The sequence below is a fragment of the Leptodactylus fuscus genome, chromosome 6, assembly GCF_031893055.1.
Source record: "Leptodactylus fuscus isolate aLepFus1 chromosome 6, aLepFus1.hap2, whole genome shotgun sequence".
NCBI classification, from domain to species: domain Eukaryota; kingdom Metazoa; phylum Chordata; class Amphibia; order Anura; family Leptodactylidae; genus Leptodactylus; species Leptodactylus fuscus.
In genome coordinates, this window is record NC_134270.1 from 100,340,779 (window position 1) to 100,484,957 (window position 144,179).

At 43.4% G+C, this 144,179-nt stretch overlaps 1 protein-coding gene across 1 annotated transcript; it reads right to left on the reverse strand.

Annotated features, from left to right (window-relative positions):
• Positions 1 to 54,759: 54,759 nt before the first annotated feature.
• On the reverse strand, positions 54,760 to 121,498 carry BMP7 (bone morphogenetic protein 7). The gene is made up of 7 exons (XM_075276863.1): positions 120,700 to 121,498; positions 68,556 to 68,748; positions 60,668 to 60,816; positions 57,478 to 57,675; positions 57,187 to 57,263; positions 56,693 to 56,803; positions 54,760 to 55,633 (listed from the first exon to the last, which is right to left on the reverse strand). The coding sequence occupies exons 1-7, from the start codon at positions 121,160 to 121,162 to the stop codon at positions 55,484 to 55,486; spliced, it is 1,341 nt and encodes a 446-aa protein (XP_075132964.1). The 5' UTR covers positions 121,163 to 121,498; the 3' UTR covers positions 54,760 to 55,483.
• Between the last annotated feature and the right edge of the window lie 22,681 nt (positions 121,499 to 144,179).

Sequence of the window (144,179 nt, forward strand, 5' to 3'; positions counted from 1 at the left end):
TTTTTAGAGTCTCCCTCCACCATGAATTTGCCCAAACTGGGCTGTTTAGAGGCTCCCTCCACCATGAATTTGCCCAAACTGGGCTGTTTAGAGGCTCCCTCCACCATGAATTGGTCCAAACTGGGGTTTTTAGAGGCTCCCTCCACCATGAATTGGTCCAAACTGGGGGTTTTTAGAGGCTCCCTCCACCATGAATTTGCCCAAACTGGGCTGTTTAGAGGCTCCCTCCACCATGAATTTGCCCAAACTGGGCTGTTTAGAGGCTCCCTCCACCATGAATTGGTCCAAACTGGGCTGTTTAGAGGCTCCCTCCACCATGAATTGGTCCAAACTGGGCTGTTTAGAGGCTCCCTCCACCATGAATTGGTCCAAACTGGGGTTTTTAGAGGCTCCCTCCACCATGAATTGGTCCAAACTGGGGTTTTTAGAGGCTCCCTCCACCATGAATTGGTCCAAACTGGGGTTTTTAGAGGCTCCCTCCACCATGAATTTGCCCAAACTGGGCTGTTTAGAGGCTCCCTCCACCATGAATTTGCCCAAACAGCTGTTTAGAGGCTCCCTCCACCATGAATTGGTCCAAACTGGGGTTTTTAGAGGCTCCCTCCACCATGAATTGGTCCAAACTGGGGGTTTTTAGAGTCTCCCTCCACCATGAATTTGCCCAAACTGGGCTGTTTAGAGGCTCCCTCCACCATGAATTTGCCCAAACTGGGCTGTTTAGAGGCTCCCTCCACCATGAATTGGTCCAAACTGGGGTTTTTAGAGGCTCCCTCCACCATGAATTGGTCCAAACTGGGGTTTTTAGAGGCTCCCTCCACCATGAATTGGTCCAAACTGGGGTTTTTAGAGGCTCCCTCCACCATGAATTGGTCCAAACTGGGCTGTTTATAGGCTCCCTCCACCATGAATTGGTCCAAACTGGGGTTTTTAGAGGCTCCCTCCACCATGAATTGGTCCAAACTGGGCTGGTTAGAGGCTCCCTCCACCATGAATTTGCCCAAACTGGGCTGTTTAGAGGCTCCCTCCACCATGAATTTGCCCAAACTGGGCTGTTTAGAGGCTTCCTCCACCATGAATTGGTCCAAACTGGGGTTTTTAGAGGCTCCCTCCACCATGAATTGGTCCAAACTGGGCTGTTTAGAGGCTCCTTCCACCATGAATTGGTTCAAACTGGGGTTTTTAGAGGCTCCCTTCACCATGAATTGGTCCAAACTGGGCTGTTTAGAGGCTCCCTCCACCATGAATTGGTCCAAACTGGGGTTTTTAGAGGCTCCCTCCACCATGAATTTGCCCAAACTGGGCTGTTTAGAGGTTCCCTCCACCATGAATTTGCCCAAACTGAGCTGTTTAGAGGCTCCCTCCACCATGAATTGGTCCAAACTGGGGTTTTTAGAGGCTCCCTCCACCATGAATTGGTCCAAACTGGGGGTTTTTAGAGGCTCCCTCCACCATGAATTTGCCCAAACTGGGCTGTTTAGAGGCTCCCTCCACCATGAATTTGCCCAAACTGGGCTGTTTAGAGGCTCCCTCCACCATTAATTGGTCCAAACTGGGGTTTTTAGAGGCTCCCTCCACCATGAATTGGTCCAAACTGGGCTGTTTATAGGCTCCCTCCACCATGAATTGGTCCAAACTGGGGTTTTTAGAGGCTCCCTCCACCATGAATTGGTCCAAACTGGGCTGGTTAGAGGCTCCCTCCACCATGAATTTGCCCAAACTGGGCTGTTTAGAGGCTCCCTCCACCATGAATTTGCCCAAACTGGGCTGTTTAGAGGCTCCCTCCACCATGAATTGGTCCAAACTGGGGTTTTTAGAGGCTCCCTCCACCATGAATTGGTCCAAACTGGGCTGTTTAGAGGCTCCCTCCACCATGAATTGGTCCAAACTGGGGTTTTTAGAGGCTCCCTCCACCATGAATTGGTCCAAACTGGGCTGTTTAGAGGTTCCCTCCACCATGAATTGGTCCAAACTGGGGTTTTTAGAGGCTCCCTCCACCATGAATTTGCCCAAACTGGGCTGTTTAGAGGCTCCCTCCACCATGAATTTGCCCAAACTGAGCTGTTTAGAGGCTCCCTCCACCATGAATTGGTCCAAACTGGGGTTTTTAGAGGCTCCCTCCACCATGAATTGGTCCAAACTGGGGGTTTTTAGAGGCTCCCTCCACCATGAATTTGCCCAAACTGGGCTGTTTAGAGGCTCCCTCCACCATGAATTTGCCCAAACTGGGCTGTTTAGAGGCTCCCTCCACTATGAATTGGTCCAAACTGGGGTTTTTTGAGGCTCCCTCCACCATGAATTGGTCCAAACTGGGGGTTTTTAGAGGCTCCCTCCACCATGAATTTGCCCAAACTGGGCTGTTTAGAGGCTCCCTCCATCATGAATTGGTCCAAACTGGGCTGTTTATAGGCTCCCTCCACCATGAATTGGTCCAAACTGGGGTTTTTAGAGGCTCCCTCCACCATGAATTGGTCCAAACTGGGGTTTTTAGAGGCTCCCTCCACCATGAATTTGCCCAAACTGGGCTGTTTAGAGGCTCCCTCCACCATGAATTTGCCCAAACTGGGCTGTTTAGAGGCTCCCTCCACCATGAATTGGTCCAAACTGGGGTTTTTAGAGGCTCCCTCCACCATGAATTGGTCCAAACTGGGCTGTTTAGAGGCTCCCTCCACCATGAATTGGTCCAAACTGGGGTTTTTAGAGGCTCCCTCCACCATGAATTTGCCCAAACTGGGCTGTTTAGAGGCTCCCTCCACCATGAATTTGCCCAAACTGAGCTGTTTAGAGGCTCCCTCCACCATGAATTGGTCCAAACTGGGGTTTTTAGAGGCTCCCTCCACCATGAATTGGTCCAAACTGGGGGTTTTTAGAGGCTCCCTCCACCATGAATTGGTCCAAACTGGGGTTTTTAGAGGCTCCCTCCACCATGAATTGGTCAAAACTGGGGGTTTTTAGAGGCTCCCTCCACCATGAATTTGCCCAAACTGGGCTGTTTAGAGGCTCCCTCCACCATGAATTGGTCCAAACTGGGGTTTTTAGAGGCTCCCTCCACCATGAATTGGTCCAAACTGGGCTGTTTAGAGGCTCCCTCCACCATGAATTGGTCCAAACTGGGGTTTTTAGAGGCTCCCTCCACCATGAATTGGTCCAAACTGGGCTGTTTAGAGGCTCCCTCCACCATGAATTGGTCCAAACTGGGGTTTTTAGAGGCTCCCTCCACCATGAATTGGTCCAAACTGGGCTGTTTAGAGGCTCCCTCCACCATGAATTGGTCCAAACTGGGGTTTTTAGAGGCTCCCTCCACCATGAATTTGCCCAAACTGGGCTGTTTAGAGGCTCCCTCCACCATGAATTGGTCCAAACTGGGGTTTTTAGAGGCTCCCTCCACCATGAATTTGCCCAAACTCTGCTGGTTAGAGGCTCAATCCACCCTGATTTTCAAAACAAATGTTGGTGCCAACCTCAACTTACTACAAGGGCCAAATTCACTGCTGGTGACAAGCTCTCCTCACTGCAAGTGCCAAATACACATGTTTCAAGGTGTTTTCCTACTGTCAGAGAGGTGGTATTGAGTGTGTAAAGTGTGTAGTTGTTAGGCTGTGATGTTGGGGTAATAGAGGGTCTTTGGTGTGTTAGATGCCCCCAGACATGCTTCCCCTGCTGTCCCAGTGTCATTCCAGAGGTGTTGGCATCATTTCCTGGGGTGTCATAGTGGACTTGGTGACCCTCCAGACACGGATTTGGGTTTCCCCCTTAACGAGTTTATGTTCCCCATAGACTATAATGGGGTTCGAAACCCATTCGAACACACGAACATTGAGCGGCTGTTCGAATCGAATTTCGAACCTCGAACATTTTAGTGTTCGCTCATCTCTAATAATAATATGACAAGAAAATATAATAACATAAACAAAGCATGAGATGTAATATAATTTAGCAATAACATACGTAAAAAATAAATAACATTGCAAAACTGATCCTCATACAATGTATATAATCAGAACCACTTTAACCAGATAGCCAATATGATGGACTTGCACCAGGCCCTATGGTAGTGGGGCCGCCTTGGGACAGCAGGACAGACCTGCATTTAGAGTGCTGTCCCGCGGTTCCAGCTCAATTTCATCCTCACCCTCTAGGTGCAGATGAGTTGAGTACAATGCTGAGGCAGGAACCCTCTGCTCCCTCCTTCACCATTCAGTTGCTGTCTTTGCTCCCAGAGTACTGCTTCAGAGAAGTAGGCTCAATGGAGTTATGTCATCTACATTGCACCTAATGCTCCCTGAAGCTGCTAGCAGTGGAAACAAAAGACAACAAGGAAACAATGAAAGGTGAGTATTAGGTGAAAAAAGGGACACAATACTGTGGGGGCAACCTGGTAAGGGGGCATTATACAGTGGGGGCAACCTGGAGGAGGACATTATACTGTGGGGGCAACCTACAGGGGACATTATACTGTTGGGGCACCCTGGAAAGCGGACACTATACTATGGGGCAACCTGGAGGGGGGACATTATACCGTAGGGGCAACCTGGAAGGTAATATTATAATATAATATTGGAGGGGCCACCAGAGTGGGACAGGATAATGTGGAGTAACCTGCTAAAGTCTGATGCCTCTGTAGGGGCATTTGATTATGTGATGGGTCACTGTGGGGCATTATATTATATGGGACCACTAAAGAAGCATTATACTGTGTAAGGGCCACTAAGAACACAATACCACTGGGGGGATTATAATTTGTGCGGGTCAGGTATTTCTAAGTAGTGGTGATGGAGACATTTACAAAACTTTTCTACTGGGCTAAAACAGCCCTATATATAATTAAAAGTATCTGGTGACATCTAGTGGTGAATTTTAATATTCACTATCATTTGTTTTTTTATTTTTGTCTCTAACATATTTTGCAGCACGTCACACATATGTTATTGCTCATAACATTAGTTCTGATTTTCAGGGTCTCAAGCCTGTGTTTTGTTGTTGTTGTTGTTTTTTTTTTTTTTTTTTTGGGGGGGGGGGGTGTTAAATGACAACTGACAGCTTTGACAAGGACAATTTAAAAAAAGGAACAATTTTTTATTCTAAATGTTGTATTGTGAAGTAGGTGATACAAGTCATGCAGAAAATAACATACTTCTTAAATCCTCTGGACATGCCCCCCATTTTAATTATTTGAGCCTAATGACTCCAGTTGGAATCAGAACAATTGTGTGGAAAAAGTAATATACAAAGTACAAGTGTTAACATTATTTATGCACTGCTGTAAATGATACAAAGTAAATGTATGAGCAAATATGAGCTGAATGACCATTTGGAGGTTGTCTAAATGCTCAGAGATGGGAATGGGGGGAGGGGCAGAGGTAGCAGTTACCGCTGGGCCCCAAAGGCCCTATGCCACATAAAATATACAACTATTATAAATGGCACATGGTGGATAGAAGTACCATTTCAAATTTTGCATTGCAGCCCAGCAGCTTTATGTTACGTCTCTGAGGGAATGTACAGTAAAACTACACACTAGTTTACAGGCTACCTATACTTTCTGTCCTGAACATGGCTGCTGATAGAGAGGAAATCAGAAAAAGAAGTTTATCCATCTCGAGTGTGGAGAGGGTGATCTTTGGGCCCCTTGGCTTCTGTGTTGCAGCTGTAACAATTGCAACCCCTATAGTTATCCCAGTGAATGGAACACAGCAGATGGGTAGGAGCATACCTCCCAAATTTCAAAGGACAGAAATAGGGGCAATAGCTCTGCCTACTTCTATGTTGACTCCACTCATTCTCACCAATATTTCTTTGTACCCACACACAGTATAATGCTCCTACAGTCACCATAACATTATTTGACACCAAATTATAATGTTCTCCTCCAATTGCCCCATAGTATGAAGTCCCTCTCCTCATGCCCCAGTTTAAACTGGGGGCAGATAGAGGGGGACATTAAACTGCTCCAGCTACCCCCATGGTTTAATGTCCTCCTCCAGTTGCCCTCAGTTTAATGTCACCCTCCATCTGTCCCCCCAAATTTAATGTTAACTCCTCCATTAGTCCCCAGTTTAAAGTCCCCTCCATATGTCCCCATTTTAATGCCCCCCTTCATCTTCCATCAATTTAATATCCTACCTTCATCTGCCTCCAGTTTAATTGCTCCTTCAACTGCCATCAGCTTAAAGTCCCTCCTTCATCTGCCTCTAGTTTAATTGCCCCCCTTCATCTACCCCCAGTTTAATATCCCCTTCATATGCCACCAGTTTAATGTCACCCCCAAATATTAACATAATAAAATCACTGATACTCATCGCGACCATGGCCGGATCATAGAGGGGAGAACAGTGGTGAAGCAAGCGCTGTGCACTCCTGCTTTCTCACTGTACTCAACTTATCTGCATCTGGAGTTGAATCCATGACATACCTCCCACCGACCGGGATCACGGCACAGGACCCCATATCTAGAAGTGTCCTGCAGAATCTGAGGTGGTTGGGGGGTATGGTATGAAGTGCAGGGTGCCCAAGCTGAGGTTTTGACAGGGCCCATTAACCTTTAGTTACACCCCTACAAATAGCTGTTTACAGCAGCTGCCAACCAGAAACAGAAAGCTCTGTCCATCGTGCAGACTTACTGCAGCTGGGCTGCCATTCACATGAGCTGCAGTATCTAACTCCATCCACTATGTAGTTCCAGCAACAGCAGCTACTGTGAACAGCACCAATATTAAAGAGCTGGACAACTTTCTTAATACATTAGGTGCATCTCTTTGCCTCAGGGCAACAAAGTCGATATATGGCAGATCAGAGCCAATTACTGGTGTAAATTATAGCACATTTGTAACTGGAGGCTATTTGTGTCTTCTGAAATTTCCCCCCAAAATGAGGTCCATCGGGTTTTCCCCAGTTTACAAGTGAAATGGGGAATGGAATCACTAAGTGCAGATATGAATCCAATGTTAATTGGGCACTTCTCTGGTATAATATAGGATAGCAAAATATAAAATATTTTACAATAATAATATGACAAGAAAATATAATAACATATGTTATATTTATCCCAATATTTATCCCAATACACCCGCCCCACCCCACCTCCCCATATAGCAGTCACCAACGAAGAGGAAGATGAGACTCCACAGACTGTTATATCCCAAACCAACTGCCCCACCCCATCTCCCCATATAACGGTCACCAACGAAGAGGAAGATGAGACTCCACGGACTGTTATACCCCAAACCACCCACCCCACCCCCACCATACCCACCACTCACCCACCGAGTCCAACTCCCCCCCACACACACACACACACTTTACTAGCTTTGGCAATGCCAAATATCTATTCGGACGTGCCAATAAAGCTTTTTTTATTTGATTTTTTGATTTGATATAATAACATAAACAAAGCATGAGATGTAATATAATTTAACAATAACATACAGAAAAAAAAAAATAACATTGCAAAACTGATCCTTATACCATGTATATCATCAGAACCACTTTAACCAGATAGCCAATATGATGGACTTGCACCAGACCCTATGGTAGCGGGGCCCCCTTGGGACAGCAGGACAATCCTGCATTTAGAGTGCTGTCCCACGGTTCCAACATAAAACGAGCATCCTCCAAGTGTGTGTTATTCCCTCAGACATACCTGTATGGGATTTTCCTTCAAGCATGTAATAACCCCTGTCACTTTAAATAGCATCCTTATATATGACCAATAGGCAAGAAATAACCATTGCTAGATCCATGCAACACAAATTGATTTTTTTTTTTTTTTTTTTTTTTTTTTTTTTTTTTTTTTGGGGGGGGGTAATAAAGCCCCTGAATTGTTAAAATGCTAAAATGGGGATCAGTATTTGAAGCAAATTTTATTTTTTTACTGTTAGTTATGGGGGCACAGTATAAATGTAGCCTTTTTCTGCTGTACAGGTTCTCATAATAGTGGTTATGGGGTTCATTTATCTTTCATCAAGTTTCCAAGAGGAACTTTTCATTGTGCCCCACCAAATTTAGAAGATAGTAATGGCTTTAGGACCCCTTTAATGAAAGCATTATGTTGTATTGGGGCACATACTTATCACTGAAGTACACGCAGTATTTCTGGGGAAGGGTATGAAAATAAGTATTCTATAGTGTCCTATAAATTAGTGCTTGACTGTCAAGAAACCTTATGAGCATGCTCCCTCCGGCGCGCTACTGTGCATGCTCCAGCTCGCAATGTTCTCTATGGGAAAATGGCACTGGAGCGTTCACAGTAGCGCACCGGCAGGGGTGAACCTGCCCCTTTCGCTGCCCGAGGCGAACTACAGAAAGCTGCCCCCTGGGAGGAGGGGGCGGAGCGGAGCGCGAAGGGGATGGGGCGAAGCAAAGGGGGTGGGGCTTAGCGGTGGTCGCAGGCAGGGAGAGGACCTGCTCTCTGCCTGAGCGTGCTCGGTGCTAAGCCAGTCCAGGACAGCTTGTCCTGGACTGGCTTAGGTAATCAAAAATGCCGCCCTCCCTGGGGCCCTGACATAGCGCCGCCTGAAGCGGTCGCTTCAGGTCGCCTCATGGGAGGTGCAGCACTGCGCACTGGATGGAGCACTACTGCGCACGCACATACTTTCAATAGAAACTGCCATGAATAAACTGGAGGAGGAGGGCTTGGAGGCAGTGGTGGGCACCCAGAAGCTATGACTCTAAGGGGTGCATGGAATGCCCACCGTGCACGATCAAGCTAATTTACATATCGGTTGCCAAGGTAACAAAAACGGGGGGGGGGTCTTTTTACAAACTAAAAGCAGTACCTGAATAGCCTTTGTAAAGACTATTCAGGGATATCTTTAGCTCATAACCCAGTGATAGAGCCCCTTTAAAAATTCAAAGTTTTGGTAGAGAACATGTAGCTAGTGTCTGTGTCCTGTAGATGGCGACCTACACAAAGTAAATAAACCAGTGCATACAAAAAGTACACTCAGTTAAGAATTATTACTTCTCCATTCTAAATCCTTCTCTAGTCATAAGACATTTAAAGAAAATAAAAAGTTATTGCCCCTCCTCGTTTTTACAGTATGTTAAAAAAAAAAAAAAAAAAAAAAAAAAAAAGTGCATTGACTCAGGAGTTAAAACCACATCCCTGAACCTTGCTTCCCGGGTTAGCCATATCCATTAGAGTTAAACCTCAGATGCAAAAGAAGATTTAACAGGAACCTGGATTCAGAAAATAAGCTTAACTGGACTGCTCTTATTCCCATCTGAATAGGGGCTTTATTTAGGGATCAGACCCTAGTGTTCTGAGCAATGAGCAGTTCTAGGGTCATTTTATGTCACAATTATAACAGCGCTGAATATTAAAGCATTCTGTAAAAGCAGAAACAATATAATGATGTGATATCTGGTATATGATATTACAGTTAATCCCATAATGCATCACAAGGGCCAAAGATTGCACATTCTTTGGCTGAGCTTTCTCCTTTGCTCATTGTTGCACCCTCATTATCAATGCACTTGGTATGAGCTGCTAATAGAAAAAAACAAAACTACTAGATTACTACCCCCCAGTATACAGGAATATACTACAATACTGCCTCATATGTGCAAGAATATAATGACTACAATATGTCTCTCAATGTACGTGATTATAACTAGCGTAATATTGATCCCTATATACAGGAATAAAACTGTCTGCATGAAAGAAACTACGATGATATTGCCCCTTATGTACAAGAATGTAGCTACTTTAATATTGCTTCTATGGGCGAGATTATAATTATCATAGCACTATGTCCTATGTGCCCCCTATGTGCAAGAATTTAACAACTATAATACTGTGCACTATATAGAAGAGTTCACACGGAGTAACGTGCCGCATGATGTGGCACGTATACGGCATGTGAGACTTTGAGCGCCGTATACGCTCCCATTGATTTCAATGGGAGCGTGGAGCGTAAATGCCGCGTTATTTTGCGGCCGCAAAATCACGGCCGCAAAATAACGCGGCGTTTACGATCCACGCTCCCATTGAAATCAATGGGAGCGTATACGGCCCGCAAAATCTCACACGGCGTATACGTGCCAGGTCACGTGGCACGTTACTCCGTGTGACCTCCCCCTAATACTACCTGCTATGTAGAGGAATATAACCTCCATAATAATGGCCACTATGTAGAGTGATATAACAACTGTAATGCTGCCCCTATGTAGAAGACTATAATTACTATAATATTACCCCATATAGAGAGGATTACTGCAGTTTCTCTGTATAGTGTTGTGTTTCGTGTTGTGCTGGACATTGTCTTTTCTTGTAGACTTTGATAATAATTTTTTCTGAGTTTGTTGTGATTTCTTCAGAAGGTTAACGTGACAAATCATCTCCTTAATCAGTTAAGTAAATGCTGAAGATAATTGCCGGGAGGAATTTCTCGTCTTTGCCAGTATGAATGAGACGTGTCTGAGTGGCGAACAATGGTTCGCTCATACTGATGAAATCCCAACAGTCGTCCTTTGTTCTAGCAGGGAACCGGCTTTGTGTCGGTAGCAGAGAGATAGAAAGTTGATCCTCCAACATCTCTGTGGCCGTCGCACTGAGTTGGTGCAGAACGTTTATCGAGTTGGCAAATATGCGAATCACCGGCCTCATGTTATCAGCACTACAAGGGGGTAAGTTTCACAGGCAGCAAGGATGTGTAGTGCCAGTGGTGTCAATAACATTATTTCCTGACCGATAACCTGTCACGTGACCTTATCGCTCACAAACTGGTTTTACTCTTAAAAAGAAATACCCAGTACATATAAATTCTTAAGTTGTTATCTTCTGTTTCTGGGGAAACTGGGTATCATAATAGATCAGTAGAGTTCCCAGTGGGGTTGTTGTCACTCTGCTTTTCTAGAATTTGCCTATTATGCAACAATAAGAGAGAATAGTTGAGCCCTCAGTATAACTAGACAGATTTGCAACAAAGATTTTTGTAAATGGAATAATGATCAAAAGCAGAACATGGCCACATGACCATTACTAGTCAGGAAGTGCTTCATAAAGAGTCTACAGAGTGCCAGGCAGTGAGCGCCTAATGGACATTGCCAACAAGAAAGTGTCCTTGTGCTCAACATCACTCATCAGAAAGTGTCCTTGTGCTCAACATCAGTCAAGACAAATAGAGTACCAGCCACACAGTAAAACCCCATAGTATAATGAACGGAGACCCAAGAGAGGATACAAACATAAAAAACAATGTTACTTACCTCTCCCTAGCTCCGGCGCACTCCCCGCTACTTTTGGCCATCTTCAATGTTGGACCAGACGTCACATGAGCCAGGCATAATGACACTGGCCTGGTACACATGACATCTGGGACGTCACCAAACAGGCCCACAAACTGCCAGAGCGAAGGAGAGATAAGTAACAGTGTCCACCGGGCCCCCTAATGTCCCAATTTTAAATTCATCATTGAGAAAGATTACAAAGTTTACAAATTTAAAACATTCAAGATACTTGAATGACAAAAATCCCAAGAGCTATCTCTAAGGGGCCATTCACATTACATTTTTTCTTTCAGTTGACCTGGCATGTTTTGATACATAAAAAATGTGTTTCTCATCATAAACTTCTGTTGGTAAAATGGATATCAAAAACACATACTTTTGACTTCTTTGTACCACCAGTATGTAAAAATATGTTGTATTTAACAGACAAAAAAGCAAGGCACATGCTTTTGCATCTGTCCAAATGAAAAAATGGATACAAATGTATACTGTGGGGTCCCCCAGATCCAGAGTATAAGTGGAGGCCTGGGACAGGTGAATGAAAATATCAGACAGCTGTTTCTCAACTTTTCTGGACATCCATCAGTCCCCTGCTTCTAGCCTCTTCTGGCCCCTGGATGGCATCATGTGCCCGGGGACTAGAAGAGTCCAGAAGATGCCTCCAGTGGGCGGCCGGACTCAGAGAAGAGGTGTGGCAAGGTGTGTACAGCTGTTTGTTATGTGTACTCACCTCTCCCAGCCCCTCTGCTTAGTACACTCTTGGGCCGAAGAAGACCCCAGATCATAATAATAGCACTTTCTGAAAATAATTGGGGAGTGAACCTCACGAATATTCATCAAAATTAATGTTGTGAGATTTACCCATCTTTACACACCAGTTTCATGATCCTGTTCAGCCAAATGGATTTAATTTTTAATGCAAAAACCGATGCATATTTGTATTGTAAGCCGATGGCTGGTGTAATACTGGAAGGGGTGTACATCTCACCCAGATTGTTCAGATGGGTGAGATAATAAAAATCCAGAGTTGGTTTCTCAGCAAACAACTATGTTTGCTGAGCATTATTTAAGTGCCGTGCACTGGGCTAGATTTTTAGGGAATGGCTGGTAGTGGGACTTGTCATTCCCATCCCCTCCAGTCTACAGCTTGTGGACAGTCCTGGAGAAACCTAGCTGTCTGGGATTGTCCTCATTGGTGGGGAATAAGAAGTTTACTCTCCTAGCAAACTGTGGCAGAGCTTAGCTGGAAAGCGACAGGGGAGACGATCTTAGCTATCTGAACTTGTTTCTGTTCTAGTTGAGGTAACCAATTTCTGTTTAGTTAGAGCCCAGAAGGGTAGGTGTTTATTTTGTATTTTCTTTTGAATGGGTTTTTAAAGGTGATCGCCGGTGTTCGGCTCGCCTGCAGCCTGTCCACGGGGAAACCATTTTTGTGGCAAGACACAAAGTCCAGCATGTCCGACTTTGTGTCTGGCCCAAAAAAATGGTTTTCCCGTGTAGAGGCTGCCGTCCCCTGTCCAGTTTCTTGTAGCTGAGGATGGAAACTCTGTGGAATGCCACAGCATAGACACGAGCCCCCTACAGTCCTTCTGCTGCGGTACTGTATAATCTCTGTTAGCGCCTCTCTAGTGGTTACCTTCAAGGTCCAATAATGTTGCACAATAGCTGGCTAGTCAATTGCTTACTATCTGCAGCCTATCCTCACAGTAAATAGCTGTGTATTTGCCTTGTTGTGCCTCTGGATAGGGATGTAAGTTCAGTTCAACTGTATGGTCCATAAGACGTAGAATTCATATTTTTGTGGAAAAAGTGAAAGACCCATTTTCAACCCTCATACAGGGGTTGGAGAGATAGCAGTTAATACTGGGCCCTGGAACCTGAGGGTGTATAAAATGTATAAAACATATACCACTATTATAAATGGCATATGGTAAGTAGGGGCCCCATTATTTATTTTGAACTGGGGATCATTGTGTCAATTTAAGCCTCTGTCATTGACATGCATCTGTCCAAAGTGCTTTATTTAGGGGTATTTCTTAGCAGCCCCATCCCCCCATCTACTGCCACTATTTGTTGATTATTGCTACAACCCTTTAATTCTAGTTATCTGTGCTGCCAATAGCATTGTTAATCAACATGTTGGCCATTACAATTCCAACACAGTTATCACCTAGCATTCCCAGACTCTTGATTGACAAATCTGCCAAAATAGGCAACATATGTTTATTATGGAAACGCCTTATTGTTTGTCACCCAACTATTCTGGTGTAGTTAAAAGCAAATGCAGCATCCCAGATTGCTCCTGCTTCTATTAGTTTGTCTTTGTGCCTCTGGGTGTGTTTGTATGTCCTATCTATATGCTCTATATTATATGTGTTGTTTTGAAACTCTCTCTTTGTATATTTCCCTGTTTGTTTTCCCACAGTTTGGTTCCCCATTTGGTACACCTAGAAGATAACCATTCACCTGGAAGGACTGCTTTGGAGAACAGTTCCCAGAATCCTCTGCTTCGAGATAAAGTTGTTGGAGTGGAGTATAGCATGTGGGGAAGGTAGCTCGGTAGAAGCAGTGGTATGGATCCAAACAGTCAAGACAGGGACACAAACTGTGCAGCAAACTGGTTTATTTAGAAAAAAATAGGAAAATAAATAAATCTTCACTTCAATACACATGAGAAAAACAGAAAACACCCTTAACTTCAGGCAAAAATAAAATAAATTCCTGCTCATCTGAGTGACTAACTAAACAGAAGAAATAACCTAACTAAACGTGTGGCTTACTACCAGCCACACGAAAAACACAAGTACAAATTGGTCTCACTGGACTTGGGGTTACAGGACAGACCCAGCCACCTCACATCCTGGATCTGCCCTGAAGTGTAGGCCCTGCAACCTTTTATGGGCTAGTAATGAGCCTCAGGACCCACACATGGGGCTGAAACCTATTACAGACCCGCACTTGGCTACACATAAGTCAGGAATCTGGGCTGATATAGCAGGACTCCAGTACTTTGCCTTTCACCTTCTCACAGGCACTAGAGCCTTATCCTAACTGGGAATGCCCTCAAGTCCAAGGTTGCGAATACTACAGGGTAAGAGAGGTCCCCTGTCCAAATGGAAGTGCCCCGGTGTGAACTACTGCCACCACCATCTGGTAGCACAGCAGCCCCCTTCATCCGTGTGCGGCCTAGATGCTAAGCTGGGGAGATTGGTTGAGGGCACTCGGCCTATCCAATGGCACAGCTACCATGACTATTGCTCCCATTCTCTGGTTCCCTCTGTCTGTGCTGCAGCACAAATACAACTACTTATGCAGTGATATAGATCTTTTTCTGGACTATCACATGACTATGGCATCTGGGAGGCTTCAAGGGTTAATCAGTTAATGTAAACAGTGTATTTAACACAAGGAAGGGGCTTGGGGAGGAGGAGCTGTGACCCAATCCACTATCTTACATTTTAAATCTTGCTTCAAGAACGGCTGACACATCAAAGGGACAGAATTTTTAACGAGCAGAGAACATCCTTGTGATCTCTTACCAGACAGTAAAATCAAGAAAAAAATCTCTCAAAAATACAAAGTTTATGTGTCACTGGTGTGAGACCTGGCAGCGCCGCATCCTGGCAAAGGGAATGACTAAGAAGAGGAAAAAATATGTCTCCAAAGTCCCAAACACTGCAGCTGTAGATTTTATTGTATTTACATTGCAAAATGCTCAGCAAATTAATTAGGCCAGATGGTCATCAGCGTAACCATGTACCCATAATAGCAACAGAAGGGGAGGGGTCAGAGTAGCATGAAAAGGATCGAAGGCTGCCCGTCCTGTAATAGTCACTTTAGTAGAAAGACTGTCATCCCACGCAACCAGTGCATGCAAACCTAAGCAGTGTGGGAAGTTTTTAACAGTTTATGTATCTAAACCTACCATGTGAGATACTATCTGCTGAACTAAGCCTATCATGAGTGATACTGTCTGTCTCCTTGCTATTGCTAAGCTCTTTCATTTATGATACTGCCTGCTGAGCTATGAATCTAAACTTAGAATGTGAGATACGGTCTACTTATGTACCTAATCATATGTCACTAATGGTATCATATGTGACACTGTTTGCTGAGCTGTGTTTCTAATCATTTCAGAGTAATTCTCTTTGTTGAGTTAACTATCATGTGTGATATTATCTACTGAGCTTGTATATCTAAGGCTAGGTTTACACCTATGCCTGATATCCTGGTTTCCATCCCTGAATCGGCTTAACAAATGCAGAAAGAAAAGTCCAGTGCATTCAATTGCCTTCAGCGGTCACTTAGTTAGTTGATAGAGTCCAGTTGTGAGTAATGTAGTCTCAGTATAAACATACCTGTTCTGTGAAGGCCTCAGTAAATTGTTAGAGAACAATAATAATAATTATTATTAGTAGTAGTATAAATTTTATTTATAAAGCGCCAACATATTCCACAGCACTGTACAATTTGTAGGGTTCAAGTACAGACAAAAAGATACATAACAAAGAAATAGTCACTTCACACAATGGGACTGAGGGCCCTGCTCACAAGAGCTTACAATCTATGAGGTAGAGGGGGCGACACAAGAGGTAGCAGCAGCGGCATTGATTATGCAGTGGTCAGACAATTTTGTAATAGAGATTACTATTAGAGATGAGCAAGTAGTATTCGATTGAGTAGGTATTCGATTGAATACTATGGTATTCGAAATATTCATATGCGATCGAATACTACTAGCTATTCGCAATATTCGATTCAGAGCCAGCGTTGATTGGCCGAATGCTATACAGTGTATAGCATTCGGCAAATCAACACTGGTTCTGCAGCAGACTCATCCTTGCTAGTCAGGAGAGCTGGCAGCTTGTTGTTACGAGCAAGCTTACTTTTTCTCATAGGATTGAATTCACCAGCGTTGATTGGCCAGTGTACAGCATTCGGCCAATCAACGCTGGTCCTGCCAGAGGCTCGTCTGTGAGGAGGCGGAGTCTAAGATCGGACCACAGAAGTCTCCATTTTGGTCCGATTTTAGACTCCACCTCCTCACAGACGAGCCTCCGACAGGACCAGCATTGATTGGCCAAATGCTATACACTGGCCAATCAACGCTGGTCAATTCATTCCTATGAGAAATAGTCAGCTCCCTCATAACATCAAGCTGCCAGCTCTCCTGACTAGCAAGGACAAGCCTGCGGCAAATCAACGCTGGTTCTGCAGCAGGCTCATCCTTGCTAGTCAGCAGAGCTGGCAGCTTGATGTTACGAGGTAGCTTACTTTTTATCAGCACAACTGCAAGCGCTGTGCAGGTAAAGCGCACGGACCTCATAGACTATAATGGGGTCCATGCGCTTTAACTGCACAACGCTTCTCCTAAACACTCTCCTCCTGCTATTCGTGGACATGGTGACTCTCCTTTAGTCGAATAGTGGTTTCCCCTGAAATGAGCATCGAGCATTTTTTCCCATAGACTATAATGGGATTTGATATTCGATCGAGTAGTCAAATATTGAGGCTCTACTCGAAACGAATATTTCACTGTTCGCTCATCTCTAATTACTATCATTACACAAACATAAAACTGTAGGAGCTGTCACCGTTTCCTTTAACATGCGGATAGTGCCTGGACATATAAAGTTAGCCGGAAACAGCATCATATCATGTGGGGTAATATGGGAGCGTGAACAGAGGAGGGGTTGTTTTAGGGATTCTAATTACGGTACAGAAGGGTTTACATTAGGAATTGTGATAGGCCTGTCTGAATAGGTATGTCTTTAGTTTGCGCCAGAAGCTGTAGAAATTGGGAGTTAATCTGATTCTCCGGGATAGAGCATTCCAGAGAAGTGGTGCAACTCGGAAGAAGTCTTGTATATGAGCGTGGGAGGTTCTGATAATAGAGGATGTAAGTGTTAGGTCATTGAGTGAACAGAGAGCATGAGTTGGGCGGTAGACTGAGCTGAGGGAGGAAATGTATGGAGGTGTGGCATTATGGAGAGCCTTGTGGATGAGGGTGATAAGTTTATATTTTATTATGTAATGAATAGGCAGCCAATGTAATAACTGACACAGAATGGAGGCATCGCTGTAGCGTCTAGACTGATAGATGAGTCTGGCTGCAAAATAGATTGTAGAGGGGAGAGTTTAGTAAGAAGAATACCGATTAGTAAGGAGTTGCAGTAGTCAAAGCGAGTGTGAATCAGAGCATCAATAAGCATCTTTAATGCATCTCTGGTAAGGAAAAGGCGTATTCTGGAGATGTTTCTGAGGTGGAGGTGACATGAGCATGCGAGTGATTGGATATGAGGGGTGTAGGAAAGGTCTGAGTCAAACACAACCCTGAGGCAGTAGGCATACAGCCTAGGAGTTATGTTAAGGCCTGAGACTGCAATGGATATATCAGGGACAGAGCTATTATATGGTGGAAACAGTAGTAGTTCAGTCTTGGAGAGATTTAGTTTCAGATAGAATGAGGACATGATATTAGAGACAGCAGAAAGACAGTCACTGGTGTTCTGTATTAGTGCAGGGGTGATGTTACGGGAAGATGTGTATAATTGGGTGTCATCAGCATAAAGATAGTACCGGAAGTCAAATCTAGTGAACAAACAGCATTGTGAAGACCAAGGAACTCAACAGACAGTAAGATATAAAGTTGTGGAGAAGTTTAAAGCAGGGTTAGGTTATAAAAACAAATCCCAAGGAGCACTGTTCAATCCATCATCCAAAAATGGAAAAAGTAATCTACAACTGCAGATCTACCAAGACAAGGAGAGCACTGGTCAGAGAAGCAGCCAAGAGGCTCATGGTCACTCTAGAGGAGCCGTAGAAATCCACAGCTCCACAGTGGGAGAATTTGTCCACAGGATAACAATAAGTCGTGCACTCCACAAATCTGCCCTTTAAGGAAGAGTGGCAAGAAGAAAACCATTGCTGAAAGAAAGACATAATAAGTGTCGTTTTCAGTTTGCCATAAGCCATATAGAGGACACAATAAACATGTGGAAGAAGGTGCTCTGGTCAGATGAGACCAAAGTTGAACTTTTTGGCCTAAATGCATTGTGAAACATGGTGGTGGCAGCATCATGCTGTGGGGATGCTTTTCTTCTGCAGGGACAGGGAAGCTAGTCAGAGTTGATAGGAAGCTGGATGGAGCTAAATACAGGGCAGTCCTGGAAGAAAACCTGTTTGAGGCAGCAAAAGTTTTGAGATTGGGAAGGAGATTCACCTTCCAACTTGACAATGACCCTAAACATACAGCCAGAGCTACAGTGGAGTGGTTTACATAAAAAAATATTCTTATGTTAGAATGGCCCAGTCAAAGTCCAGACCTAAATCCCATTGAGCATATGTGGCAAGACATGAAACTTACTGTTCGCAGACCATATCCATCCAATCTGACTAAGCTTGAGCTATTTTGCGAATAAGAATGGGCAAGAATCTCAGCTGGTAGAGATATACCCCAAAGACTTGCAGCTGGAATTGCAGAGAAAGGAGGCTCTACAAATATTGGTATGGGGGGCTGAATACTTTTGCATTTCACATTTGCACTTAAAATTTAGAAAACCCATGTATCATTTTCCTTCCACTTCACAATTATCTGCTACTTTGTGTTGGTTATCACTTAAGATCTCAATGAAATACATTTAAGTTTGTAGTTCTAAGGTGACAAAATTTTGAAAAGTTTTTGCAAGCCACTGTACATGCAGATGTTGTCCTTAGCTGGATTTAAACCTAGGAATTCAGCACTGTAAATACAGCATTGACAACCACCAAAACACCATGCTGAAATCTGACATTTGTGTGCCTATTCAAATGCCACTGTCTCCTGTGCAGAGTCGGACTGAGTGCCTGGGGCCCACCGGTAAATTTAATTCTGGGGCCCTACAATACAGATAAATATACCTATGATATTTGAACATAGTAAAGCCAAAAAAGAATAGAAAACCACGCAACCATTCCCTCCTCATTCCGTGTCCAAGGGAAGAAGGTAAGAGTCACATATGTACCCCTGGGTTTTGTGCACTTGGCTCCACCTCCTACAAGCAGGTCCCTTTATGTTTGAAAAATACACTTTGCCCCACTGGCAGCCCTGCAGTCCTTAGCCCTTGGCCACAGCTTTAATACTTAATTAACTAATTTGCCTTCACACATTCCATGCCCATCTTCATTTGTAAACATCTTACGCCTGACTGCCAACCGCTGAGGGAGTGGACAGATGAAACCATCTTATGAACCAGACATGGAATCCCCTTGTGTACCTCTACACCTAGCTGTGACCCTCCCCACCAAGCAGAAACAGGACTTACTCAAGGCCATCTTGAAGGCCTGACAGGAGGAGGTGGTTTATTATCCCAAATACACCTGGAAGGTTCCCTTTAAAGGGGCTCTATCACTGGGAAAAGTCATTTTTATCTAAACACATGCTTGCATAGGCTTTAGAAAGTCTATTTCACACTTACCTATAGTATGTAGATTACCTCAGTGGTGTCTGAATAAGTCCGTTTTTATTAATATGCTAATGAGCCTCCAGCCAGCTCAGGAAGTTCCCAGCAGCCTCTTCTTTCCTATTATCTTCTATGTGTGAAGCAAACAGGAAGCTGAGTCATCATCATCAGCAGCAGCAGCAGCCTCCCATAGAAGACAATAGGAGAGGTGTGCACGATCTATCGTGAACCAGTCTAATTAGCATATGAATAAAAACGGACTTATTCAGAAACCACTGAGGCAATCTACATACAAAAGGTAGGTGTGAAATAGACTTTCTAAAGGCTATGCAAAGGTGTGATTAGTTAAAAATGACTTTTCCTAGTGATAGAGCCCCTTTAAGTCAGCAGCATTGTTGTCCCAATCCAGAGCAGCTTCAGTGCCACATCAGAACCATGTGGAAATAACTTTACAGACAAGAGACCTCACCATAGAGACTAAAGACAATAACAGTTATGTCCGTGTAAATAGAGGACAATATTCTAGTTTGTTTAGCTTTGTTATCTTATGTTTTTATACATAGGGAGCAGTATTATATGAATGATATTGTATGAAATAGCAGTCAGTATTATTATAGTTCTAGTCTAGTTCTATAAGGCAGTATTATAGTCAGAGACGTAGCTAAGGGTCACAGTGCACAGTGAGACAAACATGTCCAAGTGAGCACCCAACTCAGGTGTTCCCTATATTATCATGTATCACTGTACATGCTGCAACCCAGATGGAGGGAATCTGAGAATGAAAGTAGTAGTGACAATAACTATGTCACCGCATAGGCCAAGTGCCCTCAACGGATCTCCTCCAGCACACCTTCTAGGCCAGACAATGTCAAGGGAAGTCTGCGTGCCATTGGATGGTGGTGGTGGTAGTAGTTCCCCCGGGTTGATTTCAGTTGGAGAGGGGTCCTCTCTTACCATGAGCTTGTGTGATGGTGTTCGGAAGGGCCCTGATGGTTATCGCAATAACAGCTCCGGAGGCAGTGATGTCGTTGAAGAAAATAACTTTCCAGTGGCAAACTATAAAACTGTGAACAGGTGCAGCTTTCCAATGGGGGTAGTAGTGTCCTGACTGTTAGCTTCACCCAGACATGGGGATGAGGGATGCCCAGACCAAATAGTAAGTAGGTACCTTGTTCTCCATTCCAACAATGCTATATAAATCATAGCCTTAGACAGTAGATTGGTCTAGAGGCTGCCAGGAAGAAAATCCCTTGGGTCTAGCTACCTTGTGAGGTGGATCCTGGAATACAGTTCCCAACAGATGGGACTCCTCTTCTCCTCCTGGCACAAAATCTGTATAGCAGATAGGCTGATGATCCCTGTCTCAGGACTGTCTCTGGCAGAGCTTGGGCTATAAAGCTCCTCTCCCTCAGGGGCTGTTAGAAACCAAAGGGCACAGTGTCACAGTGCCAACACTCACAACTACAACAGTGTCTACTGCTACTACTACTCAGGCCCTAACAGAGACTTAGCTCCTACAGAGACTCCTGTTCCCCAAACCCTTGGCAATGGCCAGGGATGAACTAAGTGAAGGGGTGACTAACAGTGGGATAAACCAAGGGGAAAAACACAAGGGAAGCTGCAAATTTATACAAAAAACACATAATGCATACACATAGCACAACCAGAGGCACATAAAATAAAGATGATATAAGCAGTGACACTCTGGAATACTGCATATGGTGACCGGATACTGCACTGGGCTCTACAGACCATTTAGGTGAATGCAGTGCAGTAACAACATTTAGTGACTTACAGGGGATGTCTCTGACTAATCATTCACATTTCCAGTCACTTCATCTGGACCGCCATGACAACTTCTTTTGGCTGTTTGCAACACAGATATCTACTGACATCTCCTCATCTGACACACATAGTCCTCACCTATATAAAGTCTCCATCATGCTGCTACCCTCAATTATGAAATATACAATGTAACTCCTCCATAATGAGTAATACTCCCAAGTGCATCTTTAGAAGAATAATGTCCCTGTGTACCCTGTATAAAGAGTGTGTCTTATTAACAATGCCCCATGGGTTTCCTAATTAAAGAGGTTTTCCAGGGCATCAATAAACAAAAAAAAAAAATCAGTGGGGTTCCAACACTCTGGGACTGCAACTGATCAGCTGTTTAAAGGAACAGTGAAACTTGTGTAAGCACCGTGACTAGAGATGAGCGAACACTGTTCGGATCAGCCGATCCTAACAGCACGCACCCATAGAAATGAATGGAAGCACCTGTGGCGCCGGCCGGCCGCCGGCAAAATCTGCGTCACAGGTGATTCCATTCATTTCTATGGGTGCGTGCTGTTCGGATCGGCTGATCCGAACAGTGTTCGCTCATCTCTAACCGTGACCCCTTCCCTGATGACAGTGAATCAATCATTCCATAGCGGCCATGTAATGTAACTAATGCCTCGTCCTATACATGTCTGTGTGACAATACTGTGTAAATATATCTGTATAAGGGTGCATTCACACTGAGTAAACGCTAGCTTATTCTGAACGTAAAACACGTTCAGAATAAGCGGCGTCTAAAGCAGCTCCATTCATTTCTATGGGAGCGGGGATACGAGCGCTCCCCATAGAAATGAATGGGCTGCTTCTTTCACTCCGTGCAGTCCCATTGAAGTGAATGGGGAGTGCCGGCGTGTACGCTCCGGCATGAGCAGAGCTTGCCGTATACGCCGGCACTCCCCATTCACTTCAATGGGACTGCACGGAGCGAAAGAAGCAGCCCATTCATTTCTATGGGGAGCGCTCGTATCCCCGCTCCCATAGAAATGAATGGAGCTGCTTTAGACGCCGCTTATTCTGAACGTGTTTTACGTTCAGAATAAGCTAGCGTTTACTCAGTGTGAATTCACCCTTAGTCTGAATCACTATAAACAGACAATGTATGATGTAAAGAAGCTCCATCACTCCCTTCAAACCGCTGATCAGTGGGGGGTGCGTCCACTGATCTCTTATTGATGATCTTTCCTGAGGATAGATCATCATTAACCCCGTACAGACACAGTGTACTTAGTATGTTAATGCTCAGCGACTTTTTTCATATTTTGCCTCCTTGTCTTTCAAAATTCATAACTTTCTTAGTTTTCTTTCACCATAGCTCTCAAGCTTTTCTTTGTATGACGAACTGTATTTTCATTTGCCACAATTTTGGGGTACATATAATGTTTTGATTAGATTTAATTTATGTTTTTTTGGGGGGCCATGTGAAATAACACACAATTCTATCATAATCTTTTGCATTTTGCTTTTATGGCATTCAGTCTGCGTTAAAAATAACATGGCAGCTTTTCCAGCGGGTCATTATGATAACGGCGATACAATATCTATATTTGTTTTTATTATGTTTTATGGCATTTACAAATACAATGTCACTTTTTGAAAAGGATTTTCCTGCAATCACTGTATTCTGACAGATATAAAAAATTTTATTGTACTGTATGTCAGGGCTCTTTATTTGCAGAACAAGTTGTATTTTTTTTTATTGGTACCAATGTTTGGTATGTATGACTGTCTGATCACCATTTATTTATATCATTTTTTTTTTTTTTTTTTTGGAAAGGGAAGTGACCAAAATACGTTAATTTGCACATTGCAATATATATATTTTTTTTTTACTGCGTTCACCGTACATGATAAAAAAAACTATTTTTGGATAGAGGAGAATTATACGCACATGGGAATACCTAACTAGAGATGAGCGAACACTGTTCGGAACAGCCGTGCCGAACAGCACTCTCCCATAGAAATGAATGGACGTAGCCCGCACGCTGGGGGTTAAGCGACCGGCCGCCGGCAAAGTGTACATGCCAGCTGCTTCCATTCATTTCTATGGGAGCGTGCTGTTTGGAACGGAAGATCCGAACAGTGTTCGCTCATCTCCACTAACAGCCTTTTTCTAAATATGGTGCTTCAGAAATTCTGCTTTGTTTGCCTGGTATGTGAATTTATTCCTCCTGGACCTGGGAGATAGGACAAGTGACGTCACTTACTCAGTGCCTGCAGGACAATGTTCAGATAATTGCAGTTTGCTGATAAAGCCAAGTCCAAGTCTGTTAGCTCTTTAAGTAAACACACAGATAACACTGAGTCCGTTCTGTACAAGAATCTGCAGATTATCTGACCTGCAGAAGTGTTGTTTGTCCTGTTCAGCAGAAGCGGGGGGGATACAGGAAGTAAGAATCAGACACTGCATATAGCCTGGCTGAAGGCTGAGATAGGAGAGCCCATTTAAAGCTGCGATCTCAGATCCCCTGTGCAAAATCCTGCAATACATATTATTGCAGAACATTATATACTAGTTCATATTGGAACTATGCATTGGAACATTACTGAAGGGCAACATGGGGGCTGGGGGAATTTTGCTTCTGGATGCCGAGATCGCTATTGAACACAGCCAAGAGCCAGAAGTAATACTGCAGGTACAACTCCGGTGCCCACACCATTACAGTGCCGTTCTATTACAGCACTGAGTGTTAATGGGTTAAATAGGAGCTTGAAAAACCCCTTGATTGAAGCTCAAGTGTCACCTTAATTAAATTAATTGCCCTCTTATATAATGCTTCTGATTCCCCCTGACATAAATACTGCGCCCTTAATGACCCCTTATATTAATGATGTCCCTTTCTATTCATAATACCCCCTAATGAACCCTTATATAAATAACCCCCCTTATGCTCATAATGCCCCCCTATTGGCCCCTAATATAAATGATGTACCCTTCTATTAATAATGCCCCCTAATGAACCTTTATATAAATAACCACCTCTTATTTTCATAATGCCCTCTATTGGTCCCTTATATAAAAGATATACCCTTCTATTAATAATGCCCAGTAATGCCCCCTTATATAAATGAACCCCCATCATTCTAATGCCCCTAACGACCCTATTAAAATACCCACAACACAAAATTCTACTCACCTTCTTGTGATACCTTAATGGAATGCCACCACTGCCTCCTTTTCTTGAGCCGCTCTCTATGTGCTGTGTCCATACATAGGACATCTTAGCCTTAGGTGCAATGCTGTGAGGTCTTAGTGCCCGCCTTTGCCGTAAAGCAGACAACAGACCTGACGTGGCTTGCGGTTTACAAAAAAAAAAAGTTAGTTACAGTATGTGTTTTATCTAGATCTGTGTCCTGCAGATGTCGATTTAGTTTAATGACATTAAATGGATGTTCCTCCACAGAGTCAGTGGGCCCGCGGCAGCCACCCACTCTGCCCCCCGCTAGCTAGGCCACTGATTATAGTACAGTCCTGTACATTCTTGTAAATTCTTGTACACAAGAGTAGTATTATAGTAGTTATATTCTTGTATATTCAGGCAGTATTATATAGTTACATAGTTATATAATAGATGAGGTTGGATAAAAACATTAGTCCATCAAGTCCAACCTATAACCCTACAATCCCTTACAGTGTTGATCCAGGGGGAAGGCAAAAAACCCCATGAGGCTCATGCCAATTGCCCTATTTCAGGGGGAAAAAATCCTTCCCGACTCCAAATCTGGCAGTCAGTATAAAACCCTGGATCAACGTGTCCTTAAAATCTAGAGACCATAACCTGTTATATTTTTCTCTTCAAGAAAGGCATCCAGGCCCACTTTGAACTTGTTCAGTGAATCCGCCATCACCACTTCCTGGGGCAGAGAGTTCCAGAGCCTCGCTGTTCTTACTGTGAAGAATCCCCTTCTATGTTTCTGGTGAAACCTTCTCTCCTCCAGACGTAGAGGATGTCCTCTTGTCACTGTCACTGGCCTAGGAGTAAAAAGATCCTTAGAAAGTTCTTTGTATTGTCCCTTCATGTATTTGTACATTGTTATTAGATCTCCCCGTAGACGTCTTTTCTCTAAACTGAATAACCCCACGTTTGTTAATCTATCGTCGTACTCCAGTCCACCCATTCCCCTAATCATTTTGGTTGCCCGTCTTTGCACTTTCTCAAGTTCACTTATGTCTTTTTTATATATCGGGGCCCAAAATTGCGCACAATATTCTAAGTGTGGCCGTACCAGTGATTTGTATAGAGGCATAACTATGTCCTTGTCATGAGAAGCTATACCTCTTTTGATGCATCCCATAATTTTATTTGCCTTGGCAGCAGCTGCCTGACACTGGTCATTAAAGGTAAGCTTGCTGTCCACCAAAATCCCTAAGTCTTTTTCATTGACAGTCTTACCCAGTAATTTACCATTTAGTACATAGTCATACATTTTATTACGTCGACCAAAGTGCATTACCTTACATTTGTCAGCATTAAACTTCATTTGCCAAGTCTCTGCCCATGCTTCCAGTTTCCTTAGATCCCCTTGTAATATTCTACTATCCTCCTCATTATTGATTACCCTACAAAGTTTAGTATCACCTGCAAATATGGACACCCTGCTTTGTAAACCCTCTACCAGGTCATTAATAAAGATATTAAACAAGAGAGGACCTAATACTGACCCCTGCGGCACCCCACTGGTGACTGTGACCCAGTCTGAATATAATTATTATATTAGAAATAATTTTGTAAATAGGAGTAGTATTATAGCAGTTGCATTTTTACCTAACATGTAGGTATAGATCTTCAAGGCATAAGATAAATGTATTTGAATGATAGTATATCACTTACAGTATATTATGTTACAGATAAAATGTGACTTGAAAGAGTTTTTTTTTTTCCTCTCTTTTGAACCTGAAGTGTCTTAAAATTGAAAAACAAGGTGAAAAAATGTAGGGGAGGTGGACTGAAGGGTAAGTCTCTGAGGAATGTTTGGCCACTCGGAACCTTCCTGGCTGCCGGGAAATACATGGAAGTTCTCAGCAGAGAGTGAGAGATAAGCAATAAAATAATCTGAGCCATGTATCTGGGAAATTGATTCTGCATTCCCTAGGAGAATGCTGCAAGAGTACTATTAACATTTCTTGTTTTTGCAGTTTCTCAATATCTAAAGCAGTTTTTAGTAAGGAGTTGGCACAGTGATGCCTGTTGGGTGATTTTTATTTGTGACTGTACCACTAAATGTGTTTGGGGACATCAGTCCTGCGAGCACTTGAAATTGTTCTACATGCACTTTTCTCTCTGCATATTTCATGTGAAAACTGAGCGGAAACCACGTGGACCTTATTATAGTCTATGGGGTCCATGTGGTTTCCTTAGGTAAACACTTTTATATGCATATAGGTTTCCGTTTGGGGGGTCCCCAAGCGGACTCCCCAAACAAAAACCCAAACGCAGATGTGAATGGGGCCTAACATCTTTCTATTAACTAGTTGACAAATAAGCATGTCTAAGTAGGACTGGCACCTCGCATACTCTTGTATATACTGTGCGTGCCATAAGGTGTTGGTTGTGATTATCAGATTCTCTCTGCTAAGAACCAGATTATCAATAGGCCACAGTGGCGTAACTAGGAATGGCGGGGCCATGTGGCGAACTTTTGACATGGGGCCCCAACCGACACCGATGACCTCGACTGACCCCCTTCTCCGCACTCTATTATGTCCCTTAGTGTCCCCTGCACACAGTATTATGTCCCTTAGTGTCCCCTGCACACAGTATTATGTCCCATAGTGGCCCCTGCACACAGTATTATACCCAATAGTGGCCCCTGCACACAGTATTATGTCCAGGATCAGCAAGTGAATAGGGCCCGTAACGGCCAATTTAAAAAAAAAAAAAAAAAAAAAAAAAAAAAAAAACACATCGGTAGCGGCTGTCACTGGGCCCCCTAATGGCCCGGGCCCTGTGGCAGCCGCCTCCGCTGCCTCTATGGTAGTTACGCCCCTGATAGGCCATGAAGCACTGACAGTATCTACGTGCATTGGATGGTCAATTGTTAACATTACTGCAGTTATTGTTTTATATCCAAAAGGAAGAAATCTTATTCCTAGACCAAAAATACCTTTATCAGTTGCTCAAAAAATTGGTCCTAGTCATTTATGGGTATAGTGAATATTGATGGGTCCTAGGATATCAGGCCAACCTTCCTGGATTATCCAATAGTGTCCTAAACAAAAGTGGAGAACTACTGGATCCCCAGAATGAATAGAACTATCAGCTCTTGGGACCCATATGTCCTTCTTCTACCTTTTATTGACTCCTGGTCCCAATGGAAATACAAGAAGTTTTGACACTCGGTAGGATGAAGAACTAAGGACACCATCTATTCATATGGTTCTGGTACAAATATAACAAATCAAAAATCATAACAATTCTCAAGTATTGTATGGAGCAGAATTTCTCATGTCTTGTAATGAAACCTCTTTCTGTGTTTTTACGCACTTGACCTTTTAACCTGTGTGTTGTTCTCTCTGGAAGAACGAGGCCAAACATTTGATATTTTCTTACACAGCCTTTCTGTGACTCCAATTCTTTCCCCTGGGCCTCAGAACTGGCCGGCAATTAGCATGACAAATGTCTATGTGTTGAATAGTTAGAAAAACTGTGAGGTGTTTATGGGTCCTAATAATTTGCAGGCCTTTTGATCATTGATATACATTAATGACGTTTAACAGCGAGAAGTTTTCAGACATGAAATTCACTTTAAGGACTCCAAGTTTATGTTTGTTTGTAGCTGAGAGTATGGCCCTACCATTAATGAAGAGAGGTGGAAGCCATTTTGTGGGGCATAAGTCTTGTACCTTCTCCCTAGAGAAATTTGTAGAAAGGTCAGGCAACCATTTCACAATCATAGTGACTCAGTTCTGCAGGATGGAACTTGTAATTGTGTAATATCTACCAAACATTTCATAGTTGCTATTTGTTTCGCCCTTTCCCCGCAATGTCCTGGTCAACACATGATGTCAGGAAGGAACAGTTTTTACCTGTTAGGTTAAGACCCAATGTTGCAGAAAAGCAGCTTTTTTTGTTGCAGATTTTGTTGCTTTTTTTTAATCAAAGCCAAGAATAGCTACAAAAGGAATGTGAAATATAAAGGAAGCTCCGATACTTCTACCTTCTGTTCAAAGCTTTGGCTCCAAAAAATGCAACAAACTCTACAACAAAAAATAGCTGGGTTTCCGCACTATGGGGCATTAGTCTTAAGATGCAGGGTAATTTGGGCATGAAAGCTTGCCAATTTTTTTTCATAAATCCATCTATGCTTGTTAAAATTCGGTACTTTTAAAATTTTTAACCTGAAGGCGTATTCTTTGTATGATTGTATTTTTGGATGTCACCATTTGGGGTACATATAATATTTGATTAGCTTTTATTAACGCATCGGGGGGGGGGGGGGGGCTTGTAAAATAAAAACATACAATTCTGTCATTATTTTTTGTGGTTTTTGGCATTCACTCTACATTAAAATGACAATGTTAACTTTCTCTGGCAGGTCATTGTATATTTATGTATGAGCCATCACCAGTCAGTGTGCTTTAATGTGCAGGTGGTGTCTGGATTTATAAGATTACAGTCCAATATGGCATCATACCCTATGAGGCAATGTGGCAGTGTGAACAGAGCAGGGTTAGTTTTAGGGATTCTAACTGCAGAAGGGTTTAGATTAGTATTTGTGATAGGCCTGTCTCAAAAAGATGTGTCTTTAGGATGGGCTCAAGTGCATCCTTAAAAATTGGGAGTTAATCTGATTATCAGGTTTAGAACATTCCAGAGAAGTGGTGCAACTCAGGAGAAGTCTTGTATACGAGCAAGGGAGGCTCTGATAATAGAGGACGTTAGTTTTAGGTCATTGACTGAATGGAGGGTACGGATGGGTGATAGAGATAATGGAAGAAATGTAAAGCGGTGCAGTATTTTGGAGAGTCTTGTGGATGAGGGTGAAAAGTTTATATTGTATTCTGTATTAAATAGGCAGCCAATGTAGCAACTGGCACAGACCGGAGGCATCGCTGTAGATTCTATACTGATAGATGAGCCTGGCCGCTGCATTCAGAATAGATTGTAGAGGGGAGAGTTTAGTGAGGAGTAGACCGATTTGAAGGGAGTTACAGTAGTCAAGGCGAGAAGGAATCAGAGAGACAATAAGTGTCTTTAGTGTTTTTGTGGTAAGGAAAGGGTGGATGCTGGAGATTATTTTGAAGTATTCCATGCCTACAGCTTGTCCCTGGTTTTGGCAGTATAATGCAACCAGAACCACAAAGAGACATAGTAGGGTAATCTATCTGCTACTTCAATGCTCTTGTCCCAAGTTTTGCTTTTGACTTGCTCCTTCTGATCTGTCACTTAATATTTTAGTTCGATCCTCTGGCCTTCGTACTGGCAATGTCTTTCTCACATTCTCTGGTTTGTTACATCTTGCCTATTCTTCCAGTGATAATTCCTATGGTGTTTTTTTATGCAATTGCTTGCACTTCTGCACAAGATGTTCCTAGTATCCTACCTGCCAACAACGGCCAGCTACTCAAGATACTGCAACCTGAGAAAATCTATACTCCATTGCAAGGATTAAGAGTAAAGAACAGGGCAATTACTTACACTTTACACATCAACTCCAAGCTGACCACTACTGAAGTATCCCCTTCTCTAGTTAGAACCCTAGCAATCATGCACTATCCTATGGATGGCTTGTACTGAAAATATGATTGCAATACAGGACAGAGACTCCTAGCTCCATGAATAACTATAAAATATATCCGATATATGGTCCATATTTCAAGGAGTGAAAATGCCTAGGTGAAATCGGCTTTAAACTTTGCAGATACCAAAATAAAAATACTATACTGGAATTCTAAAAAAAATTATTAATCTATACAGATTTGCATGGATATGAGAACCAAGGCCAGAATGTTAAGCTGGAGGTCACCGATGAGATTCTGGCTGCTACATTAAATAAATTAATGAGTTTCAGCCAGTTGTTCAGCTAGTCATAAGTATCTCAAATATTTCAGTTTTCCTTGAAGTCCACAATTTAAAGAAACCTCAGGGCAGGAAGGGTAAGTATAAAAGAGTAAGAAAAATGGCACTCACCTGTCCTTAGTATTTCATTTTCCACTTCTGGACTTGCAGGGTTGGAAGCTGTGAGACTCTAGTGACCAATTAGACCAATCAGTGGCATCAGTGCTAGCTGGAGAGGAACCAGCGACGTCACTCACGTATGTTACCAGTTTCTCAATAGTGACCGCTGAGATCACTGATCTCAATGACCATGTGAGCCTCACAGCTTACAGCACTGCAATGCAAGCACATGATGAAAAATAGACTCGGAATGGGAAAAATAGACTGGGAATGGACAACAGCACACCAGGGACAGATGAGTATGCTAAAGTCAGGAGAGGATTTGACAGAACAGAAACATCAAAGTTTCCTTTATATTCCTTTTCAACCCCTCCTGACTTTGGCTAATATAAACAAAGCAAAATCTGTACCAAAAACGCTTCGTTTCCGCAACATGGGGCCTTCACTTTAACCTCAATAAGCATGCTGGGAAGGCTTACAACATTTGCAAGAGCCACATAAGATAATCACTACTTGAGTTTCTTTCTTTAGACTTGAAGATGATCTTACCCTTCTCCAAACATCAACTGTGTCTGATTTTCAAATAACAGATGGTCTTAAAGGGAGTGTCTAAAATAAGAAAAGCATGCCTGCTTTCTTGCACAAACATGTCCACAGGTCATGAGATCTATTGAAGTAAGTTCAGATGAGCAGCAATACTGCACATAACCTGTTAGCAGCAGCTGTTTTTGGAAGAAAGCAGCCATATTTTTCTTATCCTAAATATTCCTCAAGACAAGCAGCCAGTAGATCATTTGAGTGTAAGCCTTCAACAACAGGTTGTGGTTGCTTCCCTGACCTCCTAATAGTCATAAGATAAATGTAAGACATACTGTTTAGCAGAGGTAATGATGTCCGTCCCTACCCTGTCCTCCCCTTCGACTGTATCAGAGTTGAATGGAAGGTGACTTCCTGTAGGACAGCTGTTATGTGTTTGATAGACTGCGGGTGGCATAGGATCACTAATGTAAACCAGATTGTACAGGGCGGGTGACACACAGCTAAACTTTAAATAGAATCTGTGACCCAGTCCAGTGCATGCACATGACATAATCGCACAGTTCATGGTGACATCATAGTCCCAGATGTTCAAACCTCCGCTCAGCAAAGTCAAGGCTAAGACAGCATTTAATGGAAGCGCGGCGGGTCCTCTCTGGGTTATTTACACAGCAACGGTGACATCTGCTTGTAGAGAAAATGGAAAAATAAATTGCAGAGTGATTGGTGGGGGGTTACAGATTAGGCCGCTAAGGCGAGAATGTTGTAATTATAATGGAACATTTTCAGGCTGCTCTTCTTCACAACCCCTGTGCTGACGCCTTGCCGTGCAGCAGAGTACATGCAGCGAGGCCTTAATATAGCAGAGTGTTTAATGAACCCCAGAGGGTGTATAAACATTTTATGTGAAAGACCTTAAGGCCAAATGGACCCCATGTTCACTAGTATATAAACTCATAAAGGAGAGACAGGTTTGTAAAGGGGCTCCATAGAGAACACGTTTGCCATCTTGTTAAGTCATTCGAGTATGAAAGCAATAGAAGACTGCCACCAGATGGTGAAATAAATGCCAAATGAAGGGACGCTGCAAATATTTTTAAGAGGACCTTTCATGTCCTCCTGCACATGCGAATTTATATACTGCTAAGAAAGCTGACAGTGCTCTGAATTCAGCACACTATCGGCTTTCCTTTTATGTTCCCCCAGGCTGGAGATATCGGTGCCATTAGTTTTTTCACCGATCTCTGCCCACCGTCAGAAGGGCGTTCCTGACAGTCTAGCTGGGGTGTGAAGAACGCCTCTACTGACAGTACTCATCCATACACTTGTACGGGGGGATAAGGCATTCCTCACAGTTCAGTTTCTTCACTGGGTGATAAGGAATGCTCCCTCTGACAGTACAAGGCTATGGATGAGTACTGTCAGGGGGAGCGTTCTTCACAGCCCAGCTAGACTGTCATGCACACCCTTCTGATGGTGGGGAAAGATCGGTTCAGAAACTAATGACATTGATATCTCCAACCCAGGGACACATAGCGGGAAAATTGAATTCGACGCACTGTCAGCTTTCTAGCGATATATAAAACTACATGAAAGGTCCTCTTTAAGGAGTAGCATTTGTCGTCCCCTTTTGAAGCCTGTCCCACATTAATATCCCCCTGATATAAATGATGTCCTTTTGTCATCATATGTGTGGAGAGTGAGCAGAATAACTTCTGGCATGTTAACATTACTGGTAGTAATACTGTCCCAGAACTGAAACCCAATGGAGTGAACCAGAGCATAGGAGCAGTAGTAATAACTGTGATATCAGTGGAATAGTCAAGGACACTCAACCGAATGGCCCAGCACACCACCTAGGAAGGGCATGTCCAACTTTGTGTTCGGTTAAAAAAAAACTGTTTCACCACTCTCCAGCATAAAACGCTCACTGGAGCTCACGGCCAGACACTTTTCAAACCCATTCAAATGAATGGTTTTGAAAACTGACTGCAAGTTTCTGTTTCCTGCCCAGTTTCAAGTGCACTCAGAGCAGGAATGAGGTGGGTGAGAGTCAGACAGCAGAAAGGTGAGTTGGTCGCAGGTCTAAGACACCATGTGGCCTACAAGTCAGAAAGAGAGAACTTCTTTTCTCTGATTCCACTACTAACAATCTACTGTTATTTTGTTTCACATATATGAGTATATACATGGTCATGTCAAAAAATATGTTTAGTACATATGCTGCAATTATTGTGCTTAACTGTAATGTGTATCTTGTTGAGGCTATGGTGGTCCTCCAGTGGCTTGCTATGCTACCATGCCAAACCAACAAGACTCTGGGAAAGTATAGCCCCAGATGCCCTGATTGGTGGAGTACAACTTAGTGACCAGTACCTAACAATGCACAAATGCATGAGCTGCATATAAGAAGTTTAGAACTCAATACAGACTGTCATCCTTTTATAGAAGGTAATGGTAGACCAAATTGTATTCTACCTTTCACACTGGAGTAGACAAAAAAGTCCAGCTTATATGGTAATTCTAATTCTTAATAAGCACCACTAGGGGAGGTGTCTCCCTAATAACTAATATCTGAATATCAAATCTAATATTTTATATTATCAGCATAGTGTTACATAATTTGATGGCAATAAACACTGTTAAAACCATGGATAAAAATAAATAATATGGCATATTTTCCATACCCTTTTGAGAGGAAGATCATGATGTAATGATAACACTTCGAGAGTTTTGCTGCTCATCAATTGTTCAATGTGCACTACTGCAGTACCTAAGTCCACCACTACACATCATATAGTGAGTCAGCAGCTCATAGAATAACTGATCACCACACTGTCCTGGAACATCTGATCTACAGTGGTTCTGGTTGTTGGACCCCGCAAATGTAATACTGATGGACTATTCTAAGGCATCAATATTAGAAAGGTTTTTAACCACTTTAATTATAAAGGCCCCATGCAGTATAATGGCCCTTGTCACTGTCTCCATGCAGTATAATGGCTCCCATCGCTGCTCCCAGTATGATATAATGGCCTCTATCACATCTCCCATACAGTATAATGGCCTCCATCACTGCCCCCTTAATATGTAATGGCCCCTTTCACATCTCACATACAGTATAATAGCCCCTAAGACTGCTCCAGTACAATATAATTGCCACCATCACTGATCATACATTGGCACCTATGCAGTGGTTCCCAAGACTGTCCATCATACAGTGACCCCAATCACTGGTTCCAGAATATCTTTTCCAAAAGGATCAAAAAAAATCTGCAGAGAGCTTTTTCAGGGTTATTACCCCTTATCAGTGCAAACTAAAATACTAGTTGGATAGGTGAAGATAATGAGCACTATGTCTCCTTATGGAAACTGCCTTTGCAGGCCACCTTTTCACCTTTTCACGTAGTGTTACGGGCCATGTATGGTCTGTTTGGGATTTTTGGGCAAAATATGCAAAAGCGTTACTTAATGGAAAAAGGAAAACTGTTGCTCTAGCAACAATTTTAGAAAAGGTAGCACCCTATATACATAATATCTGTATCTTACCTAGCTAACATGTACCTGTTCTGGACTGATGTGAGGCAATAATCCAATAATCCAAGCAAGGCTTGCTTTAGATGCGTCTCCCTTTCTTTTGGATATACTCTTGTTGGTTTTGATCCAGATCAAATCATTAAGCTTTTTTTGAAGTTCAGGAATTGGTCTATAAGGAGCTACATTTCCAAAGGTAATGCTAGAGCAATAATTTTCTTTTTCATTAAGGAAAACATACTTGGATATTCTCTCCTAGAATTCCCAGCCTTGTATGCATGACCAGTAGGACTCTGCGCACCTGAAAAGGGTGGTCTGGGAAGGCAGTCTCCGTAAGGAGACATAATACCTCTCCTGATTAGAGTTATGCTTGAATATGTTATACATAAAGGTTATTACAGTGGGTTGAGTGTGTTTTGTGAAGCAGTTATTATATAATGGGATGAGTATGTAATTCAAAGTGGTTATTAGAATATGATGGGTTGAATATCTTGACCATAGTGGTTATTATAGTGGGATGAGTGTGTTTTAAATAGTAGTTATCAGAGGTATGGTGGGGTAAGTGTCCTGTTCATAGTGGTTATTAGAGATATGGAGGGATGAGTATGTTATACATAGTGGGTATTAGGCTGAAGTCCCATACTGCGGAAACACAGCAGAAAAAAAACACAGCATTTTACAGTACCAGAAAAGTGAATGAGATTCTGGAAAATCAGTGTTTTCAAAAACGCAGCATGTCAATTATACCCACGGAAATGCTTGTGTTTTCCCTAAGGGTCCATTCACACGGAGTAACGTGCCGCGTGATCTGGCACGTATACGGCGTGTGAATGGACCCTTAAGGAAGAAAATCCGCAGAGAAAATCTCAGCAAAAATGCAATGAAAAATGTTGCAGAAAAAAAACACAATGTGTTAACACTCTGTTTTTTTTCCACAGCGTTTTTAGCTGGATTCCGTAACAAGAGGCCTTAGCCTTAAAAGGATTCTGTCGGCAGTAAACCTAATTCCAGTACTTTGGATAAGTGACTCAGGAGTTTCCACAAATGCCTCTATTATTCAGCTTTGGAGCCCCATTTTCATATAAATGTCATTTATATTCACATGTGAATGGAGGAAAAGTGCAATGCCTCGGAATCTAGAGCTGAGAGCAAATCTCCGGCAAACTATGGGACATCCCAAAGTACTTTGAATAAAATGATAATTTACATGAAAATTGGCAAAGCTGCATAACAGAGGCATATTTGGAAACTGTAGAATACAACATACTGGAATTAGGTTTACAATTTACATCTGCAACCTCCTCAGGAGTATGCTCAGGTGTTGTAGGGAGGTCCTACAGGCACGTGGAAGCCACGCACACTACTGAGCCTCATTTTGACATGTTTTAAGAACATTACATCAAAGTTGGATCAGCCTGTGCACTCAATAAGGCCTGTGTGCACAGCTATGGGAGTCACCATGAGGCAGATCCACTACCACTAGAGATGAGTGAACAGTAAAATGTTCGAGGTTCAATATTCGTTTCGAGTAGCCCCTCAATATTCGACTACTCGAATATCGAACTTTAATTGTTGTCCTGTGGTTATTTTTCTGAAGAAGGGTGTGATATGGGGCCTTAAAGGGATTGTTCGGGATAAAATGAAATTTGTACTGTAACCTAAACACCCTTCCCCTCCATACTTTCTATATTACTTAGTGTGCACATACTGTCAGCTTTCCTGGTATTGCTCGGGTGCAGGAGATAGTGATATTAGTTTCGGCAATGATATCTCCCCACTGTCAGAAGGGCGGGCCTTACAGCCTAGCATCATTGTTGGGCTTTAAGGAACGCCCTAAGTGACTGTACCCTAACATAGTTTTGTACTATCAGCGGGGTCATTGCTCACAGTACAGCATCATCACTGAGAAGTAATGAGCACCCCTCTGACTCTACAAGGCTATGACAAAGTACAGTCAGTTGGGGAGTTCCTCGCAGCCCTGCAATGATGCTAGACTGTATGGCCCGCCCTTCTAACAGTGGGAAGATATTGGTGCACCAACAGTGCCGTCTATGAATTGCCGTCTATGTAATCAATTAGATATATTAATTGGCAATTAAACCCCCACAAAAATAAGTAAATAAATAAAGCCGTCATATAATCACACAAACTTAAAAATGCTTTGCTCATAAAGATCAGTCACTAAAGGAAGATACAGACAGATAACAATTGTACTTAATAATTACTTTTGTGGCTGCGGTTCTCCTGTCCTCACATGGATTTTCTCTTGTTTTCTGGAATTTTCATATTTTTACCTCCACATGAACTGAAAATGTAAATTATGACATTTTCTGGCATAATTTGTCCCAACCAGGCTGCAGCTTCATCTCCACAAGAGGTTAAGTGGTTTCCAGCAGGAGAGAGTAATGTAAACGAATCTGGTCCCATCTCCATGGCCAGAAACCACACACTCTGCACAAACATAGCCGGGCCATTCCTACACCACATTGGTCTACACATGAACATTTTATCTGGTGGAAGCAGAACCGCAGTGAACTCGGGATAAGGACAGGATCACACCCACAAGAACCAACTCTACCCCTTATAAACAGGCTGAATACTCAGTGACCTACACAGGACGCAGACATAGTCCGAACACTCCACATACAGTACAGACCAAAAGTTCCCCCTTACAGAAATGAAGTTGCACTAAAGCCTTATTCACATCTGCATTGGTATTCCATCTGGGAGTCCGCATGAGGACCCCCCCAAACTGAATACCGAACGCAACTGCAAGCTGTGTGCCAGTGACGGGACATGAACCCCATATACTATAATGAGGTCCGTGTGGCTTGCAGCCAGATCTCCGCAGGGATCAAGTGAACAGGAAAGTAGTTTGCAATCTACTTTCCTGCCCACATGATTTGAGCGGGCGGCGCACGGCAAGCATACAGACCCCATTATAGTCTTTGGGGTCCGTGTGCTTTTACTGCGCAGCGCTTGCAGTTGCGTTCGGTATTCCATTCAGGGGGTCCCCATGCGGACTCCCCAAAAGAAATACTGAACACAGATGTGAATAAAGAGTAAGGCCTAGGAGAGAAATTCTATTAAGCCCTTCAAGCAGGCTTAATGTTTCTGTTCTTCGTCTATTCCTCATCTTCCTGAAGATTCTGAGGCAGGATTGGATTTAAGGGAGATTAACTCCTATGAATTGGAAGCCTCCCTTTTCATCAGAGGACACGGACCAGTTACAATGGTTCAATAGACAATAAAAAAGTAAAAAACAATCCAGAATTCTGATGAAAAGTAATACATGCATCTTGAAAAGAAAACATTGTTATGGTCTGGGGATCCTTGACCACGGACTGATAACTTCTCAGTCCAGTAACGGAAAAAACATATAAAAAACAATAGTAAGTATGAGCAGTTTGGACTTCTAGTGTGGATCCTCCTACACCCTGCCTTGCACAACTAGAAGTAGCCGTGGGCCCGACTAACTTGCCTGAATGGGCACGAGCACAGCCGGAGAAGTAGCTAACCTGCAAAGGGAAATAGAGCCCCTGTCTAGCTTCACGTTTATGAAGGCGAGGCAGACACAGAACAAGCCCCCCACGGGTGTCCAGACTTGGACTAACGGTGAACATGAGAACACAAAAGCATAGGAAGAGAATAAACGTGAAACACAGAATAACTGAACTAAAGCAAGGGATAGGAAAAAACAGAACTAAGTATCACACACCCAAAAACCCCTACCAAAAAATATTCCAAACCTCCAGACAGAAAAATACCTAGGGCTCACTGCGCCCGGAACACTATGTCTGGACAGGAGCTCAATACTTAGCGAACTATCCAGTGTGAACAGGAGCAAGAAACTGGATGGGCCGGAATGCAGATGGTAGCAGCTTCAGACACAGACCATACTAGAGCACAGGTACAGAAGATTTAAGACCGGCATCATATAGCATGTGCAACAGCCTTATATACTGATGAGAAGGCCTCGCCCATGGCCTGTCAAGTATTCAGCACTGCAGAGAACTTAACCCCTTCAGAGGCCAAGACACACCAGGCACTGATCCACCAGGCCACTCACCACGTGATCCACGCCCGAGTGCCAGAGCAGAAACTGCATGTCTGGTGTGAATATTCCCCTGCCGTGCATCAGGTGATTCACGCGCTGAATGCCGTCTGGACACTCCGCGCCTGAACCTAACCGGCCGGGACTGCTGAGACCGGGTCATAACAAACATACTGTATATTCCCAAGTCTGTTAAATGTAATGATTTGTTAGGTGGAAATGACTTGTCGGGAGAGGCTTACCTTAATAAACCATGCTTATTTCTAAGGTTTCCTGCACACATGTTTTTTACCCTTTCACAATGTGCGGTCCCTAAGGGATTTTAAGGGATTTTAATATTACCCGGAAATGATCCTCACCCTTAAACTTCTGAACTTTCTGAACTGGTTTACAGAAAATTCAAAATGGTGACTTTTTGCATTGCAGTAAATCTTATCTTTCAGAACTCAACGATTCATACTACCCTGTTCAGATTAAAGCAGAATGTCAACAGTTCTTAAGGGAATACCTTAGTGATTGATCACATTACTTGCCACCTGCAATTTCGGGTCCTTTCCTCAGGCTTCAAGAACTTACCCAAAAATTGTAGCAGCCCATGTCAGAAAGTAAAACATCATTTTTATTAAATACCTGGATCACTATATACACAGTCCAGTCATATTAATATGATCACAACCTACTTTTGACGACAACATTAAATAACTAATCGCAGAAGGCACGTGTCGTCAGCCATCTGGGTGCACTCATCATTGTGGAAGGAACGATGGATCAACACAAGTATGCATCTATCCTTGCGGACCGTGTTCACCCCTACATGCAAATTGTTTTTCCTCAGGATGATGGAATCTACCAGCAGGACAATGCAATGTGTCATAAAGCTCGCAGTGTACATACGTGGTTCAAGAAGCACCAGGATGAGTTTACCGTACTCCCTTGGCCAGCAAATTCCCCGGACTTGAGCCCAATTGAGAATCTGTGGGACCATCTCGATCGGGTTGTTCATGTCTTGGATGCTCAACCGCATAACCTAGCACAGCTGGACGCGGCACTGTAGCTGGCATAGCTCAACATCCCAGTGAACATCATCACAACAGCCACTCTCTTCCTGCACGTCTTGCAGCGGTCCGCTCTGCCAAAGGTGGTTATTCTGGATTTTGACAGGTGGTCACATTAATGTGACTGGACTGTGTATTTTCAATATAGAAAAATGTGTCTGACTCCCTCCAGTACCAAAACTTTTTCGGGACTCTTCTTTTGTTTCTCAAAAACAATTCCCTAAATGTGTATTGATATGTGATAATGTAGCGCACCCTTGGTGCAAAGCCTTTTCTTGTGGCGAAGATGTGCCATATACCCTGTTTTGCACCTTACACGCCACTTTCCATGAATGTGGGTACCATGGGGTGGGGAAGCAGGCCACATAACAACATAATTATTATAACTCAGTTTGGGTGTGAGTTATACAGAAATTTTACAATAGTTCGGGGCAAAATGGTGGCTCAGTGGTTAGCACTGCAGCGCTGGAGTCCTGGCTTCAAATCCCACCAGGAACAACATCTGCAAGGAGTTTGTATGTTCTTCCTGTGTTTGTGTGGATTTCCTCCCATTCTACAAAGCATACTGATAGGAAAAAAAATTGACATTGTGATCCCTATAATCTACATTAAAAAAAAGAAATTTTACAATAGTTCCCAATTGGCATAAACTTCTATTCTGGCACATGGGCGTGACTTTCCTTATAACTCAGACTGAACTTGCACCAGTTGGGCCTTAATTAAGACTGGCTTACAAAATAATCATCTTAATAAACCTCCCAAGTGTCCTTACCTAGAAGAGTTTCAGAAAGTAGCACTCTCCCCTCAATCCATAATACGAATGGCAGCCGTTCTCACTGTTATATGTATGAAATGGTACTAAAAGTTCTCTCCTTTGGTCTCATACCCCACTGAACTTAATATGGCAAGCAGTGAAATACACAAGAAATCCCAACATCAACAGAATCTACCTAATAAAAGTGTTAAATTATAGAAATAACAATATTTCCAGGAGCACATTATTTTACTTCAGACAGAGAAAGAAATATTAAAAATGGAAATACTCAACATCTGTTTTGGCCGAAAATAATGTTAAACTGACTACATATATTCTCTTATATATACATAAAAATACAGTTACAGAAATATCACTATTGGCATGTTGACAGCCCATTGCGCCATATACTTCAAACGTCGTTGAATGTTACCAGTGTCCACAGCTGATTGTAGCAATATCCACAGATACTTGTCATATAGACTGGCAAATACACAGCCATTTAGCAATAGCTAAACAGCGCCTTATTCTTTAGTACACTTGGCTTTGATCCCATTAGGGGACACTTTGGTTCCTGGTAAACACCAGATGTACTATCTGATCAAAATAGTCTGACTACAGTTGAGGCCCCACGTTACAGAAACACAGATTTTTTTTGTTACAGATTTTGCTACATTTTATTTTTAAGCCAATGCTAAGAATGGCTACAAAAGGAATGGGAAATATATAGAATGTCTTATATTTATACATTTTATTCAATCCATTCCTGGCTTTGGCTCAAAGAATCACAGCAAAATTTGCAAGAAAAAAAGCTGCGTTTCTGCAACGTGGGGCCTTAGCCTTAGCTTACGGCTGCTTTCACACTAGCTATCCATTTTGCCAAATATAAAACAACAGACGTTGTGTATCCTAGTGTATTTCCATGTGCCGTCTGGATGATGTCCATGTGCATTCTTTTTTTTTCACCGACCCATACTTGAATGGACTGAGACTAGACGAGAAAAGAGAAAAATATAATGCATACCGCAATTTTTTTCTCAGTTTCTAAATCTGTGAAAAACGACAGAGGTGTGAAAGGTCCCATTGGCTATAATGCATCAGTGTGCTAACCAATTTTATCATGAATAGCACAATGTAAAGTAGTGTGGAAAGGCCCTACATGTTGTAGTTCTACAGCAGCCCTCTTCTGTAGGGTTTGTTGTAGAGGTGAGCGAACAGTGAAATATTCGATATTCGTTTCGAATAGCCCCTCAATATTCAACTATTCGACTATTATAGTCTATGGGGAAAAAAAAGCTTTGTTTCAGGGGAAACCACACTTCGACTCAGGAGAGTCACCAAGTCCACTATGACACCTCAGCAAATGAGGACAACACCTCTAGAATGCAACTGGGACAGCAGGGGAAGCATGCCTGGGGGCATCTAACAAGCCCAAGTCACTGTATTACGCCCCTAATAATGCGGGAGCTGACTTTTTCCCATAGGAATGCATTGACCAGTGTTGATTGGCCGAATGTACAGCATTCAGCCAATCAACGCTGGTTCTGCCGGAGGCTCATCTGTGAGAAGGCGGAGTCTAAGATCGGTCCACAGCAGTCTCCATTGTGGACTGATCTCAGGTATAGCAGAGTTGACACAGCTCTGCTACATCTCAGGTGTAGCAGAGCTGTGCGCTCAACTCTGCTATACATGAGATGAAGCAGAGATGGCCATGCACTGAACTCTGCTACACCTGAGATGCAGCAGAGCTGGCTGTGCGCTGAACTGTGCTACACCTGAGATGCAGCAGACCTAGCCGTGCGCTGAACTCTGCTACACCTGAGATGTAGCAGAGCTGGCCGTGCGCTGAACTCTGCTACACCTGAGATGCAGCAGAGCTGGCCATGCGCTGAACTCTGCTACAACTGAGATGTAGCAGAGCTGGTTGTGTGCTGAACTCTGCTACACCTGAGATGTAGCAGTGCTGTGCGCTCAACGCTGCTACATCTGAGATGTAGCAGCTCTGTGTCAACTCTGCTATACCTGAGATGTAGCAGTGCTGTGTCAACTCTGCTATACCTCAGATGTAGCAGTGCTGTGCGCTCAATGCTGCTACATCTGAGATGTAGAAGCACTGTGCCAACTCTGCTACATCTGAGACCAGACCACAATGGAGACTGCTGTGGACCGATCTTAGACTCCGCCTCCTTCGGCAGAGCCAGCGTTCATTGGCTGAATGCTGTACATTGTATGGCATTCAGCCAATCAACGCTGGTCAATGCATTCCTATGAGAAAAAGTCAGCTCCCGCATAACGCAAGGTGACAGGGATCCCAACTAGCATATAATGGGCTGCCACGAGATAGAGCCCCAAAGAGCTGTTTGAGTAACATTCCTACCTAAATAAAGCTAATCCCTAGCTAACCCTGCCTGTACATCTATCCCTGTCTCAGTCACATAGTTCACAGTCTCATATGAACCAAATCTGAAATCCACCATTCGTATAAAGTGGAGGTCACCTGATTTAGCCAGCCAATTACTTTTTCCGATTTTTTTTCGATGCCTACATTGTCGTAGTTCCTGTCCTACCTCCCCTGCGCCGTTATTGGTGCAAAAAAAGCGCCAGGGAAGGTGGGAGGGGAGACAAATTTTTAGAGCGTTTGTCGCGTGGTATTCAATTGGAATCGAATATCTCAAGCAGCCTGATATTCAATCGAATACCAATTCGATCGAACGCCATTTGCTCATCTCTAGTTCGTTGCAGATTCTCCTGTTTAGGGACTCACTGACTTGGAATAAACCTCAGCTCATACTCTGTCTAAGGGCTCGTGCGCACAGAGTTAACGCAAGCGTATTTTAGCATAATACACGTGTATAGAATACACGTATAAAAATAACACTCCCATTGACTTCATTGAAATCTTTTACATGTGTCTTTGGCGCGTTTTTTACACGTGTAAAAAGATTTAATTGAACCCTAATCCATCAGGGCCACTGATTTCTGTAAGCGTCACAGCATGTAAAAGATCTTATTGTGGTTTTATGCAGTTTAGATCCTCCTTTTCTTAATGTTCACACCTGAAGATTAGATTATAAATGAAGACTGACTTTGGAGGTCACTTAGTTATAAATGTTCAAAGTTGAAAATAGTTCACACTACAGTCATGGGTTGAGAGCAACAGAGTGAAATCGTAATAGAATGACTGATGTAGATCAAGCACCCTCCATCTTTATTCACTGTAGCAAAAAAGTGCCAGGGGAAAAACCGCCGCGGCAATGCATCACCGTTTTTCCCACAGCGCTTTTTACAGGAAGCCCACAGAGGTTTCCTCTGCATACTTTATGCTTATATTATACCTATAGGGAAAGCACCGGTGTTTCTGTACGTATAATTGATATGCTGCGATTTCCAAAGACGCATCTGCAATCATGTCCACTGCATGTATTTTTCCGCAATGTGTGGATGCTATTCACTTTGCAGGGACTGTTTACGCCACGTGGGGATCCGGTCTCAAACACATTACAGAGCTCCCTTAAAGGGGTGTTCCAGTACATTTTTATCACATGGGGAAACCTAAAGTAAAAAACATTATATACTCTCTTGTTTGTTCATTCGGAGAGCCAGTGGACAGAGTCTCTGTTCGGGTCACGGTCTTTGTGACCTTTGGCCTGAACATGAGTGCTTCAGGGGCTGAGTGTTGATACCATGTTCAAACAGAGCTGTTTGGTGGAAGCACAAGTGTACAACAAAGACTGGGGACTTGAACAGAGACCCCCCGTACTGAACACCTCTCCAGTAGTCCCAGTGTGAAGGCTCCACCTTGATACATTATTGCAGAATCTGTAGGGCTTCTGACGATTTCTGAGCGCTTGGCTCATATACATCTGTGTAAATCTGATCCAACAATTATATCTCTTGGGGTACGGAGACCTGCATGAATAATGTACATGAGGTCAGATGTGGATTCTCCCCTTACTGCTCCATCTACTGTGATGAGTGCTTGTCTGCATTCCTTACCACCATAACTGTCTCTTCCCACAGAGACCGCTCATGTCTCCAAGCACTGACACTTCATGTACAAACATGTGCCAATACAAGGAGAAAACATTCTTATATGTTAATATATACAGTAACCAATTCTTTAATCCAGTAATCCAGAATGTACAACAATCAGAAGCCTGAGCAGAGACTCCTCATAATGATAGCTGATTTCTACCCATTAACAAAGGCATAACTTGAAGTTCCTGGGCCCCAATGCAAAATTTGTAAAGGGGTCCCCACTTAATATTTGCTGCCTATGATATGGTGTCTCCAAATGTTGTAGCAATTGCTACCTCTGCACCCCCTTATAGTCAATGGGGTCTGCAAAGCTTCATGTGTAAACACTATTTGGGTATGCTTACACAGCCGAATTTGCCACGGATTTGGGGACGGATTGCACCCCCAAAATCTGGGACAGATTCCGCCTCCCATTTTTTTCAATGGGAGGCAGAGATCACAGTAGGATGCAGAATAAAGAAGCGTCCTGCTCGATCTTGCCATGGTTTCCGTGGCTGATTCAGTCATGGAATCTGTGGGCCAAGACTTGCTGCTTTGGCCCATTCATTGGGGCCTAATCATCAGCGGAAGCTGTAACGGAATGCCGATGCAGTGCATCAGCATCCAGTCATGGCCGACCATGGGTGAAAATACCAGTGGTGGAAAATATACAGTCATCCTCTTTACTTTCCACCATGTGAACATAGCCTTACAGTGGTCTGCTTGTCCGTTGTTCTGTTCCTCTGGCAGACCAGAACAACAGAGAGACCAATGCTAGTGTGAGAGTGTATGTGATAAAACATTTATATATCATACTGTACAATTTATGTGTCTCATAGGGTTGAGTGATCGGGACCAGAAAAGATCACATTCCGATCGGCGATCGAGTAAATTTCCGATCTCGATCTTTTTAAGTGGGAATGAGGTCAGAGGTTATTTCCCACAATGCTTTGCTACTGGCCAAGCATTGTGGGAAAAACTAACAATGTTAGCTAGCTAACATCTCTAGTAGCTAACACTTACCTGTACAGATCGCTGCCGCTCCCCGCTGTTCTCTCTCCTCTTCTAGCCTCGCTGCCCCCGCCTCCCAGGTTAGTGTTACAGACCTGGGAAGAAGCCGGGGCTTGTGGCTTAGGAGAGTGTGGGCGAGTACTGGGAGGGGAGACGTGAGTGATGCACTCACGTCTCCCCGCCCTGTAGCCGCCCACACTCTCCTAAGCCACAAGCCCTGCCTTCTTTGCAGGTCTGTAACCTGGGAGGCGGGGGCAGCGAGGCTAGAAGAGGCGAGAAGAGGAGCAAGAACAGCGGGGAGTGGCAGCGATCTGTGCATAATTTTCAAAAAGGAAAATTATGACATCCCAGTCACAAGTGGGAGGTTCCAAGAAGTAGGTATGACTGAGGGTCTTTAAAAAAATGGGTGAGGTACATGAATTCAGGGTCCTATATTGCAGCTGCAGGTCACCTGTACATCTGCCCATCTACTTCCTGCTGTCTACGCTCCTAGCCAAGCCTACAAACAGGTCATTTTCAGTTATTCCTTATTATTTCATATTGTTTGCATGTTTTTGTTGTTACATCTTTTTTTGTTAAGCACTGTACCTTTTGTGTATATTAAATGTAAAATTTTATAAGGTTGTCCTTTGCTCTAAACATCCCCACAATTCTGAAGAGAGTAAGTTTTGCTTGGGTTTGTTACCTTTTGGGTCACTATTACTGCATCGTTTGCGCATATCTGTGTCCCGCCTATTGCCAGGTGATGTCACCTATTTGTGTGGATGTGTAAGGCTAAGTTCACATGGCATCCTGCCTCAAATTCTGGACCAAAAAACGGCTATTCGCAACTGGATGCCGGTGCAGTGCATACAGTGCACCAGCATCCAGTCACGGAAATCCACTCGGGATTAGGCCCAAATGAATGGGAGTGTCGCGCCGCGGTCTCCCACAGCTGATTCCACCATGGAATCCACATCTTGTTGTTTCGGCAGCTTTTCCTTCTGTCTCTTCTTCTACTTCCTGTATTCTCTCCCCCCCCCCCCCCAGGCTTGCTGAACAGGAAGTATCATAACATTTACTATAATTAATAGAAATCTAATATAAATGCAGATCAGATAATATGCAGATGCTTGTAGAGAACAGACTCAGTGTTATCTGTGTTTTTACATAGAGCAATAACAAAGCTTTATCAGCAAACTGCATTTAGCTGAACAGTAGACCTGTAGATAACAGTGAGAGTAGTGAGTGACATCACTTGTCCTATCACACAGGTTCGGCATTATGGAAATGCTCTGTAAACAATGGGAGGAATAAGTTCACATAGCAGGAAAACAAAGCAGCATTGCTAAAGCAATATACAGTATTTAGGAAAAGTCTTCAACTTACATAAACTACAAGTATAGATAGGTTCCTTGAAATGGGACAACCCCTTTAAGGCAAGATCATTAGAAGACAAAACAAAGTATTCAATTATTTTCAGTTAATATACCCTAAAGGTCTTTTCTTTGCATCAGCATCCATGGAAGGGGTAGTTTCTTCTTATAAGTGAAGACAAATTCTGGAAATAGTATTTATGACAAGTTGCACTAGCTTCAACGAGTAAAAATATGTCTGAGTTATGCCAAAAATGCGGGGTGCCCTTCTAAACTAAATAAACAGCAATGAGTTGCACAACACAGAACATTTGTGTTTGCAAACATGGCCACAAGCAGAAACGCAACTGTAGATCCTCACATAGAGAGCATACAGATAGGAGACACAGTAGGGGACAGGCATAGCAGTACTGTGACATTACTGTATGCATTATCCTTGTGCTTACATCACCATGTGAATTAACCCTGTAATGTGACATTATCCCAGTACTGTTACATCTCTGTGTTGTGTGTGTGTCCTTATACTACTACATCACCTTGTACATCAACCCTGTACTGTGACATTGCTGTGTGCATTATCCCTGTCCTGTGATTTTATTCTGTAATATATCTCAGTACCTAATGGATTCCACAAGATTTCATTGTCTGAACCTGTGGTTGAAGGTGGTCATTGCGTGGTGAGGTCCTATTACAATTTTTTTTTTTTTTACTCTTTTTCACATCCGTGTCCAAATTTTGAAAACCTGTCCATACATTTCACATCCAATGGGTTGTTACAATGGTATCCAGTTTAGACAATCATTTATGAGGCAGTATAACAGACTGAAACATATTACCAGCAATGATACACTGTAACAACTATGGCTTAGGCTAGGCTCACACTAGCGTTCGGCTCTCTGTTGTTCAGATCTTAGTCTAGACTAGATACAACTGAAGCAAACTCTCAGCTGTAAGAAGCTATGAGTCTGTGCAAATATTCAGCCACTGGATGTAATAAAATACTCTCATTCTCTGATATCAATAAGAAATTTCGAAAGAAGTTAGAAAGTTGCGGTGGTTATAGATGTCTATCTCGGAGTCTTAAAACTGAATGATGACAATTGTGAACTCGCAGAAATGTGGGGAATTTTCTCGGGACACTGGGAGGTTAATATAAGCTGTGTTTATAAACAGGATATATGTTCTTGTGAGACATAGTAAGTGGTTAATCTATGTTTAAGGAAATCTTGAGTGTGTTTAGAAAGCCTCCAGTGTGAATTCCTTCCTTGCTGTGGGATTGTAGCCACTGGACTGGATGTTGAAAGTCTCTCATACCTGGGATACCATTATACGAGATAAGAGGCTGTTAGCTGTGGCTAATGGTATTATTTTAGGCATTTCTCTGAGGAGTGGATATCGGGTCATTTTATCATCACGCTGCTCCATTTGTCAGCACAGAACAGTTACTCAATTTACCTCCAGGCCTGTGATATCTCTCCAGAGCTGTGTCCTGAGTCCCCAGAGATGAAAAAGTGGACAAGTTATCAGCTTAACTCTGCCCCATGTTACATGCCCCACACTCCTCACATAATACCGTCCCTGATATAACATTCCCAAGTGATTAAAGGGTACCTAAGTACTTAATGTTTGTTACAATTAATGTAATGAGACTGTTGTAGAAATACCCCCGATATGGCAAAGACAATTATAAGGGTTTGCCTGAATATGTTTCTTTTATTCTTTAAATATATGTGCAATAAAACTGACCCTAAGTCCGGAATATAAATACTAGAATACTTTTGTTATGACAAGAACATAAGTACCGAATTGTAACAAAAATGTAACAACTATAATATGGCCTCCTATGTAAATAAAATAAAATATATGACTATTATATTACTGTTCCTACATTATGTACAATATGTACCTGCTATAATACTGCCACCATGTACAAATAACAACTATATTACTATTTTATTATAGTCTAAAATGTATAAAAATATGACTACTATAATATTTCACATTATGCATATGAATTATAATACTGTCTCCTACTTACGAGAATATAACTACTATAATGCTGCTCTCTTTGTACATGAATTATACTACTATAATACTGCCCCATGTACAAAAATATATGTACTAAAATATTGCCGCTACGTACAAGAATATAACTACTATAATACGGACCCTTTTGTACAAAATTATCACTACTGTAACACTAGCTCTTTGTACAAAAATACAATTACTATAATGCTGACTCTATGTACAAGAATATGACTAATATAATGCTGTTTCTATGTACAAAATATAGCTACTATAATACTGCCAATATACACAAGAAAATAACTATTAAACCACCACTATTTGGAGAGAGTTGGGTCCAAATGCATCTTTTTACTGTTTATGTTACATCCTACACTTGTCTGTGGTTTTTCCCTTTAGTAGATATCTTATAGGTTATTAGTACATTATCATAGTATTATTCATACTACATTTCTTTTTAGAAGGTAGAATAAAGCACATTATGGTGAACGTGTAGGTGTAGTTTATCCCATCCAGGTGGAGGGACATCTATAAGGACCCCTGCGTGTGGGCCCTATAAAAACATCCCCCCTACCCCTGGAGCCTCTGATTTCATTACCATGACTCTATGTAAGAAGTATTTTTGCAGTAAACAGAACTAATTTACCCCCCTCGCCTCCTTCTTCTTCTTTCAAACAGCTGTTGACATCTGTAATTCAGGAACAATCATGAACTTTCCCCGCAATGCGCCTGGCTTTAAACACATCACAGATCAGCAGCAGTAAGAGACTCAAGGTAAAGTTCTCCTTAGCATCAGCAAGGTTTAGAGGATATGGCGGCTATATTCATCATTTCATGACTTATAAAGCAAAACTCTGCTCTAAACTGCGTATCTCTTTCTCAGTCTGCAGAATATAACTTTGTATTTGTTCCTTCCCATTTCCCCCTGGTCTGGCTGCACGGTATACTCCTCTTCTGAGTGCAATGGATGTAATATAAGCCTGTGTCGCATGGAGAGGCAGTCTTCTGCATAGCACACTGAGTTGGCTATGGCTACTTCACTACATGCACCCAGAGGGTAGTCACTCAAACAGGAACTCAGGTGGTTGCTAGGCAACCTTAAGTAACAAACCATAAGAGGGATACTAAATCTTAAAGAAGTATATAAAAATGACTTAGCCCTCTAGAGACGTGTCCCTTTTAAAATAGAGGGCCAAAGGGAACTGAAAATCTGCGACAAATAATTAGCTATAGCTCTAAGGTGGTGTTCTCCTGGGGAGGGCTTATGATCTGTTTACTTGGCTTTGAGCTTTGTTTGGCCTTACTATTGATGTTCCGCACTAAGTTAAGGTCTTTTGAGTCTGCCGTCAGACTCTTTAGTTCTGTTCTGTCCTTTTTATCTTGCAGAAAAAAAACAAAAAAAGCGGTATCCAGATTTCAGCCAAATCTTCCATGGAACTGGAGCAGGTCATTCTGGACATTGGTGAGAGTCCAAGTTGTTAGACCCTCCTTACTGGAACCCTGGTGCCCCTGTGAAAGAGTTAACCTGCTATTTCCAGTCATGAGGGGAATTAGTGGCCCATATAAATTGCCTGTGGTTGAAGTCACTTTGTATTAGTTCCAGAGATGTGGGTTTGCAGCACTGAGAAAGGTCAGTGAGCTGGAGGGGGTGGGGAGAAAACGGAGCTACTGGTTTTCTTGTCTAAAACAATCTTAAACTCTGGAAAAAAAAAAAGTTCTCCCTGTAGGAAAGTGTGTCTGAAATGATGCCCTATGTAACGTGGGTGGTGACGTTCATTTATACTCTTTAGGATTAGCTTCTTATGGCCCAGTGTCATGTTCCCCAATTGTCAGCTTGTAATTGTTTTGTATGTGTCTCATTGTCCTATATCACAAGTGTTAGTGTGTGTCATTGTTTTGTAACACAAGTGTTAGTGTGTCATTATCCTATTTCCCAAGTATCTGTGTATCACTGACCTGTCTCCCGATATAAGATGGTCCTGTACCCTGGGTATAAAGGGTTTATTCTTCGATTTTAGCTTTACAATATTGCACTCACTTACCAAACACTAAAGTAAATCCCACTGAATTCGTCTTTATATGCAATTCTTTTCAGACCGCTGAACTTATTGGTAGTGAAGGAATTTTTTTTTAAGTTCTTAGTCTTTGAAATGCAATCTAGTCATGACTGTATACGTTACATATATTCCATTGGGGACAAAACAGACCAAACACAATTGATTTTCACTCGGGTCTGAAAGAGGTGAAGGCTCAGGGGTCACATTTTAAATTCTTTACTGAAGCATCTGGTGGAGATTTAAGAGGTCACAGAGCAGACGTTATTTTCAGAGTCACCTTACCCCTTACCCCATCATCAATCATTATTAGGTGGCTTCATGCTGGAGGATTAATCCAGAGGTAGGTGAACTCCGCCAACCTGGAGCTCCTACCTTACCCACAACTTATGTCACCAGCAGCAAATGTAAGGAAATACTTTTTCAACGTCCCTGCATCAGAATTAACCAAAGAAGTACTGCTAGGTGGTAAAACAAAAGACAGAAGAATCCAAGCACCGTGTAACAGGTTTTTTTTTTTGTTGTTGTTTTTAATGTGGATCCTCAAAAACAAAGCTACAAACAATTGTCCATTAATATGCTGGTGCTGAAAATTAGGCACAGACAGGGCCATAGCTATAGGAGATGCATGAGTGGAAAGTGCTACCAGATCTTACAGGCTGAGGGGGCCAAAGGCCTCTCTACATTATAATATGACACCAGTATCATAGATAGGGCTGCACTTACCAAGTGCTATTACAGATTTTGACTTGGGGTTCAGAAGTTTCAAGTTATGCTCCTGGGCAGAGGTGCCACCAATCTAACAGACTGACACTGAGACTATTAAGTAACCTCATCCTTTTTTGTTCTTGTTTTTTAGTATTGCCTTTTGCTCTGATGGGCCCGTTTTGGCCCTCTTTTGCCTTCTTATTTTATCTGCCTTGGCAATGTTTATATTGTGTCATACGATATTGGTCAAGGGCATCCCCCTCGTCCTCTCATGCTACTTAGGGTTTGCTTGCCCTTTTCGATACCCTCATTATTTGTGTTCTGTTTTTATGTTAGAAAACTTTAATAATCCCGATTATACATAAGTAATCTCATCCTGTTCTAGCAAGATCACGGTTTCATTGTTTGTTGGGTTACCAGGATTTATTGACCATCAGGTGCCACATTACAAGAACATAACAGGGGTATATTAGAGAGAGACAGTACAGGGAATGGGACAGCCATTCCTTTATCCGCTAAGAAATCTGGGTAAGGAATATACAAATAAGACCTCATTGGTGGAAAAGAGGAACGTGACCTAGGACCACCTTTTAAAAGGTAGCTCCTTATACATTAACGGATGATTTTCAAAAAAAAAATCCTTAGAACAATATCTGGGAGTAAAGCTAAACCAGAAAAGCTCCTCCAAAAGGAAGAAGAACCAATTCGCATACAGCTGCTTCAAGGCTATTGCCTCTCATCAGTGCAGAGCTGGGTACTGTATGGCTTTGTGACAGGTCCAAAAGATGTCTCTTGAGCACATTGCTCTTTTCCACCAGTGTTATCTTAGTGGCATATTTCTTATCTGGAATATAACTACTAATTACAAAAAGTTTGATAGGAAAAAATTTTTTTTGCCTCTTAAAGGGATTCTATCATTAAAAAAAAGTGTTTTAAACTAATAGCTCGTAGGAATAGCTAAAAGCTATTCATCTCTTACCTCTAACTTGAAGGTCCGTACCACCAGTTTTGAATGTTTCTTCTTGCTACCGTGTTTCCCCGAAAATAAGACAGTGTCTTATATAAAATTTTGGTCCTAAAGATATGCTATGTCTTGTTTTCAGGGGATGTCTTATTTTATTTTTGTGTGCTGCTGCCACCACTGCGCTACGCTGAGATGCTCTTGCTGCGCAAGGATTGTGTAAAGAAAAACATTGCAGCTGGCTGAACGCTGTGTGCGGTGCTCCGTGTGCACAGGAAAGCCAGCTGCTGCTGTGATACTGTACGTTGTATCCAGTGTTCCTGCCGCTGTGGGATGAGCTGGGAGAGTGGACCCTCTGCCGCATACGATGCTTAGTGTATGCACAGCAGGCAACTCCCAGCTCATCTTACAGCAGCAGTAGATACAACGTATCACAGCACATGGAACATCGTGCACAGTGTTCAGCCGCCCGCATTGTTTTTCTTCATACAATCTTTGCGCAGTAACATTATTATTGGGGGATGTCTTTATTTCGGTAGGTGCCTTATATTAGGCAACTCATCAAAACTTCTGCTATGTCTTACTTTTGGGGAAGACTTATTTTCGGGGAAGCAGGGTAATTGGGCTCAGACAGCACAGAGGGTGCAGCATCCCAGCACCACCTTTCTTCTGGTCTTTTGGGCATTCTCCTCCTCTTCTTACAGGAGACTACCGCAATATGGGCAACAAAACAGCTGATTGTGCATGTCCATCGGCCATTTTGGGGTGGTGTCATGTAAGAAGAGGAGTGAAGAGGAGGAGAATGCCGGACAGAGCAGAAGAAAGGGGGCGCTGGAATGCTGCGCTCATACTACATAGGACACGGCCCCTGTGTTGTCTAAGCCCAATTAGCATAAAGAAGAAAAAAGAAAAATTCTGAAACGGCAGCGTGACCACCATTGTGTGGAGGCGGATTTTGAGGCGAAATCCGCTGTCAAAATCCGCCTCCTTGCCCCCGTGTGAACTAGCCCTAAGGGATGAATAACTTTTATAAAGGTTATTACTATGTGCTTTTAGTTTAAAACCATTTTTTTAGTGATAGAATCCCTTTATATACCATATCATTGATTTATGCCAAAGGTCCCCCTCTGAGATTTCAAGGAAATCAGTTGGCATAACTCAGAAAAGGTCAAAGTATTTTCATATATTGTTCTATTGTTCTTATGTGTCTTAAAGGGGTATTCATATCCAGGATCATATTTAAACTTGTAGCTTAAACTAACTGAAGTGTTTTATCCAATATATTGCTTTATCTATCTTGCTCTGTTTGCCAGATAGAGCTGAATACAGATGTAGCAGAGTTAACTTGAACTTCTACAACTGGTTACTGCTGCATGTTATCACAGAAGGCAACAAAAGTCAATGTAAAAATATACTTTGTTGTCCTCTGTGACACAATATCATCCTTCATCAGTTTAACCAATTGCAGAAGTTTGGGTTAACTCTGCTACATCTGGACATCTCCTCAGTTTTTACAACTCATTGTCTATGCTTCAGACCACCTATTACCTAGTTCTGGTGGTCTGGGATGACTGAGTGCCTGTTGTTGGCAACCTATGTTCTCCTTCTCTAGAAAGTGCTACCAGCTGCGGAGTGCTGGTACATGCCAGGACAGTGCTTGATCCATGCCTCTGAGATGGGAAACCCATGTACCCACATTACAATACCATGATTTCTGTATTCTTGTGTTATGTCAACAAGTCTTCAGCTAAATGAATATCTAACCTGATGACAAACCTCTCCTATGGGTATCTAACTGAAATCCAATTGTTTTAGCACATAAAATGTCCTGATCTACTAAGTGTGACATCCCTTCAATAAAGGGATGGGCAATAAATTTCAATATCTCCCACTTGCTTTAATGAGCCTTTTGGTTGTACAATTCAGATGAGTTCTCAACTCTGATTCTACATTGTGATCAAGCAACATATACTTCCGTCATAAATCTATGCCAACCACTCTCCCATCCTGATGGCATAACTCCCATTACGAGCCCATTACTACTTCATTCTACTGATATGTGAGGGCCTCCATTGGTGACTTCTTCTGATGGGTATCAGTGAACCTTCCCTTTGATAGTAGGCATAGCCATGAAACATGACGATGGGACTGGTTTTGTATCTCAAGATGAAATAAGATACTGTTTTATTTCCATTCTGTACAAGCTCTTGGAAGTTACTGGTTCTCCTTGTAGAGACCCAGCAGATGTAATGAGTCTTACAAGCAATGCTCCCTGGAAAATGGTTATGCAAATTAGCTCTCTTCCAGAAGAAAGAAAAAAAGTTTTATTTCTAGTTCCACCTACATTCTGTACAAGGAAATTATTTTGTGGATTTGACAACGGTCACAGAAGACAGAGGACCGCATTTGAATATCTTAATACTATCCATGAACTCCACATATGGACTGCCAGTGACTCCAATCTGACACAACCGACCAAACTGAAATGTCTCCAAATATTGTTCATCTTCCAATTCCATCCTGGGTTTGTAGCTACCAATGAGATCCTATAACTCCAAGATAAGGAATCTGACATTCTGTGCAGTCTATGGACTCCAATCACAATGCACAGTATAAAGCTGACATGTTACTGCAGAATGCTATATCTCTGGGACTCTAAACACCACCCAGAAATAGTACAGGACATGGAATGTGTAGTGAAAGTTCATAGCGCAGTAGTAGCTCTGTGGTGAGAGCTCCTTCACGATTGTTGGATCAACAACGGCTGTGGATCTTGAAAATGGGACCAGATAACTGTTAATGACATCCGCAGGTCCTGACCACCATGTTCCTGTATTTTTTAAGTATCACATTGGAGCTGTCGTCAAAATAGAGAACAGAAATGGCAGTGAGCTGAGTGGGGGCACAGCAAGGCTTGGGAACTGTGTCCGGGCTGATAAAATGAACCTGTATTGAGATGAAAAAGCAAGTTTGGGTTATGAAGGACCTTCCAGCCAATATGAAAACTTAGTGCTCATATATTAAATGATATCACCCCTAAAGGGTAATCTAGCACCTCCCTCAGGAATACGCAACTGTTAGCATCACATTGCAGAGCACATTACAGTGATAAGCAACATGCATGTTTGTTACTTTTATACGTTTGGAGAATAACAACTTTGAAGTCTTATACAAATGAGACATTTGGTGCACTGGGGGTGGACCTTTAGCCCTGGGAGCACTGCTCTTGCTGCTCAGGTAGGATGGCAGTGGGAGGATCGCTGAAGGCCGCCCCTGTGCACCAACAGCCTTGTTTCCATAAGACTAAAGTTTTTTCTCTCCAAATCTACAAAAGGTGACTTACATAACAAGACTAAAAGTGCTCTGTAACATGGAGGTGACAGTGGAGTATATTCAGGGATGTGGTAGACTCCCTTTAATTAAAAAGATGACATCCCTGTCTCATTAAAATCTAAGGCTTTCCCTTCCCATGCTTTGCACTGCAAATTTGCCTGATCATATTGACTGCTGTGAATAAGTACAACCTCAGAAAGGAATCCCAACAATTTAGTTGTGTCTGTTATTGCAGCAACCCCAATTCACTAAAAAACTAGGGCTACACAGTGATTTTGGCAGAAATGGGACCAAAGATTGCCAGGTTGTCTTGTGACTTCTTTACTCTCAAGTTGAAAGTGCTGTGACCATGACTTCAAGTCGAAAATCATTGGACGCAACACAGAGCGGCACAATAGGGGTAGCAATGCAACTCCATTTATTAACAATAGTGAATGAGTCACAAGACGACCTGGTGATCTTTGGTCTTGCAACGGAAGTCACTGCCAAAATTGCTGTGTAGTCCTCGCCCGACAGAGTTGGGCTGCACCACCAAATAAAACCCATTAATAGGTTTAATGATATTTCTGCAAGAAAGCAAGCACGTTATTCTATCAGTGAGCAACAATTTAGTCTCCATGACCAATATTTTCATATGTAAACTTCTAGACTATTCCACAATACAAAACTCACCAGTGTTTGTACAATAGCATGGTTTGTCGCATTCATGTAGGAATTTAAAGGAAAAGCGCATTCTCCTTCACAGTAATATGCAGCATAACCTTCAGGAGCTATGATCCAGTCCTGTGTGAAATACAGATGACATACAATTAAATCCATACTGAAACTTATTCCACACAAGATCAATGGCAAATATATAGCTATGATGTTGCTTAACTACATTTTCCTTAAATTTGCTGCAGAGTATACAGTATATCACATCAACCTGTTGCACCAGCTTAGAGTGACTTATGAGACTCTATGGCACTGCCCAAGTGACATAAACTGAAGTCTTCCACTCAAAAAGTATTCAGCACCTATCCTATACAGTATAATAATAAAGAGTAAGGCCTTCAGATACAGCCCCGTATTAACATTTGATCATGTTAATAAATAAGGCCTTTGCTCACCCCCACCCTCCAAAAAAAGGAAAAAAAAATTCTAGAAATAGAATGTAAAAAAGGTACCTGCCATCCCAGGTCCCGAAAGCTGACATATAACTCGTGCTTCTTACAGGCCTGTTTCTGATCCGTACTGGTGTTCTCTGTAGGGATATAAAAAAAGATGGAAAGGTGAATTCTGGATCAATGCCCCCAATCTGCTAAATCACTCAATCCATCCATCATTCTCCATCCACAGGTAATGCTGCTCGGAGTCTCCAGTCAAATGTGAATGGCAGATTGTGCTGGAGGTGAAGTGACTCGTGAAGAAAGGGAATTCTATATCTTTTATCCATAGAGAAAAGGTTGAATATATACCTGCTACATTTGCCACTCTCAATGCCTCCTGGTTCTTTGGTGCTTTGGATCGGTTTTGGTTGCGCTGCTTCCCACCTGTTGATCGAATACTACGCAAGTGAATCTCTGTGGCTTTAAAAAAGGCCACCATAAATGGTTGCTTGTTGTGAGGTCCGTTGGTCCCAATCAAACCGGCTAGTTTTGGGTTGATGCTCTGACCTAATGTACAAAAAGACAACTGAAACTGGTAGAGCAAAAAAAAACAAAAACAAAACACACTTTATAGGATATACCCAATAGACCGATAAATAAGACAAAGCTAACATGAGATAGAAAGATTTCAGTACGTTCAGGTTTTCTGTGGTACATGCCATGGTATATGCCACAGATCCTTTGAGTACACAGAAGGCATTGAGGCTCATTTAAAGAAGTCCCTTTATGATGAGTGTTTTTCAATACTAGACAAGTTGTTAGTGACAAATCTCACTGGAGACTCTAAGTATAGGAGAATTGAGAGTCAAACCTTGCAGAAGTTGCGATGGCAACCACATCAGTGGTCATCCACATCATCTTCCTTTTTGTAAATCTCAGCAAACACAATCCAGGGGGGGTTTATTTACTCTTATTTTTATTGGGGAAAAAGGGAGCATTTACACTTTTTAACTTTTTTTATATTTTAAAAAATACAATGCTTCAGTAAACTGAACCTTTACATTGGCATACTTGGTGCTGCGTTTTATGCCTGTATATATGTCATTGCACAGCTGGTAACAGTGCAGTGTGATATGCTACTAGCTGAATGTATTTGCTTGAGACTGCTATAGACAGTAGCTTTGGAGGTATCTGGTTGGAGGGTACTCAACACCAAGGGCTAGTGCCCATAACTGTCTTTCTCGACAAATCTGAGGGATCAGTCACTGGTCCTTTAATCCAGGTCTCAATACAGTAAAACAGGTAATAAATAAAACAAGTAACCACACCTCCACCACTGACTTGATCCAAAGGGTTGTACAGAGTTCACCATCATTTAACACAAGAAAAATCCCCCCCACCAAAAAAACCCCAAAAACCTGTAAAACCGTGTTCCTCAGGAGAATCTTAAATTCCAGCCTTAGGTAATTTATTCAGTGCAGAAAACAAACGCAGTCTGTAAAATGTGTTACTAGATTGTGTGAGATACTGTAGACATTCATGGAAGGGAGGGGAAGAGCAGGGGTACAGCTACGACTAGCAGATCACATAGCACCTACAAACCACTTACTATGTGTCAGGGTTGCAATCCACTAGTCATCAAGATTTAAAGGGGTTGTCTAGTTTTCAATAGATAAAATTTATTTAATATTCCTTCAACTTTGTGATATACTCTGTATATACTTTTAAGATCTATGCTTGCTGTCAGTAAAAAGGAAAACTCTTTCATGAATACAGAGGTTGAAGACCCCTTCTGACCAACAATTCTAGTCACAAATCTGCAGTTGTTAGATTGGTTCCTCAAAAATTACCATCTATTGTTGCTGTAAATGAATGATATGTCATAGCTTGCATTCGGTTTTGTTACAGTGTGTCAGTGTAGGTAGGAGCTTTCAGATCATGATAAGCAGTTCTCACCATGTGATGTTGATCACACATCTGCAAGGCTCTCTATTACCTGTGTAGTCAGCACATGACTAGGACACATGTTTCCATTCAGTGACTTGCAGAAAGCTGTATGAACTTGATGCATAGAAATTATAATACCGCTATCCACATGATGAGCATAGGAGCCCTGGTTAGGCTAATGAGAGCAGCACTCACTTCCTGCGACATCTGCAGACCAGAGAGCCGGTGGATCGTACAGTACAGCGTCTGCCCAGGATACCAGTGAGGGCAGGAGACACAGCTCACATGCCGGCCTCATTATCCCAGTGGGTTTTTTCTTTCTTTCTTTCCTGACATTTTTTTACGAGTAAACACAAACTTAACTATCTTCCGGATGCCATTTACTGATAATATCTGCTGCGGTTCTGAAGAACACATGCAATGATCATAGGTTTCTTGTTAACTTAAAGTCTTCTCCACACACACAGATTTTTGCTATTTTTTAAAGCTACACGCTTAAAGAGGACCTTTCATGTCCTCAGGCAACTGCGGTTTTATATACCGCTAGAAAACCAACAGTGCGCTGAATTCCCGTTATGTGCCCTGGGGCAAGAGATATCAGTGCCATTACTGACAGCTCTTTAGTGTCAGAGGGACGTTTCTGACAGTCTGTGAGGAACGCCCCTCCTAACAGTACAGTCCATAGTGCTTAACTGTCAGAGGGGGCGTTCCTTACTGCCCATAGACTAGTACTGTGGGGGCGTTCCTCACCGCTCAGCGTCTGTGTTTCCATAGATATAATTTCCAAAACTGTGACTATTTTAGAAATCGCCACGTGTCCACACCACATATTCGCTAGAATCACATCCACTTTGCTCTGACTGTAAAACACCGCATTTTTTTCTGCGGCGTTTACGCCATGTGGGGCCATGACCTAACGCACTTTTAATAGCAGTTTTTATTTGTAACCTTAACAACATGAGTTTTTTTTTCTCGCAATTCTGTAAAAAGCTTATGAAAAAAGATCCGAAAAAAGCCATATCTACAGCATGCTGCTAAAAATGCTGTGCAATAAAAATTGTTATAGGCTTTACAATACATTTTTCCGCAGTCATTCTAGTCTAAATGTGTAATGCAACCATAAAGATAAATGTAGGTACAACTATTGCAAATCTGACTTTTAGGAACAGAAAATGTAAAATCTTAACATAAACAGATCTGTTAAATGACGGACACCAACAGATCTGAGGAATCCCATTCATTATAATGGGGTCCATTGGGTATCTGTTACTGTACCGGTTATTTTGCGAAACAAAAGAAGACATGCCATTTTTAATGAAGTCTACAACAGAGATTTCTAATGTTGGTCAAGTATTCCACCCCTTTGAGACACATTTATGCACCCCGGGTCACTGCTAAGGCCTGTAAATGGACTACAGCATTTTGTGGAGTGGGCCGACATCACAACACTGGGCTAGAGAGACCCCAGAGTATAATAACGATTCATGGGTAGTGAACCCCAAAAATTTCAGGTTGGGCTGAAACTGAAATTTTTGTGAAATTCATAATGAACCTGGCTCATTGCAAACTGGTTCTAATACCTTGTATGAAAATGTCTTTCTCCATCACTCACCATTGTTGCTCTCCACAGACAGCTGAAGGCCAAGGTTTTGCTGTGGGATGAGTACCCAGTGATTGCTGGTGGCAGTAATATCAAAAACCAGCCAGCCTTCTTCAGCCGCCCAGATGGTTCTCGAGTCAAGCAGGAACAGGTCGGAATCCCTGTGGAAATACTGAGGATTAGATGATGTGCATGGCATAGAGCAAAAAATATGTAATACAGTGACCTATAGTGTGTTACAATGTATAAGGGCAGTTAAAATTTATCTATGCAAAGTCAAAGCTGTTTAGTCCACAGAAAATAATCTACTATAACAGAAGCTCAGAAGTGTAAAGTATTAGACCTACAGTGTATATCTTCAACCACTGGAGAGATCACTCTGCACAGAGAAATAAATGATCCTGAAGTTGCTATGACTTCTATTATCTTTCTATTTGCTATTCTGAGCTTGTATGTGTTCTGTCTTGAAATATATTACTGTATTATCCATGCAGCTGTAACACACTGAACTTCCCCATGGTGGGACTATTAAAGAATTATCTTATCTAATCTAATGAAATAAATCATTGACACTATATATTGATAGATTCAGGTTTTTTTTTAGATTTTGAGTATCAAATACCTACTATTTCTGGATCCCTGCTTGGGGTCTGGTGCAAATGAATGAAGAATAAGCATGACTCTTAATTTTTCATTGCCCTGCTTGAAACTTTGCCTCCCATTGAAAACAATGAGACAGTCAGGGAGAAATCTGCCACTGATTTTGTGGCTGAATCCGCCTCAAAATCAGCGGCACATTTTGCTATGTGAATGGGCCCATAGAGCATTCCTTTAGTACACATGCAATTATAAAATTACTTTCAGAAAAGAATAATGCACAAGAATGTAAGAAACTTTTCAAAAAATCTTATTAAAAGGAATGTATTTTTTTTCTATTTATTTATTAACCATAGACAGTGAAATACATCTCTTATTTCTAATCTGTTTGTATTGTATGATTGTAGAGTTTATTTATTTTCTGTATACAACTATGGGGGCTGCCATCTTGCCTGAGATTTTCCTTTGTTCTTTTAACAGCATTTAATGATATGCTTTACAACATAGTCATGGCCATAGGCAGCAGTAGTCTGTAGCCAACTCATTGAGGTTTACGGAAGAGTTTTCTAGATATGTTCTGTGCAGGGAGAGGGATTAGACATCATCTAACATCAGTAGTGGATGTAATGATGGTTCACAATTGGTATTATCTGTAGCGGTTTGAACTTCTGTAGTGATCCTGTTTGTCTCATTTGTAATGTAAATGTAAATTGCTGCAATAAAAAGCCTAAAGATAATGACATAGAAAAACTAAATAAAAATCAACAAAAATTCTTAAAAAATGTGTTTAGAATAAAAACTTAGTTTACAAAATGGCTACTTTTGGTGATGCATTCCCTTTAAGGCCGGGGCCCCATGTGGAAATAACCATGGTGTTTTAAAGTTACAGTAATTCCTGTCATACAGCTATAATGAAGGAGCATAGCCTGCCTAACTATATATGTATAGTGTCTTAGATTATTTAGACGAATACAGAGCGAGTAAGGGCTAGTTCACATGGGGCAAGAGGGGGCGGATTTTGATGCGGAATCCGCCCCCTCACAATGGAGGTCTATGTAGACCACTAGCGTTCTTTTTTCCGCTAGCGGTTTGTTCCCGCTAAAAAAGAAGTGATCTGCCCTTTCTTTACGCGTATTCCGCGGCTGATTCAGTCACACCATCCGCCTCGCGACAGCACCCTCCGGACTAGGCCCATTCATTTGGATTTAATCCAGAGCGGAAAGCAGTGATGGGATGCCAGTGCACTGCACCGGCATCCCATTGCGGCAGCCGCAACGGAATGTGTTCACACGGAACCCCGTGTGAACTAGCCCTAATTAAACTGCCCCTAACAGGTAGATACAGCGGGTGCAAAAATAAGTATTGAACATGTCACCAAATGTCTAAGTAAATATGTTTCTAAACGTGCTAATGACAGGAAATTCTCACCAGATGTCGGTAACAACCCATCTAATTCACACAGGCAAAGAAATCAAACCATAAATGTCTGCAAAATTACGTTTTGTGTAATAATAAGAAATGACAATGGAAAAAAGTATAGAACACACTGAAATGCACTTAATACTTTGTACGAATGTCTTTGTTGGTGATGGCAGCTTCAAGACACCTCCTGTATGGAGAAGCTAGTTGCATACATTGCTCAGGTGTGATTTTGGCCCATTCATCCACACAAACACTCTACAAGGCTGGGCTCCTTCTATGAACTCTGAACTTTAGTTCCTATTATAGATTTTCTATTGGATTCACTTCAGGTGATTGGCAGGGCCATTGGTGCAGCTTTATTTTTCTCTCTGAAACCAATTGAGGATTTTGGGATCATTGTCTTGCTGAAATGTCCACCCTCATTTCCTCTTCATCATCCTGATAGTAGTCTTTATCAAGAATGTCTCGGTACATTTGTCCATTCATACTTCCTTCAATCACATGAAGTTTGCCAGTGCCGTATACTGAAAAACAGCCCCCATACCATGATATTCCCATCTCCAAACTTCACTGTTGGTATGGTGTTTTTGGTGTGATATGCATTGCCTTTTGGCCGCCAAACAAGAGTTCAATTTTTGTCTCATCTGACCAGACTATATTCAATAGTCGCTCCTAGTATTTCACAGTAGAGATGAGCGAACACTGTTCGGATCAGCCGATCCGAACAGCACGCACCCATAGAAATGAATGGAAGCACCTATGACGCTAATCCGTCATAGGTGCTTCCATTCATTTCTATGGGTGCGTGCTGTTCGGATCGGCTGATCCGAACAGTGTTCGCTCATCTCTATTTCACAGGCTTGTCTTTACATACATGATAAACCTATAAACCAACAAAAATGAGTGGACCCCAAACAAAACAAGCTTACAGAAAAAAACAGAGACCATTAAATAAATCATGTATAAATCATTTATTACAAAATTATGAAAAAAATTATGAAAAAAAATGTAATAAATAAAGTAAAAGACAAAACCTTACATGATGGAAAAAAGACACCGACAAAACAAACAGTCCCCAAGGTATAGACTAACAAATGGGCCAATACAAAATTACTTAAAGAGGATTAGAAAAAAAAAATCATAATGATAAAGTGCTAGTTCAGTGAATAATTATGTAAAGTAATACAGTAAAACGCAGCAAATCACCACAGTGAATATAAAGAAACACTCTTCTTTGCTATATAAAGTACTGGACAACAAATACCAATCTAATATATGACATACAGTATCTGTTGATAAGATGAAGTAACAGGGAATGCAGTCAATGATAAAGCCAGTGGTAAGTAAACTGCACAGCAAGAACATGTTATACCATCTAAATCTATGGCATATATACTAATATAAAGGAGCAACTAAAGATGCAGTGAATAGAAAGCCTGACAGTAATTCATCTACAAGACAAAAGAGTATCTTTACATACACTTGAACATGCTTTTTGTTCAGCAATGGAGTCTTGTGTGGTGAGCGTGCATACAGGACATGGAGGTTGAGTGCATTACTTTATTTTTTTCTGTAGCTCTCCTCAGGTGGTCCTTGGCTCTTGGACAGCTCTTCTGATAATTCTTTTCACTCCTCTGTCTGAAATCTTGTAGGGAACACCTGGTCGTGGCCGATTTACAGTAAAATGATGTTCTTTCTACTTCCGGATAATGGCCCCAATCAGTGGCGTAACAAGTGTCTTGTGGGCCGGGTGCAAACTTTTGTCTGGGTCCGTCAGAGCCCCCTCCTGGCTTGAATTGTTTGCAGCATCTTCGGCCATCTTCCCGACGTCTCTGCTGAGGCCTGTGATTGGTCCTCAGCGGTCACATGGGGATGTCATTACGCTGCTGCGCCCCATGTGACCGTCACATGACGGATGACGCTGGAGAGGTGAGTATACCTATTTATTATTTGAAGTCACCTCCCCGGGCTAGTATCTATTTTCATTTACAATTTGTATAGTGGTCAGGGAACCAGGCTTTCCCTGACCGCTGTCACAGTGGTACCGGGCTCCAGCCATCTCCAACTAGCCGCGGGCCTTATACCTTGCTGGGCCTGGTTGTGGTCGCACTCCCTGCGACCACGAACACTACGCCCCTGGCTCCAACAGTGCTCACTGGAACCTTCAGTAGTTTAGAAATTCTTCTGTAACCAATGCCATCAATATGTTTTGCAACAATGAGGTTACAAAAGTCTTGAGACAGCTCAGTGGTTTTATCCATCATGAGATGCTTCTTGTGTGGCCCCTTAGTACTGAGGCTCCTTTTTATAGGCCATCAGATAAACCAGCAGATATTATTTGTCACTAAGTGTCAGGATTGCTTTCTAATTCCAGATAGATTTCAGCCAGTGTCAGGACTTTCCATGGCTTTTTGCACCTCTTTTTTGTGTGTTCTATACTTTTCCCCAGTGTCATTTCTCATTATTACACATAACTTAATTTATGGACATCTAGAATTGGATGGGTTGGTACCGACATCTGGTGAGAATTTCCTGTCAATAGCACCTTTAGATACATATTCATGTTCAATAATTACTATTAAAGTCTTTAGCTGTCCATATCATGTTATACTGATATATCATGGGATTGTGGCAGAGCAAAGAAAAAGAGAAATATAAAGGCCAAGCTGGTTCTGATCAGGACCTAAGGAGAAACTATATTTCAGGGATATGAGCGCAGAATACATGAGAGCACCCTGGTTAGTGACGGACAATCAGGAGAGGGGAACAGGGATGGAATAAAAGGGTTCTTGCTCGAATTCTTTAAAGAAAATGCTTTTTTTCTCCATTTATCTCTATTTAGTAACCCATCCACAGGACTCTCTCCATAGCCTATAGCTGTAATCTGATCTATGTGTGAGTGACAATCTGACTCTAATCTGGATATGGATTCTATATTCTTATATAGCACCATCATATTCCTTAGCGCTTTACAGGCTTTCTCTGTCACTGTCTTACATATGGCTCACAAACTACATTCCCTTTCAGTATTTCTTTGCAGTGTTGGAGGAAACCAGAGTACCTGAAGGAAACCCATGCAAGCATGGAGAAAACATACAAACTCCATTATATTCCCTTATACCGTAGTTTTCTCTTATGAAATTTTATTTTAGAATTGGAGTTGTGCTTTAAGACTCTTTCCATAGACCTTGTGTTTGTACTTTCTCCCTGCAGATTTCCCACCTCTTCACGAGTTCCCTTATAGTAAGATATAAAGTGTTAAATGCTTGTTTATTGAAATCAATTCTGTGCACGGAAATCCATTCCTGACGAGTTTCTGACCTCTTAAAATATTGTCAGGGGTTAACAAAAAAAAAAAAGCCCTTGATGAGGTCTTTGGTGTAATGATCTGCACACTGGCCTGAAGAGAGCCATAAATGCTGCTCATAAAAGTTCGATCCAGGGCTGTGGCTGGGCGGTGGAGGGGAGCTGGGCTGATATTTATTGAAATTCTTCATGCACACGTGCCCTCTGTGGGAACTGTAAAACATAGCTGCTGGAGATGGTGTGTACAATGTTAAGCATCCCGACACCCACAGCGTTGCAGACCAGGGGTCAAGAGGGCCCACAAGTATGTGTTCAAACAATAAAAGGTGACTTAGTGGATTTGGGGAAAAGGCAGCCATTATGTGGACTTAACAGCCTTGGACCCCTTTGTCCATGCAAAATCGATAAACACATACCATGTAAAAGTTGTGCTTATCTGTTATTTATTTACTTTTTTTGCATTGACCTTTCCTGCTTATGTGTTTAGTAATCCCCTTAGCTAGTTTTATTGTTTTTTATTTATTTTTGCTAACTTGTATAACGCCATCATATTTTGCAGCACTTTTCAGACATTGCCAGTCACTGTCCCATATAGGGCTTGCAAATGCACATACAGCTAAAAACTGTCCGAGTAGTGTCAGTGTGACCTCTGCCCTGACACAGGCATGATGACATAAGTCATCAGCACCTGCAGTAAGAAGAAGAAGGAAGATGTTCTTCGTGGGATTGCATACTGAGTATGTGGTATATAATACTGTCTGGGGGCCTACTGTGGAGTATATAATAATGTGCAAAGGGCCCACTGCGGAGCATATAATACTGTGTGGGGGCCTAGATTGTAAGCTCTTGCGAGGAGGGCCCTCAGTCCCATTGTGTGAAATGACTTTCTTTGTAATGTATCTTTCTGTCTGTATTTGAACCCTACAAATTGTACAACGCTGCGGAATATGTTGGCACTATATAAATAAAATTTATTATTATTATTATATTACTGCGGAGTATATATAATACTGTGTGGGGGCCTACTGTGGAGCATATAATACTGTGTGAGGGCCACTGTGGTGCATATAATACTGTGTGAGGGTCACTGTGGAGTGCATTGTACTGTCTGGGGTCCACTTGGGGCATATTGTACTGTCTGGGGGCCACTTGGGGCACACTGTACTGTCTGGGGTCTCTTCACTATTCATATCACACAGTATCTGTTTTATAGCAGACGTGATATTAGCACAGGCTGTAATAACATTGTATTGTCACTATAAAACAGATACTGTGCTATGTAAATAGTGAACATTAATTGTTTAAAAGTACCAAATGCAAAGACTATTACCTTTAATTATAAAGTTGTTTGTATCATTGAAAGGTCTGTACAGTCCCATGTACACGACTGTATTTTGTGGGTCTATAACTGTACACAATTGTGAATTTGCAGAGTATTAAGGTTAAATTGGTGTTTTGGCACTTTGCAGTAATTTAGTGGGTTTTGTGTTGCAGTTTGGGCACTCGGTCTCTAAAAGGTTCGCCATCATTGCTCTATACTATGCTGTGAACTGCTGTAAATGATCTTCTCTTGCATTGTTCTGTGTGTTGCTGTAAATAGTCTTTCCCTACACTGTGCTGTAAGCTTCTGCAGACAATCATCTACCTGCAATGTGCTATGAACTGGCTCTGAAAATGACAACTCATTTGTCTCCGCAGGTCTATTACCCGTCACTATACTCTGCTGAGGTGGCGTGTCTTCATATTCCCTGCACCCCACCTGACTACTGAGACCAATCATTGGCCTCAGCGGTCACTGGAGCAGGACCAGTGACGTCATTCTCACCTGCACCTCCATAGTCTGCCCAATTTCTGGATAACCATGTCCCATCTTAGATGTTTCTTTTCAAATCCAAGTAAATTTTTGTTTCTCCAAGACAGGGGCCATTTTTGAAAATGAAGACCCATCAGTATCAAACCCCACACCAATAAACTGTTCCAGACAGCCTGTTCTCAATCAAGTTAATAGGAGCAAAGATGCAGGAGTGGCAGAAAGCTAGCGTGAGTTATACCTGAAATCTATACTAATTCACATCTGGCACAAGGGAGTGCACCTACATTATTGAGAGGCCGAAGCGCCCTAGTAATTTAGGCACACCTTGTGCATGTGAGGGACTTACAGACATGTGATCTCACCTGGGACTCCTGGGAGTCACTCAGTTTTCAGGTCCCCTCACCCACTTCCATCCTATTAATGCTCACCTCAGTGCTGTGAATATTAATGAGGAGGTTGTCGGGAAATCCTCTATCAATTAAAATATAACTTTATTCATATGACTCACCAGAATCACCATTACTTGGCCACTATATAGAATATTTTAATAGCATTATACTCTGCTGCTGTCACAGGACTCTACAAACCAGATCAAAGGACGTGGTGGCCATATTCCCTTCATAACGCAAGAACCCTTTCTTATGAGGAGTACAGCATGTAATCTTAATGGGGTACCAGCTGACAAGACCAAGTCCACATGTTATCTTCTCACATGTCTCTATGACTTCTATTGGAATCAGTTACTCTCTGAAATCCACTTACTTTCCTTGATGTTCCTGCAGAACTTGATAGATGCTGATCTGGAAGGTCTCATTGTCAAATCGCTCTCGAATATAATCCTTATATATCCTAAATTCAGCTGCTGTCACTGCTTCGCCTTCTGGGATTTTGGCGAGATCAAACCGGAACTCCCGATGGTGACGTCTTCGATGAAAAAACTCTTTATCGTGTTCCACTAAAAAATAAGAAATAAAAAAAATCTGAATCTCAAAAGTCACAGACGTAACGTGCGACTCCACCTTTACTTTTCCCCTTGTTCCATCACAAAGCTAACAGTAATATGGGAGTCAGTTCAAAAAGAAAGAGAAACAATTGGCTGAATTTGGCAGATAATGTCACACGCTATTAAGCCAAAGTTTTCCAAACCACATTTTAATAATGTTTCACTTACAGTATCTTACGTACAGAATGATCAACTTTACATGGATTTAATTTACTTCTACTCTTATACTATGAATACATCCATTCTGATGGATAAATCCAGAGCTACATTAAAAGGCTCTTGTGGCCCCTTTATCATTCTTTAGAGATTTAGTGTTTCCCGCCCAAGTGTGAAAAATATTGAAAATACATTTCTCGGAACGTGATGCACCATAGTTCTCAGTTCACTAGAGAAGCTCAACTAAAAGGGTTGAAACCAATAGTAGTAGTAGGAGAAGCTTCCAAAGTAGAATTGTACTCACAAATCTCAGACTGAAAGACCATGTCACAGTCTCCCAATGCTGATTCATTGCCCTCATCAGACTGCTTAACACAGTTGCATTATGGGAAATATAGTCCAGCCCAATACAGTACTGAGATGAAAAGAATGTCAGATTAACTATAAGGCTTAGTGCATACAATCATAATTTTTATGGGTTAGCAACTGAAGATAAAGTATGGACCCATTCATTTCCAAGAGCCCATACAAGGAGCCATAGTTTTTGTGACTGTCCAAACCGTGCAGGTCCTATACCTGCCTATATTTGTGGCTCACGGATGACACATGGCTACCAGATACAGTGCCACTTTTACTGACCCAAGGGGCAAGTCTGTCCACATAGCGCTGGATCAAAACAACTACAAGCAAATTTATCTGATGTGTCCAAGAGATCACTAACTATGCCCACCCTTTAAGCTTTGCTACTGTGAAGCCACTGTCCACCCCAGATTTTATGGAGTTATTTAACTTTCAATCTGTATTTTGCATTACTTGAAAGAAAAAAAAAACCCTACAATTTACTGAAGTTGGCATCCATGCCCCAGGCTGCTAATGACCCGCTCCACCTTATGAATGATGGAAGCTGCAAATCCTATGTGACGGTTTTGGCATCGTCCTTCCTGTAATATTTTCTCCACCGCTTTTTACGATATTTTAATGTTCTACTGGTGACCTTGGCTGTAATCCCTAGAGCACATCAAAGTCTCACACACCCAGAATAAACAGCTCCTCTGCCCAGACCTGTGACTGTGCCAGTCTCTGGAAATTTACACATTTATCAATTGGAGTACAGAAGTCTGCAAACAGAGAAGCCAAACTATTGAGATCCAAAGTTTATTTATGGAGGGAGTTAGGTGATCTAGAACAAGCCCCCCAACCAACCATGTGTGTGGGCAACACTGGGGCTTTAAGATGCACAAGGTCTGCACTTACTGCTGCTTTAAGTTACACTGACCAATAATTCAGATTCCAGGAACGTGATGGAACAAAAGATTGTTTAGTGGGGGGAAAACGTTGTACTGAGACCCACAACACTCTAATAGCAAATACAAAGAATGCAAACCATCAATAGACTACAGCCCCACGTTGTGAGCCATAGCCAAGAAGCCCTGAAGGAAAAACCATGGCGGAAAGTTTTTTCGCACAGCGCTTTTCACAGAAAAACTCTGTGGACTTTCTGCTCAATTATACCTATATGGAAAATTCCAGCATTTCCGTAGGTAAAATTGACATGCTGCAATTTACAAAAACACAATGCAATGGTGAAATCGTAGCATATCCACTGCAGATATTTTTCTGCAATGTGTGGTTGGGATAAACCAGGATCCTATCCAATTTGCAGGTACTGTGAAACGCTGCGGCAACATTGCGGCGTTTACACTATGTGGGGCCCCTGGCCTTAAGCAGGTTTGGTGCTACTGACAGGCCTTATTATGGCTTTCTTCCAAATGTAGGTTGCGTATATAGTCGCAACAGCAGTTGTGAATCACGTAAAAATACATAATACAGTCATGCATTATAGACCTGGTGGCAGACTGCGAAATATATTTTTAAAACAAATTTTGGATCCCTTCTGTGAAATCCTGCATTTTTTAAATCTTTCCCTCACTTCTCTATTGAGAACTGTTCCCTGCTTCTCACTCTTTACAAGCTTGTGAGTGTAAGACTAAGTTCCAACATGGCGTCCCTGAGCAAAAAAGTGCTGTGGGAAAAACTGTGGCGGCAATGTATCGTTCCTCTGCAGACTTTCTGCTTCTTTTATACCTATAGGGAAACTGCCAGCATTTCCGTTGCTATAATTGACATGCTGCAATTTCCAGCTTAGGCAAGATGGCAGCCGCTATAATCTTGTACAGGAAATAAAAATTAAACAAAATCTACAATTAGAAAATAAAAATAGATTTGATAAAAGTAATATATTTCACTACTTGGTTTAAGGTGTACCTATCAGCCCTGATGGTGCAAATGGATCCTAAGTGGCAGCCATTAGAATTGTGAATGTAGATCACCTTCTGCGCGCTTGACCCGATCCAGTCACATCTCATCCCCAAACTCACTGAAGTCATTACACCGGCCCTAACCAACCTCTTCAACCTATCTCTAGCCAATGGATCCTTCCCTTCTGCCTTCAAACACGCCACAGTCACACCTATACTTTCGAAGCCGCCCCTCGACCCGTCCTCTCCAGCCAACTATCGTCCCATCTCACTGCTCCCATACACCTCAAAACTGCTTGAGCAACACATCCACTCAGAACTATCCTCCTATCTCGCATTCCGACCTGCCTTTGACAGACTACAGACAGGCTTCAGACCCCGTCACTCCACTGAAACTGCCCTAACAAAAGTCACTAATAACCTTCTAACCACCAAAGCCAAGCACCATTACTCTGTCCTCCTCCTCCTTGACCTCTCCTCTGCCTTTGACACAGTCGACCACTCCCTCCCGTTAGAAATTCTCTCATCCCTTGGTATCTCAGACCTGGCCCTTTCCTGGATCTCCTCATACCTCACTGACCGCACATTCAGCGTCTCGCACTCGCACCATGCCCTCTCTCTGTAGGTGTCCCCCAAGGCTCCGTCCTAGGACCCCTCCTGTTCTCCATCTACACCCTTGGCCTGGGCCAACTCATAGAATCTCATGGTTTTCAATACCATTGGTATGCCGATGACACCCAAATATACATCTCTGGACCAGACATTACCTCCCTACTGGCCAGAGTTCCAGATTGTTTAGCAGCTGTAGCCTCCTTCCTCTCCTCCCACTTTCTCAAACTCAAAATGGAGAAAACAGAGTTCATCATCTTCACCCCACCCCGTATGGCCCCTCCACCTGACCGATCTATCAAAGTTAACGGAACCACAATTACCCCTGTCCCATAGGCCCGATTCCTTGGGGTAACCCTGGACTCCGACCTATCCTTCAAGTCACACATTCAAACTCTTAACACTTTCTGCCGCCTCCAACTCAAGAACATCCATCGAATCTGCTCCTTCCTCACCCCTGAAACCACTAAGATGCTCATCCAGGCCCTCATAATCTCCCGCTTAGATTACTGCAACACCCTTCTCCATGGACTCCCAGCAAACACCCTCACCCCCCTCCAGTCCACCTTAAATTGTGCTGCTCGTTTAATTCACCTCTCCCCCGATCTTCATCGGCTGCTCCCCTCTGCCAGTCCCTCCACTGGTTACTAGAGATGAGCGAGTACTGTTCGGATCAGCCGATCCGAACAGCACACTCCATAGAAATGAATGGATGTACCTGGTACTTCCGCTTTGACGGCGGCCGCTTAACCCCCCACGTGCCAGCTATGTCCATTCATTTCTCGCTCATCTTTACTAGTTACCTATAGCCCAGTGAATTGAGTTCAAGCTGCTAACGCTAACATTCAAAGCCATCCACAACCTGTCCCCTCCATATATCTCCGAACTAATCTCCCGCTACCTGCCCACACGTAACCTCAGATCCTCCAATGACCTCCTACTCCTCTCTGCTCTCATCTGCTCCTCACACAATCATCTCCAAGATTTCTCCCGTGTATCCCTCATACTCTGGAACTCCTTACCAAGACACATAAGACTTACCCCCACATTCACAGGCTTCAAGAAGGCCCTGAAGACTCACCTATTCAGGAAGGCCTACAACCTCCAATAACACTATCACCTCACTGCCATCTGAACAGTCTCCCCTCCTTCTGTTTCTACCCCCTTCCCTCATAGATTGTAAGCCCTCGTGGGCAGGGCCCGCTACCCCACTGTGCCAGTCAGTCATTGTTAGTATTATATCTACCTGTATATTTTGTGTACTGTATGTAAACCCCCAAATGTAAAGAACCATGGGATTAATGGTGCTATATATATAAATAAATAATAATAATCTAGATGTAACTGGAGTATAAGGCTGCGTTCACTGCATTATACAAGTTTTTTTTGGTCAGGACTCAAATTACTCCTCCTAAAAAAACACCTCACCATAGGACTGTATAGTGAGGCATTTTTAGGAGGAGGAATTTGAGTCAGTTTCCTGACCAAAAAAACTCAGCCTAAGACATGATGCAAATTGTATGCATTGACTGTTCAGGTTTTTTAAGGTTGAACCCAGACATGTCTAATTACCCCATTGTAAATGAGAAGAGGTTAACAGTCCTGTGCCTTTAAATTTCTCTCTGGTCAATGTCTCCAAAGGTCTGCTTTGTAATAACCAAGTTACAATTACAGCCGATGCTGTCATCTAAGCGGAGACCTCTAATGACCACGTGGATTTACATGGAACGGGTTAATTGCGCAATCCTGCTCCAAATGGCCCTATTAACCCCATCTGCCCATCCCTCGTAGCGTATACATTATGACTCAATTCCCCTAATGACCAGATGTCAAAGAAAATCGCTGTAGAATGGACTTCTATGTATATTAAATGCTTAAATCTCAGCACATGTGGGGCTCTTAAGTAAACAATCAAATCTTTGTAAACTAAAAAAAAAATGGGATGGATTCAATTAGCCTGTGGGCCATGAGAGGAGAGGGGTGGGTGTTATTTCTTCATGTTTACCCGTGCTACCTATTACCAATTGTATGTAATAAGACATCCTTGACTACAAGAGACTTCAATTTTGCAGATTTGCTCTGATGGATCACATTTTTCTAAGCACAGCTGGTTTCAGAAGGCATTTCAGAAGTAAATGAAATCAAATGAAAATTTATAATCCATCCTAGAGTCTGGATTCCATCATCCTGAAATCATTACACAGCAAGGCGCAGGTGCAGGACTGGTAAGGTTTCTTCTCTGTCTACATAATCCTGTTGATCTGATCCCTGCCGCGGCATAAACTTGTCTCATGAGTAAAACTCTTCAGATGTCAATGATATGGGTGTCCTTAAAAGAACACTAAATATGAAGGAAATGCTCAAAGAAATAAAAGAAATATTGTTTTATTCACTTCTAAAGGGGCTGCCTGATCCCACCGAAATGAATAGTCCGATGATCATACATTTGCATAAAACCCTAAGAAGAGCGTTTGGGTTCCCCATAGACTGTGGATAAGTGTATATAGCGGGATGACCACTTTAATGTCTAGCTTTCCTTTGGTTGTACCTTATCTCATAGAAGAAGAAGAGGAAATCTAGGTGCCTCAGGTGCAAAGACAAGACTCGCCCTCTTTCATACTCTTCTGTTTCTGGTTGTAAAACAACTGGCTGGAGCAGGAACCCCTTGATATGTCAAAAAATATTATTAGGAGATTTGTCCCCCTTCCCCTGCTAAACGTACAACAGAGTCCAACAGTCCATTCAGACAGCTGTATTCAGGCCGAAAAAACGTGGTCTATGTGGGCTACATTTCCTGGTCCAGTTGTGGCTCCCCTGAGAACTCACTGCATCATAAGGATTTAGGGTCATTTCACACGTTGGCAGTCCGCGCGGGTTTTGACACAGAGAGAGAGCCGCGTCTCTCTCTGGTCAAAACCCGCCTGCCGCGACCATCGCAGTCGCGGCTTTCCCCTCCTATGTCGGCTCAAATGAATGAGCCGACACAGGAGGGTGCTGCCACTAGGTGCCCAGCATGCCGCGGTTTCCACTTGAAGATAGGACATGTCGCTTCTTTTCTCCGCTAGCAGCAGCCCACCGCTACCGGACAAAAGAAGCCCGGCGGTCTGCATAGACCACCATTGTAAAGCGGCGGATTTTGAAGCGAAATCCGCTGTCAAAATCCGCTCCTTTGCCCACGTGTGAAAGAGCCCTTATGCTGCGAGTTACAGAACTAAGGTGTGTGGCTCTACTGTCCTGCACTCACATATGGCCGCCTGAATCCTGAATTCGTTACACAATTTCCAGAAGACGATTTCATGAATATCAAGAAAATACAGTAGACTGACAAACGGAGCTGAGGCCTTGGATGAGATTATCTCCTGTTTGGTTGTATCTTTTATATCCATATTTAATGTTCTTTCAAAAATACAAAGAGAATTATAGAAACAGAAGATGAGGCCCACTTCACATTTGCGTTCGGGAATTCCTTTTCCCCTCTCCGCAAGCAGCACTTTTATCTCTACATTTTTTTGAGTAGAAACCACACAGACTCCATTATAGTTAGTCTACAGGTAACCGCTTTTTTATGCGGATTAGGTTTCCATTTGGGGGGTCCCCAAGCAGACCCCGCCAAACGGAAACCTGAACGTAGATGTGAACCTAGCCTGAAGTGTTTGACTTCCTTCTGGAAGTAGGGCTGTTTTGTAAATACATTGTATTTTTATACTGTGCTTCTCTAGGGTTACGGTACATCCTGTAACATACTCAAGAGCTGCATTCACTATTCTGCTGCTGGAGTCACAGTGCACATACATTATATTACTTATCTTGGACTATCCTGATCATTATATTATATTTCACAGCTGAACTATTCTTCTGCTGGAGTCACTGAGTACTGTCACTGTTATATTACTTATGGAGCCTTCACACGGAGTAAACGCTCCGTTCATTCTGAACGTAAACTTGTTCAGAGTGAGCAGCATTAAAACAGATCTCATTGATTTCTATGGGTGCCGGCATACGCATGCTCCCCATTGAAATCAAGCAATAGGTATAAAGCCTCCCATTGAATTCAATGAGTAGCACTTGTATGCCGACACCCATTCAAGTCAATGGGAGCTGGTTTTTACGTGCTCATTCTGAACAACTTTTACGTTCAGAATGAGCGGAGCGTATACTCCGTGTGAAGGCTCCGTATTTTAAAACCTTGGGACAGTGAGTCTGCATTGGTGTAAAAATGGCACTTTCTAGAATTACTGAGATTGGAGAAACCTCTTTAACTAGTGACCCCCTATCATTGTCAATTCATATATGTAAATCTTTATCACCAAATACATTCGAGACACCTGTCACTCACATGCACACTTGGCTTGGTTAAGAAACGCATGTGTACAGATAAGGGAGGGTGAAGAAAATTGCTGACAGATTTCTCCAGCCATGTCTTAGGGTAAGTTCACATGGACTTTTTTGGTCAGGGTTTTGAGGCTGTATCTGCCTCAAAATCCTGACCAAAAAGACAGCTTCCATTGAAATCAATGGGACCGCTCATGTCTTTTTTCCGGGAGCCAGCTCCTAGAAAAAAGAAGCGAGATGTTCATTCTTCAGGCCGAGTCGCCTTGCGATTCGGCCTGAAGACTCACCCTCCTCCGGACTAGGCCCATTCATTGGGCCTAATACGGAGCAGAGTGTGCGGCTGGATGCCGGTGCAGCTTTCAGTCGGGGCTACCCGGTTTTTGGATCGGAACCTGAGGTGGCCTCCGCCTCAGGTTCCGATCCAAAAAACCTCATGTGAAATCATGTGCATTCACATGGAGGAAAATGGTGAGGAATTTGGTGTGGAATTTCAGCGCTGAAAAAAAGCCTCCCATTGACTTCAATGGGTTCCTTTTTCTGCTAGCAGACAAAGGAACCCATTGAAGTCAACAGGAGGCTTTTTTTCAGGGCTGAAATTCCACACCAAGTTCCTCACTATTTTCCTCCGTGTGAATGCACCCTTATTTCCCCCAAAACAAAGGAATTGACCTGTTGAAATCATCGGTCTGTCCAGACATGGTCTGTTACTTAGACAACCAGCTGTAAACACAGAGGAAGCATAATGGCCAGTGTCTGGCAAACAGAGGTAGATAGCTAAAGCAATGTCCTGGGTGAAATACTAGTCTGTAGGCTGATACTTAACAATAATTTCATCAGAGCTGAACTATCTATTGCTTGTTACTACATCTCTCCAGCACTCACATTGACAGTAAAGCAGAACATGTACACAAGCCGCACCTTCCTTGCACTCCTGCACTGAATACATGTTACATAAGGTAAAGACCTTATTGCAAGTTTCTCTAGCTCCACATACCAGAGCCATGACGTGCCAGCCCAGCCTAATTATAGGTAACGTGAACGCCAGCCTTGTGCTGTTATTCGAGGATGGAGTCACAGCTGGTTTATTGTCAACATACATATGCATACTTACATATGCAGAAAGGATGGGTGTCCCTCCGGGTGCACTGACCAGTTAAAAGGTGTCATGCGAGTCTTCTGCTGATCTAGCTCCTGCCCTTCGTCCATGATATTATGATAATATATAGGGACAAAGGCCTACTACCTACCCTAATATAGGAAATAGGAAAATATAGAGAAATTGAATGAAAAATTACAGTGAAACCTCTTCGCACTGAACAGACTTCTTCTCAAAGAATATGACCATTATGCATATGTTGAAACTGAAAATCTTAAAAAAAATAAATAAAATAATGGTTTGGGTAAAAAGGTCTTTTCAAAGAAGTGTTTTGGTTCACTATATCTTTTATCATAGATGCATGTCAGAAGATTTAACTGGCAAAGCCCATGAGTGTGGCAACAATGACCACCCGAATTGAAGGGCTGATATTTGCTACAGAATGCTCGACTACCTTTGAATTATTGATCACTGATATCAAATCGAGCACGGTATAGTTGTGTCAGTGATAGAGAGCTTTGAGCCAAACCAAAGATGTCTAGAGGCTCCTTTGTCTAAAATTTGCCACTAATCTGTGGTCATGCACCGACTGACTCCATGACATGACACAAGATTACTCTGCATGGACTTCCCCTTTTTTCCTCTATCAGTATATCTTTGGAGTGTGGGAGGAAACCCACGCAAACACAGGGAAAACATACAAACTCATTGCAGATGTTGTCCTTGGCAAGATTCGAACCCAGGACTCTGGCGCTGCAAGGCCACAGTGCTAACCACTGAGCCAATGCACCACCTACCATGAATCATTTCTGAGTTATACCCAGTTGAAATTATAGATGGGATAGAGTTGCTGCAGCCAGATATAAAATATGACAGGCCTGACAGTGCTTTTACTGGGGACTTATATGAAAGTATAACTGCAAGCCTGGTGTCATATAAAAGGTGAGAACTACATTTCTATCTTGTCTAACATATAAGTGTTTGAAGTGCTCGTCCCTACAGCCTCAGCTTCTATGTATTACACCAGTACTCCCCTGTACTTACATTAAGAAGCAGTGAGGATTTCTGCTGCCAATAATGGGAAAATACTAGCGAAGACAAAGTTGATTTCAACACAGTACGGAGACAAAATCTATTAATAAAGTATATCATCAAAACACCGCCTCTGACAGTATAGGGCTTTGGATGAGTAAAGTCAGGGCTGGGTGTTCCTCACAGCCCAGCTAGACTGTCAGGAATGCCCTTCTGATGGTGGGCAAAGATCGATGCCGACACTAACGGCACCAATATCTCCAGCCCCGGGGCACATAACGGGAAAGTCACTGAATTCAGCGCACTGTCGGCTTTCTAGTGGTATATAAAACCACATGTACCTGAGGACATGATAGGTCATCTTTAAGGGGTCTTCCCTATAGTTAATATGTAAATAGGCTTAAAATAATAGAATTCTGATGGCTACTTAGGCCTAACCTTGGTGCTATTTATGAAGGATATTAGACCAGCATTTTTAAAAGGAATTTTACTGTACATAGCTGGCAGATAAAACTACACATTCAACTATTTTATTTCTATACTATGTTACTGTATGTTCACTTTCCACATTTGTTTGTCAAAAGGTATTTTCAGGGTGCTGTACCCTTATGTAACCTCCCTCCTAGAGGTCTAGGGGGAGTTTGTGAGGTCATGAGATTCCTTACCCCCAGGCTACCTCAGTCAACTTTTGGAGAAATTCAAACCTTGACTTTGGCTCCTGGTAGACACTGGGGTGGTAGCCCTAGTGGAAGCCAGGAGTAAGGTTGTCTCTTCCTAAGCTTTGGTGAAGGAAGGCCATTAATCTATGAATTCGCAGGACCTTTTGCTGGGGAGGTTTTGTGAGGGTCCTCATTTCAATTAGGGTTTGCGATTCAATCCTTTTGAACTTTTTTGTGTGGTATAATACATTTTTTTGTAACAATTGAACTGAGAAAGTCGCGTTCTCGGCTATTATTGAAAGAAAGACAATATGTAAAATGTATTCAATGTGATGGATTCTTGCTGGCAAACAGTCAAAGCATACTACAGCTACATTCTTCTAATCGCTCTCAAAGAATGTCCTGCTGTTCTTAAACAAAACTTGCAAAAGGCGTCTTAAGTGTAAAACCACAAGACAAAAAGAAAATAAGTGCAGCTTCCAGAGAATGATGAGTGGAGGAGAGCAGTAGAAGTTGCTGGAAATCTGCTCTTTCAAATGTGAATATCAAAGAAAAATACTTTTATAAGGTATCCTAATAAACTATTCATTGACAGTAAGTGGTGAGAAATGTGAACACATTGGGGGGAATATACGAAGAATGGCATTTCTAATATTATAATTTGCTAATTCAGAAGTAAATATCTTCCAAACGTCTTGTCTAAGGTCAGACCACAAACACATACTACAGTCCTATGAAAAAGTTTGGGCACCCCTATTAATCTTAATCATTTTTTGTTCTAAATATTTTGGTGTTTGCAACAGCCATTTCAGTTTGATATATCTAATAACTGATGGACACAGTAATATTTCAGGATTGAAATGAGGTTTATTGTACTAACAGAAAATGTGCAATATGCATTAAACCAAAATTTGACCGGTGCAAAAGTATGGGCACCCTTATCATTTTATTGATTTGAATTCCCCTAACTACTTTTTACTGACTTACTGAAGCACAAAATTGGTTTTGTAACCTCAGTGAGCTTTGAACTTCATAGCCAGATGTATCCAATCATAAGAAAAGGTATTTAAGGTGGCCAATTGCAAGTTGATCTCCTATTTGAATCTCCTCTGAAGAGTGGCATCATGGGCTACTCAAAACAACTCTCAAATGATCTGAAAACAAAGATTGTTCAACATAGTTGTTCAGGGGAAGGATACAAAAAGTTGTCTCAGAGATTTAACCTGTCAGTTTCCACTGTGAGGAACATAGTAAGGAAATGGAAGACCACAGGGACAGTTCTTGTTAAGCCCAGAAGTGGCAGGCCAAGAAAAATATCAGAAAGGCAGAGAAGAAGAATGGTGAGAACAGTCAAGGACAATCCACAGACCACCTCCAAAGAGCTGCAGCATCATCTTGCTGCAGATGGTGTCACTGTGCATCGGTCAACTATACAGCGCACTTTGCACAAATAGAAGCTGTATGGGAGAGTGATGAGAAAGAAGCCGTTTCTGCACGTACGCCACAAATAGAGTTGCCTGAGGTATGAAAAAGCACATTTGGACAAGGCAGCTTCATTTTGGAAACAAAAATTGAGTTGTTTGGTTATAAAAAAAGGCGTTATGCATGGCGTCCAAAAAGAAACAGCATTCCAAGAAAAACACATGCTACCCACTGTAAAATTTGGTGGAGGTTCCATCATGCTTTGGGGCTGTGTGGCCAATGCCGGCATCGGGAATCTTGTTAAAGTTGAGAGTCGCATGGATTCCACTCAGTATCAGCAGATTCTTGAGAATAATGTTCAAGAATCAGTGACGAAGTTGAAGTTACGCCGGGGATGGATATTTCAGCAAGACAATGATCCAAAACACCGCTCCAAATCCTCAGGCATTCATGCAGAGGAACAATTACAATGTTCTGGAATGGCCATCCCAGTCCCCAGACCTGAATATCATTGAACATCTGTGGGATGATTTGAAGCGGGCTGTCCATGCTCGGCGACCATCTAACTTAACTGAACTTGAATTGTTTGTCCAAAATACCTTTATCCAGGATCTAGGAACTGATTAAAAGCTACAGGAAGCGACTAGAGGCTGTTATCTTTGCAAAAGGAGGATCTACTAAATATTAATGTCACTTTTCTGTTGAGGTGCCCATACTTTTGCACCGGTCAAATTTTAGTTTAATGCATATTGCACATTTTCTGTTAGTACAATAAACCTAATTTCAATCCTGAAATATTACTGTGTCCATCAGTTATTAGATATATCAAACTGAAATGGCTGTTATAAACACCAAAATATTTAGAACTAAAAATGATTAAGATTAATAGGGGTGCCCAAACTTTTTCATAGGACTGTATATGTAAAGGCCATCAACCCTGCCATAGTTACATAATTTACACCTGAAATCTAAGGCACACCTTTCGCTGGCTTCGGGGCTTTCAAGACTGGTGAGAGTATATCTGCCCCCCATCTGCCTCCAGATAGACATAAGTTTAACAAATTTATTGGGTATTCAGTATATAATAAAAAAAAAGTTAAGCAACTCTCTAATGCTAGGTTCACAATAGCATTTGAGTCTTGTACCCAGTGGAAACCGGTGGACCCCATTATAGTCTAGGTGTCTGCGTGTAACCGCTTTTTAGGCAGATGGAGTGAACCTAGTGTAATAGACTTTGCAGAGATTCATTAAGACCGACCTATTGTATGCCATGCTTGATCATTTTTATGCCGCAGGAAAATTAGCCTGATTTATGATGAAGCGCAGACGTAGCCATAAGTCAGACATATCCTCTGATGTCTTAAATAAATCACGTTGTTGTTACATCAGCGTGCCAGCATTTCATTCCACCGAAAGGAGTGCGCAACTGGTTCCTCCATTTTGAGGGTATATCCCTCAGAATAAGTTGCATTTATACCGATCGACCCAAAAGTCGTAAGCCGAAGACACTGCCCTACAAATTCGGTGACTAATACCTGATTACTAGAGATTACTCCGGTGTAGCAGTGCTGGCCGTGCGCTTAGCTCGGCTGCATCTCCGGAGTAGCAGAGTTGAGCGCACGGCCAGCAGTGCTACATCTCGGCATAGGAATGCATTGACCAGCGTTGATTGGCCGAATGCCATACAGAGTACAGCATTCGGCCAATCAACGCTGGTTCTGCCGGAGGAGGCGGAGTCTAAGATCAGTCCACAGCAGATTCCATTCTGGTCCGATCTTAGAGTCCGCCTCCTCAGAGACGAGCCTCCCGCAGAACCAGCGTTGATTTGCTGAATGCTGTACTCTGTATGGCATTCGGCCAATCAACGCTGGTCAATGCATTCCTATGGGAAAAAGTCAGCTCGCGCATATTGCAAGCTGACAGGGATCCCGATGTAATACATTGACTTGGGCATGTTATATGCCCCCAGGCATGCTTCCCCTGCTGTCCCAGTTGCATTCCATCATTTCCTGGGGTGTCGTAGTAGAGTTGGTGACCCTCCTGAGTCGAATAGTGGTTTCCCCCTAAACGAGTATTTATTCCCCATAGACTATAATGGAGTTCGATGTTCGATTGAACAGTCGAGTATTGAGAAGCTGTTCGCTCATCTTTACTGATTACGTATCATAAAGGCGTAAGACAAGGTAACTGACTGTGAAATCTACAAGGTCTCATTGCCTAATTAGCGCGACTGCGCTTGGTTCGTTATATTTCTTTTGATATCCTCTGATGGGTTATGCACCTAACTGAAAGTCTGTGCTGCTGCTTGGTTCAGTTTACAAGATTGTCTAAATTTAAACACTGTATATATAGTAATAAGCTTCAGCAGTGTGAACACGACTAGGTCAGGAAGGCTGTTACCTCTAGTCTAGTTACTATACCTCCCCTGCCCATCCCCTCACATGATTGACTCCACTCTACTCTGGGATGTCACAAAGATCAGGAATGGCAGCAGTCTGAACACCGGAACTTCCAGCACCCGCTGCGCTTTGCAATTCCATTGCGGTTTTTCCCGCAGTGATTTTTGGTTGCTGGGGAAGTTTGTTAAACACACTTTTTACCACAAAGGTTGTCAGGCATCACAATCTTAGCTACCAGGCTGCCTCACGTTACACAGGTCTTCTGTTCCAGGCAGAATTGCCAATGGATTAAAATTAATGAGAGGTCAAAGAGGCCTGAACAAGTATTTATCAGAATAATTTTAGATGGAGAACCCCTTTAATACGTACAAATAGTGTGAGAATGAAACAGGCCCTTTGGTATTACATTATACTTCAACCTAAGAGAGACCTTTCTGGCTGCCCCAGAGATGTGACCGTCCGCCAAGTGAAGGATTCATTCTAATCACAAGCAGATACCACCATTCAGTGTGTGAGGGAACAGAGAGGGGAGGAAAAAAATTCCTGTGTCTGTATTTAATGGCTGGCAAGTTAAATGCAGCCATTGCTATATAAAATCCCCAGCTTGGCAGGCCTTGTCCCTCCATGGGAACAAATTAAAATTGGCATACCAAACACAGGAAAGTAAAAGGAAATGAGAAACACGACCGGGGTTTGGCCAACCCTTTGAAATCCTGTACAGTGCTACTGATGTCAATTAATGACAAGCAGCGTTTTGCTGAGAGGGTCTGCTTGGAAAACACATTAACACACGTTAAACATGTTTGCACAAGCCGTAGATTAAAAGTATTTTGGGTTCCAAAACAATAAAACCATTACGCTAAAACGTTGTACTCTCCGGCTAACTCTTAATTCAATCCACTCAAGCTGGACGAATGGAGAGGATTTTCACCAGGGGAAGATACGCGGGAGGCAAAGGGGCCATTAAAGCATTGGATTAACCCCCACTTGGCTAAACAAAAAATACTACAAAGTATCTAAAGCTTGCAGTATTGCCATTTAAGAAATGGTTTTACATTTTCTACAAACTGGGTTAACACAGGAGCTTACAGGTTAATAAGCAATTCAACTGATCTCCAAAAAACAATCGAGAACTTAACTTTTTTTTAATGTTGCATTCTCTATTAACTGTAGTTGGACAGAGCCTAAATCCCCGGCTTGTAAGATCTTCTTCCCATGATGACGTCATCACTGCACTACACTTTCCAGCATGCCCAGTAGGTAGTTGCCTCAATGTGCTTTCATGTTCACAGGTAATCTCTTTATCATACCTCCCAACTTTTGAAGAACAGAAAGCGGGACAAAGTGTGCGGCGCGCATAGTGCACCACTGCATATTTAGCTCCGCCCACTTTTAAGTTGGCTCCTCCCATTCTCATTCATTTTCCATGTGCCCCGCACAGTATTATCCTCCTACAGTCACCTGTACACTATATGTTCCCACATTATAATGCCCCCTCCAACTGCTCCACAGTATTAAGTCCCTCTCCTGGTGCCCCAGTTTAACCTGGGGGAAACTAGAAGGGACATGAAACTGGAGCAGCTGGAGGGGGACATTAACAGTGGGGGTAGTTGGAGGGAGCAATAAATTAATGGCAGCTGAAGTGGGACATTAAACTGGGGGTAACTAGAAGGGGAGATTAAACTCGGGCAGCTAGAAGCAAACATTAAACCGTAGGGGTACCTGGACGGTGATATTAAACTGGGGGCAACTAGAGGCGGACAGGTCCCCACCAGCTACTCCCACGGTTTAATGCCCCCTCCAGTTGTTCCCAGTTTAAATGCCCCCCTTCATCTACCTCCAGTTTCATGTCCCTCCTCCATTTCTCCCTCAGTTTCATATCCCCCTCCATCTGTCCACAATTTCTTCTACCCCTCCATCTCTCCCCCAGTTTCATATCCACCTTTATCTGCCCCCCCCCTCCATCTGCCCCCAGTTTCATGTCCCACTCATCTCTGTCCTCAGTATAACGTTCCCCTTCCATCTCTGCCCCTAGGTTACTGTTGACACACACACATACACCTTATACTGCTAGTCACATCCAAAGCAGCATATACATGTCTTACGCTAGTCACATCCAGAGTTGTATACTCTTATCCCACTTACAACCTTGTATCTGTTATAAGAGCCGGGATGATCGGGGAAAGTATGGTAATAAGTAAAGCACCTCAGGGCAGGGTGGGACATGGGAGAAGCTCTGCAGGACCGCGGGACAGGAGCTGAAAATCGTGAATGTCCTGTGGAAATCAGGACGGTTGGGAGGTATGTCTTTATGCTTGCTGTAAATGTATAACCTATTTATGGGCAGTCTTAATTCATTTATATTAGTGATTTGTAATCTTTTGAGAAGCTACAATTCTCAGCATGCTATGACAGCAGGTTTCCCAAGATGCTGAGTATTTCACAAGTAGACAAGGTCCACACATAAGCCAGTATGAAGATGCAATTACAATGGAGTGTTTGCCTTTCCATTTGGATATTATATAATCCTGGTACTTGTGAGCTATTATAATAGCTATAATTAGTTCCAATGTTCTCACCATCTAGTCCCATCACTCCTCGTGTAGAGAAGTATTTAATTTGACAACCTCTGCTCAGTATCAGCGTGATACACCCCAGATGTCAGTGCACAGCATTGGAGTAGGAGAAGCCTTTACAAGACAGAAATGCTATTTATTATTTTTTTCCCAAAATAAAAAGAGAAAAAGTATAAAAAAGGTATAATTATCTGTGAAGCTTGGCGCTCTACCTATCCATCTAGAAGAAAAGCCATGTTTTTACTACTCATACAGACCTTTAAAAAGCTCTTTTCCGTTAAAAAAAATATAAATGTATAATGAGAAGTTCTGCAACTTTCTATACTTTTTGTTTCATTCAATGAGTGAACATCAAGTGGCTGCTTACCCCTATGGACCAAATACTTCTCACAAGAGAGGGTTTGCTATGATAGCATCCACTGTAGAGAGATCATTCTTTAAGAGTATGTTAACACGGCAGAATTTGGCACTGATTTTGACGTGGTTTCTGGCCATAATTCGGCCTATGGATCTATGACATTAGAGAAACAAGCATCCTTCTCACTATTGTGTCTGTGGCACGAGCCACTCTGCTGGTCAGACCCATCGGCAAGTGAAAGCTGTGGCAGGAGGCTGGAGCTGCAAAAATGGAAGAGGGTATTCCCCCCGAACGGAATACCAAACGCAACTGCAGGTGCTGTGCAGTAAAAGCACACGGACGCCATAGACTATAATGGGGTGCGTGTTCTTGCTGCCAGATCTCAGCACAGAACATGCGGAAAGGAAAGTAGTTCACAATCTACTTTCCTGCTCGCATGATTCGTGTGGGCAGCGCGCGGCAAACACACGGATCCCATTATAGTCTATGGCGTCCATGTGCTTTTACTGAACAGCGCCTTCAATTGCATTTGGTACTCTGTCCGGGGGAGTCTGGACGGAATACAAACACAGATGTGAACCAACCCTAAATCTGCTTAAAACTCCTCTTCCATTTCCGCCATTTGAGCATAACCTTAGAGGTGAATACACCAGCAGCACTTTCTCCTGCCATTATAGTCTGGTGCAATGTATCTGTAAATATCAGGCTGAGGCAACAAGGAAACTTTGATCGCAACTCCCTAAGTGGAACCAATAATTGACGTTATTCTGTAACTACTTCACTCATATTAGTGAGTGGAGTCACATTGTAACAATTGCAGCATCTCAGGGACACCAATCACTAACATGAGTGAAGGAGTAGTAGAGTGACACAGTGCTCCGGTCGCACAATGGGAGTTGTGGCCAAAGTCACCGTGTGGCCCTAACCTAAAAGATATCTATTTGCACTCCAGACTATACACCAGAATCAGGCTACATTCACATTTGTGCTAGAGTCTCCACAGAGGGTTTTTTCCTCCACTGGTTTCAGTTTAAATATGATGGACACCAGACAGACCCCATTATAATCAATGGGGTCTACATGAGCTCTATGTGTAATAACGGTTTTAGTGGTAAGGACCCAAACAACAGATGTGATGCTAGTGTGAATCTACCATCAACTGTAGGAAACCCTCAGCTGGGACCACGTGTTACAGAAGAGCTGTGTTTTTAGTTACAAATGTTGCTGTGTTTTTTTGAGCCAAAACCAGGAGTAGATTTAACAGAAGTAAGGGCCCCATCACACGGAGGATACGCTGGCTGACTCTGAACGTGTAAACATTCCGAATCAGCAGCGTTTAAAACAGGTCCCATTGCTTTCTATGGGAGCCGGCATACGCGCACTCCCCATAGAAATGAATGGAAAAAAGCAGCCCATTCATTTCTATGGGGAGTGCGCGTATGCCGGCTCTCATAGAAAGCAATGGGACCTGTTTTAAACGCCGCTGATTTGGAACGTTTACACGTTCCGAATCAGCCAGCGTATCCTCCGTGTGAAGGGGCCCTTAGACATATAAGTACTTCTATATAGCTATGTGGATGGCATCCTCCATGGGTCTCCACTAACCTATTAACATCCTTTGGTGAGCCTGAACTGCAGAATGGTTTTTGGCTAGAGCCTTCACATAGTGGGCCACAGCAAAGAAGCACTATGGGAAAAACCACAGCGGCAACACATCGTGGTTTTTTCCCGCAGCGCTTTTCACAGAAAGTCTGCAGTTTCCTCTATAGACTTTCTGCTTTAATAATACCTATAGGGATGCCACCGGTTTCCATAGGTATAATTGTTATGATGTGCATATTTTTCTGTAATGTGTGGACAGAATTACGCCACATGGGGCCTGGCCTTAAAGCCACTTAAGACTCAAATGAGGCATTTTTACATCGGCCGCACCACTTTTTCTAAAAGTGAGCAGGGTTAGGTGGAACAAATGGCTGCACTAAACTCACTAAAGTTATGTTCACACTACAGTTATTACAGTTCATTACTGTCATTAATCACAAGGTGAGAGCAACAGACATTAATAGTGGTAGTGTAGTGGACACAGACGGAGCCCCTTCTATCAGCGTCCATTTTCATTGACTATAAGGGACCATTCACATGGAGGAAAATGATGAATTTGGTGTGGAATTTCAGCGCTAAAAAAAGCTTCCCATTGACTTCAATGCTAGCAGAAAAAGGAACCTTTTGAAGTCAAGCAGAAAAAGGAACCCATTGAAGTCAATTGGAGGCTTTATTTTCAGCGCTCAAATTCCTCACCATTTTCCTCCATGTGAATGGACCATAATATAAAAAATATGTGAATGTACTTTTGTAATGGAAGAACAAGTTCTACATGCATTACTTTTATCAGCAGAAAAATTAAAAAATATGATGGGAGAAAGCTTCCATGATGTATTTGTCATGGGGTGAATGCAGATGGGCACCAGACTCTGTCTGCATCTGTGTTTTAATATCCATTGCTCTCATCCTATAACAGATGAGGTCAACACCCACCCTTACATTTCTGCCACTTTTTGGCAAAAATGTTGATAGAAACCTATATTGCAGGGATCATTAAGCCCACCGCATAATATGTCAGTCTCGATGAATCCGCCCCAATGTCTATTACAAGGCTGTAGAAGTTTTTATTATCCATTTAGAACAGTCTATGGGCGCATTACTAAACACTAGCGTGAATCTATGTCTATGCAGCATTTATATACATATTATAAGATCGGCATGCAGAAAATAAAGCACTGTGACATCTCAGTTAACCTTTGGCAGTTCACCAGCGGGATTGGAGGGGGGAGCCCTGTAGCGAGCTGGAATGTGCACCCCCTTCCAGAGAGAACGACTTAACACAAGCCAGGTTACAGCTGCAAATGCCTGTAACAGGCACTAGCTTTATAGAACATCGCCCCAGAGGAAATGTTTCAGCTCTTACAGAACCTTTATTCCTGGTGTCCTGCAGTGTTATAGCAGCAAACCACCCTCACTCACTTCAAAGAGCCAACCCCAAGGATTTACCACTTCTCTCGTGTAGAGGGAGTATGATTTCAGGTCTGTTCTCCTAAGGGATGAAGTTACTCTATGCTAGGTAATGCTGCTAGATGAAGTTGTTCTTCGATTATTATTACGAACAATGAGACTATAATACACGTTATAGGTTTAGCAACTCAACAGACTCATAACAGAATAAGGCTTCGTTCACATCAGCGGCAATACACAGCTTACACTGGGTTCACACCAGCGTCTGGTCTCCGTTCTGCATGCAGAAGATGGAAACCTGTCATGCCAAGTCTGGCCGTGGGCACCGGTGAGCGTTTTATGCGCTCCGCGGCGAAACCGTTTTTTTTTAAACCGAACACAGAGTACTGCATGTCCAACTCTGTGTCCAGTTAAAAAAACCAAAACGGTTTCGCCGTGGAGCGCATAAAACGCTCACGGCTGGACACTTTTCAAGTCCATTCAAATGAAGGGTTTGAAAGATGACGGCAGGTTTCCGTCTCCTGCCCCTTGTTTTGTGCAGGAAACGGAAACCTGCAGAACGGAGACCCGGGAGCAGATGTGAACAAGCCCTCAGCAGTAAGTGTCACACATGATAAACTAAGATACAGCAGTTTAACAGACAGTATCGCACATGATAGATTTAGATACAGCAGCTCGGCAGACAGTCTCAGCAATAACAGGATTAGATACACAGCTCCAGCAACAGTATGACACATGATAGCATAAGGGTATGTTCACACAGAGCTTTTTGCAGGCAGATTTTGACGTGGAATCCGCCTCAAAAAGGCCTCTCATTCATTTCATTGGGAGTTCCTCGCTTTTTTTTCCACACTAGCGATCTTTTTCAGCTAGCAGGAAAAAGAAGCGACATGCCCTATCTTCCCGTGGATTCCGCGGTTGAGTCAGTCGCGGTGTCCGCAGCTCAAGACTCACTCCTGATTAGGCCCCTTCATTTGGACCTAATCAGGAGCGGGATGCCACATCGCAGCTGCGTTGTGGCTATCTGCGCAGAGAAGTCACACAGCGGAAAAGGTTTCTGCCATGTGAACATACCATAAAGCTACAGTCACATTTGCATCGAAGTCTCTATCAAAGACTGAAATGTCTGACTAAAATTGACGACAAAAAAAAAAAAAAAATCCTGTACGCACGAGTTTTACATCTGCTGCTTTCAGTTTTATAAAAAATTGATACATGATGAACCTTATTATAGTCAATGGGGTTTGTTGGGCTCTGTAGGTCACTTATTTTTGCATTGCTTCTTTCCATTGTTCTGGTCCTTGGATGGACCAGAATAATAAACCGCCAATGCTAGCGTGAATTTAGCGTAAAATTTCAAGGTCTACAGTATCATACACAATAGGATAATACTGTATAGACTGGCTCAGAAAATGCCATCTAAGGAGGCTTAGATACTTAGCAGGTACACTGGTTTTAGAAATTCGGGAATGCTAGATTCTAGAAAATAGATCTGGACTATTCTGGCCACATGTTGTATGTTGATCATCAGTCGACATACTTCACCTGCAGTTTTAGTTTTGTTCTCTCAACAAAGGCCATCTTTTCCCTTCCTCTTCTTTTTCTTATAATCTCATCGTTTGTTACATTTTGGCGAGATCCGTAAACAAGACTGATTATTTTAATGAACACCAGGGCATGTTTACCAGGCTTGGAAAAACCTCAGGGCTTTGGAAAAAAAAATGTTCTCTGTAAAATGATAACAGGGTTAGCTAATTGGCACCATGGATGCTGGCGTAATCCCGCTTATGATGGTCTGTGCAGCAAATGTCCACCAGGGGGCCTTGTACAAGGCAGCTGGTGGTAAGGGCATGTGGTTTAAATCAGTCTAGCTGAACTCTCTGCACATATATATAAATCAAGGACAGGGGATGAGATTATATTAATACACTGAAAAATAATAACATGGACAATGCCAGGATACAGCAGACTAGGCAACCTGAACGTATGCGGAAGGGGGCTGGAGGACATAGATGGGGCATCTGTAGCTATGAAATAACTGTAAGTTACAGGCAATTTTTCATTATGTTGCATGAACCATAAATGACATAAATATATATATATATATATATATATATATATATATATATATATATATATATACACACTGCAAGCATGAATTACACTGAAGAGATAAGGGTTGTATTTATAGAGCGGTTTATAACACTCCAGACATCTCTTTTATCCCGCCGCAAAAGGATCTCAATGTTCATGCTGCATCTCCGGTGAATGCAAACTGGAAACAAAGGTAATTATTTTATACAATGATGCCATTCCTTTGAAGTTGGCTATCCACTACTATTATCTATTAACATCTGGATTGTACCTCCAACTATACAAAAGATTGAAGGTTAAAGAGGTTGTCCAGTTATTGGAGCAACTCCTGTGGAGACTGGGGAGGTGTAAAATAAAAAAAAAAAAAAAAAAAAAGCAATCACCATTTCCCGGTGCTCCACTGTTTGCCATTGGTCTCAGCATTCATATGAGGCTGAGGGATGGGTGCAGTCAGGGGTACTGCTCATTGGTCTCATCGTTCACATGAGGCCAAGAGACTGGTGCAGTCAGAGGTACTGCTCATTGGCTTCAGTGTTCACATGAGGCTGAGGACATCCAGCATCAGTACACCAGCACAAGACCAAACAGACACCATCACCAGGCAATGGAGTGCCATGGGACAGATGAGTATACTTTCCTTCTATGAATTTACACCTTGGGTTGGTACGGTATGTAGTCTGTAACCATGGAGACAAAGCTCTCGAATAGCTGTATATACAAAATGGTAGATGCATGACTGCTTTTACTGCTGCATTGCATCTAAACAAATCAAAACAATGGTTGCAAAGGCGCACATATCCTTTAAAGCTCCCACCAGAATACAGCTTGCACATACTCTCCACTCTCCAAGTCTGAGCATTTGAGCCATTAAGGAGCAGCAAAACTACAATGTTTTCATTCCTGCTGTATCTCTGTCACCAGCCCTTGAAATTCTCTGGACGGGACATATAATTATGTACAAAAATAGCCTCTTATTACATGAATTCACCATTTCAGACATAGAAAGGAGTTCTGCAAAGGCATGCTGAAGTATTCTGAGTTCACAGACTTTCTATTAACATGGACCTTATATTATCTATGATTAAACAAACTGAAGTATATCAGCAAAGATCAAGTATTATGAAATAACGAAGCAAGGAACACAAGGAAATAAGAAACGTCCTTCTACAAAGCACTAAACTGAATTAAAGTACTAACATGTTACACTGTACAAACATGACATTATGTATCTTGTATGAATCCTGATATTATGTTCTAGAGTTGCACAGGCTGTAACTCAGGATCAGTGTAGGATAAGGAATAAAATGTATGTACACAGTGGAGGGAATTTATCAAGTCTTCTGGCGTAGATGGGTGATAATGTGGCCCTTTCCTGCAGCAAATATGCTACTTTCCCTTTTCTGCTCCTTGCCTGTCACTCTTCGCAAATGTGGGTGGAATGGGGCAGAAGGGAGACATCTCATTCCAGTTTTCCAGTACCAGTTTTCAGGCAAGAGTTATATAGTAATCCTACGCTAGTTCCTGACTGACATAGACCTCCATACCACCACACGGCATGCACATTATTTACCTTACGCAAGCAGGAGTGTACTGCTGCTGTAGTTCAATGGAGTACAGGGCGTACTTTGCCTGCTCGTGTAAGCGGCCACAAGAAAATGGCTGCCCACATGTGAAGTCGGCTCTGGCAGAGCCGACTTGCGCATGCGTTGAATTTTTACTCCCCGCGCGCCGGAAGAAGACGAAAGAAGAGGCCGTTGCTAAAGAAGACTGAGGAGGCGCTGGAGAGAGTTCGAATAGTATTCGCTTATCTCTACTTTCCCGATCTTTGCCCCAGGTAAAGCGCTATCGGTCCCGGTACGGTAACGCTTTACAGTCAGAAGGGCGTTTCTGACAGTCATTCAGGAACGTCCTTCTCCACAGCAGCGCCTATCGCGCTGCACAGTGTGAGCGTTCCTCCCCGCTTACACTGTACAGCGCGATAGGCGCTGCTGTGGAGAAGGACGTTCCTGACTGTCAGAAACGCCCTTCTGACTGTAAAGAGCTACGTTACCAGGACCGATAGCGCTTTACCCGGGGCACAGATCAGGAAAGCCGATAGTGCGCTGAATTCAGTGCATTGTCGGCTTTCCAGCAGTATATAGAACTGCCTGTGCCCAATCTGATGAAAGGTCATCTTTAAGACGTGTCAGCATGATAGATATCCATCTTTGGTTTTTGAGATGGATTACAGGAAGCACCACTTATCTGACCCTTACAGAAACTGCAAGATGTCAATAAATAGTAAAATTGTCACAGGGCTGATGATAGTACGAGATTCCTGAAAAGGTCCAGATCAGTGGTATCTGGACTGGGCTGTAATGTCAGATTTTCTGGCTGAAACAGTCGCTGAACAGGGGGTAGATCCCTCTGTGCGGGTTTTGACAAAGATGATTAAGTTTGATGACTGATGGGCTTCAGCTTCAAAATCATCAGGTTTGGATGGCTTAGCACCTGAGTTTTACAAGACCTTTAAAGATGCCTTATTTCCCTTCTTCACTTAGGTATTTAATGAGTGTCTTTCCTTGAGCACTCTGCTAAGGTCAATGAGGCTGGCCCTCATCATCCTCTGAAACAGTAAGGACTGGATCTTGCATTTAGAATTGGCATCCCATAAGGTTACTTAATACAGATCGGTTTTTGCACAGTTGTTGTCTAATCATCTAGTGAAGTTTGCACCACGGCTCCTTTCAGTGGCTTCCAGGCCACAGTACAATTACAGCTGAGCTCTGTATCTAGGAGGCAGTGGAGCAGAGTAGGGTGGGTCAATGGAAGGGGTACGTGCTGTCCTTGCATCAGGCAAAGGCATTTGTTCTGGTTAACCACAAGTACTTCTGATCTGTCCTTCTGTGATATGGATCTTAGCTTAGTGACTCATGTCCACCATATCACTGTCTTTGTGTCCTCTTGAGGCGAGGCAGAGTTGGTAATGTCAGGGGAAAATCATTACTTGGATGCATCCAGATCCAAGATCAATTGGAATAAGTGTGAGAGTTCCTGGCTGGGAGGAAGAAATTGTGATCAAAACTTACCAGCTCTGTTTCTTGAAATATCTAGGCAGGGTGTGTATCTCGCCAGAACCTCTCTGGTCTCAGGTCTACAGTGTGTTCTTTCAGCTATTATGAGGGAACAGCCTGTGTTATCACCAACTCTATGGTGTTCCTTTCTTCAGATCAATATTGCCAACCTTTGGTAAGAGAGGGCTCCTCCGTGGGTACTCTCTTGTAGGGTATGGTTTCAACCTTTCTTCCAGAAATGGAAAAGATGTGGGCAAGTAAAAGTTCTTCACACACCTCATAGGAATCTTTCAGCTTATGTTACCCCAGTTCTGAAGGTAATTTGCTGTAGAAGTCTGAGAAGGAAGGAGATCAGGACTCTGGTGAGGAACCTCCCTGGCAAGAGAGTCCTGTTGGCTAATTTCCAAAGCCCACTGGTACTCAAAGTTTATCCTAGTTGGAATCTGAATAGTTGGTTTGAGACTTTTGAATTTCATTAGGATACCCACTGAAATTTTGGGAATTGGCATGGTGCTGCTTCCATGACAAACTGCATGTGAGGGACAACCTGAAATGCAGAAACTCTGAGGAAAAAGGGCTGTCCGCAGAAGTATGGCAATGTTCTGGAAAGTATAAAGCATTTTCTGTTTCTTTGCCACTTTAATACAGAGGTATACAACAGGGTAGGCACTTCTATCTGTTGGCCGATCTCTCTCAGTTGGGTAATTGTAATATGAGACATGTGAGTAAGGTAGATAATAGTTTTGAGCCAGCACCACCATCTCCCCGTCTTTAGATTAACCTCTTTAATGCCAGGAACACCTCCCTGGAGCGGTTTGCCAACTGCTCTGACAGTGTGTTACATGGAAACATTTAGTCATTTTTTTTTATTTTTTTTACCTCTCAGATACATGAAGGGATGAGTTCTATACAGTGACTCATATTTAGCCTTTCAGCAGAAGTGGCTGTAAATAGCTGTAGTAAAAATACAGCCCTATGTGGTCATGTGTAAAACGTATTACAATGAAAAAAAAGAAAGCAGTGACCCATCAGGTCATTGCCTCAATTTTATCATCTAGCCCAAATTATAATTGTAACATGGTTGCGCCATTGTTTTTGCGTTCTCTATAATATTCTCTCTACATACTCTACAAGATTACCAACTCTGGGTGGTTTCATGCAGCATTATGGTATCATAGCATTATTATGCAATTTTGTAGTCCTTAATAATTATCATTACATAGAATAAAGAATCCCTAGTGTAGGTTATACAGATATTACAAGGTACTCATACATTTGTTATTCAGGACTCTGAATAAGATAGTAGGCAGCCCATGGCAGCCATGTTTTCTTTATGAGAAACCACATTGCCATTTAGATACTTTGGAAAGCTGGGTGACAACACATGATGGTAGCGCTATTGCGTATCACCCAATTTTGGCAGGAACAGCTAAACATTCTTTAAAAAAATTAACACCTTGATAGAAGATGACCAGCATAGGAGATATTGCTGGCAATTTAACAAAGGGCAGTGCAAGTTCAGTGCCACTTGGCGCTTCAAACACAAATGTTCCATTTGTGGGAGGAATCACGGACTAGCTAAGTGCTTCAAGCGACGAAAAGGTAAGCTTAGAGAAACTGTTGAGAAAAGGAAGGACTCCAGTGATGGTCAAGGCAATGCTTCCTTTTCTAAATAGATATCCAGACAGGGAGGGGCCAGCGTTGCTGGAGGTGAGTTTGGGGAGAGCTTCTGCATCCTTCTTGATGCAGTAGCACTTGTTTTTCATCCCAGTAACCTTAATTCAGCTAGGAAGCATCCAAAGGTGGTGTGGGTTAAAGGAGGTGGAACTTGGTTGGATGGCGGGTTTTTTTGTTGGGTTCTCTGTTGGGGGTTGTCCCCAAGTGTGAGCAAAACAAGTTCCATCTCATTCATCACCTTTCTTTCCCGAGGGGAGTTGGATAATGATGGCATTGATCCATGTTGGTTTTATCTTATGTATCCTTTTTTGTCAACAGCTGGTGGCTCTGGTGCCCAGTGTCTGGTCGCCTTATCCCTTTGTGCAGCTTACGGCAAAGGTGAAGGCAGACTTGGTGGTCTGTGTTCATTTTTGAGCTAGGTCAATGTTGTTCCTTGTGGCTTCAATCTGGTGTCCAACATTGTTTTGGATTTGTAAACGGACACAGTAGGAGCCATAACTTTTTCATTTTTCAGCTCACAGGGTCACATGATGGCTTATTGTTTGCAGGACAATTTTTACTTTGTAATGGCACCATTCAATATCCTGCATAATGTACTGGGAAGCTGGAAAAAAATTCAGAATGAGGTGCAATTGGAAAAAAATGCATTTGCGCCAATTTCATATGAGTTTAATTTTTACGGCATTAAGGGCCCGTTCACACAGAGTAAACGCGCGTGTATTTTGGCAAAATACACATGTAAAAATAAGGCTCCCATTGACTTCAATTACATTCTTTTACACGTGTAGAAAAAACATGTCAAAATACACGTCAAAATACATGTGTAAAATGTCATTGAAGTCAATGGGAGTCTTATTTTTAGACTTGTATTTTTTACACGTGTATATTGCCAAAATACACGTGTGTTTCCTCCGTGTGAACAGGCCCTTACTGTGTGGAGAAAATGACATGTTACCTGTAATCTGTTAGTCAGTACAATCACGGCGATACCACATTTATATTGTATTTGTAGTGTTTTGATACTTTTTTAAAAAATTTAAATCTTTGCAAAATAGAGAAAACTATTTTGTGTTGCCATATTGTGACACCTGTAACTTTTTCATATTTACAAGTATGGAACTGAGTAAGGTGCCTTTTTATGTGGGACAAGATGACGTTTTTACTGAAACCATTTGGGGAAAGGTCTGATGGTTTAATCACTTTTTATTCATTATTTTTTAGGAAGCAAAGTGTTGGAAAAAAATGCTATTTAGATATTTCAATTTTTTCAGCACTACGCCGTTCACAGTATGGGATAAATAGTTTAATAGTTCAGACATTTTGGAATGTGGGGATACCTAACGTGTTTCCGTACTTTTGTTTATATACTTTTATATCTGATCTAGGGAAAGAGGTTTTTTTATTATACTTTTAAAAACTTTTGTTTTCTTCTTTTACTTTAATGATCAGACCCCCTAGGGACCTAAGGAGTCTGATTACTTATACTATTCACTAAAATACTACTGTATTGCAGTGAATAACAAAATTACTATATGTCTACTATATGCTTCTTCTGGCAGCATGTAATAGATCAATTCTAATGACCAACCTGGGTGCCTTCAATAGGCTCCCGCCTGTCATGACAACCAATTGCCGCCCTCCAGTAACGTTCTGGAGGGCAACGATCAGTGAAAAAAGGCGATGCCTTCTCTGATCACAGGTGTTAGCGGTGGGTGTTGGCTGTATTATAGAGTCACCATCCTGAGCCCTCTCCATACACTCCTTAACACTCAGTCATGTAAATGTACGTGATTTTGCATTAAGGGGTTAAATAACCTCCATAGGTTATACAGCCTCTGTGGGTCTATACATTTAAATTGATACCAAATCTGTGTCGTTTTTTTGTTTTGTTTTGTTTTTTTTCTACAAAGTAACAACTCTTTTTTGCAACATTTTTTTTTTTTTGTTGCATCACCTTTCCAGGAATGATAACTTAATAAGTTTTTTGTTAATGAAATTGTGTGATTGCTAATTTTTTGCAGACCACACATTTTTATTGATGCCATATGGGGAACATAATGCTTTTTGACCAGTTTGACTTTTTGTTTGCGGGACAAATTTTTCTTCATGATACTACCATTAATTGTTCTGTACAATGTACTAGGAAGCTAGAAAAAAATTCAGAATCGGGTGGATTTGAAGAAAAAGTGCATTTGTGAGACATTCTTATGGGCTTCAATTTTACGGCGGTCACTCTGCAGCCAAAATGACATATCACCTGTATTCTATGTTTTGGTACGATTCTGAGGATACCAAATTTATATGGTTTTATTTACATTTTAACCCAAAACTGTGCCAAAAAATGTTTTGCTAAAAGTCACCATATTCTGACACCCATAACTTTTTCATACTTCCATGTATGGAAATGCATAGGGCGTCTTTTTTTGCATAGGGCGTCTTTCAGTTATACCATTTGGGGGAATTGCTTTTACTTTGATTACTTTTTATTCAAATTTTTATCAGAGGCAAAACAGTGAAAAAACGGCGGTTTGGCACTTTTGACTTTTTTTTCCTGCTACAGCGTTTACCGTACGGGAAAAATATTTTCATAGGGTTATGATGATGCAATGTGTCGGACTGGCATAGGTTTACCTGTAAGGTGTACAGCCTGGCTGCTGGCATTGATATCTCTCCATCTCTGCCCCCAGATTCATGTCCCTCCATCTCTGCCCCCAGATTCATGTCAAAATTCCAAGAAAATCCAGTAATATAAGAAAAATTGCTCAATACTATATAAACAATTCCAAAAAGGAGCAAAATGGGGAAAGAAAAAATATCTAAAACATAACCTTTAATAAAGTCATTTAAAATATCAAACACAGGTATAAAAGGTGTAGCATTTAGCCAAAATAGCTGATAAACATCTCCACAATGTGGTAAATAGCCACAAAAAGACAAGTCACTACAATATAATTAATTAATGGACACGGCGGTCCCACGTCAGGAAAAGAAACCAGTAATAACTTACCCACTGGGTGTGGTTGACATGGAGACGTGGAGACGTGTATCAAATCCAGGGGGTCAGCATAAAACGTGCTAATAACTAGCAAAGTTGTAAAGAGGCAAGGTATACTATCCCTGAACTGTTACATATCAACAGGGAGGGGACTAATAAGCCCTAATACCTAAACACGGGGTCGCCTCCCTAACTGGCCGGCGCCCCGTCAGGAACCTCACCCTATTACTGGGATCTGTCCCTAATGCGACCCTCCTAGAGTAATATGTGAATAAGAAAAAAGAAGTGTGCGTAGAAATGAAATTACACAATTAGGCATACAATCTCAGCATGCCCAGATAGACATAAATTACTTTAACAAACCCGACATGCATGTTTCGTGGTGCCCAAAGCACCCACTCATCAGGGGTAGTAGTCAATGCCAATAGAAACACGTGAGAATACAAGTACAGATTCACACACACATGCTCACCATGGGGGAACAATCTACTTTAGTATGTCTAAAAAGTAGCATGCAAACCAACCCTGGTGTAGAGTGGCTAAATAAAGGACAAACTATGTAGCAGAGAATGCACTAATTGAAAAACATTCCCTTCCCACACTCCGGAGTGCCGGACAGTGCGCGTCCTATGTTCCCCTCACGAGAGACGCGCCAAATGCGCACCTTTTAAAAAGACAGCCACAGTGCGCATGCGCGAGTGACCGAACACCCGCGCATGCGTAAATTACACTGAGATCGGAGCTATAGCGGGCGCATGCGCGATATACCCTATACGCGCTCGCGTCCCCGATAAGCAACAGAGGAAATAAAAAGTAAGTATCCTCTAAAACAGGCAGCATCTAATCAATCTCTGCTAACCATAGGATTAAACAGGAACATACTCTCGCCCCAATAGCAGGAGCAGAGAGCAAGCCTGAAGGCATAGTGGGATAGTACCCATATGCTGTATGTTTTATACTGTCCACTAGATCTGTATTACAGTAAACCAGACAAGGTAGACAAAAAAAGGGGGTATTCAAACTGGTCAGATATCCCAGGTACAGGAAAAATACTCAAAACATGCCCAGTGGTCAAAAAAGAAACAAAATGCCAGAATACACATCAAATAAATGGGGCAAAACTAAGTTGTTCATTAAGGCCCCCCGGGTGGACCGTTTGTAGCCTAAAAATCCACTTGGTCTCTGTTTGTGTGACCAATCTATCCCAATCACCCTTGCGTGCTGGGAATTTAACCAAATCGATACCCATAAACCTCAATTGCGTGAAATCTCCTGCATGCACATCGCGAATGTGTCGTGCAATTGGAGTATCACGTGCATGCCGGATGTCGCCCAAATGCTCGCCCACCCGTCTCCGAAACTCCCTAACTGTCTTACCGACATATTCAATGCCACATTGGCAAATGGCACGATAGATCACGCCTTTAGAACGACAATTGATAAAGTGTCGGATAGTGTAGCTTACACCTGTCACCTGACTTACAAAGGATTTGCCACAAGCGATGAATGGACAGGCCACACATCCACTACATCTATAACAGCCCTTTGTCTGGACTGATAACCAATTCAAAGTGGCAACCGGACCTACAAAATGACTATTAACAACTCGATCCCTGATATTTCGCCCTCTCCGGTATGTAATTTGAGGCCGTGGTCCTACCACCGGCGCGATATCAGGGTCCATTAAGAGGATCCTCCAATGTTTGTTAATAATATCTCTCACGGGTGCAAAAGCCCCATCATAAGTAGCTATGAGCCTAATTAGACTCTCATCCGGGCTCTTGGTCTTGGGTATCAAAAGTTGTGTCCGATCACTTCTAAGGGCAAATTGGTAAGCTTTTCGTATGACAGAATCGGGATACCCCCTGGCCTGAAATCTAGTTCTAAGGTCATCCGCTTGAACCTTAAACTCCTGAAGAGTGGTGCAATTCCGACGCAATCGCAAGAATTGACCCTTAGGAATACCCCTCTTCAAAGACGACGGGTGATGACTCTCCCACCTCAACAAGGAATTGGTGGCGGTAGATTTTCGAAAAATTGTGGTATGTATGTCACCACCCGCCGTTTTAAAGATTTTAACATCCAAGAAGGGTAGACTAAAAGGGTCAATTTCAAAGGTAAAACGGAGGCCAATGTGGTTATCGTTAAGGGATCCAATGAAATGTTCAAACTCACATTTAGTTCCTTCCCACACGACGAAAATATCGTCAATATAGCGAGCCCACACGTGAACCCGCCCGAGCCAGTCGCCCTCCCCCTCACCCGGACCCAGCGAATGCTCCCACCAGCCCAGGAACAAATTAGCGTACGATGGTGCACAAGGGCTACCCATCGCACAGCCCCTGAGCTGGTGGAAGATCCGCTGGTCAAAGATGAAATAATTCCGGGTGAGGGAGAACTCGAGCAACCGCAGGACGAATTCCGTGTGGGCCCGTAAACGACTGCCGCGGGTCTCAAGGAAAGACCGAACTGCCAACAGGCCAAACTTATGGGGGATCGACGAGTATAAAGCTTCCACATCAATTGAAGCTAGTTGACATTGGTCATCAATATGGGTACCTTCCAATCTCTTCAATAGATCAGTGGTATCTTTTACAAAAGAAGGAAGTGCACATACAAAGGGGGCCATGATACGGTCTAAATATATACCAATATTCTCACATAGCGCCCCCACCCCCGAGACGATCGGTCGACCTTTTAAGGGAGTCGTCCCTTTATGGATTTTGGGAAGGGAGTAAAAAGTGGCGATTCTGGGATGTGCTGGCAAGAGAAAGGAATATTCCTCCCTACTAATTAAATTATTACTCAAGGCATCAGTCAGGATAGATTTAAGTTCCTGTAAATACATCTGTGTTGGATCATTCGATATAATTTCATAACAAGATGTATCTGCTAATAAGGACTCACATAATGCCTTATAGTCACCCGAATTCATCACCACGATGTTCCCCCCTTTGTCTGAGGGTTTTATCACCCTAGACCGATCTGTCCCGAGGGTGGAAAGCGCCTGGGATTCCTCCCGTGTACAGTTATGATGAACAGCCCCACCTGATACTTGCTGTAAATCATGTAAAACAAGATCTGAAAACACATCTAGACATGAAACATCAGTTACCGGGGGGGAGGCTGTACTTTTGTTTTTAAGTGTGGTAAAAGGACCGTATCCCGTTTGTTCCGGTAACTCCTCAGATAGTCCAAAAAGAAGACGGACATCGGTCAACATTTCTGTTGAGATACCCATCTCTGAGGCCTCCCGTCTATCCTTCAGTCTAAAATATTTGTACCACTTAAGTTTACGAATAAACAAATTGATATCCTTTGTCCAATTGAAGAGATCAAAATTATTGGTGGGAACAAAAGAAAGCCCTTTCTGCAAGATAGAAATTTCAGCAGCTTTTAATGGGGTGGAGGAAAGATTGATAATCTGTGCCTCTACTGACGTGGTTTCCCTGGGTATCGATTGCGCAGGGGATATGAGGTACTGTTGTCTAAAAAATCACGATTATTTTGGGGATTACTAGACCCTCCTCGCCCTCTTCCCCTTTGATTTTTGCGACTCTTATTTTTGTTTCTGACAGAAGAATCAGAATCAGAGACTTCCACCTCAGAGGCCTCTGAGGTGGAAGTCTCTGATTCTGATTCTTCTGTCAGAAACAAAAATAAGAGTCGCAAAAATCAAAGGGGAAGAGGGCGAGGAGGGTCTAGTAATCCCCAAAATAATCGTGATTTTTTAGACAACAGTACCTCATATCCCCTGCGCAATCGATACCCAGGGAAACCACGTCAGTAGAGGCACAGATTATCAATCTTTCCTCCACCCCATTAAAAGCTGCTGAAATTTCTATCTTGCAGAAAGGGCTTTCTTTTGTTCCCACCAATAATTTTGATCTCTTCAATTGGACAAAGGATATCAATTTGTTTATTCGTAAACTTAAGTGGTACAAATATTTTAGACTGAAGGATAGACGGGAGGCCTCAGAGATGGGTATCTCAACAGAAATGTTGACCGATGTCCGTCTTCTTTTTGGACTATCTGAGGAGTTACCGGAACAAACGGGATACGGTCCTTTTACCACACTTAAAAACAAAAGTACAGCCTCCCCCCCGGTAACTGATGTTTCATGTCTAGATGTGTTTTCAGATCTTGTTTTACATGATTTACAGCAAGTATCAGGTGGGGCTGTTCATCATAACTGTACACGGGAGGAATCCCAGGCGCTTTCCACCCTCGGGACAGATCGGTCTAGGGTGATAAAACCCTCAGACAAAGGGGGGAACATCGTGGTGATGAATTCGGGTGACTATAAGGCATTATGTGAGTCCTTATTAGCAGATACATCTTGTTATGAAATTATATCGAATGATCCAACATAGATGTATTTACAGGAACTTAAATCTATCCTGACTGATGCCTTGAGTAATAATTTAATTAGTAGGGAGGAATATTCCTTTCTCTTGCCAGCACATCCCAGAATCGCCACTTTTTACTCCCTTCCCAAAATCCATAAAGGGACGACTCCCTTAAAAGGTCGACCGATCGTCTCGGGGGTGGGGGCGCTATGTGAGAATATTGGTATATATTTAGACCGTATCATGGCCCCCTTTGTATGTGCACTTCCTTCTTTTGTAAAAGATACCACTGATCTATTGAAGAGATTGGAAGGTACCCATATTGATGACCAATGTCAACTAGCTTCAATTGATGTGGAAGCTTTATACTCGTCGATCCCCCATAAGTTTGGCCTGTTGGCAGTTCGGTCTTTCCTTGAGACCCGCGGCAGTCGTTTACGGGCCCACACGGAATTCGTCCTGCGGTTGCTCGAGTTCTCCCTCACCCGGAATTATTTCATCTTTGACCAGCGGATCTTCCACCAGCTCAGGGGCTGTGCGATGGGTAGCCCTTGTGCACCATCGTACGCTAATTTGTTCCTGGGCTGGTGGGAGCATTCGCTGGGTCCGGGTGAGGGGGAGGGCGACTGGCTCGGGCGGGTTCACGTGTGGGCTCGCTATATTGACGATATTTTCGTCGTGTGGGAAGGAACTAAATGTGAGTTTGAACATTTCATTGGATCCCTTAACGATAACCACATTGGCCTCCGTTTTACCTTTGAAATTGACCCTTTTAGTCTACCCTTCTTGGATGTTAAAATCTTTAAAACGGCGGGTGGTGACATACATACCACAATTTTTCGAAAATCTACCGCCACCAATTCCTTGTTGAGGTGGGAGAGTCATCACCCGTCGTCTTTGAAGAGGGGTATTCCTAAGGGTCAATTCTTGCGATTGCGTCGGAATTGCACCACTCTTCAGGAGTTTAAGGTTCAAGCGGATGACCTTAGAACTAGATTTCAGGCCAGGGGGTATCCCGATTCTGTCATACGAAAAGCTTACCAATTTGCCCTTAGAAGTGATCGGACACAACTTTTGATACCCAAGACCAAGAGCCCGGATGAGAGTCTAATTAGGCTCATAGCTACTTATGATGGGGCTTTTGCACCCGTGAGAGATATTATTAACAAACATTGGAGGATCCTCTTAATGGACCCTGATATCGCGCCGGTGGTAGGACCACGGCCTCAAATTACATACCGGAGAGGGCGAAATATCAGGGATCGAGTTGTTAATAGTCATTTTGTAGGTCCGGTTGCCACTTTGAATTGGTTATCAGTCCAGACAAAGGGCTGTTATAGATGTAGTGGATGTGTGGCCTGTCCATTCATCGCTTGTGGCAAATCCTTTGTAAGTCAGGTGACAGGTGTAAGCTACACTATCCGACACTTTATCAATTGTCGTTCTAAAGGCGTGATCTATCGTGCCATTTGCCAATGTGGCATTGAATATGTCGGTAAGACAGTTAGGGAGTTTCGGAGACGGGTGGGCGAGCATTTGGGCGACATCCGGCATGCACGTGATACTCCAATTGCACGACACATTCGCGATGTGCATGCAGGAGATTTCACGCAATTGAGGTTTATGGGTATCGATTTGGTTAAATTCCCAGCACGCAAGGGTGATTGGGATAGATTGGTCACACAAACAGAGACCAAGTGGATTTTTAGGCTACAAACGGTCCACCCGGGGGGCCTTAATGAACAACTTAGTTTTGCCCCATTTATTTGATGTGTATTCTGGCATTTTGTTTCTTTTTTGACCACTGGGCATGTTTTGAGTATTTTTCCTGTACCTGGGATATCTGACCAGTTTGAATACCCCCTTTTTTTGTCTACCTTGTCTGGTTTACTGTAATACAGATCTAGTGGACAGTATAAAACATACAGCATATGGGTACTATCCCACTATGCCTTCAGGCTTGCTCTCTGCTCCTGCTATTGGGGCGAGAGTATGTTCCTGTTTAATCCTATGGTTAGCAGAGATTGATTAGATGCTGCCTGTTTTAGAGGATACTTACTTTTTATTTCCTCTGTTGCTTATCGGGGACGCGAGCGCGTATAGGGTATATCGCGCATGCGCCCGCTATAGCTCCGATCTCAGTGTAATTTACGCATGCGCGGGTGTTCGGTCACTCGCGCATGCGCACTGTGGCTGTCTTTTTAAAAGGTGCGCATTTGGCGCGTCTCTCGTGAGGGGAACATAGGACGCGCACTGTCCGGCACTCCGGAGTGTGGGAAGGGAATGTTTTTCAATTAGTGCATTCTCTGCTACATAGTTTGTCCTTTATTTAGCCACTCTACACCAGGGTTGGTTTGCATGCTACTTTTTAGACATACTAAAGTAGATTGTTCCCCCATGGTGAGCATGTGTGTGTGAATCTGTACTTGTATTCTCACGTGTTTCTATTGGCATTGACTACTACCCCTGATGAGTGGGTGCTTTGGGCACCACGAAACATGCATGTCGGGTTTGTTAAAGTAATTTATGTCTATCTGGGCATGCTGAGATTGTATGCCTAATTGTGTAATTTCATTTCTACGCACACTTCTTTTTTCTTATTCACATATTACTCTAGGAGGGTCGCATTAGGGACAGATCCCAGTAATAGGGTGAGGTTCCTGACGGGGCGCCGGCCAGTTAGGGAGGCGACCCCGTGTTTAGGTATTAGGGCTTATTAGTCCCCTCCCTGTTGATATGTAACAGTTAGAGATGAGCGAACAGTGTTCTATCGAACTCATGTTCGATCGGATATTAGGCTGTTCGGCATGTTCGAATCGAATCGAACACCGCGTGGTAAAGTGCGCCATTACTCGATTCCCCTCCCACCTTCCCTGGCGCCTTTTTTGCTCCAATAACAGCGCTGGGTAGGTGGGACAGGAACTACGACACCGGTGACGTTGAAAAAAGTAGGCAAAACCCATTGGCTGCCGAAAACATGTGACCTCTAATTTAAAAGAACAGCGACGCCCAGCTTCGCGTCATTCTGAGCTTGCAATTCACCGAGGACGGAGGTTTCCGTCCAGCTAGCTAGGGCTTAGATTCTGGGTAGGCAGGGACAGGCTAGGATAGGAAGGAGAAGACAACCAACAGCTCTTGTAAGAGCTAAATTCCAGGGAGAAGCTTGTCAGTGTAACGTGGCACTGACGGGCTCAATCGCCGCAACCCAGCTTTCCCAGGATCCTGAATGGAATACACTGTCAGTGTATTCCCGTATACCCGATATATACCCCGATACCCGTTCCAACGGTGTGCCCCCCCACCTTCACCCCAGAAATACCCTGCAAGTCCCCTAGCAATAGAATTGGGGCTATATACACCCACAATTTTTACTACTGGTATACAGTGCCATTGTCTGACTGGGAATTCAAAGAATATATTGGGAATACAAATACCCTCATTTCTTGCTACTGCCATATAGTGCCAGTTTCTGACTGGTAATTCAAAGAATATATTGGGGTTACGTGCACCCACAATTTTTACTACTGGTATACAGTGCCATTGTCTGACTGGGAATTCAAAGAATATATTGGGAATACAAATACCCTCATTTCTTGCTACTGCCATATAGTGCCAGTGTCTGACTGGGAATTCAAAGAATATATTGGGGTTACGTGCACCCACAATTTTTACTACTGGTATACAGTGCCATTGTCTGACTGGGAATTCAAAGAGTATATTGGGAATACAAATACCCTCATTTCTTGCTACTGCCATATAGTGCCAGTTTCTGACTGGGAATTCAAAGAATATATTGGGGTTACGTGCACCCACAATTTTTACTACTGGTATACAGTGCCATTGTCTGACTGGGAATTCAAAGAGTATATTGGGAATACAAATACCCTCATTTCTTGCTACTGCCATATAGTGCCAGTGTCTGACTGGGAATTCAAAGAATATATTGGGGTTACGTGCACCCACAATTTTTACTACTGGTATACAGTGCCATTGTCTGACTGGGAATTCAAAGAGTATATTGGGAATACAAATACCCTCATTTCTTGCTACTGCCATATAGTGCCAGTGTCTGACTGGGAATTCAAAGAATATATTGGGGTTACGTGCACCCACAATTTTTACTACTGGTATACAGTGCCATTGTCTGACTGGGAATTCAAAGAGTATATTGGGAATACAAATACCCTCATTTCTTGCTACTGCCATATAGTGCCAGTTTCTGACTGGGAATTCAAAGAATATATTGGGGTTACGTGCACCCACAATTTTTACTACTGGTATACAGTGCCATTGTCTGACTGGGAATTCAAAGAGTATATTGGGAATACAAATACCCTCATTTCTTGCTACTGCCATATAGTGCCAGTGTCTGACTGGGAATTCAAAGAATATATTGGGGTTACGTGCACCCACAATTTTTACTACTGCTATACAGTGCCAATTTCTAACTAGGAATTCAAAATGCGCAAGGCTCCCGGAAAGGGACGTGGACGAGGCCGTGGGCGAGGTCGGGGGAATGGTTCTGGGGAGCAAGGTAGCAGTGAAGCCACAGGGCGTCCCGTGCCTACTCCTGTGGGGCAGCAAGCATTGCGCCACTCCACAGTGCCAGGGTTGCTTGCCACATTAACTAAACTGCAGGGTACAAACCTTAGTAGGCCCGAGAACCAGGAACAGGTCTTGCAATGGCTGTCAGAGAACGCTTACAGCACATTGTCCAGCAGCCAGTCAGACTCTGCCTCCTCTCCTCCTATTACCCAACAGTCTTGTCTTCCTTCCTCCCAAAATTCCGAAGCTTTACAGAACAATAACCCAAACTGTCCCTGCTCCCCAGAGCTGTTCTCCGCTCCTTTCATTGTCCCTCAACCTGCCTCTCCACGTCACGATTCCACGAACCTAACAGAGGAGCATCTGTATCCAGATGCTCAAACACTAGAGTCTCCTCCATCTCCGTTCGATTTGGTGGTGGATGACCAGCAACCCACCCTCATCGACGATGATGTGACGCAGTTGCCGTCAGGGCATCCAGTTGACCGGCGCATTGTGCGGGAGGAGGAGATGAGACAGGAGTTGGAAGAGGAAGTGGTGGATGATGAGGACACTGACCCGACCTGGACAGGGGGGATGTCAAGCGGGGAAAGTAGTGTGGATGTTGAGGCAGGTGCAGCACCAAAAAGGGTAGCTAGAGGCAGAGGCAGAGGTCAGCAGCTTAGGCGAAGCCAGGCCACACCCGGAATCTCCCAAGATGTTCCAGTTCGTACCCAGCCCCGAAAAACTCCCACCTCGAGGGCACGTTTCTCGAAGGTGTGGAGTTTTTTCAAGGAATGCGCCGAGGACAGATATAGTGTTGTCTGCACAATTTGCCTCTCGAAATTGATTAGGGGCTCTGAGAAGAGCAACCTGTCCACCACTTCAATGCGCCGTCATTTGGAATCCAAGCACTGGAATCAGTGGCAGGCAGCAACGGCAGGACAAAGGCCGACTGCCGTTCACGCCACTGCCACTGCCTCTGCCTCTGCCTCTGCCACTGCCACTGCTGACTGTGCTGGCGATGCACTCCAGAGGACGAGCCAGGACACCACTTCATCTGCCTCCGCCACTTTGTTGACTTCTACCTCATCCTCCCCTGGTCCTGTCTTATCTCCTTCTCCTGCACCATCAAAGGCACCATCAGGCGTTTCTTTACAACAACCCACCATCTCTCAGACATTGGAGCGGCGGCAGAAATACACTGCTAACCACCCACACGCGCAAGCCTTGAACGCCAACATCGCTAAACTGCTGGCCCAGGAGATGTTGGCGTTCCGGCTTGTTGAAACTCCCGCCTTCCTGGACCTGATGGCAACTGCGGCACCTCGCTATGCCGTCCCTAGCCGTCACTACTTCTCCCGGTGTGCCGTCCCCGCCTTGCACCAGCACGTGTCACTCAACATCAGGCGGGCCCTTAGTTCCGCGCTTTGCACAAAGGTCCACTTGACCACCGACGCGTGGACAAGTGCATGCGGACAGGGACGCTACATTTCACTGACGGCACACTGGGTGAATGTAGTTGAGGCTGGGACTGCTTCCCAAACTGGCCCGGTGTACCTCGTCTCCCCGCCTAACATTCCTGGCAGGGACACGAGAAGAACACCCCCCTCCTCCTCCTCCTCCTCTACCGCCTCCTCCTCCGCCACCGCCTCCTCCTCCGCCACCGCCTCCTCCTCCGCTGTTAGATTGACCCCAGCTACGAGTTGGAAACGTTGCAGCACTGGCGTTGGTAGACGTCAGCAGGCTGTGCTGAAGCTGATCAGCTTGGGGGACAGACAGCACACTGCCTCCGAGGTGAGGGATGCCCTCCTCGATGAGACGGCAATATGGTTTGAGCCGCTGCACCTGGGCCCAGGCATGGTCGTTTGTGATAACGGCCGGAACCTGGTAGCAGCTCTGGAGCTTGCCGGACTCCAACATGTTCCATGCCTGGCCCACGTCTTCAACCTAGTGGTGCAACGTTTCCTAAAGAGCTACCCCAATGTTCCAGAGCTACTGGTGAAAGTGCGGCGCATGTGCGCCCACTTTCGCAAGTCGACAGTAGCCGCTGCTAGCTTAAAATCTCTCCAGCAACGCCTGCATGTGCCACAACACCGGCTTTTGTGCGACGTCCCCACACGCTGGAACTCAACGTTTCAGATGTTGAATAGAGTGGTTGAGCAGCAGAGACCTTTGATGGAATACCAGCTACAAAACCCTAGGGTGCCACAAAGTCAGCTGCCTCAGTTTCACATCCATGAGTGGCCATGGATGAGAGACCTTTGTGACATCCTACGGGTCTTTGAGGAGTCCACAAGGAGGGTGAGCTCTGAGGATGCGATGGTGAGCCTTACAATCCCGCTCTTGTGTGTTCTGAGAGAATCCCTGATTGACATCAGGGATAACTCAGATCACACAGAGGAGTTAGGGATAGCATCCGATCCGTCACAGCTGGAGAGTAGGTCCACACATCTGTCCGCTTCACTGCGTTTAATGGAGGAGGAGGAGGAGGAGGAGGAGGAAGAAGAGTTGTCCGATGATGTGATGGTGATACAGGAGGCTTCCGGGCAACTTCGAATCGTCCCATTGTTGCAGCGCGGATGGGTAGACATGGAGGATGAGGAGGAAATGGAGATTGAACTTTCCGGTGGGGCCAGAGGAGTCATGCCAACTAACACTGTGGCAGACATGGCTGAGTTCATGTTGGGGTGCTTTACAACCGACAAGCGTATTGTCAAAATCATGGAGGACAACCAGTACTGGATCTTTGCTATCCTTGACCCCCGGTATAAAAACAACATCTCGTCTTTTATTCCGGTAGAGGGGAGGGCCAATCGCATCAATGCTTGCCACAGGCAATTGGTGCAGAATATGATGGAGATGTTTCCAGCATGTGACGTTGGCGGCAGGGAGGGCAGTTCCTCCAGTAGGCAACCAAGTTCTCACCGGTCCACACAAACGAGGGGCACACTGTCTAAGGTCTGGGACACCTTGATGGCACCCCCTCGCCAAAGTGCCGCCACGGAGGGTCCTAGTGTCACCAGGCGTGAGAAGTATAGGCGCATGTTGCGGGAATACCTTTCCGACCACAGCCCTGTCCTCTCCGACCCCTCTGCGCCCTACACGTATTGGGTGTCGAAGTTGGACCTGTGGCTTGAACTTGCCCTATATGCCTTGGAGGTGCTGTCCTGTCCTGCCGCCAGCGTCCTATCTGAGAGGGTGTTCAGTGCAGCCGGTGGCATCATCACTGACAAGCGCACCCGTCTGTCAGCTGAGAGTGCCGACCGGCTCACTTTGATAAAAATGAACCACCACTGGGTAGAGCCGTCATTTTTGTGCCCACCTGTGTAAAGCACCCCAACATGAAACTCCATGTCTGTACTCAACCTCTCCAATTCCTCCGCATCCTCATACTCATCCACCATAAGCGTTGCACAATTCTGCTAATACTAGGCTCCCTCCACCCTGATTTCCCCCAACTCTGCTGGTTAGAGGCTCCCTCCACCATGAATTTGCCCAAACTGGGCTGTTTAGAGGCTCCCTCCACCATGAATTGGTCCAAACTGGGTTTTTTAGAGGCTCCCTCCACCATGAATTTGCCCAAACTGGGCTGTTTAGAGGCTCCCTCCACCATGAATTGGTCCAAACTGGGCTGGTTAGAGGCTCCCTCCACCATGAATTTCCCAAAACTTGGCTGTTTAGAGGCTCCCTCCACCATGAATTTGCCCAAACTGGGCTGTTTAGAGGCTCCCTCCACCATTAATTGGTCCAAACTGGGCTGGTTAGAGGCTCCCTCCACCATGAATTTGCCCAAACTGGGGTGGTTAGAGGCTCCCTCCACCATTAATTGGTCCAAACTGGGCTGGTTAGAGGCTCCCTCCACCATGAATTTCCCAAAACTTGGCTGTTTAGAGGCTCCCTCCACCATTAATTGGTCCAAACTGGGCTGGTTAGAGGCTCCCTCCACCATGAATTTGCCCAAACTGGGCTGTTTAGAGGCTCCCTCCACCATTAATTGGTCCAAACTGGGCTGGTTAGAGGCTCCCTCCACCATGAATTTGCCCAAACTGGGCTGTTTAGAGGCTCCCTCCACCATGAATTGGTCCAAACTGGGGTGGTTAGAGGCTCCCTCCACCATGAATTGGTCCAAACTGGGGTGGTTAGAGGCTCCCTCCACCATTAATTGGTCCAAACTGGGCTGGTTAGAGGCTCCCTCCACCATGAATTTGCCCAAACTGGGCTGTTTAGAGGCTCCCTCCACCATTAATTGGTCCAAACTGGGCTGGTTAGAGGCTCCCTCCACCATGAATTTGCCCAAACTGGGCTGTTTAGAGGCTCCCTCCACCATGAATTGGTCCAAACTGGGGTGGTTAGAGGCTCCCTCCACCATGAATTGGTCCAAACTGGGGTGGTTAGAGGCTCCCTCCACCATTAATTGGTCCAAACTGGGCTGGTTAGAGGCTCCCTCCACCATTAATTGGTCCAAACTGGGCTGGTTAGAGGCTCCCTCCACCATGAATTTGCCCAAACTGGGGTGGTTAGAGGCTCCCTCCACCATTAATTGGTCCAAACTGGGCTGGTTAGAGGCTCCCTCCACAATTAATTGGTCCAAACTGGGCTAATTAGAGGCTCCCTCCACCATGAATTGGTCCAAACTGGGTTTTTTAGAGGCTCCCTCCACCATGAATTTGCCCAAACTGGGCTGTTTAGAGGCTCCCTCCACCATGAATTGGTCCAAACTGGGCTGGTTAGAGGCTCCCTCCACCATGAATTGGTCCAAACTGGGGTGGTTAGAGGCTCCCTCCACCATTAATTGGTCCAAACTGGGCTGGTTAGAGGCTCCCTCCACCATTAATTGGTCCAAACTGGGCTGGTTAGAGGCTCCCTCCACCATGAATTTGCCCAAACTGGGGTGGTTAGAGGCTCCCTCCACCATTAATTGGTCCAAACTGGGCTGGTTAGAGGCTCCCTCCACAATTAATTGGTCCAAACTGGGCTAATTAGAGGCTCCCTCCACCATGAATTGGTCCAAACTGGGTTTTTTAGAGGCTCCCTCCACCATGAATTTGCCCAAACTGGGCTGTTTAGAGGCTCCCTCCACCATGAATTGGTCCAAACTGGGCTGGTTAGAGGCTCCCTCCACCATGAATTGGTCCAAACTGGGGTGGTTAGAGGCTCCCTCCACCATTAATTGGTCCAAACTGGGCTGGTTAGAGGCTCCCTCCACAATTAATTGGTCCAAACTGGGCTAATTAGAGGCTCCCTCCACCATGAATTGGTCCAAACTGGGTTTTTTAGAGGCTCCCTCCACCATGAATTTGCCCAAACTGGGCTGTTTAGAGGCTCCCTCCACCATGAATTGGTCCAAACTGGGCTGGTTAGAGGCTCCCTCCACCATGAATTTCCCAAAACTTGGCTGTTTAGAGGCTCCCTCCACCATTAATTGGTCCAAACTGGGCTGGTTAGAGGCTCCCTCCACCATTAATTGGTCCAAACTGGGCTGGTTAGAGGCTCCCTCCACCATGAATTTCCCAAAACTTGGCTGTTTAGAGGCTCCCTCCACCATTAATTGGTCCAAACTGGGCTGGTTAGAGGCTCCCTCCACCATGAATTTGCCCAAACTGGGCTGTTTAGAGGCTCCCTCCACCATGAATTGGTCCAAACTGGGTTTTTTAGAGGCTCCCTCCACCATTAATTGGTCCAAACTGGGCTGGTTAGAGGCTCCCTCCACAATTAATTGGTCCAAACTGGGCTAATTAGAGGCTCCCTCCACCATGAATTGGTCCAAACTGGGTTTTTTAGAGGCTCCCTCCACCATGAATTTGCCCAAACTGGGCTGTTTAGAGGCTCCCTCCACCATGAATTGGTCCAAACTGGGCTGGTTAGAGGCTCCCTCCACCATGAATTGGTCCAAACTGGGGTGGTTAGAGGCTCCCTCCACCATTAATTGGTCCAAACTGGGCTGGTTAGAGGCTCCCTCCACCATTAATTGGTCCAAACTGGGCTGGTTAGAGGCTCCCTCCACCATGAATTTGCCCAAACTGGGGTGGTTAGAGGCTCCCTCCACCATTAATTGGTCCAAACTGGGCTGGTTAGAGGCTCCCTCCACAATTAATTGGTCCAAACTGGGCTAATTAGAGGCTCCCTCCACCATGAATTGGTCCAAACTGGGTTTTTTAGAGGCTCCCTCCACCATGAATTTGCCCAAACTGGGCTGTTTAGAGGCTCCCTCCACCATGAATTGGTCCAAACTGGGCTGGTTAGAGGCTCCCTCCACCATGAATTTCCCAAAACTTGGCTGTTTAGAGGCTCCCTCCACCATGAATTTGCCCAAACTGGGCTGTTTAGAGGCTCCCTCCACCATTAATTGGTCCAAACTGGGCTGGTTAGAGGCTCCCTCCACCATGAATTTGCCCAAACTGGGGTGGTTAGAGGCTCCCTCCACCATTAATTGGTCCAAACTGGGCTGGTTAGAGGCTCCCTCCACCATGAATTTCCCAAAACTTGGCTGTTTAGAGGCTCCCTCCACCATTAATTGGTCCAAACTGGGCTGGTTAGAGGCTCCCTCCACCATGAATTTGCCCAAACTGGGCTGTTTAGAGGCTCCCTCCACCATTAATTGGTCCAAACTGGGCTGGTTAGAGGCTCCCTCCACCATGAATTTGCCCAAACTGGGCTGTTTAGAGGCTCCCTCCACCATGAATTGGTCCAAACTGGGGTGGTTAGAGGCTCCCTCCACCATGAATTGGTCCAAACTGGGGTGGTTAGAGGCTCCCTCCACCATTAATTGGTCCAAACTGGGCTGGTTAGAGGCTCCCTCCACAATTAATTGGTCCAAACTGGGCTAATTAGAGGCTCCCTCCACCATGAATTGGTCCAAACTGGGTTTTTTAGAGGCTCCCTCCACCATTAATTGGTCCAAACTGGGCTGGTTAGAGGCTCCCTCCACAATTAATTGGTCCAAACTGGGCTAATTAGAGGCTCCCTCCACCATGAATTGGTCCAAACTGGGTTTTTTAGAGGCTCCCTCCACCATGAATTTGCCCAAACTGGGCTGTTTAGAGGCTCCCTCCACCATTAATTGGTCCAAACTTGGCTGTTTAGAGGCTCCCTCCACCATGAATTTGCCCAAACTGGGCTGTTTAGAGGCTCCCTCCACCATTAATTGGTCCAAACTGGGCTGGTTAGAGGCTCCCTCCACCATGAATTTGCCCAAACTGGGGTGGTTAGAGGCTCCCTCCACCATTAATTGGTCCAAACTGGGCTGGTTAGAGGCTCCCTCCACCATTAATTGGTCCAAACTGGGCTGGTTAGAGGCTCCCTCCACCATGAATTTGCCCAAACTGGGCTGTTTAGAGGCTCCCTCCACCATGAATTGGTCCAAACTGGGCTGGTTAGAGGCTCCCTCCACCATGAATTTCCCAAAACTTGGCTGTTTAGAGGCTCCCTCCACCATTAATTGGTCCAAACTGGGCTGGTTAGAGGCTCCCTCCACCATGAATTGGTCCAAACTGGGGTTTTTAGAGGCTCCCTCCACCATGAATTGGTCCAAACTGGGGTTTTTAGAGTCTCCCTCCACCATGAATTGGTCCAAACTGGGGTTTTTAGAGTCTCCCTCCACCATGAATTGGTCCAAACTGGGGTTTTTAGAGGCTCCCTCCACCATGAATTTGCCCAAACTCTGCTGGTTAGAGGCTCAATCCACCCTGATTTTCAAAACAAATGTTGGTGCCAACCTCAACTTACTACAAGGGCCAAATTCACTGCTGGTGACAAGCTCTCCTCACTGCAAGTGCCAAATACACATGTTTCAAGGTGTTTTCCTACTGTCAGAGAGGTGGTATTGAGTGTGTAAAGTGTGTAGTTGTTAGGCTGTGATGTTGGGGTAATAGAGGGTCTTTGGTGTGTTAGATGCCCCCAGACATGCTTCCCCTGCTGTCCCAGTGTCATTCCAGAGGTGTTGGCATCATTTCCTGGGGTGTCATAGTGGACTTGGTGACCCTCCAGACACGGATTTGGGTTTCCCCCTTAACGAGTATCTGTTCCCCATAGACTATAATGGGGTTCGAAACCCGTTCGAACACACGAACATTGAGCGGCTGTTCGAATCGAATTTCGAACCTCGAACATTTTAGTGTTCGCTCATCTCTAGTAACAGTTCAGGGATAGTATACCTTGCCTCTTTACAACTTTGCTAGTTATTAGCACGTTTTATGCTGACCCCCTGGATTTGATACACGTCTCCACGTCTCCATGTCAACCACACCCAGTGGGTAAGTTATTACTGGTTTCTTTTCCTGACGTGGGACCGCCGTGTCCATTAATTAATTATATTGTAGTGACTTGTCTTTTTGTGGCTATTTACCACATTGTGGAGATGTTTATCAGCTATTTTGGCTAAATGCTACACCTTTTATACCTGTGTTTGATATTTTAAATGACTTTATTAAAGGTTATGTTTTAGATATTTTTTCTTTCCCCATTTTGCTCCTTTTTGGAATTGTTTGCCCAGATTCATGTCCCCACATCTCTGCTCCCAGATTCATGTCCCCCATCTCTGCTCTCAGATTCATGTCCCCCCATCTCTGCCCTCAGATTCATGTCCCCCATCTCTGCCCCCAGATTCATGTCCCCACATCTCTGCCCCTAGATTCATGTCCCCACATCTCTGCCCCCAGTTTCATGTCCACTCCATCTCTGCCCCCAGATTCATGTCCCTCCATCTCTGCCCCCAGATTCATGTCCCCACATCTCTGCCCCCAGTGTCATGCCGTCCTCTCCTTCATCTGCCCCCAGATTCACGTTCCACCTCCACATTAAACTTACCTTCTCCTCCACTCCCTCGCCGCTCTCTGCCCGCCTCTCTCGCTGACACATGCGGCTGAAGGAAGGAGCTGACACAGGTCAGCTCCTCGCTTCCCCGCTGCCCGCCTCTCTCCCTGACACATGCGGCTGAAGCTGCTCGCGTGCTCGCTTCGCCGCTGCGTCTCTCTCTCGCTGACACATGCGTGTACATCGCGTCTACAAGCCAGGAGCCGGCGGCAGCGGCGAAGCGAGGAGCTGACACAGGTCAGCTCCTCGCTTCAGCCGCATGTGTCAGCGAGAGAGAGACGCAGCGGCAAAGCGAGCAGCTTCAGCCGCATATGTGTCAGGGAGAGAGGCGGGCAGCGGCGAAGCGAGGAGCTGATCTGTGTCAGCTCCTTGCTTCAGCCGCGTATGTGTTCAACTCAAATCGGCGTCCTCTGGACGCCGATCTGAGTTGAAATTGGGACATACCTCCCTCCAACCGGGACCGCGGGACATGTCACCCAAATCGTGAATGTCCCGCGGAAATCGGGACGGTTGGGAGGTATGCGAAATAGATTAAGTTTGGATGATAAACCTTTTTTGTGTGAATAAGCCCATTTGTGCAGAGGTGACCACTGAGGCCTGTGACTGGCTGCAGCAGTCACCTGGTGCAAACAGCTGGGGGACCTGTATACAGATAAAAAGCGTTGCCCCTGCTCGAGGCTAAGGTTTCAGGAGAGGGGAATACTAGTTTCTCATGTTTATGGCCCTACTAGTAGAAGTATTATACACTCAGTGGCCAAAAGTCACAGGAAGGCGTGTCCCTGTGCCAGTTGTGTTGTGTTGTGTATGGCTCTAGTGTCGCCAGGATATCTGAGCTGTATGATGCAGACAGGTGTCTCATGAACATGGCAGTATGTCGTGAGTTAAATGACTTTGAACGTGGGGTGATAGTCAGTACAAGACGCATGGGGCATTTTGGACATTACTCAAGAATTTGGGTTTCCGAGGTCAACAGTGTCTCGGGTGGACCAGCAATATCTCACAGACAACGTTGGCAGCCACGTAAACCGATGCATCGGTCAACCACGAGTGTTCAATGAACGGGCGTCACATCACCTCCGCAGAGTCGTACTGGGCTCTCGACGGTCTACTGTGGGTCAAATCACCGCCGATTTGAATGTGGGGGCCAGGACCCCATTTCCACCAGGACTATACGTCGAAAACTACACTGCACAGGCTATAACAGTCAACCCCCGACCAGTGTTCCCTTTGCTGATGCCACAACACAGAGCTGGAAGACCATGGTCCAAGACCATTGGACCATGGAACAGTGGCGGCATGTGGCATGGTCTGATGAATCATGGTTCCAGTTGTATAGAGCCAATGGGCGTGTGAGAATGTGGCATATGCCCCATGAATCCATGGATCCTGCATGCTAACAGGGACGTGTCCAGGCGGGAGGTGGCTCTGTCATGGTGTGGGCTGTGTTCACATGGTCACAATTGGGCCACATTGTCCGGGTACAGGGATCAATGACTGGTGCTCAATACGTGCAACTTATGGCAGACCATCTGCACCCCTTTCTGGTGTTGGAGTTCCCTGATGGGGATGGTGTGTACAGCATTGTACAACATGTCATCACATGTTGAAGGCATGGGACTGGCTTAATGAACACACCAGAGACCTTGATTGGCCTGCCCGACCTCAACCCCATAGAGCATTTATGGGATGCTGTGGATACCAGTGTCCACTCCATGAACCCAGCACCAACTATACAGGACCAATTGTGGGCCGCAGTGCAGACTGTGTGGATCAATATTCCTCCAGAACTTTTCCAACACCTCGTGGAGTCCATGTCTCGTCGTTTGCTGCAGTTACCAGGGCTCGCGGAGGGGCAACCCGCTATTAACGACACATCCGATACCTTCCCATGACTTTGGGCACTGAGAGTATAATATAATTATTATTTGAAGAAGCCCTATAAAAGGACAACTCCATAATTACATTGAAACATGTGGGAAAGTATAGTATGAAATGTCTCCAATGCTTTGGACTGTATACTGTACACTACATACTGTATATATAGTAAAGACCGCACTAGATACAAGGAAGGCTGCCATACCAAAGGAATTAGCAATATCCTTATACAAATACTACAAAAAAAACACAAAAAAAAAAACAGACAACACACCAATATTAAAGTGACAAAGAGTGGAGGAGTTTTATTACCCCTTTACGCTGGGTACACACCAGCGTCTGAACACCGTTTTCAGGTTTCCGTCTTCTGCATGCAGAAGACAGAAACCTATCATGCTGAGTCCGGCCATGAGCGACGGTGAGTGTTTTATGCGCTCCGCGGCGAAAGCATTTTTTTTTAAACCGGACACAGAGTATTGCATGTCCGACTCTGTGTCCGGTTTAAAAAAAAAAACAGTTTCGCCGCGGTGCGCATAAAACACTCAACGGCGCACACAGCCGGAGATTTTTCAAGCCCATTCAAATGAATGGGCTTGAAACATGCCGGCAGGTTTCCGTCTCCTGCCCCTGTTTTGTGCAGGAAACAGAAACCTGCAGAACGGAGTACGGGCGCAGATGTGAACGAGCCCTGACTGCAATGTTTAAGTCCAATTCACATGAATCTTTCTCAAGGCTTAGGAAAGGTCCATGTGAATTGGACTCAGACGTCATAGATTGGGCTAATAAAACTCCTCCACTGTTTTTCACGTTAATATTGCTGTGTTGTCTGCTTATATGTATATATACACACACACACACACATCAGAATACTGGTTTAATTCGTATAAAAAAATGGACCACATCCTGTACACCACATTTATGATGTGGTTTAGACACTCTTTCAACCATGCTTAATGAGGTGGCAAATAGGTGGGGTTTGCCATGAAAGAGGTACGGTTTAATATGTTTGCATGCAGCACAAATGCGCAAAATAAGCCAAGTAATAGGTGCAATAAACTTAGGCAGTCTAAAGTACCAGATTTATCATCCAGCATCAGCCTCTGTAAGAAATTTTCCTCATTTTAAGATGTCTAGTCCATAGGTCCCCAACATTGTTTACTATGGGCAACATTCGATTAAAAAAAGTAAACATTAATTCTGAAACGACAAACATTTGCAGATATTTTACCGTAATTTGATTAGTGGTATTATATTATACCATCTAAATTGGCACTACCAAGTGGTTGGCATACACATTTAATATTGCCAGCATTGTTAAAGTGTAACTAGCGTTTATGGCCAGAACTGAGTTATTTCATGACAAACCAAACAGATTGGGGGTCACGAGTCCCATGTGGCTTCCAAGCTATGGGTTGGGGACCACTGGTCTAGTCTATGCTTACAGTCTATTAAAAGATTAGAAAATCTTCCCCAATATTTTTAGAGTACGGTCTTTTTGGTTCATAGCATAGTGACTTCATGCTGGCTGCATCTGCAAGAGCGGAGCTCAGCTGCTTTTGTAGCAGGGAAGGAGTCTCGCAGGCAGTTTGAAGGATGTTATTATGTCGCCTAATGGGCCTGTGTGTCCATTTGCGCTTAGTGTTGCGAAGTGAATCACTGAAGGCTGTGCTTTGAACTCCCAGCTTCCTGCTCCCCTCTCTCATCCTGTACAGTAATTGCCACTTCAAAGAGAAAGCCGAAAACCTGTCGGATCATGCACAATCCAAGAAGCTGCTGGGACAGTGCCTTTTCGAGAAGACACATGCACCTGAAAACTTTATACCTTGGCAGTGTGCTCTAGACCAGATTCCACAACCCCCCTCCCTTTCTCCACCACAAGCAGTGAGTGAAATCATGGGAGAGGCAGCAGATGAAGCGGAAGAGCTAACACTTTAATTTCTGAGCGACCTTTATGTTTTTGGTCGCTATCTTTCTTTACAAGTTTTGGTCTGCACTGTTTTCTGTAGAGAAGTCTCAACCCTTTATGGCCCAACAGCATCCATGATAGGCTGCCCAGTCGTAAATAGTTAAGACGGCAATCTTGTAGGACCAGGGTCCTGGTCTCTCATCTGACCTATGTATATAAAGCTGGTACGTCCTTCCCCATACTTGAATGGTTCCTTGTGTTTTGTTCTAAACTTCAATATGCTTTCCCCTAAAGTGATCATAGCGCAAAGCTAAAAGCAAGCGATCTACGAGACTAAAACAGCTGATTCTGACCGATGGAAATTTGTTTGGTCATAACTGGTTCATTTTCTGTTGTTATTGACTGACTAGCACCCTCAAGGGCAATGGTATAAGTTCCTTTGCCAACCTGTAGCCTATAAGTAGAAATGGTCCAAACTGACCCTATGTACTGCAAGGTTAAGACAGGAAAATACGATTAGGAGACCCTCCAGGGTATGGGGACCAATATGGATGCATTCTCTGTCCAAGCATGACGCATTTGTCTCTATACACAAACCATGAAACATCAACTCCTCAAATGCCACATATATGCCCAACACCATGTTGCATGGAATCCCCAATACGTACATCTGGGTAGAATGAGGAAAGGGTGCCCTTATACTACTTACCTAAGTTGACGAAACTCATGACCATGTCTGCGTCATTGAGGAAATTGCTGTCCTGTTGACTAGCAAGTGGTGGACCTTGCGTGGTGAAGATAGGCTTGTATGGGTAGGAGAACCCTTCAGCCTCCTCTTCCTCGACTGTCATGGCATTGTATAGATCCAGCATGAACATTGGTGCAGAGTTCTGTTTGCCATACAAATGTGGACGGGGTCTATGAGGCAGCCCCAAAATGGACAAGATCTCTCTCTGCATCTCCCGGCGCTCCTGGCTCCGTAACCTCCTTTGAATGAAGCTGGAGTGGACCTCATTGTCCAAAGTGAAGTCTGCCAAGATGGACCTTAACAACAAGTATCCGTAGATGAGTGTGTAACCCGCCTTGTTCCCTAAAGAGATGTTCATTTCCCCTGGATGTGTGGGATGAGCCTTATAGCACCTGCACTTCTGTCCAGAGGGGAGCTCATACATACGAGAGCATTAAATAAACCAGGGCATCTATAGTAGTCCTGGGGAGCTTGTCTGGCCTTTCTACTCATCAGCTGAAGCCGCTCATAGCTGGAGAGTTGGCTGGAGTCTGTCCACGGCTAGTAAGGATGAAGGTGTGTGTGCAGGTCCTGAGGGTTTCTTTCCGCAGAGATTTGTGAGACGTCTTTACTCTGTCCCTAGCAAAGACTAAGTGGTGGTTTGTGAATGCAGCAGACGAAGCCAGCAGGAGAGTGAATGTGATGGGAGGAGCAGGCAGAGTCCAGGAGGAGGGTAGCGAGCAGAGGGGAAAAGAAAGAAGTTTGGTGCACTGCTGCTCAATCCCATCAGGTTGATTCTTCTGGAGATGTTTGGAAGGGACTATTATACAAGAAGGGTGGGCTAAGTCCTGCTGGGTCATTTAGAGTAAACAGATTAAGGGATGTCTGTGTGTCTTCTGCTGTTTGCTGAGGGGGAGGCAATTAACAAGGCTTTCATGTGCTGAAAGAATATGAGGTCAACATCAAGCAAGTCAGGAGTAATGAGGATCCCTGCAGACGGGCGGGCAGTGTGCACAGTGCCTAGCCCAACACTCAATGTTCATTTCCAATGCTTATTGGCAAGAATTTAGCCTAAAAATTTCCCATTCATGAGTATAAAACTTTCTCATAAAATATATATTAGAGAATTGAAATGAATTAAAATTACTAAGAAATGTCTGCAAAAATCTGAAGTGAAAAGTGCTCAATACAGCTACATGTTCTCAAAGTATAAACAGCACTACAGAAAAAAGATGATATGAACGGAATTCTACTGTCAGTGTGGTATACTGACACCATACACCCACAATGGTATATTAGGTGTCCATAAGATGGAAAAGCATATTGTGCTAGCTCTCCTATTTATCTAAATGTCTATATGGGTTAATAGTCAACTCTTACCCAAATCCACTGTCTATGGTTAACATCAGGTCCAATCCATCAAAGAACGCACTTAAATGTAGACAAAAGGTTGGGAAACTAACAGCATCAAAAAACAAAAAACAAAACCAACCTATTATAATAAATATAAGTCAGTCCAAAAAAAGTAAAATAAATATAAATTTATTGACATAAATTACAAAATAGATATCAAAAAGACTACAGCAGGGCAAGATGGAAATGCCGAAACAGACACAAAAAACACAGGACAATGTGAACTCTACATTATCTTCTCTTTACTGGAAAATAATAGCCAAAATCTACTAAAGAAACTCACATGTACTACCGTACCCATTTTGGGTGCAGAATGTCAAACCACCAATCACGAAACCTCTTAAGTGCAAATGCATTCGTCCCTCTCCTGGACTTAGTCAACAGCAAGCACAAATGGAGACCGGTGTGCATGTCTGGCTATACTGCATGTGGTATATTATACTTGCGATCAATTGGTTCTCATACTAGTGCACATACCCAGTAATCCAGGCATGTGCACTCCGCTAATTTTTAGCAGTCGCAGGCTAAACTTCTTTCTAGGAGTCCTGCGCATGCCCAATAAGGCTGAGCATGCATACTTATTATTATTTATTACTAGTTTCTGCCTGTGACTTCCTCTGTGGGTTGTTGAAGTGCATGATCCGGCTACTCCGGCATTTCAGTAGCTTTCAAGTTGGCCTGGAACTGAAGTTGTTCTTTTCACCATGCCTGTAATTGTTCCGGCATCTCAGTAGCTCGCTGGGATGCTATATAATGAGCGTGCTGTTGGAATCGATGTTCTTCCTCAGCTCCAGTAGAGGAGAAGTCTGTGACTTCTGGCTTCTTTCATAGCTCTCGTTGTTTGCGACACATTAGATTCTCTTTTTCTAGGCATGTTTAAAAATTGACAAACTGCCAATTTGGATAAAGGTGATTTCCCATGTCAGTGTGTCAGAAGTGCCTGTAGCAGATCAGATAATATGCCAATGCATGAACACTGAGGGTTAGCTTGTGTTTACACAGAGAGATAACAGCCCTGGATTTTTCAGAAGCTGAGATAAGAAGAGCATAAAATTGTTATGAATTTTTGTTCACATACTATCGCGAAGCCATGTCATTTACCGGGATAAAAAATAGCCTATATTTTAATCGAGGTTACAATCTATTTATGTGCCAAATTTCATTCAAATCCGTTCAGCCGTTTTTGCGTGATTGAGGAACAAACACACAAACATACAAACTTTCACATTTATAATATTAGTAGGATTATAATATTAGTACCATTAATTCCATGGTGCTTTACATTTGAGGGTTTACATATGGTATATAAAATATACGGTATATAAAACAAATATAATACTTAACAGTGACCAACTGACACAGTGGGATAGAGGGCACTGCCCGCAAGAGCTTACAATCTATGATATCCATTTGTGCTTACTGATGACTAAGTACGACAGAGGGACAAATGCACTTGAAGTTAAGAGTTTTAGTGTTTGGTGGTTTGACAGTCTACGCCCAAAATTTATATCGATTAATGTACTGCAGGACAGTAACCTATATTATTTTTACCCTACATTATTAAGAGAAAGAAATGTGCCTTTACATCTTATGGACTCCTAATTTACCATTCTGGGTCTATGGTGTCAGTATGCATACCTCCCATCTTTTGAAGAACTGAAAGAGGGACAAAATGTGCGAATTTTAGTTCCACCCACTTTTATGTTGACTCGCCCATTCGCATTCAATTTTCATGTGCCCCCACACAGTATAATCCTCCTACAGTCACCCGTAAATTATATGTCCCCCCTCTATCTCTCCCCCAGTTTCATATACACCCTTCATCTGCCCCCAGTTTCATGTCCTCCCTCCATCTCTGCCCCCAGTTTCATGTCCCCCCATCTCTGCCTCCATATTCATGTCCCCTCAATCTCTGCCCCCAGATTCATGTCCCCCCATCTCTGCCCCCAGATTCATGTCCCCCATCTCTACCCCAGATTCATGTCCCCCCATCTCTGCCCCCAGATTAATGTTCCCCCATCTCTGCCCCAGTTTCATGTCCCCCCATCTCTGCCCCCAGATTCATGTCCCCCCATCTCTTCCCCCAGAATCATGTCCCCCCATCTCTGCCCCCAGTTTCATGTTCCCCATCTCTTCCCCCAGATTCATGTCCACCATCCCTGCCCCCAGATTCATGTCCCCCCATCTCTTCCCCCAGATTCATGTCCCCCATCTCTGCCCCCAGAATCATGTCCCCCCATCTCTGCCCCCAGTGTCATGCCGTCCCCTCCTTCATTGCCCCCAGTTTCATGTTCCACCTCAATGTCTACACACAAAAACCACTTAAACTCACCTTTTCCTCGCTCCCCCGCCGCTCTCTCTGCAGTCTCGCTAACACAGTTGTAGGTGCAGGTGCAGTAGCCAGAGTGCAGCGGCAAAGCAAGGAGCTGAGCTGTGACAGCTCCTTGCTTTAGTCGCTTATGTATTCAACTCAGATCTGCGTCCTCCAGACACAGATCTGAGTTGAAATCGGGACATACCTTCCTCCAACCGGGACCGCGGGACACGTCACCGAAATCATGAATGTCCCGCAGAAACGGGACAGTTGGGAGGTATGCAGTATGTAATGTACCCAGGGCCGCCATCAGGAATTTTGGGGCCCCATACAGCCTAAGTGTCTGCCCCCCCCCCCCACGCCATTTTAAAACAACCTTATTTGCATCATAGCAATTCTGTATTACATTTCCCTTTATTTAGCAGCATTACAAGGCTTAATCAGATTCAATTTGCAGGTAAAATCTGCTACGTGTGACAGCGCCTATAGAGAGCCAACACCATCTATAAGAGCCCTCCTAATAAATCCTCAGGGCTTTTTCACATTGCGTTTTTGGCCTCCCTTGCCAGGATACGATGGTAACCAGTCAGAATCAGCTGTCAACTTATCCCTGCACGAAGAACTGGCCATTAAAAAAAAAAGGGGGGCCTGCAGTTCTCCGTACAGGGATAAGTGGGGAGTTGATTGTGACTGGTTACCAATGTATCCCGGCAAGGGAGGCCAAAAACGGAATGTGAACACTCCTTTAAAGTGAAAGTCCCACCCCCAAACAGGCTGCTATGCTAGTAGCATAGCCTACATCATTATTATTCTCCAGCTAAAAACTTATATATTATATATTATTGCCCCAGTTCCCTCTCCACAGTGCCGTACAACCGATGTCCCAACAATCCCCCCCCCCGTCTACCCTCTAACATCTTTCCATTGCCCCCTGTACCCATACCTCCCAACTTTTGAAGAACCAAAAGAGGGACAAAATGTGTGTGCTTTGCGCGCCGCGGGAAATTTAGCCCCACCCACTGTTATGTTGACTCCGCCCACTCATTAATTTTTCATGTGCCCGCACACAGTATAATCCTCCTACAGTCACCCGTAAATTATATGTCCCCCCTCCGTCTCTCCCCCAGCTTCATATACACCCTTCATCTGCCCCCAGATTCATGTCCCCTCCATCTCTGCCCCCAGATTCATGTCCCCTCCATTTCTGCCCACAGATTCATGTCCCCACATCTCTGCCCCCAGATTCATGTCCCTCCATCTCTGCCCCCAGATTCATGTCCCCCCATCTCTGCCCCCAGATTAATGTCCCCTCCATCTCTGCCCCCAGATTTATGTCCCTCCATCTGTGCCCCCAGATTCATGTCCCTCCATCTCTGCCCCCAGATTCATGTCCCCTCCATCTCTGCCCCCAGATCCATGTCCCCTCCATTTCTGCCCACAGATTCATGTCCCCTCCATCTCTGCCCCCAGATTCATGTCCCTCCATCTCTGCCCCCAGATTCATGTCTCTCCATCTCTGCCCCCAGATTCATGTCCCTTCCATCTCTGCCCCCAGATTCATGTCCCTCCATCTCTGCCCCCAGATTCATGTCTCCACATCTCTGCCCCCAGATTCATGCCCCCCATCTCTGCCCCCAGATTCATGTCCCCTCCATCTCTTCCCCCAGATTCATGTCCCCTCCATCTCTGCCCCCAGATTCATGTCCCCTCCATCTCTGCCCCCAGATTCATGTCCCCTCCATCTCTGCCCCCAGATTTATGTCCCCTCCATCTCTGCCCCCAGATTTAGGTCCCCTCCATCTCTGCCCCCAGATTTAGGTCCCCTCCATCTCTGCCCCCAGATTCATGTCCCTCCATCTCTGCCCCAAGTGTCATGCCGTCCCCTCCATCTCTGCCCCCAGATTCATGTCCCTCCATCTCTTCCCCCAGTGTCATGCCGTCCTCTCCTTCATCTGCCCCCAGTTTCACATTCCACTTTGCATATTTCCAAAAGTTTGAGTTCTAATTCTCTTAGAAAGCTGGATGTTTACCAGAGCTGTATTGGTAGTGTTGCTGTTGGCCATCCAACTTTCTAAGAAATAGACATAATTAAAGAAACTGATGAAAAGAATTGTTATTTATGGGAAAGATTAAGGTCATAATAGTTGATTTGTCTGCAGTCTGATTTAGGCTGCCTTGGGGTCCCATACTGTCTCAGACTCCTTTCCCTCTCCTGTCTCCGGACAGCAGATTCCTATCATGCTAAATATGTGTGATTGGAGGACAAAAATAATGGAAGGACAGATCTGAGAAAGGAGATAGAACGGGAGAAATTTGTAGCTGGGTCCTCTTATTCTCTGCTTGCTATCAGGGTATATTCACAGTAGCAGTTGAGATACAATTAAAACCACATTAAATATGCACTTAAGAAATTGGATTTAGTTTTACCATAATTTTTGCAATACTTACAGGTAAAACATGTAACATAAATTGCTTAATTTTTAAAAACTGTGTGATCAGTTACTGCATAGCAAAATTGCAGTAAAAATCCATGTAGTTTTATTCAGTCCGTCTTTAATTGCAGTTTAACCATTATGTGTGAATATATCCTTAGGCTTCCTGTCTGACACATAATTTTTTTTTTTTAGGAAAATGCCACTGCAGTTTCTTAAGACAAAGCCAGAAGTGGATTCTGCAGGAAGGATAAGTATGGGGTAAGTTCACACACCAGAATTTGTACAAGCGGAAAAATTCTGCTTCAGAGATCTGAATACTGCAAAATTTGCAAATTTTGTACCAGCCAGGCAGAATTTTTCTTCCTCCTGCTCACTTGAATAGGACTTATCAGGTAGAATCTGCCTGAAAATCGAGTATGGTGTTTATTTTTTCTGCTAGCTGAAAAAAAATCAGTTTTTGACTCTCAATAAAATGAATGGGTGGTAAATTGCAGGAATAATTTGGAGCTGATGTGAACACAGAATCTGCCTCATATTTGTCTCCAAATTTTAGTTTTATTTTTTTCCCTCCAGCACAGTGTATGAACCTTGAAAAAGCCACTAGCAGTTTTTGGAAGCGCCTTTTTGCCAAAAAACGCGTCAGAAAATGCGACACGTTTTTTCCGCCTCCACTGACTCCTGTTGTTTTTTTCAGGCGGAATCCACCTGAAGAATGGTCATGTCGCTTTTTTTTTTTACGCTAGCGGAAAAAAGAACGCTACCAGATTACATAGGACTCTATTGTGAGGTGGATTTTGAGGCGGATTCCATGTCAAAATCCTGACCATTTTACTCCGTGTGAACTAGCCCTTACAGTTCCAGAAAAATGAATGAAATTTTATTAATATAATCCATTCTTTGCAGAAAAAAGTTGTATTTCACAAATGTGCAGGTTTTTGAAAAATTGCAGATTTTGCTGGATTTTTTTTTTTTTTTTTTGAGCCAAAGCCAAGAATTGCTACAAAAGGAATAGGAAATATATAGGAAGTACTTCTACTTTCTGATCAATCCACTCATTTGCATTGGCAGCAAAATCTGCAACAAAAAAAGTTTCCGCTACATAGGTTTTCAGCCTTAGGGTTCATGCAGACAGAGTTTCCGTGCGCGGATTCCTACGATCCACACGGAAAAAAAGCCTCCCATTGACTTCAATGGGTCCTGTGCGGAAAACGCGAAAGTCAATGGGAGGCTTCTTTTCTGCACAGAGTCTGACGCGGATTCCGTGTCAGAATCTGCACACGAAAACTCTGTGTACATGCAGCCTTAATAGTAGAGGAAAAACAGCCTTTATTACCACAGCAGTAGGTGCATTTCATTTACCTTAAGGACTTTGAGAGATTTGATGGCTCCGGTCACCAACCACATCTCTCCTAATTTTACTACCAACAAATATGTTTTTATCTACTTGAAAGCTAACAAGGATGATGATCTAGACTTGACAGCTTAATCTCATGGGAGCTACTTGATAAAAAAAGCTTATCAGCAAGAGGAATCATCCCAGAGGGAAGTCATCCCAGACATGAGACGCTGATGCAAATGCAAAGTAGCATCATCTTTGTGGTTCAGGTGACATCATAAGAACTACATATGATGTGTGTATCTCATCTAATCATCTAATCACACAGCCAGAGACTCATTTACAGCCTAAACCCAATGGCTGAAAAAGTGTAGTCTGGGCCCATAGAAATTAATGGGACTGTATTCTTATCCGGAATTTGATTTAAAAACTTTGATCTTTTGCAGATCTTAGGGTCATCTGCTACTTCCTCCATTTACAGAACCTTGCAAACTTATCTGTTCTGATGTTGCCATTTTAATATTGAGGAGTATACAGTATGTAAGATTTGGCACATTTTGCAATAAGTAGAAAAAATAAGATCAGGAAACTAGGATCCCTGTTGTTCAATATAGGTGCTTTATGTAAAACTCCGGAAACATGGAATATGATGGAAGTTGTAGCATTGTGGAAAGGATTTAAACAAATCCTGTCCACATGCTGCATAAAAACCCCTAGTTCAAACTAATATAAAGGTTGAAAGCTGATGGGGGAGAGGATTACAGAGAAATATTCACGTGAGCCACAGCAAAATCCACCTGTTTTGCAGTGGTTTTTCCAAGGTAATTTTACAGTAGAAAATGCTGCTGAATATCCTATATATAGTACATTGAACAGTATTTCTACTATATTTGGCCTTTGCATTAAAGGTGTTTTCTGGGCAACCAATATTTCTGAGCTACACTTAGGAAAGGTCATCAATATCATAACCCTGAGGCACCAGCACACAGAACTCCAGCCTATTAGCTGTTCACAGTCGCTAGCAAATAATTCCGTTCTCTGTGTTGTAGCTGTGCTGAGATACTGCAGATCATGACTGGGTACTGTGGAGTATGGTGCATAGAGTACCATATAGACCTATTTACTGTGACCAACTATACCCAGACTTACCATTTTACCAAGCCCACAAATTGTGGGAATAAAGACAAACACTACTTGATTGGATACCATTGACCCCGCGCTCGGTGGAACCAAATCTGGCTAACAATAGCTTGGGTTTCTACCCCGTGAGAGCCCCGCCTTGCTCCTAACCACCCAAAAATATCCTGATTAAAAATCACAGGAGGGGGTACTTCCACCCGCTGACTCCCCCCCACTAATTACCACCAACTCCAAAAACCTCCGCCATCACAGCAGCCAATGCCTGGCAACCTCAGGCAATGACATGAGAGACCACATGTCAATGCCTACCGCATTCAGATGTACCTTATCCTGTACCCAAAAATTACCCTGACCAGACTAGAGGTCCAAGTGCCGCACCGAAAACCTTGCCGTTCCGCACCACCAAACTGCTCTATTAACTTTTATGCATGCTTTGTTGATGCTAGCAACCCATCTTGCCCCATGCCAAGTTTGTCTCTGGACTGTTTCAGACCATACCACAATTAGACCAGGAAATGATACTCACAAGCGCTACAAATCATGTTTGATATCCCTTATAAGATCGTGGAATGGACGAACCTCCAAGTCATTGCCGCCATCAGGCACACTATCCAGCGAACCAATGAATTTCAGGCAAAAAGTGCATCTATAACATACTTTGAAAACCCTGCCATTACGCTACTGCCGAAGCACTTTAAAAAAAAAAAAAAGCTGCTGATTGTTACAGTAGATGTCTTCTCTCTGTCTCCAGTAAATGGAGGAGTGTTGGAAGATCAACACTAAAGAAAGGGGTCACCTGAAAAAGGAAACAAAACAAAACTCTCATAAACAATTGAGTATCTCCTGTAAAGACAGTGGGAAGAATATGCAAATCCGCCTTCCATGATGTAATTAGGAAGACAGTTGCTGCCTCATTGTTGCAAACCAATAGAGGGCGCTCACTGGAATGTGCAAGCCTGTCTTAAGACAGGATTCCAGTGAAATAACCCAATAATGGCTGCTCCCTTTAGCCTCATGCCCGACCTTCCAAGAGGCCTTTGTTTAGCAATGACGCTGGGATTAATACCAGGTATAGTCTCTCAATCGAGGACAGCTGTTTCGATCTGGTTGGATCTCATCAGCCCGATGTAGAGAGGACTATAACCTGGTAGAGGTGAGAGGCTTAGACAGGGTTCGGGGGATATTGTCACTAGGAATCCTGTCTTAAGACAGGCTTGCACATTCCAGTGAGCGCCCTCTATTGGTTTGCAACAATGAGGCAGCAACTGTCTTCCTAATTACATCATGGAAGGCGGATTTGCATATTCTTCCCATAGTTCCTTGCAAAGTGGAGTGCTAAAGGCTTAACAAGTTTCCACACACCTATATGGTGGTCTCTCCCTAAGGAGTGACAATATCCCCCGAACCCTGTAAAGACAGTGGCAGTCTAAGCCAACATAACCCATTAAGGGCATGCACACAACTTGTAACAAGAAGACTCCAACCTCCCAATCAGGGGTATGCCCAACCAGGATGCCTCCTTGGCAGCATCTATTCTAAATGAATGGGGGGTGTAAAATGATTCCTCTGGGCCAATGACAACACCGCAATATAGCCGAAAACTGATTGCAAGACGTGGAGGACCTGTCTGCATGATACAAGCAAAGATCCCTCCTGGGACGTACTTAGATCCCAATACATAGGCAACGAACCAGACAGACACCTGCTGACCCATTAGCAATCAAAAAGATGTGTTTTCCTCACCCTGCCTGCCAAAGCAATATTTCCACCCTGTCCAAGCCCAATACAAGAAATATAAAACAAAACAAAGACACCGAGCGCACTAAGTGTAGTATTTGAGAGTACACAGATGATTAAAAACTGGGTAAATATTAACGTGGACCAGATGGCCTCTCACCTTATGAGGTTGTGAACAGTCACAACACTTGAAATCGTATTAGGGTGAGAGTGACAGCAGTTCAATCCATCACCGGAGGACCGGAGGAAATACTGAAGAGGAAAAAGGGGAGGGAGACCCGCGCACTGGTATGTTTAGGAAGATGGTAAACCAGGGTCCAATCACATAGGGTTTATTGGGTAGTTAAAAATACAGCATATAGCATGACGCGTTTCAGGCCTTACACTGGCCCTTTCTCAAGTGCAAAAAACGAGAGCTGTAGGATGATACAATAAAACATACTAAATAAAAACATAAAATAATATAAGGGCACCATCAAGGTATAATCAAACAAACGAACAAGAGGGCGTCTGACCCATTAGAATGCAGCAACATATATTAGATACGTATGTATACATTTAAAAGAAAGCATAAATTGGTTTTGACATTTTGTAAAAAATTAATTAGATGACAAGTGTCAAGCTCGAAGGATGTAACTATAATAGGTGTGACATTAGGTATATAGTATAGATTAAAAATTATACTGCAAACAACAATATAGATATAGCTACAAGTGTGCCATATCTTGTAATGATCAGAATAATGATCCAACTGGTGGATAGTGCGCACCCACAGTCAATATTGTGAATGAATAGAACGTAAAATAAATATAAAACAGTAGTGGTAAACATGTAACACAGTAGCAGATTGTGCTCTGAATGGATACAAATTGATACAAATCAAAAAAAGTTGAAGATTGAAATCTCCCACAACCCAGTGGTTAATGAAGGGTCAATGACAGAGGAAAATGGAAGGCGAGGAAATTCATAGCCACATGCATAGATAATAAAATGTGGGTGACTGAACATATGGGGAATTGAAAATAAGGTCCTAGTAGGGACCACTTGTAAATCACATTTAGAGGAGGGAAGGGGACGGGGTGAAGTGAGACGCTTGTCCACCCGACGGCAACCTGAGTATTTAACACATTGGTAGACGTGGACAGGAAGCTGCTTCCTGCGTGAGCGTCTCTGTTTGCCGCCCCACCACGTGGAGTACGCGAGTAACTGCGTTCTATGGAACCTGGTGCACATGTCCAGGTAGTCCTGGGATGGTGTTGATGTCAAATTTGCCAGCCCATAAGGGACTGCTAAGCAGTGCAAATTGCTTAGCAATGCAAACTGAAAAAAAGCCTCCCATTGACTTCAATGGGTGCTGCTAGCGGGAAAAAAAGCTAGCAGAACCCACTGAAATCAATGGGAGGCTTTTTTTTTCAGCGTGGAAAATTCCGCTAGTGGAAAAAAAAGCTAGCGGAATCCATTACAATCAATGGGAGGCTTTTTTATAGCGCTGAAATTCCACACCAAATTCCTCACCCTTTTCCTCCATGTGAATGGACAATTAGAAACACACTACACAACACAGTGTGAAACCTTAACTTTGTGCATTATTTTGCTCTATCTGAAGCTGAGGACAGGTGCCTCAACTGCTCCATGTGATGGGGCTCAACTCACATGATAATCAATGACAGCATTGGGTACTAACTTCAGTCGGACTGTGTGAACATTCCATACACATTGGGGGGGTCATTTAACTTTTTTTCACTTGCATTTTTTTTTTGTTTTGCCAACACATGCACCACATTTATTAAAATGGCACATTTTTGTCATAAACATTGCACAAAATTCACCGCATGAAATTGTGGCCACAATGCTGTCTGACTTGGTGGGCTTTTTAACCCATTGTATTAGAGTTGATTTGAGCCTTTTTAACTTATGGTAGGCACATTTTGTAAATGTACCAAAAAAGTGACTCAAAATAAACAACCCACCTTTTTCCGAGGAGAGTCTCAAAATGACAAGGGGAGTGATTTTGCTGAGAAGACAGGTGCAAATGAATAATAAATCTTGCGCATGTAAGAAAAAACAAGAAAAAAGCAGCAAACTTATACAAGAGAGAAGGTTATAAAGACTTTATAAATGTCCGGCATTAGATTTTGGTAGCTCTCAGCCTAATGTTCATGCCCAGTTGGTGCGCACCTCGCAGAATGCAACTTAACGGGTGTTTCTCTGCTAGGGATGCATCTGCTTTTCTCTGGCATATCTGGGGTGTTTTTTTTCACAAGGATGTATCCACTCATCACAGCTGGTGTAGAATGCTAGTGATCTGTTCTCGGATGGAAGGTTCTCTTTATCTGGCTAGGAGGTAGGAGATAAGAACACTTGAGGCAGCATTCCTGCAACCTTGGCAGCGCAGAGACAAGCTACAGATATCCTCACCCCTAAATAAGTCTGCCCTACATGAGAAGAGGAGCCAGGACACTGCAGCAAATCCAGCCCTTAGGGCTTGTTCATATCTGCGTCTCCGTTCTGCAGGTTTCCGTTTACAGCACAAAACAGAGGCAGGAGACAGAAACCTGCAGGACTCTTTCAAACCCATTCATTTGAATGGGTTTGAAAGATGTCCCGCCGTGAGCGGCGTTGAGCGTTTTATGCTCTCCGCCACAAAACCGTTTTTTTTAAATCGGACACAGAGTCGGACATGCAGTACTCTGTGTCTGATTTTTAAAAAATCGGTTTCACGGCGGAGAGCATAAACGGTCACTGCCGCTCACGGCCAGACCCGGTCTGACAGGTTTCCATCTTCTGCATGCAGAAGACAGAAACCACAGAACGGCGATCGAACCCTAGTGTGAACCTAGCATTACTGAAACTTGGATCCAGCAGGCAGATTCGGCCTCCCCTGCTGCTCTGTCTCATGGTGGCCTACAATTCTCACATACCTCTATGCCTGACAACAGGCAGGGTGGTGGGGTAGGCTTACTTCTGTCACCACAGTGCATTTTTCAGTCCATTCCACTGGTACCCTCACTCACATTCTTCTCATTTGAAGTCCATGCTATCAGACTTTTCTGCCCACTCTCTTTACGTGTAGCTCTGATGTACCGTCCACCTGGCTCACCCTACCAATTTTTGGACCACTTTGCTTCTTGGCTCCCCCACTTTTTATCCAGTGAAACTCCTACCCTCATCATGGGTGACTTTAACATCCCTATTGACACCCCTCACTCCCCAGCAGCCTCACACTTTCTCTCATTAACCACTTCTCTTGGTCTTTCACAATGTTCTTCTTCCACCACACATGTAGAGGGCAACAAGATTGATCTAGTCTTCCATCGACTCCTCACAGTTTCTAAATTTACTAACTCTTCTCTGCTGTTCTCTGATCATAATATTCTATTTCTCACCATGAGTGCTCTCTCCCCTTCACAAGATACCCCTACCCATCACACATATAGAATTTGCGTGCTATCGACACCCAGGACCTCTCAGATACTCTACAGTCCTCTCTGCCCCCCATCTCCTCAATCTCCTGTCCCAATCTGGCCACCAGTCACTATAATGAAACCCTTAAAAATGCATTGGATGAGGTGGCGTCCCCCTCCACTCGTAAAGTCCCACATAGGAGGCAGCAACCCTGGCACACGCCACAGACACGGCCACAGACACATTTCTTCAGCGGTGCAGACGCTATTCACAGACCTTAGTGCTGATGACCTGGCCACTTATTTCCATGATAAAATTGCTACTAACTATCAACCTGTCTCTAACCTCCCCTTCATCTCTAAACTCTTGGAATGCCTGGTCTATTCTCATTTAATCCGCTATCTCTCTGTTAACGCTCTGCTTGACCCCTTACAATCTGGTTTCCGCGCTCTGCACTCTACTGAAATGGCTCTCACAAAAGTCTCCAATGATCTTCTAATGGCTAAATCCAATGGTGACTTCTCTCTTCTTATTCTTCTGGACCTCTCTGCAGCTTTTGACACTGTTGACCATCAACTGCTCCTCACTATGCTCCGCTCAGTCGGCATCAACGACACTGCGCTCTCCTGGTTCTCCTCTTATCTCTCAGACCGCACTTTTAGTGTATCATTTGCGGGTTCTGTTTCTTCCCCTCTTTCCCTTGCTGTTGGGGTTCGTCAGGGCTCGGTCCTAGGCCCCCTGCTCTTTTCTCTCTACACAGCCCCCATTGGACAAACCATCGCCAGATTTGGCTTCAGGTGCCATCTTTTTTTTTTTCTTAAATGTAGATTGTGAGCCCCACATAGAGCTCACAATGTACATTTTTCCCTATCGGTATGTCTTTTTTTGGAATATGGGATGGAAATCCATGCAAACACGGGGAGAACATACAAACTCCTTGCAGATGGTTTTTTGCTCATGGCGGGATTTGAACACCAGGACTCCAGCGCTGCAAGGCTGCAGTGCTATCCACTGAGCCACCGTGTGGCCCCTCAGGTGCCATCTTTATGCTGATGACACCCAATTATATACATCTTCCTGTGACATCACCCCTGCACTCATACAGAACACCAGTGACTGTCTTTCTGCTGTTTCAAATATCATGTCTTCGCTCAATCTGAAACTAAATCTCTCTAAGACTGAACTACTACTGTTTCCACCATCTAATAGATCTGTCCTTGATATAACCATTGTAGTCTCAGGCCTTACTATAACTCCTAGGCAGTATGTCCACTGCCTCGGGGTCATGTTTGACACAGACCTTTCCTTCACCCCCACATTGAATCACTCGCACGTTCATGTCATCTCCACCTCAAAAACATCTCCGGAATACGCACTTTCCTTACCAGAGATACACTAAAGACATTTATTGTCTCTCTGATTCATTCTCGCCTTGACTACTGTAACTCCTTACTAATCGGTCTTCCCCTTATTAAATTCTCCCCTCTACAATCTATTCTGAATGAAGCGGCCAGGCTCATCTATCATTCTAGACACTACAGTGATGTCTCTGGTCTGTGCCAGTCGCTACATTGGCTGCCTATTCATTATAGAGTAAAATATAAAGTTATCACTCTCATCCACAAGGCTCTCCATAATGCCGCACCTCCATACATTTCCTCCCTCATCTCTTTCTACCGCCCAACCTGTGCTGTCCATTCACTCAATGACCTAAGACTTACATCCTCTATTATCAGAACCTCCCACGCTTGTATACAAGACTTCTCCCAAGCTGCACCACTTCTCTGGAATGCTCTACCCCGGACAATCAGATTAACTCCCAATTTCTACAGTTTCAAACGCAAGCTAAAGACACATCTTTTCAGACAGGCCTATCAGAATTCCTAACGTAAACCCTTCCGTACTATAATTAGAATCCCCAAAATTTAACCCTCCTCTGTCCCCGCTCCCACATTTCCGCACATGATATGATGCCATTTCAGGCTAACTTTATAGGTCCAAGCTCCATCACATATTAAAGGACACGACTGGTGATGGCTCATAAAGTTTTATGTTTGTGTTATGACACCTCTATTACAGAGTTATCTGACCCCTTATATAAGCAACACCGCCCCTGCTACCTCTTGTGTCACCCCCTCTACCTCATAGATTGTAAGCTCTTGTGAGCAGGGCCCTCAGTCCCATTATGTGAAATGACTTTCTTTGTAATGCATATTTCTGTCTGTATTTGAACCCTACAAATTGTACAGCACTGCGGACTATGTTGGCGCTACATAAATAAAATTTATTATTATTATTATTATTATTTTTACTATTATTATTATTATTATTAATAATAAATAAAAAAATATATTATTATTATTATTATTATTGTACAATGCCAACTGTCAGTGTGTCAGAAGATTGCTAGGTCAAGTCCCTTAGGGCAATATAATAAAAATGTAAATAAAAAAAAAATCTAAATGTGCACAAATACGTAATTTTAGTGCACCCTGATTATGTTAGAGACGAATGCTCCAAAAGCTTTAGTGTCCAGGATAACTGCTTAACAGTTTTTGGATTATATGTCTCTGCTGAAAATTATTGGGTGCAACATATCAGGCACTGAAATGGTATATCTCTTGAAAAACTCCAATTTTCACTTTGATGGAAACCAAATTAATGCAACACTCAAGGTTTAAAAATGCTTGCTATGCTGCTTAATAAATTTCTTGTAGTTTCCAAAATGGGGTCACATGCCAGCAGATTCCAGTATACTGCCAATTCAGGGTCTCTGCAAAAGTGTTATGATGTCCAAGAACCAAACTGTACTCCAAAAACCAAATAGTGCTCCTTCCCTTCTGTGCACGGCTGTGTGCCCAAAAAGCAGTTTATACCCACATATGACATTGTTAAGTACATAATCCTGGGTGTCATACATGTGGGCATGAACTGTTGTTGGGGCACACAGCAGGGTGCAGATGTGAAGGAGCACTATGTGGTTTTTGAGTGCAACCATTAGATAGTTGGTTTTGGACAACATGTCATATTTGCAATGCCCCCTACAAAATGGGGTCCCTTCTTGGGCATTTTACTGGCACCTCTGGGTACCTCTAATTCAATACTCCAAAAAGAGAAGCATTTCTTCTCTTCTGTGTGCCCAAACAGCAGTTTACACCCACATTTACAACTCTTTTTGCATCTAGGATAACTTATTTGAGGCTAAGGCCCTGTGTTGCGGGCTGCAGCGATGTGGGAACAAACACGGTGGAAATACATTACACTTTTCACAGAAAATTTGCAGATGAAACTTTTCTGTTTCAATTATACCTATAGGGAACCACCAGCGTTTCCGTAAGTCTAGTTGGCATGCTGCGATTTCCCAAACTCAACAATCTTGGAAATCACAGCATTTCCAATGCACGTATTTTTCTGCAATGTGTGGATGGGATTCACTACACCAAACCGTGGTGTTTACATCACGTCGGACCCTGACCAAAATATTCAGTAGTGCATGTCTCTGTTCACGCAAAGTGAGCACAACTTATTGGGCACTGAAATGGTATATTTCTATAAAAAATTAAATTTTTACTTTCCCTTAGGTCAATATGCTCAATATACGCCTTGACAAATACTGTGATGGGGTGTAGTTTCTAAAATCCAAAAAGTATAAAAAGCTGGGCACTCACCGTTGGAAGAATATAACAAATTTTGAATCTTTATTTCAGAAATCCATGTTAAAATACATACGTCTCTGAGGCGGGAGGAGGCACACCTGAGAGACGTATGTATTTTAACATAGATTTCTGAAATAAAGATTCAAAATGTTTATATTCTTCCAATGGTGAGTGCCCAGCTTTTTATACTTTTTGGATTGCATTTGGACTTTTCTATTTACTGTGAGCACCACCACTGAACTATATTGAGTTTATCCCCCATCCTTCATAATACAGTCTATATGCACGTAGTAGTGCCACCTTACTTCTCATATTTATCACTAGCTTCTAAAATGGCATTACTTTTTGGGATTTCCATTGTACTGGTACATTAGGGGCATTGCAAATGTGACATGAAATAAAAAACTATTCCAGCAAAATCTGCCATGTGATCAAACAGCTGTGTACATCCACATGTGGGGTATTTCCATACTCAGGAGAAATTGCGTAACATATTGTGCGATGCATTTTCTCCTTTAACCCCTTGTGAATGTATACAATTTAGGGCTAAATATATTATTGAAAATAAAATATAAAATGTCTAAATCACCATATTGTTTTGATTCCCATAAAACGCTTAAACTTCCCAAATGCTGTTTTGATTTAACTGTATGTTTATTAGGAGATTAACAAGAAACAAAACCACATAGATATACAAAGTACATCTGAGCAAAGAAAAATCATATAAATTCAATAGTAAAGTAACATTGTCAAATAAAGCCTGACAATGAGGGGCCAAATGGGCAGGCACCAAAGTAAACTAAAAGTGTACAAAAATTATGCATATAGAAACCTCAACAGATGTGCAAGACAAGAGACAGGAAGATACAGAAGGACGGGGGGGACAGTAGCATGGGGGGAACTAGTAGGTAAGGTGAAATGTTTCTCTGTGTCATCCATGTCAGTAAGGACCCAAAGGAGGTTCAAGATTGCCAATATGTATCTCAGGGGTCCCAGATCAATTGGAATTGTTGCAAGGAGTCATTGAGAGAGAGAGGTAGTGAGGTGCTACTTTGCACATATGCTTCTCTGTGTTTGTCTCTGTGTTGAATGCATCAGACTTGAGTCTTTATCTTTAAATTTGATTATCATCCAATATACTTAGTGGTCCCATTGAGACCACCCCTGACACATCTCTCAATCTAGTCAATAGGTCATGAAGAGAAGAGAAAGATCAAAAGCAGATCCGGATCACTGAACCAATCACAGGGATGGACAAGAAGATCTAGATTGAAGGCACAGCGCTCTCCATATAGCAGCCAAAACACAATCCTTTATTAAACAGTAAAACCAACAGTTCAATAAAGGATTGCTTTTTGGCCACTATATGGGGAACACTGTGCCTTCAATCCAGATCTTCTTGTCCATCCGTTTGATTGGTTCAGTGATCCAGATCTGCTTTTGGTCTTTCTCCCTATTGCTACTGACACTGTTTTTGGAATCGGCTGCCTCCCGGTCTTTTAACCATAAATCAAGGGTGACATGTTTTTAAGGTTGTTGTGTATTTCACACAACCCCTAAAGGTGAGAGCCTCTCCACTTATATCCTCACGTTGATGGTTGTCTAATTGAGACAGTATTACGATATGCACAGCTCAGTGCCTTTTATTATTTTTTAGTGTAATGGAGAGCAGAGGGGAAGTTTTCTTCCAGCGGCTGGCATAAAGGTTTTGGCTGAACCAAAATATGTTGAAACAATCTGGCCACCCATTTTTCCATATTTCTAAGGGGGTACGTTCTGCAAATACTGGAGTGAATCCAACAGGAGATTGTTGGATTGTATATCAGCCCTTTCACCTGCTTCCAACATGGCTGCAGTACCTGGCAGGACCAAAAGATGTGTTGCAATGTACCCATGTTCTGTCAACATCTCCAGAAGACTGAAGGAATGGCAGAATTAAGAGGATGCTACCACTAAATCAACATTTTTTCTAATTACCACTTCGGAATAGCCTTAAGAAAGGCTATTTGTCTCTTACCTTTAGATGTGGTCTCCGCGGCGCTGTTCCTTAGAAGTACCGGTTTTAACTGGTATGCAAATGAGTTCTCCGCAGCAATAAGGGCAGGCTACAGTGCTCAAACAGCGATGGGGGCGTCCCCACTGCTGCCAGAGAGCTCTCTCCAGCGACACCTCCATCTTCAGCTGCAACTCCTCCTCTTCTGTCTTCCGTCTCGGTCCAACCTCCGACGTCTGTGCAGTACGCTCCTGTATTGAACTACAAGAGCAAGAGCGGCCTCCCAAAAATGCTCTTGTAGTTCAGTACAGGAGCGTACTGCGCAGGCGTCGGAGGTAGTTCCGAGACGGAAGACAAAAGACACCTCTTTTGTCTTCCGTGGGTTGCAGCCATGAGTTGCAGCCATGGGTTGCAGCTGAAGAAGGAGGCATCGCTGGAGTGAGCTCTCGGGCAGCAGTGGGGACGGCCCCATCGCCGTTTGAGTGCTGGGGCCCGCCCTCATTGCTGCGGAGAACTCATTTGCATACTGGTTAAAACCGGTATTTCTAAGGAACGGTGCCACAGAGACCATGTCTAAAGGTAAGAGATGAATAGCCTTTCTTAAGGCTATTCCGACGTGGTAATTAGAAAAAATGTTGGTTTAGTGGTAGAATCCCTTTAATTGTGCATAAATTGGGAGGGATGAGGTACCAGAACATGTGAATTTCATATTGGTTTTATTTGTACATAATACAAAGTGCTTTAGCCGCTTTCGACCAAATCACTTGCCACAATGGAAGGGGAATAGGTTGTCCTACGAATAAGTTATCTTAGGAATAAGTTGTCCTCCCACCATTTCATATACTTATGGGTAGGTGGGTTCATGGGCACTGGCTTTTGAAAAATTCAGTAAATAGCTGAAATGAGGCCATTGATGGGCATGCCCACATGGCAGTCTTTCAAAAGAGGAGGGATGGGATATCTGGGGGGAACGAAAAGTATGTGACACATAAAGATGGATTCGAATATAATATAAAGAATATAAAGAGAATTTTTTATTTTTTTTTTAAATGTAGATTGTGAGCCCCATATAGGGATTACAATGTACTTTTTTTTCCCTATCAGTATGTCTTCCACGCAAAACACGGGGAGAACATACAAACTCCTTGCACATGCTATTCCTGGTGGGATTTGAACCCAGGAATCCAGCATTGCAAGGCTAACCACTGAGCCGCTGTGTTGCCCCAAATATAAAGATCATTTGTGCAAGATGGGAGAGAATGTTGCTGACTGAGTTGGGCAAATGTTTGTGAGTTCGTGTAATAGGGTCAGTGATGTCAGCTAAATGAAAGACATCTGTGGTCATCCAGATTTGCATGACAGTGGAGTGAAGACCCTCCAGGATCATGGGATTGAAGAGGATGGGTGTTAGGGATGAGCAAGGCGAGGCCAGGGAAAAGCGTGCTTACACTATAGATTTCTCTCTGGAATCATATAGGACCTACAAATGATTGTACAACAACAAATTAGGATGCATCAGGGTCAACCATAGTTACTCTATCTCTGTTCACCTATTATACGCCTAATGTCTAAGAGTGGATATGCTGAAGATGGGTTTCCTAGTAGTACTTGAGGATGTCTGGAACAGCTAGACCTCATGATGTATTGTCAGGTAGAAGGATAGATTCAGGATCCTATTTCTTCCTGAATACCAAATAAAGCATAGTTGATTTCATTGCCTGGAGCTCTCCCATAGAAACAGTCCATTTGAAGCATCCAAAATAATACAAAAGCTTTGGTAGGATGTTCATCTTCTCTGCCACTATACAACCAAAAAAGGACACAGGGGGCCACACGGTGGCTCAGTGGTTAGCATTGCAGCACTGGAGTCCTTGGTTCAAATCCCATCAAGGGCAAAAAACTATCTGCAAGGAGTTTGTATGTTCTCCCTGTGTTTGCATGTATTTCCATCCCATACTCCAAAGACATACTGATAGGGAAAAATGTACATTGTGAGCTCTACGTGGGCTCACAATCTACATTAAAAAAAAAAAAAGGACAAAGGTAGGTATGAAGGATCTCGCTTTACCAAGCCACTTGGCACACCTGCAGTCATCTTTCTCAACCTTCCACTCACGTGCCGTGAGTGTCTGAGTTCATAGGATAATATGAAATGAGCTTTATACATTTTATATATTTATTAACCCAAGTGGGTCAGTACTGTAGGCCCTCGCGGGCAGGGCCCTCTACCCCACTGTGCTAGTCGGTCACTGTTAGTATTATATCTACCTGTATATTTTGTGTATTGTATGTAAACCCCCAAATGTAAAGCACCATGGAATTAATGGTGCTATATAAATAAATTAATAATAATAATAATAATAATAATAATAATAATAAAAAGAGGGGTGTCTTCCTAGGTTCTGGAAAAGATGTGTGTCTGGGGGTGAACTTAGGGTCACTAGCCCTCTCTCCCTCCCTGGACATCTGTTGCCCAGGGGTAATAAAATGACTGGCCAGAAAGGCCAATCTCCCATAGTATACACATAAAACCACTGAAGTGAATTGACCACCAGTGTAAACACAGCTTAAAAACAACATTCCTAAAGGGATGTGTAGAACTGATATGAACAAGTAAAAATACATTTCAAAGAAAGATACATAACATAGGGTCTCTTCATCACAGTAGGTCTATAGTTAGCACAGTCAGTATGATCTTTTTTTGGTTTGGGTATGAGGGTTATATGGGAGTGAAGAAGGGACTATGTGATTGGCGATCCCTGCAGAAAATAGTTGCACAAGGCTAACATCCTGGAACCCCAAATCTCCTGGTACGTTTAAAAATAAATGTATGTGAAACCATCGGGACCTGGGGTTTTATCACCAGGCTAAGCTTTCAAAGCTACCTAAGTTTCCGAAGCTGTAACATGGGCTTTCAGAGTTTCAGGGGTAATCTCAGAAAGGTCACTAGCACATAGATAATCTCCCAAAAGGGTCGTCTATTGGGCACTTTCCATAATTTTTTTGGCCAGTATGATCTAGGGTCCATTCACATGGAGGAAAATGGCGCTCTATTTGGAGCTGAAAAAAAAGCCTCCCATTGAAATCAAAGCTAGCAGAACCCATTAAAATCAATGGGAGGTTTTTGTTCTAGCGTGGAAAATTCAGCACCAAATAAAGCGCCATTTTCCTCCATGTGAATGGACCCTTAGGGCCCTTTCACACGGGGAAATTGGCGCCGAATTTACCGCACGTAAAAAAAAGCATCCCATTGATTTCAATGGGTACCGCTCGCCTTTTTCTATGTGCAGTAAAATTTACTGCACGTAGAAAAAAATGAGTGGCACCCATTGAAATCAATGGGACGTTTTTTCTTACACGTGGTAAATTCTACGCCATTTTGCCCCATGTGAAAGGACCCTTAGGGTGCATTCACACAAAGGAAAATGGTGAGGAATTTGGTGTGGAATTTCAGCTCTGAAAAAAAAGCCTCCCATTGACTTCAATGGGTTCCTTTTGAAAAAAGAAGTCTGAAATTTGCATGACAAAAGATGCCAAAAAAATGTTATCGCAAAAAAAAAAAAACTTGCCAGATGTTAGCTATAAAACAATAGGATTTGTATATAAAAATGGCACACAAAAAAAAAACCTCTTAAAGCTTGCATAAAAATCTAAATGCCACAGAAACAGTACGTGTGTGCGTGTGTGTGTGTGAAGAAAGCCAAGGGAATTTACACACCAGCTCCAGGAGGATTTGATGGCTTTTGAAGCCTTGTCATTAGCTGTCATGTTCTCCAGCCTGGTTACATCACATAAAGCCTCAGTGTCCAGAATATATCCCGCTGATCCTGGCAGACCCAAAGATCTCTCTGAAAGATCCAACCTCATTTGCATATCTGGCCATTTGTAGATCGATGGAGCCGGTCCAACTGGCTGATAACATCGCAGACCATATGCTCTGTATGACTGTTTAACTAAAATGAACTTCAACAGCGAAGCGCAGCCCCGGTGATGGAAGCAATTTAACAAATGCTTCCAAAATCAGTTTGCATGA

Excerpts from the sequence above, each read along its gene's own strand:
- BMP7 (XM_075276863.1), bottom strand. The coding sequence starts at position 121,162 with ATGTATGAGCTCCCCTCTGGACAGAAGTGCAGGTGCTATAAGGCTCAT. Across the intron at positions 68,749-120,699 it reads CATGAGTTTCGTCAACTTAG|TGGAACACGATAAAGAGTTT; the intron begins GTAAGTAGTATA and ends CTTATTTTTTAG. Across the intron at positions 57,676-60,667 it reads GTCTGTGGAGAGCAACAATG|GTCAGAGCATCAACCCAAAA; the intron begins GTGAGTGATGGA and ends TTTGTACATTAG.